At 38.4% G+C, this 144,179-nt stretch overlaps 3 protein-coding genes across 5 annotated transcripts in view; 1 reads left to right on the forward strand and 2 right to left on the reverse strand.

Annotated features, from left to right (window-relative positions):
- Positions 1-5,933: 5,933 nt before the first annotated feature.
- On the reverse strand, positions 5,934-84,440 carry BDP1 (B double prime 1, subunit of RNA polymerase III transcription initiation factor IIIB). Its single transcript, XM_052659257.1, has 39 exons — positions 84,229-84,440; positions 82,518-82,794; positions 80,570-80,679; positions 79,365-79,424; positions 77,321-77,449; positions 76,049-76,182; positions 74,752-74,846; positions 68,371-68,425; positions 66,526-66,669; positions 62,274-62,543; positions 60,994-61,141; positions 56,623-56,778; positions 53,011-53,170; positions 51,302-51,378; positions 50,244-50,439; positions 49,188-49,321; positions 44,673-46,794; positions 43,847-44,034; positions 43,191-43,413; positions 41,449-41,627; positions 40,317-40,524; positions 39,242-39,378; positions 36,001-36,202; positions 35,558-35,745; positions 34,361-34,748; positions 33,611-33,736; positions 29,373-29,409; positions 28,805-28,900; positions 26,600-26,825; positions 25,956-26,116; positions 23,517-23,667; positions 23,130-23,310; positions 21,055-21,118; positions 20,503-20,674; positions 19,588-19,789; positions 14,678-14,717; positions 12,654-12,918; positions 10,576-10,822; positions 5,934-6,065 (listed from the first exon to the last, which is right to left on the reverse strand). Exons 1-39 carry the CDS (start codon positions 84,438-84,440, stop codon positions 5,934-5,936), a joined length of 8,292 nt encoding a protein of 2,763 aa, XP_052515217.1.
- A 19,088-nt stretch (positions 84,441-103,528) lies between these two features.
- On the forward strand, positions 103,529-133,600 carry LOC128066113 (survival motor neuron protein). Of its 3 annotated transcripts, XR_008201184.1 has the most exons (10): positions 103,529-103,659; positions 117,505-117,576; positions 118,992-119,108; positions 120,179-120,376; positions 120,527-120,682; positions 122,070-122,162; positions 122,788-122,898; positions 128,151-128,201; positions 133,189-133,293; positions 133,558-133,600. XR_008201184.1 is itself a non-coding variant. In XM_052659197.1 (9 exons), the coding sequence occupies exons 1-8, from the start codon at positions 103,561-103,563 to the stop codon at positions 128,196-128,198; spliced, it is 894 nt and encodes a 297-aa protein (XP_052515157.1). In that variant the 5' UTR covers positions 103,529-103,560; the 3' UTR covers positions 128,199-128,201; positions 132,538-132,863. The 3 variants fall into 3 exon arrangements, 2 of the variants coding, with proteins under 2 accessions (XP_052515157.1, XP_052515155.1); XM_052659197.1 differs by lacking the exons at positions 133,189-133,293; positions 133,558-133,600 and adding an exon at positions 132,538-132,863; XM_052659195.1 differs by lacking the exons at positions 133,189-133,293; positions 133,558-133,600 and adding an exon at positions 132,554-132,863.
- Positions 133,601-137,805: 4,205 nt separating this feature from the next.
- The window catches only part of NAIP (NLR family apoptosis inhibitory protein), a 36,973-nt gene continuing 30,599 nt past the window's right edge, over positions 137,806-144,179 (reverse strand). Inside the window, exons 11-14 of the mRNA XM_052659284.1 lie at positions 143,466-143,618; positions 142,799-142,885; positions 140,435-140,599; positions 137,806-138,179 (exon numbers count right to left, since the gene is read on the reverse strand). Of these exons, the coding sequence (XP_052515244.1) occupies positions 137,806-138,179; positions 140,435-140,599; positions 142,799-142,885; positions 143,466-143,618 (779 nt within the window). The remainder of the gene's footprint in view (positions 138,180-140,434; positions 140,600-142,798; positions 142,886-143,465; positions 143,619-144,179) is intronic.

Genomic DNA, 144,179 nt, shown 5'->3' on the forward strand with positions numbered 1-144,179 from the left:
TTTTAAAGAATATCTGGCTGCATCGTATCTTAGTTGTGGCACATGGGACCTTCCCTGTGGCACATGGGACCTTCCCTGTGGCACGCGGGGTCTTTTGTCCCAGTGCGCAGGGTTCCTGGGCTCTTCCTTGTGGTGCATGAGCTTCTCTAGTTGTGGCGCACAGGCTCCAGAGCAGTTGCAAGCATGGGCTTAGCTGCCCCCACAGCATGTGGGGTCTTAGTTCCCTGACCAGGAATTAAATTCATACCCCCTGCAGTGGAAGCACAGAGTCCTAACCACTGGACCGACAGGGAACTCCCTACTGAGAAATTACTAAAAGGATGGGAAAACCATGTTTTAAAGAAATAAGATACTGGTACCCTTTAACTTTATTAAATAAATGAGAAGTTAGTAAATGTTTCCCAGCAGCATTTAATTTTATTACTTAAAATTTTACTTTATTCTGTTTATCTTATTGTAAGTGAGTTTCATTTATTTATTTGACACCACCACGTCCTAGTTGCAGCACACAGGATCTTCTATCTTCGTTAGGGCATATAGGATTTTTGGTTGCAGCGGTCAGGATTTTTGGTTGTGCTATGTGGGATCTAGCTCCCTGACCAGGGATGGAACCCAAGCCCCCTACAGTGGGAGCTAGGAGTCTTAGGCACTAGACCACCAGGGAAGTCCCAATAACTGAGTTTCTAAGTCTGTTTTCTAAAAACAAATAGCATTCCTATATATATATATATTTAAAAGGCTTGCTTTAATAGCTCCAAAGGCTAAGTATGACTGTGAATGGACATATAGAAAATACATTTCCTAACATCTTCTTTTTTGGCCTTGCCACATGGCCTCAGCAGTGAACTTTCACAGTCACAACCACTGGACTGCCAGGGAATCCCCATTTGCTAAAATCTTAATTGCAATACAAAAACCAAGTGTTTCTCTAAGTTCCAGCAATAAACATACAAATAAAAATAGGCATTTAAAAATGCCATTTATGAACACATCAAAGAACATCAAGTACTTAGAAAAATAAATCTAGGTTTTTACACACGAGAAATAAAAACGTGTCTGACAAAAGATTTATACAGGAATGTTTATAGTAGCTTTATTCAAGAGGTAAAATTCAGAACCATCAGTAGGAAAATGGATAGACAATTATGGTATATTCATATACAACAGCAACAGGGAGCTACTAACACACTACAAAATTAGAGTCCCAAAAACATGTTGAGCAAAAGTAATCAGATGCAAAGGAGTACATAATATAAAGTTCAAGATCAGGAGAAAGTAATCCGGGTGGGTGGCAGTGGGGAAAGGGCTTAAAGCAACTTCCTGGGAGGATGAAAACATTGTTTTGTGGGGTGGTTACACAGGTGTATACATTGTCAGTATTCAAACTGAATACTTAAGATCTATGTACTTAATTAAATGCAAATTATGCCCTAAAAATGTTCATTGGAAAAAACAGTTGATTCAAAATTATGAACTAAGTCAAAGGAGGACTCGGATTTTGACTTAATTGTGCACAATCTGTTAGTCTGAAGCACAATCTGTTAGTCTGAAGCATTGACTTTTGGCCTTCTCTCTATGGGTTTTGTGACCAACAAAGTCACTTCTAAAAAGGAATAGACACTTGTCTCCAATAGAAGTAAAAATTGAGAATATATCCCCCCAACACACACAAAGAGGAAGCAAAAATATGAGGAGAGATAAGGGGTGAGGAGGGATGAATAGAAAAGAGATAACTTAGGGAACCACTAAAGGAGATTTTAAAATCTGATTTATAGGAATTTCAGATAGCAGAACAGTGAAAATGGAAGAGAGAAATTATCAAAGTAATAATGCAAGAACATTTGCCAGAAGGGAAGGAAATGCGTTTCCATATTAAAGAGGCCCACGGCATGAATGTGGGGGCAGGAAGAGATGGGGGTGGCACATTATTGTGGGCAATGCTGGTGGTGCAGTTGCTAAGCTGTATCTGACTCTTTTAAGACCCCAGGGACTAGCCCACTAGGCTCCTGGGGAGCATAGGATTCTCTAGGCAAGAATACTGGAATGGGTAGCCATTTCCTTCTCTAGGGGATCTTCCTGACCCAGGCACTGAACCTGAGTCTCCTGCTTGGAAGGCAGATTCTGTACCACTGAGCCACAGGGAAGCCCACCATGCAGAGAGCCAGGGTCAGAAAACAGGTAAACAGCGGCCCACATTCAAAGGATAGGAAATCAGAATAGCAGCAGACATTTTTAAACACTGAAGACCAGAATGTAATCCGAGGATGATTCTGAAATGAAGCAGCAATTATTTTCAAATTCTTCAAGAATTCCACATAGAGCCCAACTGAGAGAATAGAAAAAAGAAACTCTCAGATATGTAAAGTCTCAAGTTACAGAATCATCCACATATCCTTCCGCAGTAAATAGGGGAAGATATACTCTCCAAATCAAGAAAAACGATGAGATGGGCTCCAGAAACAGGGAGTCCAAACCAGAAAAGAAGGTAGGGGACTCAAGAGAAGTCCCAGCAGGGCAACTGTGCTGCACATGGACACCTGTGAAGACTCAGTCGGGATGAAAGCAGGAAGGAAGATTTTCATAAGTTTTCCAGGAGCGGGGTGGTAGGGGGGGTGGGGGAGGAGGGGGAAGAAGAAGGAAATAATTTATCTGACAACTTGACCATGTCAAAAAGTATAAATTTATATATAAACAGACTTGCTGGAGGGTATGAAAGGTCAAGCTACAGGTTCAAAAACAAACCCAAAGCAAATGAAAAAGTGAAATAATTCTTAATTCCAAGAAAAACAAAGAGCTGTACCAGAAAGGAAATGTCATCTTAGTTCATTAGGTGGTAGAGCAGTGAATAACTACCATTAATACCATACAAATACTGAATATGAAAACCCAAATTATGCTTAACATATTGGGAGAAAGCAGGAAAAGAGTGGGGAGGAGTTTTAAGAAAATAAAAAATCCTTTTATACCAGACAAAAAGTATAAAAGTCTGGTCAGACAATGTCAGAAGTCTAGGTTTACATCTATAACTGAAGTCTCCCATTTGCCTTTCTCTCCAGAAAAAAAAAAAAAGAGTAAAAGAGATTGAGTTCTTTTATCTAAAATTTCATTGCATGTGGAGCAAATAAACAAAAAAGTAAGTAACTTTTCATATGTCCCAAATGTGGGGAAAGTCTATTCTTTATTCTTGCAAAATCAAAATAATATACTTCATAGCATAAATGAAAGAAAAAATTAATTCTTCCATAATCTTTGTGGAAGTATAAACTGTACTTCTAAGACTATTTTTCATTCACTAACACATTAATATCTTTATTGTCATTTGAAGAAAAGGACACAACAAATAATATAAAATAATTTTTATTTACATAATTTACATCTACAGAATATAACTGCTTTCTTTAGAACAAGAAAATTTACAATGACAGATATTGCTTTTTGTCAAAGACTTCTTCAAGCAAGACAGTATACATGGTGACCTATATTTCAAAAAACATGGTGGTAAGCAGTGGATATTCATATTTTTATCTGTGCCTCAATCATTTTACCAACAATTAGGCTTTTAAGTCATCATGTTGATCACTTGCTAAGATATAAGTGCTCAGGAGGAAAAGTCAAGAAAAAAATAAAGACCTTTAATCATATCTCTTTGAAAATTTATAAAATACAAATTCTTCACATGATCTTTATAAGAGTCAGATTCAACACAGGTGTGAACAAGTCCTTCCCCCTTGTAAAGTAAATACACTGATTTTCTTTTCCTAAGAGTACAACAGCAGGAAAATTTAGCTGACTTGATTCTCTAATGCAATGAATGCCCAAAGATAAAATAATCCTTTCTACAGTAAGAAGCTACATCTTCTACAAATTGACTCATTGTAGATGAACAAGAGACAGATGTTAACAAATTTAAAGTGATATTAAACAAGGGATAAAATCATAGTTTAGCTATGACAACCTAACACCTAAACTAACATGAACTAAAGAAACCTTTTCAGAATATGAGACTTTTAAAATTTATAAAAATGGCATTTAAAATAGCAATGTGATTTACGACCATGATTCTTATATTAATCACATGAAATAAATAAACGCAGATCTATAGAGAATTTCCTTCAAATCCTCCTTTATGACAAAAAAGTTTAAACTGTAAATTTCATTATAAGGCAATGAATAAGAAATGTTCTAATATCAACTGTTTTAATAAATTAGGATTACTGTTATACTTGCCAAGCCAAATCCAGTTTTACTAGTTAACCTGAAAACTGGTCACCATTTTTTCCATTTACAAACATAATTAGACATTAAAATATCTTCCCAACTGAAATACTGATTTCATAATGCAGTCAACAGTTTTCATTGTTAGGCACAACTCATAATTCCAGGGACAAATATCTCATAGGTAATGACATCAGCACCTTAAGGTAAGAAAACTACTGTCTAATACAGGGGTCAATCCATCTATGGCCATCATATAAGTATTGTCTGTGGCTATTTTCATACTGAAATGGCAGAGTTGAGTAGTTACCACAGAAGGCATCTGGCCCACGAATTTGAAAATATTTTTGCAGAAAATGTTTCTGATTCCTGATCCAAGGTATTATCAACCCAGAGGGCTTTTCATATAAAATAATAATTCTGTTTTTTCAGAAGTTTAATTTGAACCCTAAAGATTTGATTGGGTGGATAAAGGAATTATCTACGTAAATCACAAAATCTCAAAATTTAAACCCAACCCATAAATTCATATTGATGATAATCACTGACTTAATAAAGGCTTATTGTTATCTTATTTTCTGTTTTTAACATGTCAATTATGTTCTGTCCGTAAAGACCTACATACTTAGGTCCTTAAGGAGAATTTAATGGGGGAAAGAAGACAAGAAATTGTTTTTTAAAAAAGGAATGTGTGTATGTGAGCATATGTTTATGTAATGGAGGCTGAGTTTTGTATGGAAATTTGCCTCATAAATAAGGTTAAGGGTTTTTTTTTTTTCCCATACAAATCCTGAGATTATCTAAGAAATAAGAAAAACAAAAAATTCACAGTACAAAGTCAATATGCTGAACTATGAGAAAAAAATGTATTCAAACATATATACTATCCAAATACTTTAGTTATATCACTTTAAATATCTTTAAAATTAAAGAGGGAAAGGAGACAAACATAAATTTGTTAATGCCTTCTTTACCCATAATCTCAGGGGTAAAAAATTAAAACTGAATATTCTTTTAAATAAAAAATTTAAAAATAAATAAGCTTTTTGATGTTTTATCTTTATAAATAGTAAGTTTAAATACTAGCTCTTCAATTAGGACTAATGTTACATCAATATGAATTAGAAAAATACACATTTTTCAGTCAAATAGATGATAATAGAAAAGTTTTTAACAGTTACCATACTAAACTGGAGTTTCACAATTTTCTTTCATATATTTAGAGGCAAATGAAAAGGCTTTCACCATACTAAAAAACCAAAATTAAAAAAAAACACCCAAACCCCCCAAAATCCTAAAACAAAAACAAAAAACCCTAAGCAAACATAAAAAAAACCTTCACAAAAGGTTCGCTAAATGTTAAATATAATCCACTTCCAAATACATCAGCACTGTGACTTACACAGACATTATCCACAACATTCGAGGATGTTCATGTGTGTTCAATACAGAAAGAAGTCAAAATGTAAACAAGACCTGTTATTTCTGTCTGAGAAAGCAGTCTTAACTGGTTATTTCCAAAATGCTGAGCCAATCAGAATGAAAAGGACCCCAGCAATGTTCTTCACTGATTATAAAAGCTTCAAATCAAGCTGAATAAATACTGAAAATCAACCTGAAGAAAAACTGCCAGTAATGCTTCTTTCTAAATACTGCTTTGTTGATATAACTGATTCTGGAAATCTCAGACTTAAAAAAAAAATTAAAAAGGCGACTTTCTATTCTGTTTCATCCACTTCAATAAAGATATCATTAAAGAAATATTCAGAGACTGTGGTTGGCTCCTCTTCAGGTACCCGGTTTTGGCCACCTTTACATTCTCCTTTCAGTAAGGGACGATTATGAGAAACCTAAAAAGATAATAAAAATAAGTACGCAGTATACCATTTATATTGATAGTGGTGGTCTAAACTGATACCTGTCTGAAAAGCAATATAGCAATAAGTACTCACTCACTTAGTCTCTCAGCAATGTATGATTCTTTGTGACCCCGCGGACTGTAGCCCACCAGGCCCCATTGTCCATGAAATTTTCCAGGCAAGAATATGGGAGTGGGTTGCCATTTCCTACTCAGGGGATCTTCCTGACCCAGGAATAGAACCTGTGTCTCCTGCACTGGCAGGCAGATTCTTTATCACTATAAGAGCTTTAAATATGTTTATACTCACTGACCCCATAATTTAATTTCTGTGCTGTTATATTAAGGAAATAATCCTAAACATAGTAAGAGATAACCTTTGCAGCATTAGTTATAATAATAAAATTAAGATCAGCAAATATACGATACTAGACATAACTAGATTAACTGTAATGTACACATTTATTACTTCATTCAAATTTCTGTGAAAAAAATTAACAATATAGAAAATATAACACTATTAAATCTAAATGAAAACATTTTAATGACCAAAATAGGACCCATGAAACAGCACAGTACATAAGGAAATATCGCAAATCAAAGCAATTCTATCAAAAATTAGCATACTTATAAATTTAGAAAAATTAAGAAGGCATGGTATTGGCATAGGAACAGACATGCATATCAACGAAATAGACTAGAAATATCCCTAACACATATGGATGGAAATTTAGTACCTGATAAAAGTGATATTTCCAAAAGAAATTGAGAAAAGGTGGATAATCCAATAAATAATATTGGACAACTGTATAACTATCTCACAAAAAGGAAATCAGACTTATCATACTAATTATACTTCATTACAAGTTCTAGATGGATCAATAAACTTAAAAGTAAAAACATTTTTAAAAATCGACTATAGGGGCTTCCCTGGTGGCTCAGTGGTAGAGAATCCACCTGCCAATCAGGAGACACAGGTTCAATCCCTGGTCCAGTAAGATCCTACATGCCACGGATGTAGGCGTGCCACAACCACTGAGCCCATGCACCACCACAACGAAAGGCCGTGCACTCTAAGCCCGTGCCCTGCAAAAGAGCTCACCACAGTGAGAAGCCCGCACACCGCAACTAGAGCAGCCCCTACTCGCCTCAACTAGACAAAACCCGGGGCAGCAACAATGGGCCAGCCCTGCCAAAAATAAAGCTGAGTTCTGAAACAATCTACTGTAAAATACCAGAGGAGAATGGTTTACGATCTCAGGGTGGGGGAGAGCGTGTGAAGGAATGGCATGAAAGCCAGAAACCATAGCAGATTGGTAAGTTCATGTACATAATAGCAAAAAATATCTGCATGGCACAAACCACCACATACAAAACCAAAAGATAAATGCCAAAGAGGGACAAAAAACTGCAACCTATAACACAGACACATGTGTTCATTAAATCTATGAAGAAGATAAAAAATGAACATTAATAATATACTATTGTGAGGGAAAAGGCTCTCATACATTGCTGCTAAGAACTGAAACTGATATAATTCCTATGGAGGATAATCAAGCAGTGTCTGTCAAAAGAATAATCATTCCTTTAGACCAGCAATTCTATTTCTAGGAATTTAACCTATAAATGTGAAAATGATCTATTTATACATGAGTTGTTACTATACTGTTTGAAATAGCAAACAATTAAGAGTAACTTAAATGCCTGTGTGAGACCAGTATCACTCAATGGTACACCCAAACAATGGAATATTATAGAATCATTAAAAACAACAAGGGCACTTATTCTTGAAAAACAAAAAAGGAAAATTTATGTCCACACAAAAAGTTGCATCCAGAAGCTCACAGCTTTATTTATAATAACAAACTCTGAAAACCACCTAGATGTCCTTTGGCGGGTAAATGGATAAACAAAGCTGGTACATCCGCACTGTGAAATACTACCCAGCAATAAAAAGGAACAAGCTATTGATACGTAAAACCATCTGGATGACTCACTACTGAAGAGACACCAATCCCAAATACATGATACCATTTATAAAACATTCTTGGAATCCACACACTTTAAAAAAGAGAAATATACAATTATTTTACTTATTTATTTGGCTGCACCCAGTCTTAGTTATGGCACACGGGATCTTCAGTTGCAGCTTGTGAACTCTTAATTGTACCATGTGGGATCTAGGTCCCTGACCAGGGATCGAATCAGGGCCCCCCAGCATTGGAAGCACAGAGTCTTAGCCACTGGACCACCAGGTTAGTACCCAAAAGACACATTTACTGGAAACCAGGTTGCCAGAAAATAAGGAGACAGTAGGGGTGGCAGGGAAGTGGGTGTGTCTATAAAAGGGCTAAACAAAAGATTCCTCTAGTGACAGAACTGCTCTGTATCTTGACTGTCGTAATGGCAGTAGAGCAGTTGTGATACTGGAGGAGAGTTTCACAAGACGTCACCACTGGAGAGAACTGAGTGAAGGGTAGATGAGATCTCTCCATATGGTTGTTTATAACTCCATGATAATCTATAATTATCTCAAAATAAAAAGTTAATAATTCAATTTTTTTAAGAGAGCAAAGGACTTCCCTGGTGGTCCAGTGGCTGGGACTCTGTGCTCCCAATGCACGGGCCCAGGTCCGACCCCTGGTCAGGGAATTAGTTCCTACATGCTGCAACTAAGAGTGTGCATGCTACAACTAAAGATCCCTCGTGCTGCAACAAAGATCTGGTGCAGCAAAATACATACATAAATAAAAATAAATATTTTTTAAAAAAAGAAGAAAGAGAGAAGGAAGCCTTTTATCTACTGTTTTGTAATGTCTCCAAGTCACACTGCTACATGTGAAAAGCAAAGAAGAGGTGATACGCCATTATTTCTGTAAAAAAGGAAGAAAAATGTTTATGTTTGTGTACATTAAAATGTCTCTGGAAAAGTAAACCAAAATCTGATAATACGACATACCTGCAGGAAGGAGGAACTACAAAGCTAAAGGACAGACATGGGAAATAGTTTACTATGAACTCTCTTTTGTAGGTTATGCATTTTAAAACATGTGGAAAAGAAAAAAAAGAAAATAAATAAATAAATAAAACATGTGGAATATATTAGTCAAAAAAACAAAGTAGCAAGTTGAGGACGATATTTAGATCAAACCCTTGCCTCACACTATATACCAAACTGATTATTCAAAATTTTATACCTGTGGAGAAAAACTTTTAATCATAAAAGTACTTTAGTAACTTACAAAGAAACAAGTAATAGATTGTGGCTTATTTACATGCATAAAGAACTCATACAAAAGAAAACCACTGAAATTCCAAAAGGTATAAATCAGTAAACAAAAACAACACAGCAATTTTAAAAAAGACAGAAACAAAATCTAGTAAATATATGGGGGGAAAAAAAACAACTCACTAATAACTGAAGAAATGCAAATTTTAAAGTTGAAATGACAGGAGTTCCCTGGTGGTCCAGTGGGTAAGAATCTGCCCGCCAATGCAGGGGACATGGGTTCAATCCCTGGTCTGGGAAGACCCTTAAATGCCTTGGGGCAACTAAGCCCCTGTGTCACAACTACTGAGCTAACGTTCTGGACCCCGGGTTCCACAACAAGAGGGGCCCACACACGGCAACCACAGAGTAGCCCCTGCCTGCCTCCAAGAGAAAGCTCTCACACCGCAGCAAGGACCCAGCAGAGCCAGAAATAAATAAATACATTATTTTTAGAAAATGAAATTACATTTCCACTCCTCCACCACTATATTAAATAAGAAAAACAAGTGCATTTTGAAGAGTAATAGCTCAGGCTGGACCAAACTGGCACAGTGACACTTGGTAATTACTATTCTCCAAAGTAATTTGTCGACAATAATAAAGACTCATAAAATTCTGGTCTCAGAATATAATTGTAGGAAATAACATAAAATACTTTAAAAATGTTAAAAGTGTTCTTTACAAAAATACTCTTTCCTTTGAGGCTCCATGCTATCCAATAATAGTCACCAGCCTTTTCTTTGTTGAGATAAGTCACCCCAATATTCTTCCAAAGTCTTTGATATAAGTTCCCAGATTTTTCTGCCCTAGTACTTGCTATGACAGCTTTAGAATGCACAGAAATGAAACATGCAAGCAAATTCTAATTTTACCGTTCCTTGAATTCCTGTAGGTATCAGGACATTTTTCCTAAAGGAAATAAAATGCAAGCACTATTTTGTTTTGCTTCCACAAAAGGAGCAAAAAGGTCAGAAGGATCTTTGCAGTAAAGGACTGGCAATTAAGTGTTCATTTATGGTTAGTTCAATGGCTCTGTACTAAACTAGCTGTAACTTTCTAATTCAGCACCTTATCTTCTAATAAGTAGGGTAGGATAACCAGGAAATGGATTGGAGTTGCTATGCAATAATTTCTGACATCCAGATGAAGAAAGCAATTACCATGTCTTTCCTAGTTGAGCCTGATAACCAATCCATTCTATACAAATAAACAAAGAACAGTTATCACATACCTGAGTTGCTGAACTAGCATTATTCGTATGTTGAGTATTGTCAACAACACTTGGAGATGGAACGTCAGAGGACTCTTGAGTTTTTTTCTGGCTTACACTAGGCAGATTAGATCTTTTCAAATTTTGTCTTGATACAGGTATAACAGGTTTTAGTCGTTTCTTACTATGAACCTGTGTAGGTTCATCAGAGTCCAAGCTATTCTTTGAACATAGTAAAGACAAAAATCCCAGGGGTCTTCTGCCAGGTCTAGAAATGCAAATGTAAAGATATTCAAGAATTTCCAGAAAGACACATTCTTTTTTTTTAATAGTCACTAAATTTTTCATAGGCAGATTATTATAGTAAAGAAACTAAAAGCAGGAATGTACAAAATTTTATAGGACAACATCAATACCTGTATAATTAAACTTTTTTTTCTTGCCCTGCTGCCCAGCCATTGGGATCTTAGTTCCTGCACCAGGGATCAAACTCACGCTCCCTACATTGGATGCCAGGGAAGTCCAGGAAGACACATTCTTAATAGCAACTTCTTTCCATAAATGCTAAACTGGTACGTGGGATACCACATGAGCGGCACATCTTCTAAGTACTGATACCACTAGGTATCGAATATCACTATGCCACGCCAAATACTTGTGACGAAAGTCAAAGCTTTCTCTAGAGTCGTACTTATCAAGCTTAAAAATGCATACAAATTGCCTGGGGAGCTTATTAAAATGAGGATTCTGACTGAGCTGATGAGGAATGGGCCTGAGTTCTGCATTTCCGTTAAGTTCTCAAACGATGCTCCTGCTGTTGGCCCCAGGACCACATTTTGAGTAGGGGTCAGCAAGCCATGATCCACATACCAAATCAGTCCACCAACTGATTCTGTAACTAAGCTTACTGGAACAGAGCATGCTTATTTGTTTACATATATATATGATTATATAATCACAATGTAATGTATAATGTTCTATAGAACCCTTGTTCTAAAACACTGCTTCTCAACTGGTTTAACCCAAACTCCCAAGACGTTGCCTTCATTCTATTTTAAGCACATTCCTAATTCCAGAAAAGATGTAGTTTATATAACAAAAAGAACAGGTTTGTTAAATATGCTTTTTCAAGCATATTTGAAAGCTTATTTTCAAGCTTATTTCAAGCTTATTTTCAAGCATATTTTCAAGCTTCCTCCCACTTTCCTTTAGTGGAGACTGGTACATATCCTCCCCTCTTCAATTCAGCAACACCACATTAATGATTTGAATGCTGCTGCTAAACCAATAGATGTCTATAACCCAGCAGACTTGCTTCTAGTATGAGGACATAATGTGGGAGAAGCTAGTTTGGGCTTAAATTTCACACTTACTCTTAGAGGGAGAAAGCCAGAGCTGACCTCTTTGGTATGCCACAAGAGAGAGAAATGCACACATTATCTGGGAGTTCAATAAAACAACTTCCAGACTACTTCTGATGTCAGCCCTATGTCTCACACCATCCACATCTGTACTAGGAGCTACAGTGTGGTAGAATAAATAATTATCAAAATAATAACCATGAACAATCTGAAAAAGAAAATGTGCAATCCTAAATTCTAAAGATTTTCTATCTAAAAGTCAAAGTTTCAGGACTGAAAGTCCGTCATCATCATTTAGTTGCTAAGTCATGTCCAACTCTTGCAACCCCATGGACTATGGCCTGCCAGGCGCCTCTGTCCATGGGATTATCCAGGCAAGAATACTGAGATGGGCTGCCATGTACTTCTCCAGAGAATCTTCACAACCCAGGAACCAAACCTGGGTCTCCTGCATTGCAGGCAGATTCTCTACCGACTGAGCTATGAGGGACGCCCTGACCTTAAAGTTAAGCTCTTGTCATATGGAATGTCCTCTGAAAGGGTCTGGCATTAACTGTGTTTCCTTTGATGACACCTGTTCCCTTTATATTAATGACAGAGGGGTATGTTCACAAAACACCATCCTTAGTATTGGACTTAAGTCTTTATACATGTTATACCTATTCCATATAGGTTTAATTTATCCACTGAGAACAAAATGTGCACAGAAAAGAAACATTAAAGACTGTGTCATGATACCTGGTTAGGGGGGGTTTTGAAGACGATGTGATGCTGCCCATTTGTTCAGACTCAGAAGCAGCACAAGTTCTTTCTTCCTTATCAGACACCATTACCTCATCCTGAGGTAACTGAGATGCATCCTTTTCTTGTGTATCTGTTATTTTATTAAGAGATCCAGATCTGATACTCTGAGAAGTTGGTTCAAGTTGCTCTTTCTGAGGTTCTGAAATTGTCTGTATGTTTCCTGAGGTAGGGAAGATATTCTGTCCCTTGTAAGACTCCCCTTCAAAAAAGAAAAAAATGGTAAGCACATATGCTGGAGATAATATTCAATTATACTACAATATTTGAAGAAGAAAACCCATGATTATTCTATTGTGAACCTACTTTGGTAAGTTAAATTAAAAATTAGTCGAGTTACTTGGACTATTAGGAATTTTTTTAAAATTTTATTTATTTTAGTTTTAACTGTGCTGGGTCTTTGTTGCTGCGTGCAGGCTTCCTCTAGTTGTGGCAAGCAGGGGCTACTATCAACTTGCAGTACACAGGTTTCTCACTGCAGTGGCCTCTCAATGCAGAGCACAAGCTCTAGGGCACTTGGGCTTAGCAGATGTCACATGCAAGCTCCAGAGTGCCTGTATTTCAGCAGTTGTGATGCAGGCTTAGTGGCCCTTCAGCATGTGGGGTCCTCCTAGACCAGGGATCGAACCCGTGTCCTCTGTACTGGCAGGCAGATTCCCAACCACCAGGGGAGTCTCAGGCATATTATAATGGGTAAAAGCTGTGGGACAGCTTCTATGTTCAGATATAAAATAGTTATATCAATATATCAATATTTTGACTTAGAAAAGCTTTCTCCGTAAATATTTCTTGAACTAGCAAAATGAAAAAGTATCACTTTCTAATTAAAGGGTAAAGCTAAGGTCAGAATGGCCCTCACCACACACAAAATCTACACACAATAAATGTTGGAGAGGGTGTGGAGAAAAGGGAGACCTCCTATACGGTTGGGAGGAATGTAAACTGGTACAGCCACTATGGAGCACAGTATGGAGGTTCCTTAAAAAACAAAATATAGAGATACCATATGATTTAGCAATCCCACTTCTGGACATATATCCAGAGAAAACTGTAATTTGAAAAGATATGTGTACCCCAATGTTCTCTGCAGCATTATTTACAATAGCCAGGAAACGGAAGCAACCTACATGTCCATCAATGGAGGAACGGACAAAGATATGGTACCTATAGTCAATGGAATATTACTCTGCCATTAAAAGGAATGAAATAATGCCACAAAATGGATGGACCTAGGGATGTCATATTGAGTGAAGTAAGTCAGACACAGAAAGACAAATATCACATGGTATCACTTATACGAGGAATCTACAAATGCACCTATTTACAAAACAGAAATAAGAGTCACAGATGTAGAAAACAAACTTATGCTTACCAAGGAGGAATGGGGGGTGGGATAACTTGGGAGACTAGGACTGACATAAAGATACTACTATACGTAAAACTAGATAACGAATAAGAACCTACTGTATAGCACAGGCAACACTACTCAGTACTCTGTAATGGCCTATATGGGAATAAGATCTAAAAGAGGATATATGTATACACATAACAGATTCAATCTGCTGTATAACAGAAAGTAACACAGCACTGTAAATCAACTATACTTCAATAAAAATTAAACACAAAAAAGGTTAAAGCTAACTAAGGACCTATAAAAACTCCCTTATACACAGCTTTCCAATTCCTTAAATGTAACTGTTGAGCTTTTACAGGAAATCCTGGAATTATCTGGTTTTTTTAAATTAAGTATAGGATGAAAGTAGCTTTTTAGTAAGGGCTATCAAAGTGCTAAACCTAAGATCTCAGAAGGGACCAAAAACAAAACAAAACAAAACAAAACAAAACATCCTCCAATAATAAAGGCTTCATTCTTAGAGAAAAATGAGCAAGACTCATCTTCTATCCCAAATTTAAACAATAGTTATGAAGGGTACTAAGCAAAATGCAATCATTTCACTCACCTGTTTCCTCCAAAACATTTTTTAATTCCTTTGAACACACCTGTTTCAAGAAAATTTACAAAAAAATATTATAGTTGTCAAAATTGATTTTATTTCCTTCCTTTAAAAAACAGTTCAATTTTTTTGTTGTTGTTGTTTTTTACTTTTTTGGCTGCACTGCAAGGCATGTAGAACTTTCTGGACCAGGGAATGAACCATCACCTCCTGCAGTGCAAGTACAGAGTCTTAATCCCTAGACTACCAGGGAAGTCCTCCTCCTTTCTTTCTTAAGCAAAGAAAATCGCTTATCTCCTACAAAACACTAGGGTCAGACATGTTTCACAGGATTTCTATCAAACATTACGAAAACATTATGACAGATGCTTCTATCAAACACTGTAGCTACTATTTAAAGTATTCTGTAGCATAACAGAAGAGGAAAAGCTTCCAAATGCCTTTTACAAAGCAAGTGTAATATTGATTCAACTAAGCAGTTTTACATCAGTGCAAAAACATCAAATGAAGTATTACCAGCATAATTTAGCAGCACCTCAAAAGACTAAAACATCATAATCAAACAAAGTTTGGGAATTCCCTGGCAGCCCAGCCGTTAGGACTTCACATTTTCACTGCCTAGGGCATGGGTTCAATCCCTGGTTGGGGGACCAACATTGCATAATCTGTTTGGCACAGCGAAAAAGTTTGTTTCACGAATGTAAAGATGATTCAGTATTTTAAAACATTAATACAAATCAACCAATCTGAAGAGAAAAATAGCATCATCTCTCTATTTGCAGGAAAAGTATGAAATAGTATTCATTCTTGGGGAAAAAAAAACACGTAAAATTGAATAGACAGGTATTTTGTTAACAATATAAAATATTAACTACTGCAGTCCAAAAGCCGGCATCCCATTTCATAAACAATGGATATATTCCCATTGAAGTCAGGAGTAAGAAAAAGATGTCTAATATCAGAGCTGTTTTCTGATTTTTTTAAAAAGTTATATTAGCCAATATAATTAGAAAAAGAAAGAAATTCAAGGTGTAAAAAGTAGAAGAGAAGAATTAAAATTATATTTGCAGATGATATAACGGTTTACTTAGAAAACTCTAGAGAACCAACTGAAAAAATATTACACACAATGACGGGAATTCTGTAAAGCATTCTAAATTAAAAGAACTTTATGATAATAGTAACAAAAACAAAAAAAGATAAAATTCTTAGATATAGCCCAGTAAGAAATAAACCAGATTTATATGAAGAAGAACTTAAAACAGCGTTAGGAGACAGACACAAAAGAAATCTTAAAGAAATGGAAAGACACACAGTGTTTCTGGGTAGGTACATTCAGCATCACATTTATGATGTCAGTTTTCTTTGTGTTAATCCGTCAAGGTAGTATGATCCTAACACAAGTACCAACAGAGTTATTTTTTTTTAAGTTCCAGATAAGCACATGCTAAAATTAATATAAACTTTAAAACATAACAAGCAACTAGGGAGATCTTGGAAGAAGAAGAAAATTGTACTGGGGGTCAGGGAGGAGAACAGACTGTCCCTTTAAGATATTAAAGCACTTAAAACCTACAGTGTGAAACTGACCCCAGAACAAATAGGTAAATCAATGCAGAAGAAAGAAAATTTAGGAATATACCCAAATACTTATGGGAATTTTATTTAATTCTTAATGTTTTTTTTTTTCTCTTTTCTCAAAAACTACACCTTTATTTTATTTTTCGGTCTCGCAGTGCAGCACACAGGATCTAATTTCCCCAACCAGGTACTGAACCAATGCCCCCTGCGATGGAAGCATGCAGTTTTAATCATCAGACCACCAGGGAAGTCCCCAAAAGTGGAATTTTAAATCAGTGGAGAAAAGATGAACTCTTCAATAAATGATGCTGGGACAAACAGATAGGTATCTGGGGAAAATTAAGTTGGTTCCTCTGTTCTTAAAACCAAAATAAATTCTAAACAAATCGATGATATTAATTAGAAGAATTCATATTAATTTCAAGGTAGACTTTCAGCGTATAACGTAATCTCCACAGATAAACATAAAAAGACTAATTAAAAGAAAAAATTTTTTGAGCTTGCAGGATTTCAGTTCCCCTACCAAGGATTGAACCTGGGTCCTAGCAGTGAGAACGCCAAGTTTTAACCATTGGATCATCAGGGAATAGCCCAAAAGGCTAATAAATCTGATTACAGAAAAATAAAAATCATTTGTATATCTAAGTGCAATGTGTATACACTCTAGAATTCAAAATTATAACCAACTTTTTAGAAAATAAAACTCTCAAATAGGCCCAACAGACACTGTACATCCTTTTTTTTAAGATTTAGTCACTCCAAAGTACAGCTATCATTTTTTAACATGTGTGCTATGGTCAGTCATGTCTGACTCTCTGTGACTACACAGACTATAACCTGCCAGGCTCCTCTCTGTTCATGGAATTTTCCAGGCAAGAATACTAGAATGGGTTGCCATTTCCTTCTCCAGGGGATCTTGCCGACCCAGGAACAGAACCCAAGTCTCGTGTCTCCTGCATTGGCAGGCAGGTTCTTTACCACTGAGCCACCTGGGAAGCCTGCCATTTGTTAAACGGAATATTATAAACTGGTGGCATAATTTTGCATATAATGATATGCTATGGTCTTTTTTCCATGTCATTAAATATACTTTTAAAATAAAGTGAAACAATGTCTGCATAGAATGCTAACAAAATGTTGAAACTGGATGACAGATACCTAGGGATACAAAGGCTAAGCACCAAAGAATTGATGCCTTCGACCTGTCGGTGCCGGAGAAGACTCTTGAGAGTCCCTTGGACTGCAAGGAGATCAAACCAGTCAATCCCAAAGAAAATCAACTCTGAACATTCATTGGAAGGACTGATGCTGAAGCTGGAGCTCCAATACTCTGGCCACCTGATGTGAACAGCCAACTCAAAGTAAAAGACACTGATGCTGGGAAAGACTGAAGGCAAAAGGAGAAGGGGATGACAGAGGATGAGATGGTTGGATGGCATCACCAACTCAATGGACACGAGTCTGAGCAAACTCTGGGAGATAGTGAGGGACAGGGAAGCCCGGCGTGCTGCAGCCCATGGGGTCACAAAGAGGAGGACATGACTTAGCAACTGGACAACAACTACCTTTTTAAATGTTTCAAGACTGTCACATTAAAAAGTTAAGCAAACAAGTCTCCAGAAGAAAATCACAAAAAGCAGAATTAAAAGACAACAACCTGAAGGAACTTCCCTGGTGGTCCAGTGGTTAAGAATCTGCCTTCCAGTGGCAAGGGCTGAGGATTCGATCCCTGGTCAAGGAACTAAGATCCCACAGGGACCCTCACGTGCAGGGCAACTCAGCCTGCACACCACAACTAGAGAAGCCCTACGCAAGCTGCAATTAGAAAAAGCCCCCTCACTGCAACGAAGACCCAGCAGAGCCAAAAAAAACAGACAGCAACCTGAGAAAAAAAAATTTGCAACTCATATCACAAATATTCAAAATAGACGGTTCCTCTAAATTTATAAGATAAAGATCAACAAACCAAGTTGAAAAAAAGGGTAAAGAATACAGTCATGTCACAGGAAAGGAAATAAAACTGGATCTTAAGCATATGAAGTGAAAGTCGCTTAGTTGTGTCCGACTCTTTGCGACCCCACGGACTATACAGTCCATGGAATTCTCCAGGCCAGAATACTGGAGTGGGTAACATTTCCCTGCTCCAGGGGATCTTCCCAACACAGGGATCGAACCCAGGTCTGCATTGCAGGCAAATTTTTTACCAGCTGAGCCACAAGGGAAGCCCTAAGTATATGAAAAATGTTCAACTTTATACATACTAAGAGAAATTAAAAATTATTCTGGAATACCATTTTTTAAACTATTAGATATAGAAGACTATACCACTTCTGTTGTCTGCTATAACCTAAGGACTACTGGTCTTCAACCATCCTTTTGAGAATATAGATTCTAATCTTTCCATAGTGTAGTACCCTATGATGAGAACCAGAAACAAAAACAGAGAGGATGCTTAACAAACCTACAACACAGAGGCCAGTAACTGAATCTGCACAGTACTGTCAGGCATCCCTGAGGTTTATGACTGAGCTCAAGAAGTCTGTGTATTTTGCAAGGAAACATTTCAAACAGAAGAGAGAGCAAAAGAAATGCCCTGGAACATGAAGAAATATGGTGTACTCAAGAAACTAAAAAATGGCCACAGTAAGGCAGAGCCCAGCACAAGATGAGATTAGACACAGAAAACAACCACATGAACAAACAGGGCCTTAGAGGTTCTGGTTTTATTCCTAAGAGCAATGGGAAGCTTTAAGCATGATGATAATGGTAGTGATGATATTCCCAGCTGGCGCTAGTAGTAAAGAATCTGCCTGCCAATTCAGGAATTCAAGAGTCGTGGGTTTGATCCCCGGGACGGGAAGATATCCTTGAGAAGGAAATGGAAACCCACTACAGCATTCTTGCCTAGAAAATCCCATGGACAGAGGACCCTGGCGGACTATAGTCCAAGGGGTTGCAGAGAGTCGGACATGACTGAGCACGTGTGCGCACACACGCAATGATATCACTATTACCATCTTACACAATAGGGAACTTATTCAGTATCATTCCTAAGATCCCACAGCTTTTAACTGGTACAGCCAAAACCCACATCCGTATGATGCTCTCAGTCTTATCTTTAGCCAATGACAATGAACTGGGAATGGGTTTCCTGAGTAACATCCAACAATTTCCACCTAGAACTAGTAGAAAGTAAAACTCCAAAACCAGTTTTATCTGGATTATTTATGGTAGAAACTATTAGAACTATGTTTATACAAAGAGTCTAAAGGAAGAACAGAAATAGGTCCATTGATATGGCCATCTCACTTGTTTAATGATTCCTTCCATCTTACCTCAGAGGTATATTTTTGACAATCTATTGAAGTGAGTGAAGTTTTTTTGGCAGGAGGGACATGGTCACTTTCATCAACGCTACAATGATATCTCTTCCTAGATACAAGATTCAAATTAGCAGCAGACGTTTCTGAATCATCTCTTTCAGAATTAGATAAACACATGTCATCTTGACCAACTGAAGTTACTGGAAAACTGATACTGCATAGAAAATACACACACAGTAAATTAATTACTTAATGATGTTAAAGGCTGAGCTACTCTCAAGAAAACTACCAAAGAAACTTCTAAATAACTAATATATACATGGTCACAGTCACAAAAATGTTAGTTTTCAGCTCCATTCATACTTAAGAGCTCACAACTTAAATTCCATAATACTGAATTAAATCTGAGGCATAAAAATGTTTTGTCATTAAAGTTTAATTTTAGTCTAAAGTATTTCTTCCTAATAGGAAAGGCTTCAATTTCAGATGTTACTTGATACACAATTAAGCATCTTAACGACTATTAAAATACAACTTAAGAATTTTACAGCAAAGAAAATGAGTATCACAAATATTTTAAAGTGCATCCTCTTTGTACTATTTTTGTAAATTTCTGTGAATGTATATTTATTTCAGAATTAAAATGTATACAATGTAGCCACATCTTCAACAAATGATATTTTATGATCCACATTGCTAATTTTTTTAGCTTTCAAAATACTTAAAATACCAACAAAGTAGTATTATACGTTTAAATGGCAACTTTATCAGCTATAAAATTAGTAATTTTTCTCTAACTTATCACATAATTATTAAATGAGATCTCCATCACAATTACAAATAAGGTTGGTGAATGGCTTGTTCAATTTTATTCAATTCATAAAGCACCCCTTCCTCCTAGCAAAAACAGGTCAGATGATTCATTACCTCGTGTCTTCTCTTTCTTTTGTATTCATCGATTTGACCAATATGGGCGCCGGCAGTAAAGGATTTGGCATTAACTGCATAGTGCTATCAGCATATCCTTCTGGGATTTCCACCAGAGTTAAGATGAAAGTTTGTTCATCCTCACCATCCTGATGTACATTAACTAGATTGACTATCAAAGTTTAAAAGTTAGAAATGAAAAGCTGAACTGTGAAATGACAGAAAATCACTAATTTACTTCATTTCTAAAAAGTCTCATGACAGTTTATCCCAAAGAATAAAAAAACTAAATTATACCCCTCAAGAAATAAATAAAAAGTAATTTCATAAAGGATAAAGATGATTCTCTACTGAGATTTACAATTCCTTTTTTATAAGATTTATAATTCTGAATAACAAAGCTTATATACAAAATATTTCAAGTGTCTTTTAAAAAAAAATTTAAGGCTGTCATAGACCAACGAAACTGCTTTTTTTTTTTTCTATAGTCAAATGGGGAGTAAGTAAACATACTGTTAAGTTCTATAATACCACTGAAGCAGATTGTCATACCTGTTATGTCTTGAAGATCGTTTACATTCTCTTGCTGGACTTCTGGAATACTAGTTGGTATACACTGCCATAAAAAATTAAAAGAGTAAGGTTAACCAAATCTAAATTTTAAAAAGATTTCCTGACAATGTGAACAGTTATTGTTTCAAAACTCAACAACTTAGCTAACCTAAGCAGAGAATTTTTCAGGTGTTTTGAAACTTTCAGATGTACCAATAAAATGTTGATTCATTTAAATAAATATACATATATACACAAAGGAATTATGAATAAATTGCTAAGGATGTGTAGAATATGAAATGATTTTTGAAGTGATAGAAAAGGAAGACACAAACCCCTCAACCTTCTCTCTATCCCCACCTCAGCAGCCACCGCACCATTAGGAGGTGACATGTATATGGAAGCAAACTGGTCTCTTTGCCTCCAGCATGGCTCCATCCAATCTGTTTTCCACAAAATTGTAAACACTGTTTTCTCTAAAATACAGTTACAATTATAATTCTCCACTGCTTAAGATCTTTTTTTTTAATTTTTACTTTATTTTACTTTACAATACTGTATTGGTTTTGCCATACATCAACATGAATCCGCCACAGGTGTACACGTGTTCCCAATCCTGAACCCCCCCTCCCACCTCCCTCCCCATATGCTTACGATCTTAAAACTTTCATTTTGCAACCAACAATGTCAGTTAATTGATTCAGGCAAGAATCATTAATGCAAACTAAATTACTAAATGGAAAAGGTGCTATTATAACAGAAAAATCTGGTGGGTACCATTCTACCCCAGAGATCAATTAGTATCACCAATAATGGGATAAACTGACATTATGTGTCCCCTGATATGATCAGTTCAGTTCAGTCGTTCAGTCGTCTCTGACTCTTAGAAACCCCACGGACTGTAACACAAAAGAGTGAAAGATCACCTATATAGTAACTCGTGCCAAAAGACACATAATTTGAATCTATAATGAGAAAGCAATAAAAGAAATCCAGACTGCAAACTAGCTTGGACTCTTCTAAAAGGTCAAGTACACAAAAGAGGAAAAAGAGCAGGAGGACAACTCTAGATTATAAGAATAAGAAATGACAGCTAAATGCAACATAAAAGGCTTGACCGGAACTGTGTGTGATAACAGTACTATCATTTCTCTGTAAGGAAACGTCCCTGGTCCTATAGAAACTGTGGAGTATTTAGGGGTGAAGGCTCATGTCTACAGCTTACTTTCAAATGGTTTAGTTTTTTTTTAAGTATCTACCAAGACGGACAGCAACACACAGAGAAAGTGATGTTTACAGCCAGGAATGCATGCAAGTAAGGCAAAATGTTAACAGATTTCTATGTCAGATTCTGGCAACTGTTCTCTAAACTAGAAATTATTTCCAAATAAAAAGTAAAAATTAAAAAAATTGGGCAGTAGGGGAAAATTCAGTAACTTTGGATATAACCCAAACTCCTTAGCAAGCCATAAAAACTCCTTTTATGCTATGGCCCCAGGCTGCCTAACTTCATCTCTAAGCACTTTTTTCACTTATATCCCACTCAGAACTATTTATACAGTCCCGGAGCATGTCATGCTGTGTCACACTTGTTCTTCGTCCATGTTTCTCTCCCTTCACCTGCCTAATTCATACTTTTCTTCCAGATCAAGGATTTGCTCAGGGCTGGATGCACATTAGAATAACTACAGGAACTTGAAGCAAGAGTTCTCTCTGCACAAAACACTTCCTTTTTTAAAACTTGTACAGAAAGCTAGCCATTGGTTATTTTATCTCTATGTTCCAGAGACTAAAAACACACTCAGTAAAAATTCTACCACATACATTCTCACAAAAGCAAAATTATAGGGAAAGAAGAAAAGATTAGTCGTTGTCAGAAGCTGGGGGTGGAGAGGAGGAGTGACTAAAAAAGGACACTGGAAAATTTTGAAAGTGATGGAATTGTTTATATATCAGTTATATAATGTATATATGTTTATCAAAATTTGTTAAATTATACACCAAAAAGGGTGAAGTTTGCTGTGTGTAAATGAGAACTAGCTAGCCACTCCCTGCTATATTTTACATCCTTTTACCTCTGGCACATTTAGTGTGAGCACAGGATCTCCGTTAAAGTCCTTTCCCAGAGGCTCTTCAACAGAACTCTCACCAAGACCCATGCCCAGACCGCCTGTGTGGGGCCCTGACTCAGAAGAGACAGCGGGAGCAACTGATGATATCGGAACTTCTTCAGATGTCCCTTCTTGATCTTCACCTCTGAAAGACAGGTTAGTATATATCTGAAATCAAGGAGACGGCCACAGAATAATATTTAAAGCTGGTATGTCAAGGTTCACCTCATTTAATGGTTTTCCAACTTTTAAGACGTATTAAATGCAATAGAACAAATTTTTACAGCTACGCTTATGGTCAAAGGTGACCCAGAATATGAAACAAATCCCAGAACATCTTTCCTCTCTTACCTTTCAGTTAGGTGAGTTTCTTGTGAAATACTGGTCTCTTCAACACCATGTGCAGATGCCACTTTGGTCTGCTCTGTACTCTCTGTTGCTATAACCAACCCTAGGTTTTTATCTTCTAATTCTGTTTCTTGAGAAGCATTTTTCTCAGTTTCTTAAATAAAAAACACATTTAAAACACACACTTTACAAAACAGTAAAGTTAAAATCTCCACATTAGAAACATATTCTTTTTTCAAAGATTACTATACAGTGGTTCTTTCAAACTTCTCTTAATCCAAAACCAAGCTTTTTCACATGGCAGAAAGGTGGTCTGGGCCAGTTACACTTTTTATCATAAATGAGATAATTAATGAATCTGCATTGCACCTATTTCACTCCTGGCAGCCACAACGATTATTAGTTCAGTTCAGTCATTCAGTCATGTCCAACTCTTTGAGACCCCATGGACTGCAGCACGCCAGGCTTCCCTGTCCCTCACCAACAACTATATTTCTACTTTATTATAACAGCAGTATAACAAAAAACACACATACAAAGAGGTTTAGAGTGGGTACTCATGAAGTCTGGCTGTCCACCCTAGGGGAAGTGTTGGGGAGGGAGCTGATCTGTAAAGAATAATGTCACAAACAGGAAGACAATGACGTCTATATAAAGAGGTAACTGGACCCTGCACACCGAGAGATCTTCTGGGTACTGCCCAAGCCAAAGAAATGAATTTACTAACTGAATCACAGGCACTGCTGGCTCAAAGGAAATATCAGAAACCAGGAACCCCAGAACAGGGGAAAAATGATGCTAAATATTCAGATCCTCTACATACGGAGAAGACTGAATACAATCTAGACAGCCTACCACTACTTTTCCTGCTCCCACTAGTACCCTAAGGGGTTGGCACCTTGGCAGGAAGGGCAGATGGAAAAGGAAGTGGGACTAGGGTTCAACATGTAAGTCACAATATAGTGAGGCCATTGAAAAAACTGAATAAATGAAATTGAAAAAATGGAACAAGAGCACTATGCAATCATATGGGAAGATTTTTTTCACTATTTAAAATTTAAATAATTAAAAATTAAAATTTAAATAATTTTTTTTCAATCTTTAAAAATGGAATGCACTAACATAAAGAACTCAATAATGAAAAACAATTCAATTCTAAAATGAGCATGGATCTTGGGAGACGTTTCTCTAAAGAAGATATGCAAACAAGCACATAAAAAGATACTCAACATCACTAGTCAAAAAGGGAAATAAAATGCAAATCAAAACCACCAAGATAGGACTTCACACCCACTAAGATAGCTATACTCAAAGAGACAAATACTAACAAAAGTTTGGGTGGATGCAAAGAAATCGATACCCTCACTGAATGCTGGCAGAAATACAAAATGGTGTAGCTGTATTTGAAACAGTTTGGCTGTATCTCAAAAGATTAAACACAGAATTACCACATGACCCAACAATTCCACTTGTAGGCATAAACCCAAGAGAAATAAAAACACAAGTCTACACAAAAACATAAATGAATGTTTTAGCAGCATTATTTATAAAATCCAAAAGGTGAATATACTAACCACTGAACTGTACTTTTTTTTTTGGCCGGGGGCGGGGCGGGGGGGGTGGGGGGGTGGGGCGGGGGGGTGGGGGGGTGGGGCGGGGGGGGTGGGGGGGTGGGGCGGGGATTATACACTCAGCGCAGCTTGTGGGATTTTAATTCCCTAACCAGGGATTGAACCCATGCCCCTGCAGTGGAAGCATGCAGTCCTAAACCCTGGACTGCCAGGGGATTCCCAAATTGTACACTTTAAATGGTGAATTCTATGGTATGTGGGTTATCTCAACAAAACCGCCACCTTCAAGAAATGCTGGACAGTAGATATGATATGCATATATTTTTGTTCTTGCTGAAAGGAATATACATGTGTGTACATATGTGTGTGTGTGTGTGTGTGTGTGTGTGTGTATACATATACCCTTATTTAGATGCTCATGTGGATGAAACATTCCTAGAAGTCTATAGTAAAAACCGATACTGGAAATGGGATTAGGGGACTGGGAACCAAGAAAGGAGGGAGTTTTTTAAATTTTTCCCTTTTGGGTACTGTCCTGTTTTCTGCCACATGCATGTATGCCTAAGAGATGTATGCTTGAGTATTGACATATAAACAAGATGGAGAGAAATATATATACATATATATATATATATACACACACACACACACACAAAGAGAAAGTTTGGTCAAGTAAATATAGTGAAAGAATAATAATTACTGAAACTAGTTGGTGGATTTATGGGTATTTTATAGCTCATTCTACTTTCTGTATGTTTTAACTTTTTAACAGTTAAAATAATTGCAACAACTGAATATCCCATTTGAAATGACAATAAAATTTCTTGTGACAAAGTAATTTTGTAACTTTTAAGGGAACAGTAAAGTTTACCTCTTTGAATTTCCACTTCTTCTCCTTTAGTTACAAACAAACTAGGAACTTTCTGATGAGCACCAAATCTCTTGGTCCCTAAAATCTTCTTAAGATTTGGCTTGGGCTTGGCAAATCTACTTCTTTTTCTCACATTATTGGTCACTTCAGAAGTTGTAGTCCTAGAAACAGGTGAGAAGAGAAACTGATCAACTGTGGAAAAAGTCTCTCTCTCACCTTGATTCCCTCTATCCAGCACTGGTACAGTTAAATGCCACCTTCTCAGGAGCTACATCATCTAGGGTATTTATTTCCTAATGCTAAAATTATTACATGGTAGAAATATCTAAAAGCTTTGAGAAAAGAAGAGAATCTGGACCAGGTCTGTAAAACGGGGACGATATTTACATAGCACTGTTTCTTTAAAGCTTGAAACATGCACTGTGGTTAATTTTAATATGTAAACCATTAAACTAAAATCAAAATCAGCTAATCCTTACTTTTAAAGGGTAAAAAACTAGCACTGCCCACTTTACATTTAATTAATTATTACTCAAAGGTATTAGCCAAGTTGATGGTTGGTTTATATATAGTTATCAATTGAACACTGTAATTTATTTTATAAAGCTCAAAAAACAGTAATAGTTTAATAAAGCAAAATAAACCTGGATGATGTAGTGTTTTCCTTTACTTCTGTCAAACCAATTTCTTCTTTAGTATTCTGTTTATCCACATCCAATACAATCTTGTTTTGTTCTACTGATGGAGATGTATTATGGCCAGGTGAAGAAGGTTCTTGACATTCATGAACAATTTTGAGATTTACATTATCTGGGCTAAAAGGAATATGGCTTTGATCGACTGAATGAGCATCAGGAAGTATACATATTCCTATTACAGAAAAAAACAGAAAATTAAAATTGACACAAATAGATGTCCAAATAAATCCTTCAACATGCAGCAACTGCCAAATTCTTCCTTTTTATTTAATTTTTTTTTTCTCTTTTTCGGGGGAGTGCGGCCACCACCACACTGCACAACGTGTTGGATCTTAGTTCCCTAACCAGGGACTAAATCTGCATCCCCTGCAGTGGAGGCACAGTTTTAATCACTGGACCACCAAGGAAGTCCCTAATGTTTTTTTTCTTGAGTAAACAATGTGTTAAAGATTTATTAAATTCATTAAGGAAAGGACCGAAGGAATGATAAAATAGGTAAAACACACTTGAGAAACTAAATATCTATATTATTTTCAAAATATGCTCTTTCTGGTTCTAAAGTTTAAATTTATGACCTCATATCTCATGCTAGCAATTTGACATGTTCTAAGTTTAATAATTCTTATAGACTGAAACTTTGTTATTATAAATAAATCTTTTTGTTACTTTCAGTAACTATATAACCTCAGATGAATTTCAAGACAGGATTATCTTCATTTATGATTTTTTAAAACCAGTATTTTATGTGCTATACATTTGTGACAGGTTGCAATGCAATACTTTCCCATTGAAAAAGGGGTCCTACAGGGAACACAAATCAAGAGACTTCCCTGATAATTATACAGTTATGGGCCTAGAAGGCTGACACTTCAGTGGCAGGTTACCGGTCAGCAGTTAAAATAATTAACAGCAGCATGCTGCTGCTAAGTTGCTTCAGTCGTGTCTGACTCTGTGCGACCCCACAGACAGCAGCCCAACAGGCTCTCCCATCCCTGGGATTCTCCAGGCAAGAACACTGGAGTGGGTTGCCATTTCCTTCTCCAATGCATGAAAGTGAAAAGTGAAAGTCAAGTCGCTCAGTCGTGTCAGACTCTCAGCGACCCCATGGACTGCAGCCCACCAGGCTCCTCCGTCCATGGGATTTTCCAGGCAAGAGTACTGGAGTGGGGTGCCACTGCCTTCTCCGAACAGCAGCATAATTAACATAATTATCCATTTAATATACTTAAAAGTAGAAGGTAGGCTTCCCAGGGGGCACACGGGAAAAGAATCCACCTGTCAATCCAAGAGACGCAGGTTAGATTCCTGGAAAGTAGGAAATGGCTACCTACTCCAGTATTCTTCCCTGGAAAATTCCATGGACAGAGGAGCCTAGTGGGCTACAGTCCACGGGGTCGCAAAGAGTTGCACATGACTGAGCGCCCAAGTGCACGCACGCACGCGCGCACACACACACACACACACACACACACACACAGTAGAAGGTACTTCGATAGTAAAGACCACAGGCTAAAATACAATACTAAAAGTCTTGGCTGACACGTATTTAGACTAACACAATAGTCTAAATAATCTCAATGACTGCTACGATCCTTCATATTGTATTTGACTGTCATGTAATTGAGAAGTCTATCTAAAGCAGCAGCTCCTCTGCCAAAGAAACATGCACAGAGTGATCAGTGATCAATGAACTTAGCTGACCAGTGATACTTATGATAAAGGTAGAGGACTCACAAATACCTATTTCCTTAGTAAACCCAGTGCACCATGTGAAAATAGAGGCCACTACATTTGGAGAGCCAAATAAGTAGGATGGATCAATATATGTGTGTGTGTGCTTGTGTGTGTTTAATCGCTCAGTTGTGTCTGACTCTTTGCGACTCCATGGACTGTAGCCTGCCAGGCTCCTCTGTCCATGGGGATTCTCCAGGCAAAAATACTGGAACGGACTGCCATGTCCTCCTCCAGGGGAGCTTCCCAACCCAAGGATCATATACATACATATTACCTTTTCTAGAAAAATAATGAAGTGACACTAACTTCAAATATATAAAGGCAGATAGTCACTTAATATTCAAATATGAGTATAATCTCTTAAACAATGGATTTTAAAGGTTTCTTCTTTTGTTAGGACTTCACTTTTATTCTTACCATCACTCTGTTCTGGGCTAATCTCTGACTGCAACACCAGATCTCCCATAGTCAGTAGGGTTATGGCAGCTTCAGTGCTCCCATCGTTGGTACTTTCTGAAAAACCAAACCAACATTAATAGAAGAATGAATCTGGAAAATTACGTTTGTTTGCTTAGAAAAGAATTTCAGTGTAGGTGTTTATCCTCTGTTAACAAGTTTCCATACCACTAACCCCTTACTAGGGTAGTGTTTCATTCAGTTTATATACTACAAATAAAGAAAGTAACAACTGTTGACTTTAACCCACTGAAGTGCCTCCTTCCCATTAAATAACTCAATACCTTCAAAGGAAATATTCACATCTGTGCATTATCAGAGAAAATACATTCTTCTTTATTAAACAGTTAATCACTCTCTAAAGCAGCATTCCAAGAATCCAAGCTTCTCCTAGAGGTAATACATTCACCTGCTACACCTTCTCCCTCAACTTTTCAGCAAACTGACTCATTTACTATCACCACTGCTAAATCACTGTGCTTGCTGGGGTTAACCAAGAATTTTTAGCAGTTTCCTTATTAACAGTTACCTGTTTCAGCTTGGGAATGTTCACCTATGGTCATTTCCTAAAACAGCAAAAGAAAAGTATTAACAATATCTTATGTATTTTCCCAAATACATGTTCTGTATATCAAAAAGCACTACACTTACAGGTCTTTCAGTGCCTTTGGCTACAATGGAGTAGAAATTTATAATTATTTATAACATTTCACAAACAACAGAAATGTAGTTTAACAATCAAATATTTTCAACTCTTGCTCCTTCTTTTACCTTTTCCTTATATGCAAATTTTAACTATAGTCATATGTAACAAGCATCTGCCTTTCTTATTCACTTTCATAATGCTTCAACTTCAGTCATACCTGCTACTAGTTTTGACCCAATGGAAACCAAGGTCTGAAGAATATCATGAATTCTTTACACTACTAGTTGGCTTCAAACTTAAAAAAGAATTAACAAATTAAGAATGTATAGGGGCTTCTCTGATGGCTCAGTGGTAAAGAATCAATCTGCCGACGCAGGAGACTTGGATTCAATCCCTGATCCAGGAAGACCCCACAGGCCGTGAACAACTAAGCCCATGCTCTGCAACTACTGCGCCTGTGCTCCAGAGCCTGGGAGCCACAGCTACTGAGCCCGCCTTCTGCAACCACGGAAGCCCATGTGTCCTGGAGCCCCTACTCTGCAACAAGGGAAGCCACCAAAATAAGGAGTCTGCATACAGCAATGAGAGAGTAGCCCCGCTCCCCGCAGCTAGAGAAAGCCAGCGCAGCAACGAAGGCCCAGCACAGCCAAAGTACACCAAGTGATTATTTAAATAAACACATAATGTATTAAAAGTTCATTTTTAAAGAAAAAAAAGAGAAGTAGTTACAGGATCTATGCCTGGCATGACAACATGAGGAGCTCTGCTGGCCCCCTCCCCAGTGAAACTGGCAACATTTATTAAAGAGCCACCATTTAAAGCCTCTAGATCTTAAGGGCATAAGATGCGCATATGTTTGAAAAATTGTTGAAAATTCAGTAACAAAGGTGAAAGTCCGTGGTATTTGAACTATGACTGTTCTCTCCCTCCCTTCAGCTCAGTAAGGCAGAAACTCTACCTCAGACTGCTGCAGCCAAGAAAACTGGGACCCTTCTCCCTGCAGACCACAGCTGGAGGGCTTTCAGTTCCTGATATCACAAAAATTTGGTACCAGATTATCATAGATAATAGATTAGTATCTATTATGAATATGACCAAAAAAAAATCCTCCATAAAATACTAGCAAATTGAATCCAACAACATAAAAAAATTATATGCCATGACTAAGAAGAATTTATCCCAGGGATGCAATTTTTTGGTTTAACATCCAAAATTCAAATCAATGAGTTACATCATATCAATACAATAAAAGACAATAATCACATGATCATCTCAAGAGGTGCAGAAAGAGCATATGACAAATTCCAACAGTCTTTCATGATAAAACACTCAACACAAAGTAGGAACAGAATGGAACTTTTCAATTTGGAAAAGGGCACCTATGAAAAATCCACAGCTAACGTCAAACTTAATGGTGAAAGACTGGATGCTTTTCCCTTCCTATATTCAACACTGTACTGGAATTCTAGACATGGTAATTACAGCAAGAAAAGAAATAAGACATCCAGACTGCAATGTGTGATAAAGTGAATTATATCCCCCAGAAAGACACGTTGAAGTCTTAAGCCCCAGTACTGTGAATGTGACCTTACTTTGAAACAGGGTCTTCCTACATATAATCAAGTGAAGATGACGTTATAGTGGGTTAGGGTTAGCCCTAATCCAGTCAGACTGCTGTCCTCATAAGAAAAGCAGGCACACAAACAGGGAGAAGAACACCATGGGCAATGGAGGCAGGGCTGGACTGTGTTGCCACAAGCCAAGGAATGACTGCGATCACCAGCGGCACCTTGATTTTAGAATTCTAGCCTCTAGAACTATGACAGAATAAGCCACTCAGATCATAGTACTTTGTTACAGTAGCCCTACAAAAGTAATACAGAAAGGCAGAAGTAAAATTACCTCTATTCATATATGCCATGATCTTGTATATAGAAAATGCTAAGGACCCCACTAAAAAACTGTTAAGAATAAATGAGTTGGGCAAAGTTGCAGGATACAAGATCAATATACAAAAATCAAATGCAGTCCTATAAATTTGCAATAAACAAGCCAAAGTTGAAACTAAAGAAGACAATTCCATTCACAATAGCATGAAAAATAAAAATATACGTGCAAATGAAGGAAGCACAAAGCTCATACTCTGAAAACTACAAAACACTGTCAAAAGAAATCAAAGAAGAGCTAAGTAAATGGGAATATATTCCATGTCCATTGACTGAAAGACAACATTGTTGTGAAGGCAATACCTATTCCTCCAACTGATCTACAAATTCAATACAATCCCAATCAGAATCTCAACTGACAAGTTTATAGAAACTGATAAGTTGATTTTAAACTTCATATGGAATTCCAACAGACCCACAATAGACAAAACAATCCTAGAAACAGAAAAAAACTGTAAGTCATCCTATTTTAAATTCCCAAACTTATTACAGAGCAACAAAAAACAATACAGCCTCTCCAGCATTAAGGCAGACAAATAAATCCATGGAATAGAATTGAGAGTCCACATATCTGCAGCCAACTAATTTTTGACAAAAATAAAAAACTTCAATGGGAAAAGAACAGTTTTTTCAAAGAAATGATGCAACCATTAGACAGTCATATGCAAAAGAATGAACTGGGACTCTAATCTCACACCATATAAAAGTTAACTCAAAATGAGGAAACTCCCTGGCAATCCAGTGGTTAGTACTTGGTGCTTCTACTGCTGGGGACCCGCATTCAAGCTCTGGTCAAGGAACTAAGATCCTGCAAGCCACATGGCATAGCCAAAAAAAAAAAACAACTCAAAATGGATTAAAGACTTAAATGTAAAACAGGAGTAAATCTTTAAGACCTTAGCTTTGGGAAAGGATTCTTAGATATGACAGTAAAAGCATGAGACAACAAAAACAGATAAATGGAACTCCAAGTACTCTAAAAAACTGTCAAGGATATTAAAAAACAACCCACAGAATGAGATAAAACATTTGAGAACCATATATACAATTAGGAACTTATATCAAGAATATAAAAAAATTCTTACAGCTCAAAAAAAAAAGACAAATGGACCAAAATAAATTTTAAATAGGCAAAGACTCCAAACAGACATTTTCTCCAAAGAAGATATAAAAATGTCCAATAAAAGCACATGAAAAGATGCTCAACATCATTCATCATTAGGGAATACAAATTAAAACCATAATGAAGTATCATTTCACACCTACTACTAGGACAGTTAGATCCAAAAAGTAAAATAAAAAAGTCAGGATGTGAAGAAACTGGAATTCTCATATATCACTGGTGGGAATATAAAGTGATGCAGTAACTTGGAAAACAGTCTTCTAGTTACCATATGATACAGCAATTATATTTCCATGAATGTACCCAAGAGAAACGAAAACATATGTCCATACAGAAACTTGGATGCGAATGGTCACAGCAGCATTATTTATAATAGCCAAAAAATGGAAACAATCTATATGTCCATGATCAGATGAATGAATAAAGACCATACTGTGTGTTTATGTCCAGAATGAGAATCTATAGAGATAAAAAGTAGGTCACTGGTCACCTAGATCTAGGGAAGGTTGGAAGGAAATGAGGAGCAACTATCAATGAGCACAAGACTTCTTTCTGAGGTGACAAAAACGTTCTAAAATTGACTGTGCCGATATCTAAAAACCAATGAAATGTATACTTTAAGTGGATGAACTGAATGGTGCGTGAACTGTATCTTAATAAAGCTGATTTTTTTAAAAGTTATAAGACTTCACTTATAAAAACAAGTTAAATACCAAGCAAGTGAGCAAGAGTGCGCCAAGCAAAAGGCAACTAAGTATGCTTTAGATAATTGAAATTTAGTTTATATTTAATGCATCAGAATTTTAACGTAAGTCTAAGAAGATATTAAGAGCTATTTCCATACATAAAAATCTATACTTTTCAAGTCAAATATAAAATCTATAAATTATTCACTAGTTTCTACCATTTACACTTTCAGCTCCTAGAAATAATAATGCCAATCATATAGGTTAGGAACTAACGATAAACCTACAGCTTTCAAAATAAAACTTTGAAGTCTTTTGAAAGTAAACAAAGAATTAGAGGTAAAACATAATAAAATGGATGCTTACAACTGATAATGCATTCAAATTTTCTTCTTGTCTCATTTCTTGAGGAATCACATCCACGTTTGATGAAAGCTGATGTTCAACAACAGTTATGCATCCTACATCTGTGACATTCGTGGGGATTACAAGCTGCCAATATGAAAAGTTTCATTCTATCATTTTGGCATACCATCACAGGAAAACAAAATGAATCTAAAATAAAATATTAAACTGAAGCAATAATTCACATTCATACACAATTTAAAAACCTAAAACACAGTAATTCTTATTGATTGACATCATCTTGGCAAAAATGAAACATTTAAGGGTTTTGAAGGGTCTGTGATTCTGAGGAACAGAAAGCAAAACATCCAGGGCTAGTTTTCTTAGTGCCCAGCATTTTACTTTCCATGACCCCCAACTTGTCCCTACTTTCCCATAATTTCTCTCATCAGTCTGTGAACATTCACAAAATGCTTCCTAAAAACGAGAAGGCTATAGGTACAAGAATACATAGCTCAATAAGACAAGCTGGTCCCTGCCTGCAAGTGAAATTAATTTGTCTTAGTATTGTTATACTCACTACCTTGAGCTGGACCTGAGCTGCAGGGGCTGAGCAAACACAGGCGGTCACTCAAGTCTATTTCTACTAATTTAGGCCCCAAACAAATTACACTAGTAATCCTCAGATTCTAATATCGCTAAGAGAAGAGATAATGATCCACCAAAAGCAAAAAACAAGATAAAGTTCCAAGGATTCCAAAGTCAAACTACCTCTTCCATAGTTTCCTCAATCTGAACAGGAACAGGTTCGGGAGATCTGAGACCAATAGGTACAAACACTGGAGCTTTGTTTACTTCTTCAGGAGCAAGATGATAGCTTTCTTCTTCGTAGTCAGACTCAAAGTCTTCACCATCATCATCTTCTTCTTCCTGGGAAGCTCGAAGAGTCACCAGCACAGACCTGGAAGCTCTGGGTTCCTTCTTAGAAGTCTTACTCCGACTTCGTTTTGAGCCACGCCCTTTGGGGATGCTCGGTTTAACCTTTCGACGTACTCTCCTTCTACTATGATCTATCTCACGCTCAGAGGCAGAAGAGAGCGCTCTTCTTCGATCCAGAGCAATTTTAGAGTTATCTGGTTCTTTTAACAATTGAGGGGAGCTGGATGTTTAATCAAAATAGCAACATAGTCATTACGTGCACAAGGATGATTATAATGAAATCTCAACTTTTAAAGTGAAATCTCAATTCAAGCCATTAATATAAAATGCTCACCACCCATTCTGTCAACACATGCTGTGAAGAGAATGAGAGGAATTTACAGTTACTAGTTTCTCACTCAAGAGTTAAATCTTATCTACCTACAAATTTTTCACAATGAGTTTTTAATTGTGAGCCATTTTCCCCCTTGTTGTGTAAGCGATGATGAAATACAAGACTGGAAATTATTAGAAGAAAAAAGGATAAAGAACATTGGGCCAATAAATATAAAATAAGAGATCAAAAAGTCATATGGTTTATCTTACTAGGTAAACAGATTAGGTTAAAAGAAAAAAGAAGGAAATCCATCACAGCAACATTTATTTAGAACTCAGGCTCCCTTCCACTCTCCTTGAAAACTGTGGGAAAAGGATACCCTTCATTTGTGTTTGTGACTCCACTCAAATTAGCATCCTAGTTATTTAGGAAATACACACTACTCTTTAGTCAGGTTTCTACTCATGCCTAATATACTCAATACCCAGAAATTTTAAATGTAGGAAAGAAAAATCTTTCAGAGATTATTTTTAAAAAGTAAATTTGAGTAAATAAAAATCAAAAGTGGGAAAGAAACAGACCTGTCAATAAAGAACAACCCACACTTCTGTTAACAAATCTTTTTACTCTTATTAATAAGTTAGAGTAGGACATCCATAAGGAATATTATTTGTATTTACTATTCTGAAAGCACTTGGTAAATAAAACTTTACCTCGGTTTACTGATACACCGCTTTTCCACAACTGCACACACGGAATTATCCTCTCCAGTCTTCTCTCCAACACTCCCAGATGGTTCAACTTCTGATTGAGCATCTTTTTTTGCCAATTCAGTCTCCTCGGAACCTACAGAATCTTTTCTTGCTGAAACCTCCAGAGATGTCAGAAACTCAGGTTTTCCCTTAAATTTAAGAATAAACAGCTGATATTATCATGGAAACAATCTGTATGGTAATTTGGTTTGGTAGTTTGGCTTAAAGCGCTATGCTTACACACATATACACAACTGATTGGTTTCTAAACTATCAAAATATTTAGGAGAGTCAATCAGCTTTCGTGAAAATAGAATACAAAAAGCAAAATTATTTTTTAAATGTTCTCTTTCATGATATTGATAAAATAGAGCCCACTAATAAAAAATTTTTTTCACACTTACTTTTGGAAGAAGCTGGCTGTCAGAACCTTCATGCTGCGACAAACTATCTTCTGGCTTCCTTGCCTTCCTCTGGTCTGCTCTGTCTTCTTCTATGTCTGATGCTTCTTTCTTACTTTGTGCTCTTCCCAAATTTGGCTTAGCCCTTTGGAACTGTCCTCCTATCATTTGTGGTGGACTAGGAACATACGTTTCATGTCCATGTCTAGAATGAAATACAAATCATGTTGAAGAACCAAAATCAGAATTCCTGTTGATGCAACTGCAGTTAAACAATTCTGGGTACAAACCAATTCTATGTTCAAAGGACATAAATAGGCTATAAAACTAAACATATAAAACAAAACCTCATGTGCTAATAAGAAAGAACATTAAAAGCTTTTATAACTTCCACTTAGCTTGAAGAATAGTTTCACATTAATATATTGATAGTCAACCTTTTTTAACTTTCACTCATTGATTCTTGAGTGTGGTTTCATGCTACCTTAACTAATTTTCGGAGAAATAACTAGATACAAAACAATAATGCCAGTTATTGAAGATGGACTTCATAATGACACTTTAAACAAATCCCTCAACTGGGCTCTGAAGCATGAACAAATACACACTGGTCCCAACAACCTTGATTCTTCTAGTTCAAAAGCAGATTTGAAAGCTAGAGTCTGTTCTCCCACCACAAGCCTGTCAGCTCATAGAATAGGGTTTATTGACCGCCAATGTCATAAAAATCAAAATAAACCCATATGTATCTGCCAAGTCAGAGAAAGACAAGGTTTTAACATTCAATACAGTAGCCATAGCTCCCAAGGCAACACAAACAGCTATCCTAAAGTTTCCTGTGAAATGTTTAATAACTGGCAATGATGTGAATTAAGAAGTTTAAAACTAATATAAATCTGGATGAAGAAAAACTGGATATGTAAGTATCAACCATGAGTTCTCTGAAAGAGCTGCATTAAAGACTAATCTTAAGTAATATTTCTAATAAATTACCTAGAAGACAAAGTAGTTACATTTCTAAATGCTCCAATCCTGCTAAGTTCATCCAGCAGTGAAACACCAAGGAAGTTCATAAGACGTTCTAACAAGGTTATGATGCTAGCTAATACATTCCAGTGTAGGCATTACCAGTGTAGGTATTTGGGAAACCATGTTATATTTAAGTATAAGTAACTTACAATCAAATGTGATTCTACAAAGGTACTTAATTATTAAATATATAAGCTCAATCTGCTACTGGGGGTAAAAGAGGTAAAAAACTGCTGGACATAAGAATATGCTAACTTTAAAACTAGACTGCATATATACCCTGAAGAAAGTATCAGGAATGGTAAAGCTCAAAGCTGGAAAGGAGGGTGGGGAACCTCCCTGGCGGTACAGTGGATCGGAACTCACTTGCCAATGCATAGGACTTGGGTTCAATCCCTGGTCTGGGGAGATTCCACAGGCTGGAAAGCACCTAAGCCCATGCACCACAGCTACTGAGGCCTGTGAGCCTAAAGCCTGTGCTCTGCAGCAAGAGAAGTCCCCACAGCGAGAAGCCAAAGCACCGCAATGAAGAGTGACCCCCACTCATCACAGCCAGAGAAAGCCTTCTTGGCAGCAACAAAGACCCAGTGCAGCCAAAACTAACTAAATAAACTAAAAGGGGCGGGTGAGCAAGGGGTTTCCATATAGAAATTTGAAAGTTTGATCTCGCTCATTAAAAAGTATGAAGGCTGAGTGTAAATAGGAATCTGCTAGTCTAAAAGTCATAAATTCTAAAAACATTAAGTTTAAAAACTAACTTGCCAATGTTACTTTGGGCAAGCCATTTAAGTCCTCTGGATCTATTATAAATTACAGTCAATCATAAATGAGGTATTAGGAAAGGCTGAACTCAAAGGTCACTAGTCTTTAAAGGCTCATTTAGAGTAAAAATCAAAATCCTGACAGTGGCCCCACATAACCTGTGCTTCTCTCACTCCACTCAGTCTTTACCTTTCATATCACTGCTGCTCTCTTCTCTTCCCGTTTCACACTGGCCCCCTTTGCTGGCCCTCAAACATGTCGGACATGATTCTGCCTGAAGTACTTCTCAACTGCTGTTCCCTCTTTCCCCACAGATCCCTTGACTTGCTCCTGCGCTTCATTTAGGGCTTTTCTCCAAGGGGACTCTTGCAATGAAGCATTCTCTTATCACTTGCTAATGAAAATGAAAGACTTAGTCTTAAAAGAAAAACAAATCCAAAAAGGTTTTTCAAGATACACACACACACATAAAGGGAAACAAAAGAAATGACAGAAATTCATACTAAAACAATAAATGCTTCATGTAAGAAGTCTGCCTTAGTGAAAGTAGACTGTATAAAGTTAAGCTAAATCAACAGCATAACTTGTTCAAACAGATGACATCATGCCCAAATCCTACTCTTACAGCTTCACAGAGAGTGAAAAAATGATACAGCACCATCTCTTTTTCATTTCCCAAAAATCAAGTTAATTCCATATAATTAAAGCTAGAATGTTCAAAACTCAGTGTGCGAGTGCTGAAAACGTTCTGGAGGAAAACTAATAAACTCTAAGGACAGCACATAGGGAGTATTTTACAGCACATAGGAAGTATAGGAAGTATTTTACAGTATTCCTATTTACGAATTTTATCAGTCGGTTGTAAATTTCTAAAGATGCAAAGAACTTAAGAACCTCTCCCATAAAAGTTTACTTTAAAAATGAGGATGCTTGCCAAACTTCTCAGCTAAGTTATAAACTAAGAGAACACCAGTCCCACAATTCTCACGGTATCTGAAGAAGCAGATTCTTTAAATTTTTACTTATTTTTGGCTGTGCTGGGTCCTCACTGCTGCGCACGGGCCTTCTCTGGTTGCAGTGAGCAGGGCTGCTCTCTAGTTGCACTGCACAGGCTTCTCACTGCGGGGGCTTCTCTCGCTGGGGAGCATAGGCTCCAGGGCACGTGGGCTTTAGAGCGCAGGCTTGGTATTTGCGGTGCACAGGCTTGGCTGCTGTGCAGCATGTGATCCAGAACCAGGGATCGAACCTGTGTCCCTGGACCACCAGGCAAGTCCCAAGAAGGAGATTTAAACTATTCTAATTTCATACTTATTTTTCTTTCATAAAACTTATGAAATGTGAAATTATATAAAACCAATTATTCAAAAAAAAAAAATAAATAAAACCAATTATTCAAATATCCAACCTTTATCTTTGAAAGGTTTTACGATTTTCTGATTAAAAGCAAACTCACCTCATCTTTTCATCTAGAACATCTACTTTGTTAATATGAACGTTTTCTAAAAGAACGTGGCTCTGGTTTTCAGACATTCTGCCTTCTGACACTTCAGAGGATACAACTTCAATTTCAGTTGCAATTTGAGAATTTGGCTGAAATGACAAAACTATATTAGTTGTTTTGGGGTTATTTTTTTAGCAACAGAACGTACTTCCTAAAATATTTCCATCATGAAGAAAGGTATTTAGGTTTTTAAAATGAAATCGCAAACTTGTGTATGCAATGTTCACGTTTTGCTGCCCAAAACAAAACTGCCAATTCACAAAGAAATTTTCAATTATTGCAGTAATACATTTGTGTAATGCTTTAAAAACTACAATAACCAATTATTGTGAGTCTCCTTCCCAAAGAGTTCAATACATTTGGTTTTAATTGAGGGAGGGAGCAAATAAGGATTACAATCACTTTATTTTAAATGTAGATGTTCCTTGAGCAGAGAAAAAAAGAACAGAAAAACAAGATCTGTTGAAATGGGGCATTAAACTGCCTAAGATTTCTTTCTAATATCAAAAGTTCCATTAATAAGAAATTGATTAAATTGTCATTCAAATTAGTAGAATGTTACCCAGCAGTTAAAAATTATGTAACTTTCTATTTCATGACATGGAAAACCACTTGGTATAATAAGTGAAAAATAGTAAGTCACAAAATAATATGCATACAATGATTTTATTATATAAATCTATGTAAGTATGCACATATGCATGCATGGAGATATATTTAGTAAGATATATCAAAAGGTTTTCAGTGGTTGGCTCAGAGTGGTGAGACTTTGGGGTAATTATTGTATTATTTTGTATTGATTGAACATTTTTGTAATTAATAGGTTTGTTAGTGGGGGAGAGGGGGAACCTATTTTCATTAAAAAAAAAAAATCCACAATAGTAAATCTGAAACAAAAGTAAACATGTTATGTATTAATTAACTAGAGTAAATATCAGGTGCTTACATTCTAAACCAAGTCTAAGCTACCATTTGATATTCTAATATGCATTAAAGAGCTTGATTTAATTACACAGCAATAACTCACCACAGTCAGGAATTTCTCTCCAGTTTCGTCTTTTTGTAGCATCTTTTCTTCCTTAGTTGTTTCTTTGGTTTCACTTTTTTCTATTACTTGCCTCTGGCCCACCTTTCTTAAGTTTGGTCTGGGTCTCTGAAGTCGACCCCTTACTAGTGGAGCAGATTGGATAACCCTTTCCTTTATTCCTTGTTCAAAAGTGTTTATATTATGAGTCCTAGAAAAGGGGACAGGAGAAAAGAGATAAAGCTTGATTGTAAAAAATGAAAATTACTGTAAAAATATAAAATTTGAACCTAATAAAACTACAAAAACATTTTGTATAGTAAAGGAAAATTAAACTACTTTCTGATTATATCTCATTTTATTAAAAAAAAAAGTTATTTCAATTCTCAAAAGGTAGTGAGGTTACCTACAATATCCAAACTCATAGTAATAGAAAGTACGATGGTGGCTGCCAGGGACTGGAGAAAGGGGCAATGGGAAGTTCCTCTTTACTGGGAATAGAGCTTCAGTTTGGGAAGAAAAATGTTCTGGAGATAAATGGTGGTGATGGTGTACAATACACTGATGGTGTACTTAATGCCCCTGGACAATACACTTAAAATGGTTAGATAGTAAATTTTATATGTATCTTTGTTGTTGTTTAGTCGCCAAGTCGTGTCTCTTCCCTGACGCCACGGGCTATAGCCCACCAGACTCCTCTGTCCATGGGACTTTCCAGGCCAAGAATACTGGAGTGGGCTGCCCATTTCCTTCTCCAGGGGATCTTCCCAACCAAGGGACCAAAACCGCATCTCCTGCATTGGCAGGCGGATTCTTCACCACTGAGCCACTGGTGAAGCCCATATGTACCTTACTAAAATTTTTAAAGAGGTAATGAATACATATCTTATACACATGTATTTTTTAAATTCATTGCTTTGCATAAGATTCTAAGCAGCTAACAGTGAATACAAGCAGGCAAGTGTTAAAACGTGTTGAAGTAAAACTGATTTTCTATTTTAGGCAGTCTGCCACATGAATAAAAAATAAACCAACTACTCTTGATACTCACTTTTAAACTACACTAACACATCTTAAAAAAAATGAATATTTGAAATGATTCTATTTTAGATTTTTTAAAAACTATCACTTTTACCCCATAGAGACAACTAATTTCTTTTCCTGGGCTTGTGTAGACTGAGACTCCTCTTTAGATTCACAAGAACTCAAAGGTGAAAGGTCCTTTACAGTCTGCACACATGGTAATATCACAGTCTCCTCTGGACCGTGATCTAATTTGTCTTTCTCTCTTGATGTCATTAGAGAAGCCACATCCTAGAAGGTAGATAAAAAAAGTTTCACCAAGGGTTGGTAAAAGTACAGGGAAATAACTTTAATAAACGATTAGAAGAACAAACTGATACAGTCTTTGTAGACAACAGGGCAGTATCAATCAATAATTCCCAGCAATTCTACTTCTAGAAATGCATCTTATAAAAGCATTCAAATAAGGACCTAATAAATTATAACAAGGATATTTATTGTAGCAATATAATAGCTCCCCAAAAAAGAAAAGGAAAAAAAAAAAAAACTGGAAATAAGACAAATCAGTAGGCAACTGAATAAATTATAATTTCTTTACAATGTAATAGTACAGTGACTTAAAAGAAGTTTAACTTGTATATACTGATCCAAAAAGATGTTCACAATATTGTACATGAAAAAAAATTATAAGATATGATGCTATTTTTAGAAAACAATGAAAATACCAACACATTCTATTATTTATAAAAATAAGTATCTATACAGAAAAGTTTAGGTAGATATATTTAAAATTGCTACTTGGGATTAACTTGGGAGGAAGAGATGGAACATTATAAAGGACTAACTTTTTAGATGATTTTTTTTTATTTGAAATTTTTATAATTAGGTAAAATAATCAACAAAAAGTGATTTAGAGGGTTGAGGAGGGGGTCATGCCATGTAGCTTATGGAATTTTAATTCCTCAGAGACTGAACCTAGACCCTCAGCTGTGAGAGCACAGAATCCTAACCACTGGACTGCCAGGGAATTTCCATGATTTATCTTTTTTAAATATAAGATTAGGAGGAAAAAGCACAAATGTTCAAGTATAGTAAGAATTAAGTTAAGCTGTAAAAGAACTTTAATTCAAAAAAGTACTTTGTAAATTTACAGCACTCAACTTATCAGTGTGAATGTTTCATTTCAAGGTTTCTGATGCTGTATCATACTTGATCTCTTATAGACTACGTTAATCAAGTAAATAAAAATCATCTTTAACTCATATCAAGCTTTTAACTTTTTATTTCACTTTCACAACGGAGCGAAATAAAGAGGGATTGTCATTCTCAATTTCCCTGTGAAGAAAGTGGCCGCGTTATATGGCTTATGGTCACATAATGAACTTCAGGTCACATAATGTTGCTCAATAACTTGAACTAGAGCTGGGGCTTCTTAAAATCCTTCCCCTGATATTTGTCCATCATCAGAGATTTGAGATTCTTACAAAAACCATGTGGAATAATGAGGTACATTAAGTACAGCAACGATAATATCAAACACAGTAAAAATTACATGAGAAGGACTTCCCTGGTGGTCCAGTTGTTACAAATCCACCATCCAGTGCAGGGAACTCAAGATTCGATTCCTGACCAGGGAGCCAAGACCTTGTATGCCTCGGCGCAACTAAGCCCATGCACTGTAACTAGACAGAAGCCCACAAAAATCCCACGGGCTGCAACTAAGACCCAACGCAGTCAAACAAATACATTTTCTAAAATAACATGAGAAAATATTTGCAAACTTTCACTCCAAATGTTTTCTTTTAATAATTGTAATAACTAAAACAGAAAACCTCCATTTTACATAACACTCACATGTTGAGAAGGGAGAGTACTCATTTGTTCACAGTTCTGCTGTATCACAACCGTCTCTGTTTTATCAGCTTCCACCTCCTTCCCAGGTGCATGCTTTTCTGCTTTCGTAGTCTCTCTTTTTGAAGCTGCTCTTGGTAAGTTTGGTTTAGGTCTTTTGAATCTACTTCTCACAAAGGGTGTCAGCTTAACTTCACATGGTGTCTGTTCTTGAGGAAGAGATTTGCTTTTGGAACAAGGATTATCAAGCTTTAGGATGAAATAAAGGGGCAGTGGGAGTGGGGTCTTAGGACAACCTTAGAGACTGGCAGTAAATATTTAATTCTAAGTTTTAACAGGAAAGCAAATTGGACTATTTGGTAGATCCTGAAAAACAGGAGTGGTACAATCCAGGAATAAGCCCAGAAATTCTATCATCTTTGCACAAAGAAAATACAGGTTTGTTGACTTAAAAGTATGTGTTACACACAATTTTGTATGTTGGTGAGTCTCACAATCTACTGTCAAAATGACCTCAAACCTCTCCCAGTTTTCCCCCAAACCAGCTTAAAATTTTCAACACTGTGCTACAGATGGTATGTCTTAAAACCTTAGTTTAACATAATCTGCAAAACTTTATATCTTTCTCTTCAAAAGCACACAGACCTATATACTTGTACCTTATATTAACATCTGAAAACTGCTCTGGAACACTTGGAGGTCGCATCCTCTGGTCTTCTATTTTATCAAGTTCAGAAGACTGAGAAGAAATGTTCAAATGACTCAACTGACTTGACACTTCCTTTTCAGAATTTTTTTCTTCTACAGATGTATGAACCACAGCAGATAGCACTTCCCTGCCCAAGTCCTGGAAATAAATCAGCATATATACTGGGTTGGCCAAAAAGTTCGTTCAGATTTTTCTATGAGAAAAGAGCTTATGGTAAAACCGAAATCAACTTCTTGGCCATGTCATACATTTCAAACAAAAGCCTATATATTCTATTGTCTTTAAAAATATAGAAGTTTGGAGGTTTTTCATTTTTTAATAAAATGAAATTTAATTTACAAATGTTGAAACACAGAATTCAGGAAAGTCTTTCTATATATCACACATTATGTTTTTTCCAAATTACAAATGCCATTACCTGTCTAAAAAAAAGTTAGAAAACTAGAAAATGTTAGAATATCTTCAACTTCAATGAACTGGAAACTTTTAATAAAAGGAACTTTTAAAAGTAAAGTGAAATGAGGTGGGGCAGGAAATAAAAGACAATTCCACTGTATGTTCATACCAGCATTAGCACAAATTCAGTCCAATTTCCTATACTCCTTTTATCTAAGAGTAACTTTAAATTGACATTAAGAACACTAACTTCTCCACAATTAAAAAATTTTAGTGATTTTATATGTTATTGGATTTAAGGGCAATAATCCTGGAATTACTTTGATAACTTTTCTCCAAAATAACTATTCAAAAGATATTTTTAAAGGAAAAATACATACTCTCTTAGTCAGTGAAGGCACAGTGCTGGAGTCACCACTGCTGGCCTGCAAGGGATCTGCCTCAGCTCGACTTGAGGTCCCAGTCTCCTCTGGTTCTTTTTCCCTTAGGGAAATGTCTATTTTTTCTATGTTTTTCGAATCTGCCACGCTTTTCTCGATCTCTTCTGATCTGCTTTTCGTCAAGGAAATTTCTTTTCCAGTGTCTCTCAAATCTGCCTCTATTTCCTCAATGGCAGCCACCTTTGCTGATGCTTTCTCCATCAGGAAAATGTCTGTCTGCCCAGTTTCTTCCACATCAGTCTCTCTTTCCCCTGTGGCACTGATCCCCAATAATATCTTTTCCCTTGGGGAAATTTCTATTCCAATTTCTTTCAAATCTATATCCATTTCATCACCTATAGTTTTGACCTCTGAGGCTTTTTTTTGTGTAGATATTTCTCTTCTATCAGTTTCTTCTAGACCTGTCTCTACTTCCTCAGCAGCACCAGGCATCTCTGCTATCTCATTTGGGGAAATTTCTCTCTCAGTTTTTTTCAAATCTGTTTCTACCTCACAAATAGTATCAACTTCCTCTGGGACATTTTCCTCTAGGGACATTTCTCTTCTTTCAGTCTCTTCCAAATCTGTCTTTCTTTCCTCTGTGGCCTCAGTCACCACTGTTATCTCCTCCCCTGGGAAAATCTCTCTTCTGGTTTCTTTCAAATCTGTCTCCATTTCTGCAGTGACATCACTCATTTCTGGCATTTTCTCCCTGGCAAAAATGTCATTTTTTCCAGTTTCTCTTGAATCTGTCTCTAGTTCCACAGAGACATCAATCATTTCTGCTATTTTCTCCCTGGGAGAAATGTTATTTTTTCCGGTTTCTTTCAAATCTGTCCCCATTTCTGCAGTGACATCAATCATTTCTGGCATTTTCTCCCTGGGAGGGATGTCATTTGTTCCAACTTCTTTCAAATCAGTCTTCATTTCCACAGTGACATCACTCATTTCTGGTATTTCCTCCCTGGGAGAGATGTCATTTTTTCTGGTTTCTTTCAAATCTGTCCCCATTTCTGCAGTGACATCAATCATTTCTGGCATTTTCTCCCTGGCAAAAATGTCATTTTTTCCAACTTCTTTCAAATCAGTCTTCTTTTCCACAGTGACATCACTCATTTCTGGTATTTCCTCCCTGGGAGAGATGTCATTTTTCCCGGTTTCTTTCAAATCTGTCCCCATTTCTGCAGTGACATCAATCATTTCTGGCATTTTCTCCCTGGGAAGGATGTCATTTGTTCCAACTTCTTTCAAATCAGTCTTCATTTCCACAGTGACATCACTCATTTCTGGTATTTCCTCCCTGGGAGAGATGTCATTTTTTCTGGTTTCCTTCAAATCTGTCCCCATTTCTGCAGTGACATCAATCATTTCTGGTACTGTCTCCCTGGGAGAGATGTCATTTTTTCCGGTTTCTTTCAAATCTGTCTCCATGTCTGCAATGATAGGACTCATTTCTGGCATTTTCTCCCTGGGAGAGATGTCATATTTTTCAGTTTCTTTCAAATCTGTCTCCATTTCTGCAGTGACATCACTCATTTCTGGCATTTTCTCCCTGGGAGAGATGTCATTTTTTCCAGTTTCTTTCAAATCTGTTTCCATTTCTGCAATGACAGCAATCATTTCTGGTATCTTCTCCATGGGAGAGATGTCATTTTTTTCGGTTTCCTTCAAATCAGTCTTCATTTCCACAGTGACATCACTTATTTCTGGCATGTTTTCCCTGGGAGAGATGTCATTTTTCTCAGTTTCTTTCAAATCTGTCTCCATTTCCACAGCGACATCACTCATTTCCGGCGTTATATCCCTGGAAGAGATGTCTTTTCTTCCAATTTCTTTTAAATCTGACTCCATTTCCTTAGTAGTATTAGTCTCCACAGGTTCCTTCTCCCTTAGTGAGGTTTTCAGTGTTGCAGTTTCTCTCAAAGCTGCTGTCATCTCCTCAGAGGCAATTACCTCCTTTGGTACCTCTTCCTTTGAGGAAATTCCTCTTCTTCCAGTTCTCCTCCCTATATTTGGCTTTGGTTTCTGAAATCGAGTCTTTGGAATTCGAACATCTTTATTTGCTCTATTATCCTCCTGAATACTAAAAAAAAAAAAAAGAAAGAAAGAAAACACACACACAATCAAATTTTAAACCTGTCAACTGAAGATGTGATCATTAAGAAACAACTACTGAAAAATCAGGAACTCTCAAATTAACAAAAAAAATTAATGAAGCACCAGGACTCTTTGGGCCAAATTTTAAAATTAAAGGAGAGAAAAAAAATTCCATCCTTGGAAATTACAGTAAGTTTTAAAAATAATTAAATCTATCAATAAGGTCAATGAGTGAAAGTGTGTTAGTCACTCAGTCGTATACAACTCTTTGCAACCCCATGGACTACAGCCCGCCAGACTCCTCTGTCCATGGAATTCTCTAGACAAGAAGACTAGAGTGGGCAGCCATTCCCTTCTCCAGGGGATCTTTCTGACCAAGGGATTGAACCCAGGTGCTTCGCAGGCAGATTCTTTACTGTCTGAGTCTCCACAGAAGCCCTAGGTCAATTAGAATAATGGCAAATTGGGCCTGAATAGTCTCTCGCTAACTGTCATCCACATCAGTGTTGGCAAATACCTACTGAGAAAGACTCTTCCATTCTCTACTTGGAGTTAAATCAATTTGTATCTGCTATCCCTACCTTTTCACTCTTACTATCCTTTATCCAGACCGATGCCTGGATAAGAGTTAAAGAACTCATTTATATGGTCAGAACTAAACAAGATCTCAAGTAGCTGGATGGAGGTATAATTTGAATAAGATACAGTCTTATGACTAAAAACTAAGTCTATCCCTCCTCACTTTTTAAAAACAATTCAAACTGAGATTTCCTGTATAGTCATTTCTCTAAAAGCTTGTGATTTCATAATATAAACTGGGAATGAAACAAAAGAGAAAATAAACAACATCTTGCAGTCTGCTGAATGCTACTGGGCACATAACAATCATTACCTACTACAAGTACCTTATTTTCCAAAAAAGCAGCAGCACACACTGTTTTGTGCTTTATCATAGTAATAGGTGGTAAAACCAATAAAAATATAGAACTGAACGAAAAACCACCTAGTGACTGGTTAATATTTTGATCTCCTAGGCCTTTTTTTGGTGTAGATATTTCTCTTCTTTCAGTCTTTTCTAAATCTACTTCCTCAGTGGCATCGATCAACTCCAGTATCTTCTCCCTTGGGGAAATCTCTCTTCCAGTTTCTTTCTTATCTGTCTCCATTTCACCTACATTATTGCCCTCTTCTGGGGCATTTGCCTGTAGGGATATTTCTCTTTTTGTCAGTCCCTAAATTTTTTTCAACAGTGACAGGCTGTAATTAATATTTGTATCAGAGATATGTAATAATACAATTGTTCAGCCTTCCCAGGTGGTTCAGTGGTAAAGAACCACTGGCTGCCAGCGCAGGAGATGCAGATTCAATTCCTGGGTCAGGAAGATCCCCGGAGAAGAAAATGGCAACCCACTCCATTATTTTTCCCTGGGAAATCCCATGGACAGAGAAGCCTGGTGGGCTACAGTCCATGGAGTCGCAGAGTCGGGCACAACTTAGCAACTCAACAGCAGCAGCAGTGCAATTGTATGTCTAGGGGCTCCACCCAGACTCTCTATGGCAAAACAGGTTGGGGATATAGGGAGAGGATACAGAGAGGGAAGTAAGAAGCAAAGGAATAGAGAAAGAAGAGAGGAATAAAGGAATTTTTTTGTCTTATAACAGAGACCTTTTGAGTAGTTCAGGAAACCTAGCTTTTACTCATAGGTTAGGTAGTATTTAAATGGGTTCATATAGCTTTAATACAGTATACAATAGGCCAAACTGTGAATGCAAAGATTGGTAAAACATAAGTAACTGCTGAAACTAGATAGTAGGTACACAGGAATCTGTTATTCTGTTGTCACTACTTTTGTGCACTGAATATTCCCAAAAAGAAAAAAAAATTTAAAGCATACTAATAGTTCTGTTGATCTAGTTTGGTATCCTCCAGAGGGGAAATAACAAATACAGAGAACTCTGGCTGTAAAAAGGTATCAATTTATACATATAAGTATTACATATGATTTATATATGTGTGATCAATCTAAGTCTAAAGAAACAAATACTAAAGTAAGTAGCATTTTCACATTTGGATATAGACATATAACTTAATATGCTTCTCAAGTGACATAATTAATAACTTTCCATGTTATTAATAACTCAAGGACTAATTTGTGATGGGTAAAATTCATCAAAATACCCATACCATAAGTGAGAAATCAACATGAAGGCAGTGAGATAAACTGCCTTGAAAGGTGAATGCATGTTTGCAAATATTATGTAACTTGGTAAACAGATAACAAATCAATCTGATTTGCTATTGTTTTTAAAAAATGTTTGATAATTTCTAAAACTTTACATATAATTCAAATATTATATCATCAATAAGATGATGCTTACCTCAGACATTCATTAACAGCCTTGGGCTCATCTGACTGCACATTTTGAAAGGAACTGTCCTTTTTTTCAGGTAGTGATGCAATGTCTTCACACTCAAAATTTTCACATGATTGATCTTCTATCTGTTCAGGAGTCTTAATAAAACAAACACATTTTTTAAAAACTTTTAGGTCTTAGAATGAAATACCCATTTATAAAAGATTTCATTGAAAATTATGTACAATTTGAGTACAAGGAAAATGGTAAACATTTCAAAACTGTAAAATGATATTCAAGGGGCACTTTTTTTTTTCAGGCTGGGCTGTATACCTAACAGATCTTACCCAGGTCCCCAGAAGCAGAAGCACAGAATCCTAACCACTGGATCACCAGGGAATTTCCTAAGAGGCACTTTTTAATGTTTTTTTCTTAAGATATAGAAAATTTCATAAGCCACACCTTTTATCTCATCTCAAAGCCCCTATTCTTTTCTTCCCAGTCAGAAAGCAAGTAATCTGTTAAAATTATTCCTTGGGTTCTGTCTTTCTAAATCTTTTGGATTATTATAATCACATTAGAGACCTTGGGAATTACTACAAAAGAAATTCCAATCTCAAACCATACCAATTTTTACTCTTATCACAAAGATCAGTTATTATGTAAATATCTAAAATTTATAATCTTTGTTGTTGGAATATTATATAGGGAGCTTTTAACATTCTATTTTGTTTAAGTCGGTGTTAAAATTCAGACACCTACCTATATTTTTGAAAGAGAAGTACAATCCTGTAATTCCCTTCAGAAGGGAAGTGTAATCACACCTGCTGAGTGATGAGGGAAAAAGGCAAGTCCAAACATGCACAAGGTAAAAGCAGATGATTCACCATATAAATGCTTAAAATCCACAGAGCTGAGAGCTAAGTGACTTCACATCAGCAAAGCTTCTGGCTATGACATACGGGCATTAAATTTAAAGAACAGTGTAGATAATTGTATAATACTGATGTTTTAAAACAGGAGATGAAAGGAGGCTTAAGTTTTGTTTAACAAAAAACTGGAGGGCATCAGAGTACTTACATTTCTATTGATGCAGGATTCATTTTCATTCTTTTCTATACTGGCACTGGGCTTTTCCTGTGATGTAAGAGTTCCTTTTCTTTCAGCAGCTTTACCTACATTTGGTTTCAGCCTTTGTAATAAGCCCCGCATTAGTCGTGCAGGTCTGAAAGCCTTTGGTTGATCATCTTCCTGCAGACAAGTTTTTTCACTCAAACTAGAGTAATTAAAAAGGAATAAAATCAATGGTTATTCTGAAGTCACATAATTACTTGTATATCACAGAGAGACTTATTTTCAGTACTTTCTCCCAGGTATAAATAAGTACACCATTTGGAAATACAAAATAATTCACAAGTGTCAAGAACACCTGCAAAGATACACATACCTCTAATATCTTAACTCTCTAGAACAGACACAGTCCTAGAAGCATGACAATAAAAACGCATTTTTTCACCACAAAATTGGAAAAAATCTATACCTGACAAGTATGGAATATTATTACCCACTCAGGATACCACTGTGTAACATACACCTTCAGGGCATTAGACACAGATTATGGCATAAATACACAGTTCTGAATCCACTGGTTCAGATTTATATTGGACCAAGACCTATTCTAGTTCTCACTCCACGTTAAATATCCTGTTGTTTTTTTGTTTTTGGCCACACCGAGCAGCATGTAGGATCTTAGATCCCCAACCAGGCACTGAATGTGTGACCCTGCAGTGGAAGCACAGAGGCCGAACCACTGGACTACCAGGGAATTCCCCTAAACATGCCCTTTTGAAACCCCTTGCTATAAATAAAATTATCCATCATCATACTTCTTAACCATTAATTTATCTAACAAGATCTGGTTAACTAGTGGACCCACACCATAATTTATTTAAGCATATTTATTATGCTTGTAACATCAAGCATAAATAGCATTATTAAATATTTCAACAATCCCTATAATTAAAAATGGACTTAATTACACTAGCTGAAAATAAAATTCAGACATTAGGAAGTAGAAAACAAGCCATTACAATCATTCCTAAGAGTTACTATTTTTATCCTATTTCCTAAATACTTACTTAGATACAGTGTCAGGTTCTCGGTTCCCTTTCTCTGTATTCTCCATTCCAGAAATACCATCCTTTTCCATGGGACTCTACAAATTTAATTTTTATATTTAACCTACTTAACATAAAAACTTTTAATAAATAAATAAGTGGAAATAACAAAATTTCTCTTTTTTGTACTTCTAATTATTAGAAGAGTTGTTAAAATCATAAACACAGATGAGAACATTTTAAACATATAATCTTATACATTACTAATAGAAGCACAAATTGATATATCCTTACCAATATCTATCAAGAGCTTTAATAATGTTTATATTCTTTGACCCAGTAATATAATTTCTTAGATGCTACTCTAAGAAAATATTTAGACAAAGACTTAAGTTCAAGGATGGTCACTGGAACATTATGCAAAACAGCAAATACTATAAACTGACAAATATCCAATAATGAATAAACGGTTAAATAAATTTAGTTACACTCACTGATAGAATATTATGAAATGATGAATTCACTAAAAATCATGTTTTCAAAAGACATTTAATGATGTGAAAAAATATTTATGAAACATTAAAATACCAAAGTATACAAAACTGAATTAACAATACTACTCAACTTTGTGAAAAAAAAGAAAAGTTGGAAGGATATATCCTAAAACGGTTGCATGGGATTAAACAATTAATTTCTATTTTAATTTTTACATAAGTCTGTATTTTCCCAATTTTCTAGAACTTAAAAACATCTTATGAGAATATAATAATATAACTACATTATAAAAAGTATGGAAAGATTTCACATAAAAGGAAAAAAGCAGACTAAAATTCAAAGAATTATTTTAGCAAAAATAAAGTATTTTTAATAATATAATACTGGCAAAGATATAATGAAGCAAACATTCATAATGCTTATAGAAATGTAAATAGATTTTTGGGGGGACCGCTGCATGGCTTGTGGGTTCTTAATTCCCCAGGCAGGCAGTGAAAGCACCGAGTTCTAACCACTGGACTGCCAGCAAGTTTCTAAGATTCTTTCTTTTTTTTTTTTTTTTTTTGACTGTCAGTTTGTTAATACATAACAAGAGCCAAAAATACATTTTAAATACTATGGCCAAGTAATCCCTACCACCTCTAGAAATTTATTCTTTGCTATTTACAAAACTGCTTTTACTTATGGAGTTAAAAAAAAAATGGAAACAACCTAAACACCAAGAAATGGCAGGTAAAGTAATAATAATGTTCATCTGATGCAGCTATTAAAAAGATCAACTAAAAACAGAAAACAACTAACCCCAAGAGAGTATAAATTAATAGTTTCAGAGAAAAAAGTTTTAAATGTAATATATGTTATAACTAAAAAATACAGAAATGTTTATTTTCATAAAAAGAGAAAATCTATAAAGGAAAGACAGAGGAATATATCTGTGTTTAGAAAAGAGAGTTGTGGGTATAATTTCACTATAGCTGGTTTAAAAAATACTTGTAATAAAAATCTTATATAAGTAAACAAAAGATAGCTTTATCACTGCTAAGGTTGTTCAAAATGATATATCCAACATTCTAAAGAAAAGGTATGAGGCTAGTGAGACAATTTATTAATGTGTGAATTTCTTATATCTTGGCTTTATTATCATAATAATAATTACAAGTTAAACATTTGTAATTCCAACTACTTAGGAAAAAAACTTTATAATTTAAATTTCCATTATGCCTCTTACTCCATACCTTTTCAACAGGAGTTTCTTTATGTAAACTCTTGTCCTCTGCATCTGTTTTACCTCGAGAAAGAACTGATTTCTTCCCAATTGCCCTCGATAAATTGGGTTTAGGTCTCTGGAGTCGTCCTCTTGTCATTGGTTTAATAGTTTCTGTTTGATCAGGTTCCCTAGAAAATTAACATCCTTCAAATTTTACCAACATGCAGACATATTAAATAAACTCTGGAAAATTCTTTAAAAATTCATTTAGAGCTAGAAAAGAACTCTTTTAAGCTTACTTACAATAAAAGTAGCAAAGAAAACTGAACAAGAAGAGCACTGAAGGGTTACTAATTTGTTTTATCAGATATTTATAATACTCAGCATCGATAATTAAAATATTGTGGCACTAATACATGAATAACAGATAACTGAAACAAAAAAAAAGATAACTTGAAAATACATAAGATTTTAGCATACAATAAAGTTAGCATTTCAAAATAGAATGAAATGAACACAAAAGTAATGTATCTTTTCAATAAATATTCAATTAAATGGTGACAGGAAAACTAGTAATACTAGGGAACAAAATAAAATAAGTTTCATCCCTTGCATTGTACTTGCAATATATTCCAAATGAATCAAAGATTTAAGTCAAACCACAGAGAAAAAATGAATCAATTCTTTTATAAATCTGAAACAGGATAAGCCTTTCTAAAACTTGATTTAAAAATCAGGAAATCAGGAGCCATAAGAGGAAAAAAAAAGAAAAGGAGAAAGAGAGAGAGAAATCTGACAATATAAAAATAAAAAGTTTTTACATGGCCAAAAGATATGTTGCAAGTCAAACTACAAACCAAGGCATGTTTTACAACTCATATTACAAGAATAACCTCTCTAAAATGTAAAGGCCTCCTACAAAATAACACCAATAATAACTCATCAGAAAACTGGACAAAGGGTATGAATTCACAAAAAAAAATAAAAATAAAGATAGGTTTGAAATGTGAAGAGATGCTCAATTTCACTCCCAATGAGAAACGTATTGAATACCAATTAAAAGTAGAGCAAGTAAGCACAAATGTGAAAAGATATTAAGAATCAGAGACTCTAAGGGGAATCATATACAAATGTTCATTATTCCGTTCTTTTGACATTTCGTTAGGTACAGAAAATTTTTAAATAAGCAACTGAAGGGAAAAAAAATAAAAAAATTACACATGCCTGGTCAAAAAGGAGGAGAAGGTAGATATATCATACTGAGACACTATTTTATTTTACAATCTATCAAGACTGGCAAAAATCCAAGTTTGTAACACTGTTGGTAAGGGAGACATTTCTTATGTTGTTAGTGGAAATATAAACTAGAATAACTCCTAGGAAGAGCATTTTGGAAGTATCTATTAAAATCACAAATGTATATAAATGTACACACACTCACATACAAATATATCCTTTGGGCTAGCAATTTCATGTTTGAAACTTAACCTACAAATACACTGCACAAAGGTGAAAGAGCAGAGGTATAAGTTTCTAAGCACTGCCTGTAAAAACAACATATAGAGTCATCAGCAGGGCACAGATAATATAAACTGTAATTCATCCATACAACAGAACAGTATGCAACTATAAAAAGAATAAAGAAGGCCTTTATGTAAAGATATGAGGATATAAGACAAAAACTTGCAAAACAGCAAGTATACTATGCTACCACTAAGTTTTTGAAAAGAGTAAAAAAAAAAAAAATGTACTTCGTGTATTGGTATTAGCTTTAATGTCAGTTTTTTTTTGGTTGTGTTTTCATTTTTTAATCTCTGAAAGAATGTCAGAAATAAGTAACACTATTTACTTGTTAGGGTAAATGGGGCCATGGTAGAAGAGATACTTCACTGTATAACTTCTTGTACTTTTGAATGTTTGAACCCCAGGAATATATTGCCTATTCCAAAGACTAGTTTCTATTTTTATTGCAAAAAAATAAGTCTTGGGAATTACCTGCAGTCCAGTAGTTAGGACTTTGCACTTTTACTGTGGAGGGCACAGGTTTGATCCCTGTCCGGGGAACTTAGATCCCACAAGCCACTCAGCCAAAAACAATTTAAAAAAACAAATAAATTTGATTCTCAATGTGACCATGCTTTACTGAAAATAAAAATTCATAAACTAAACAGCTTTTAAGCCCATCAGAGGAGTTATAAAGGAGACAAAAAGGAAATCTGAATTTTTCAGATATCTTTTCAAAGGAAAAGTCTTGCAGTGCTTTTATTGTTTTTACTGAAGGTATTAATTTAACCACTATTTTCACACTAGCAAGCATAACACATAATCTCTTTAAAATATCAATATCAAAATCTACTACTTTGACCAACAGGTATGAAAAATAACTCAGACCAAGTAAAAGTTAAATCTCACAGCAAATATTTAGGTTTCTAAATTATTTTGGAATTTCATTGTAAGTTACCACTTTGCTGTAACTCCTATAACTACTATATATCAGATATAAAAGATAATCTTTCTGTAATAAAATATAAAAACTTTGATGTCCCTCAGGCCACAGTACAATTACATACTAAATGGTCTATGCTGCTGCTGCTAAGTCACTTCAGTCGTGTTGAGAGGGTAACAGGCATGAAGGCCAGGGGTCTCCAAATGGAGGAAACAGCCTGCAAGTGTCAGACATTTTATCTCTCTTAAGTGGCAGGAGGAAACAAACTAGAGATCTTTTTTCCTTCTCTAGACAAATTTAAAAGGAGGTTTCTCTTAAAATTCGGTGTTGCCATGACACCTAGTTTCACCTGAAGTTAACTATTCTCAAACCTAGAGATAACCAATGCCTTTTTCTTATGGAAATGTTTATCTTAAGCTATGCTAATGTACTATGCATTTACCCCCAAACTCAGTCTTCAAGTCGGTTCCGCCTTTGGGGCTCAGAACATACTTGATAAACCAGTATGTTATGCTCCGATATTGTTCCTCTAATCTATGTAAATGAAGCTATTTGTATGGTGATCTGCCCTTCTTCAAGATTCAAGTTAATCCTTTTATGGCCCAAGATAAACCATTTAGTGCCAAGATTATCCCAAAATACATCTTATGGGTGAGGCGCCTGGTGCCATTCTAAGTTTTGAGACATTCCTTTCTTTCATTAACATACTGCTGGTGACTATATAACATCCAGCTGAAGACTAGCAGTGGGGTACTCTTTCTGCCCTCTTCTGATGCCTATGTCAGCAGCTTTCTCTATCTCCTTTATACTTTAATAAAACTTTACTACACAAAAGCTCTGAGCAATCAAGCCTCGTCTCTGGCCCCAGATTGAATTCTTCTCCTCCGGGGGCCAAGAATCCCGGCGTTGTGATTCAACAACAACCTTTCAGTGTCCGACTCTGTGCGACCCCATAGACGGCAGCCCACCAGGCTCCCCCGTCCCTGGGATCCTCCAGGCAAGAACACTGGAGTGGGTTGCCATTTCCTTCTCCAATGCATGAAAGTGAAAAGTGAAAGGGAAGTCTCTTTCAGACTTGTCAGACTCTAGTACCCTCCTAATCCCTTAAGAAAACAACATTATCATCAGTTCTTAATGACAAATTATCAAAATTTTAAAAACAAATTTTAAAATCCTACCATGTGAAATACTTACAGTGCTTTATCTTTTAGGTCAACATCTCTCTCTTCTGTACAACTACTCTCAGCACTATTCACCCCACACAATGCTCTAATGCCACCTTCTGATGAAGGCAAGTCTGAAGTGTTTGATTCTGCAGTCTCAGTTGCTACTGATATGACATCTTGTTGACTATGAAGCAAATGAAAATACATTGGGAAGAAGAACCTTTTAGTAATAGACATCTTCTACTAAACATTTAAAAGATTTTTTTAAATATACAAAGTCAAAATTCTGAAAGATGATCCTTCATATCACAGGATAAACAAAACGGGTATTTTGGTTTCTCTGAGACCCTTCCTTGCACCATGTTATTAAAACACTGTACCTTAGGAGACAGTAACAGCCACAATGAACAGAGTAAGTGCTCAAGAAGTTACAAAGTGAAAACCTCTTAACTACACGGGGTTCACGAATCAAATGTATGTGTAAAGTTTAGGAATTATCTCATTAAAATGTATCATCGGCAGTCCTTCACACAGTACTACCGCATTACCCAAGAGTCGTGGAGATCAAGGATGCAGTTCCAGTGCGCACAAGCTGGAGTTCACGGAGCACCACGGAAGGAGAGGAGTGCTGCACCGGGAAGCCTTTCAGCTAACGGTAACATAGACAATGACTACCTAGTGGCCAGCATTCAACCTTAACACAAATTCACATTTAGCCATGCTTTATTTTTGCTTTTTTTTTTCCTACTGGGTGTTTCTCTTCCCAGTGCTCCTTGTATATTCTTTTTCAGGTTAGATGTTACATGTAAAACCTCATAATCAGCAACTTGTGTTTTACTTCATGGAGATGTTTGTCAATAGAAGTATTTAATGTTACTGTAGTTGAATTTATCAATTTTATCCTTTAAACTTTGTGCTTTTTATGTCTTAAGAAATCCTTGACATCACAAAAATATTTTTCTACAGTTTCTCTTAAAAGTTTTAAAGATTTGCTTTATATATGTCATCTTTAATCTCTGAAAGTTACTGCATAAGGTAAAATAGGGATCTACTATCATTTTTTTCATATCTAAACACCATTTAATGAATGATGAACTCAATCTTTACCTGCTAATCTCTTTTTTACTGTACATATTTCTTTTTTTTCTTATCTATTTTTATTGAAGTATAGCTGACTTATAATATTGTTAATTCCTGTTACTCAACGCAGTCCATGGGGTCGCTAAGGGTCGGACACGACTTCACTTTCACTTTTCACTTCCATGCATTGGAGAAGGAAATGGCAACCCACTCCAGTGTTTTTGCCTAGAGAATTCCAGGGATGGGGGAGCCCGGTGGGCTGCTGTCTATGGGGTCGCAGAGTCGGACACGACTGAAGTAACTTAGCAGTAGCAGTAACAAAGTGATCTGGTTACACACACACACACATTTTCTTTTTTTAATATTCTTTTCCATTATGGTTTATCATAGGATATGGGAGATAACTGCTAATGCTACCTCTGCCATCTATCAGATTCCTATATTTCTCTTCCTAGATTCTACATCCAGTTCCTCTCAGTCAACTTGTGCTTTTCCAGGACCACACTTTTGATTACTCTAGCTTTAGAATAAGCCAATACATTTCATCTCCAGAGATGTTTCCCAAAATTGTCTTTACCATTCATGAGCCTTCACTCTTATGGACATAACAATTATAGAATCAGCTCTCTATTTTATAAAACCAATAGGATTTAAACAGTCATAACAGGATTGTTTTCCCCCCTTAAAAAAAGTCATCAGTATTGTTTTGTGCATAGTCTACGAGGTTAGTTGCGTGTCTGAGATGAAAACTTAGATATCTGTCACCCAGCAAGTTAAAGACCTGAGGTCTATGGCTTGTCTTCAAAGAAACTATTAATCTTCTGAATTGTGTGAATAAATTGGCACATGTGCATACATGTATTTTACATGACAACTGTTAGGTAAAGACGACCAGGACACCGAAAAGAGTGTCTGACAGGCTTTAATGGGGAAGCGCTCCCGGGCGGGGTTCCTGGACCCGAACGAGGCAGGTCAAGGAAGTCCAGGCCCGGTCCGTGTTGGGGGTGGCTTTTATATGTTCGTTGCGAGGGATGGTCAGGCTAGTAGGACGGGGGTTCGGATAGGTCGCCAGGCCGAGGCGTCGCGGGCTGACAGGTCCTTCTACGTGGCTGGGGTGGGGCGGCTTTAGCTGGTGAAGTGTGCTGTCATTGGTCCCCGGGATCTGGGAGGCTCCTTCCGTTAGGGACTTCCCCAGCAGGCAGGAGGGAGAGGAGGGGCGGCCCATCATGGGCCCCCAGGTCTGGCCTTACAACAATAAGTGGTTTTCATCAGATTTTTCAGAAAAGGGTATACACAGACCAATGGATCAGAAAAAACAGCCCACAAATATACCCACGTATATATGATTAAATGGTCTTTGCCAGGGTGCCAAAACTACACAATAGGAAAAGGATGATCTCTTCAACAAATCATGTGGGAAAGCTAGAAACACACACACACACACACACAAGAAACTGGACCTTTATCTTACACCCAAAAATTAACTCAAAATGTATTAAAGATTTAAAGGTAACATTTTTTCTTCCCCTTTCTCAGCTATGCTACACAACTTGTGGGATTTTAGTCACTGGACTAGGGACTGAAACCAAGGTCCACCGCGTTAAAGGATAAAACTAAAAACTCTGAAACACCTTTTAAGGTGCTTTAAGGTGCTTAAACCTTAAAGAACCCTGATAAAACACCTTCAGGGATAAAACTAAAGGAAAACAGGGGGAAAGCTTCATAAGATTGGTACTGGCAATGATTTCTTGGACATGACAGAAAAGGCACAGGTGAGAAAAGCAAAAATAGACAAGTGGGACTATGTCAAACTAAAAACCTGCTGTAGAGCAAAAGAAACAATCAAAAGGCAAAAGGCAAACTGCTGAACGGGAGAAAAGATATGTAAACTATGTATCAGACAAGGGCTTAATATTCAAAATAGATAAGAAACTTCTACACCTTAGTAACAGAAAAACAAATAGCTCCATTAAAAAACTGGAAAAGGGTGCTTCCCTGGCAGAAGTTAAGGCTCCGCCCTTCCACTGCAGGGGCAGGGGTTCAATGCCAGGGACCTAAGACCCCACCGGAGGCTGCAAGGTACAACCAAAAGAGAAATAAATAAACATTTTTTTAAAAACTGGAAAAGGAATTGAATACACATTTCTCCACAGAATATATACAAGTGGCCAACAAGTATTTAAGCATTTAAAGAGCTCAACATCACAATCATCAGGGAAATACAAATCAAATCTGTAAGTTATCATCTCACACCTATTAGGAGCTATTATATTAATTTTTTAAATGTAATTAATTTAAAAATATATATTAATTTTTTAAAAATAAAATAATGCAGGTAAGAATGTGGAAAAACTGGAATACTTATGAACTGTGGGTGGGAATGTAAAATGAAGCCACAATAAAAACAGTATGAAGGCTCCTCAAAAAACTTAAAGCAGAATTATCATATGATCCAGCAATTCTCCTTCTGAGTATTTATCCAGAAGAACTGAGAACAGATCTCTTGGAATTTTCTTCAATTTCAGGTTTACTGCAGCATTATTCATTATAACCAAAAGCTGGAAACACTGTAAATATTCACTGACAGACCAACAAAGAAAGAAAATGTGATATATACCTACAAAGGAATATTATTTGACCATAAAAACAGAAATCTTGTCATATGCTTTAATATGGATGAACCCTGAAAACATTATGCTAGCTGAAATAAGCCACTCATAAAAGGACAAATATTATGTGATTCCATGTATTTCAAATATCTAAAGTAACTCATAGAAATAGAAAGTAGAATGGTGGTTACCCGGGCCAGAGATGGGGAGGAAACAGAGTTACTGTTCAACAGACAGTTTCAGTCATGCTGTACAACACTGCTCAGGTAACAGCTTCGCACATTTTAAAACCTCATTTAGAAGAGTAGATCTCATGTGTTTTTACTGGGAGTAAAAACAAACAAAAAACCCTCAGCAGGATATATCACATTCAAACAGCTGAAAACCAAAGTTAAGAGAGAATATTTATAGAAAACAATAAATCTATGCAAACATTAACCACAAGAAGGCTGTAGTGGCATAGCAAGCATCAGAACAAAGAGCAAGACAAGAATGATATCACACAAGTGATGCAAGGGTGATTTCACCAAGGAGATTCAACAATCCTATAAACGTACACACCTAACAAAGGAGCTTCAAAAGACATGAAAAAAATAACCAGCGCTGAAAAGAGAAATAGGCAAATTCACAATTACAGGTGGAGATTTCACACTCCTCCTTCAGTATCTGTGAGAAGATGTAGACAAAGTGAGTAACCATACAAAAAATACCTTGATGAAAGAATAGGGTCAGTTCTTTTCTCAGTGTCTTCACTAGAGGATAAACCCACAAGGTCATCTGTGTCCTGTACACAGGGAAGCTCTTGTTCCTTACTGGATTCATTTTCATTAATCTCAGGACTTAAAGACAGGCCTTTATCTATTAATACAAAATGCGTATTATTATAAAAATGATAGCAAAAACATTTTAAAAAGCACAAAGGAATTCACATACAACCCTATAAAGGATTATGAAACTAGCCCAAAGTGCAATTTCTTAATAGCTGAGCTATTCTCCTCTATATGTAATATCTTTAATTGTAAGCCACAAAAGAGCATAATATTATGATGCCTATAAATCACACTATGTTACCTATCAGGATTCACTTAAAATCTTGGTGAAGCCGAACCACATAAAACTTAAATTCTACAGAAAGACTGTTCTGGTCTGCTACTATCTTTTCCTCCTCTCTTTACTTGGTTATCTGTTTTAAGTAATATATTACTTAGATATAGTAATCTATATATATATATTCACATATATAGTAATCTATATATGAACTCTTAAAGAAAGCGACTAAGATGTCCCTTAACTCTTAGCTCTCATTCCCCAGGAACTCAGAAGTGTCAAAATGTCTACACTCTAGGGAGTTCAACAAAAGAAGGAATTGAGGAATATTTATTTCAGTAGAGCTTCCCAGGTGGTGCTAGTGGCAAAGAAACTGCCTGCAAATGCAGGAGACGTTAAGAGACACAGGTTCAATCCCCAAGGTCCAGGAAGATCTCCTGGAGGAGGGAATGGCTACCCACTCCAGTATTCTTGCCTGGAGAATCGCATGGACAGAGGAGCCTGGCAGGCTATACAGTCCACAGGGTCGCAAAGACCTGGAGCGACTGCAGCGACTTAACACACATACACCCACACACCCCTTTTACACAAATTAAACAACTTATTTTGGGTTCATAGAGGGGCTCTGTAGAGGTAGGACATGAAAACCCGTGATTTATTAACAGATACAGCACACATTTAACTATATACATGTGACTTGTTAATATGAGTACCTAAGAGGTAACACTTCTCAAAGACAAATTTAGAGGAAAAAATTCATTTCACTTCATTTTTTTTAACAATAAACTATTTTTTCTTTAAATTAAAAGGGTTTAACACAGTACCATGAATATGGAACCAAGGAATACTTATCACTGGCTGCTATTATTCAGAAGGAGCATAGTTAAGTTATACACATCTTCACAAGTAAGATAGGGGCTGTTAAAATATGTAATAAACTTACTTTTGTGTTTTTCTCCTTTAGAAGAGCCTGGCTGAACAGTGGCACTTCCTGAAAGATACACTTCTTGTTCACTACCTTCACCCTGATTCTTTCTTCTTCTTTTCTTTTGATTTACGTCTAGTTCTAATGCATTCTGTTCTGAATCCTGTTCAGATAAAGTCAGAGACTGCAGTTCTTCTTCAACTGTCTGAGCATCCTTTTGCGACCTTCCTGAGTTTGAAATTTTAGTGCTCACAGACTCATCTCGATCATCATTAGCAACTTTTTTCACTGAAAGTAAGAGAAATTGTTATAACTACAAAAATAATCTATAGAAAAATGCTTAAAGGTGGAGAAGATAAATACTTAAGGATGTCTTAGCAAAAATTTAAAGACAACTTAAACTGTCCAACAGAGAATGACTAAATAAGGTATAATGCTATAGAAATCTAGGCAGTAAATAAAGAGGTAGCTTTATATGCAGTAATGTATAAGATTTCAAAAATTATTGTTGCGTTTAAAAAATCAAGTTGCAGAACAATATTCACAGTATCTCATTTTTAAGGAAAAAAATTACATATATTCCAATACACAAACATATATAGGCATATCATAGAAAAGAGTTACTGTACTAACTAAAAGGCTGCTCTGGTAGCTCAGATGGTTAAGAATCTTAATGCAATGCAGGAGACCTGGGTTCAATCCCTGGGTCGGGAAGATCCCCTGGAGAAGAGAATGACAATTCCCCTCCAATATTCCTGCCTGGAGAATCCCATGGACAGAGGAATCTGAGGGCTACAGTCTATGTGGTCACAAAAAGTCGAACACAACTGAGCGTTTTTCACCTTCATACTAACTCATAGTTTACTAATAATTATCTCGAAGAAAGCTGAAGAATTTGACTTGAGGGCAATGTAGGAGAGAGAGTTCAAGAATTTAATTTTCTCTATTCTTTGTTTTACAATGAACAACCTTATTAGCAAAGATTTTTAAACAATTTCTAGTGCTCTTCTTTGAAGACATATTAACAATTAACTATATCAAAAAGGTAAAATAATGGGGACTTCCCTGGTCGTCCAGTGGCTAAGACTTCACACTCCCAATGCAGGGGGCTCAGGTTTGATCCATGATCAGGTAACTAGATCCCCTATGCTGCAACTAAAGATCTAAGGAGATCTGAGTGCCACAACTGAAACCCAGCACAGCCAAATAAATAAATGAAAATGAATATTTTTTAAAAAGATAAGATAATACATTACATTTAAAAAAACAAAAACAATAGAATTCAGTGTCATTTGTGAAAGTGAAAGTTGCTCAGTCGTGTCCGACTCTTCGCGACCCCATGGACTATAAGTTCATTGAACTCTCCAGGCCAAATACTGGAGTGGGTTCAGTTCATTCAGTCGCTCAGTCGTGTCCAACTCTGCAACCCCATGGACTGCAACATGCCAGGCCTCCCTGTCCATCACCAACTCCCAGAGTCTACTCAAACTCACATCCATTGAGTTGGTGATGCCATCCAACCACCTCATCCCGTCGTCCCCTTCTCCTCCTGCCCTCAATCTTTCCCAGCATCAGGGTCTTTTAGATGAATCAGTTCTATGCATCAGGTGCCCAAATTATCGAAATTTCAGCTTCAGCATCAGTCCTTCCAATGAATATTCAGAACTGATTTCCTTTACGATGGACTGGTTGGATCTCCTTGCACTGGAGTGGGTAGCCTTTCCCTTCTCCAAGGGATCTTCCCCTGGAATGGGTAGCCTTTCTCTTCTCCAGGGGATCTTTTCAACCCAGGGATTGAACCCAGGTCTCCACTTTTATTCAAAAAAAGTCAAACGAGATTTTAAAATTAAGAAAACACTCTGGATTTATTGATCAGAATAATAATCAGCAATTTTTAAATTCTGACCTGTAACAAAATACCTGAAAAGTTCTCACATTAAATAAGTTACAATGGGGTACTTATGCTATCATCTGTACCACAGTAATCACAAGATTATTGATAGATTGGGCTCCAAAATCACTGCAGATGGTGACTACAGCCATGAAATTAAAAGACGCTTACTCCTTGGAAGAAAAGTTATGACCAACCTAGATAGTATATTCAAAAGCAGAGACATTACTTTGCTGACTAAGTCCCGTCTAGTCAAGGCTATGGTTTTTGCAGTGGTCATGTATGGATGTGAGAGTTGGACTGTGAAGCAGGCTGAGTGCCAAAGAATTGATGCTTTTGAACTGTGGTGTTGGAGAAGACTCTTGAGAGTCCCTTGGCCTGCAAGGAGATCCAACCAGTCCATTCTGAAGGAGATCAACCCTGGGATTTCTTTGGAAGGAATGATGCTAAAGCTGAAGCTCCAGTACTTTGGCCACCTCATGCGAAGAGTTGACTCATTGGAAAAGACCCTGATGCTGGGAGGGATTGGGGGCAGGAGGAGAAGGGGACGACAGAGGATGAGATGGCTGGATGGCATCACGGACTCGATGGACATGAGTCTGAGTGAACTCCGGGAGATGGTGATAGACAGGGAGGCCTGGAGTGCTTCGATTCATGGGGTTGCAAAGAGTCGGACACGACTGAGCGACTGAACTGAACTGAACTGAGTATATTTATTTTAGTTTCCCAGGGCTAAATAAGTTAAAAAACTGACTAAAGAATGAAACGACTTTGCAGTCTTTAACACTACGTTTAGAAAGACAGGGAACTATGCTCTAGAGAAAGAAGTTCTATATTGGCTCTGTGCAGAAAGAGTTAACAAAGCAGGGTTCACTACACTCCTTTGAAAGGCCTGCATAAAGGGTTGGCCCATGGGCTGTGTCTGGAAACTTGGGTCTGGGGTTCCGTCAGCCTAACTGACTGTTTAAACAAACTGTTTAAACAAACAATGTGGTTTATGCTGAACAACTGCCTTCCTTCTGGGCATTTTGAATTCTGGTACGTGCCAGGAATATGGTGTATACATGACCAACCTCTAAATAAAAACCCTGGGTGCTGATATAGTAACAAGCTTCCCTGGTAGATTTTTTTTTTTTTTTTTTTTACTTTTTATTTTTTGGCTATACCACAGAGCATGTGGGATCTTATTTCCCCAGTGTGTTAGCCATTCAGTTATGTCTGACTTTTTGTGACCCCATGGACTGTAGTACACAAGGCTCCTCTGTCCATGAAATTTCCCAGGCAAGAATACTGAAGTGGGTAGCCATTCCCTTCTCCAAGGAGATCGTCCCAACCCAGGGATCGAACCCAGGTCTCCTGCACTGCAGGCAGATTCTTTAATCTGAGCAGCCAGGGCAGCACCTTTGCTCCCCAACCTGTGATCAAACTCACGCTCCCTGCGTTGGAGGGGTGGGGTCTTAAGCACTGGACCCCTTTACACACCTCATTCCTGCATGATGTTGGGAAATTAAGTGCATCCCCTGTGACTCACAGACACCTGCACCTGGTTCCCCGAGACTTGGACCTTTGTGCCTTCTCTTTGCCAATTTTGCTCTGCATTCTTTCACTGTAATAAATCTCAGCTATTTGTACAACTATATGCGGAGTCCTGTGAGTCTTAGCAAATAATTGAATCTAGGGGTCCTCCTGGGGTCCCCCATCACAGACTCTCACAGTTCTAGGTTGAGTTCTGCTGCTGTCACTACTAACACTGTGATACGTTAAGAAAAAAATGACAGGATCTCTGAGGTTATTTCTGGGTTATTAAAACAAAAGGAAAGGGGCTGGGATGTACGGCTAACACATAAGGTTCCCTATAGTTCAAAGATCCTTTATAACATTATAGCTAAACATTGTCCTTAGATCAAAATTCAAATAGTTAAGAAAAGATAAGCCTAAAAATAGAAATAACCACATAAAAAAATTTCCTACCTGGTATAAGTCCCTCAGAAATAAGTTGTGCTCAGACAATACAATTTAGTCACAAGCTCAATGTATTAGACTTCCATTTTTCATTATATTTGACTCTTGAGCCAGATTTGATTTACAGAGAAAAATAATAAGCAAACATGACACCTCAAAATTCTGACTCTCCTTTAGTAGCTACAACTGTACCCAGACACAAGGAAGATGCCAACAGCCCAGTTACACCAGTTATAAAACTACAAAGGAAGCTGCTGTTCGTGGCCAGTTAACCAGAAAACTGAGAAAAACCAACGCCCTCCGATCAGACGTCTTAATGGTCTCAGCGGCCTGAACCATGTGTGAATGCCCTAAGACTTTAGGGACAATACAGGAAGTCTATTCTTACTAAGTAAAATAACTCTTTTCAATAAGTACCTTTTACATTTTTCCGTGATTTAGAGGACTTCTTCTCCTTTGAACTCTGATTTTTAACAGATTTTTGTTTTCTTTTCTCTTCTTCGGCAAGAACTTTCTGAAGCAAATGAGCAAAAAAATCGAAGTCAAAAGGGCGCTTTTCCTCTGTTCAAAAAGAGAAAGAACCTTCAAGTTTTTATTTAAAAAGGAAATAATTTTCAAGTTTTAATTTTTCTTAAGTATCATAACATCAAAAGCAAATGAGCTTATCAGCAAGAGAACAAACAACTTTAATCACTATAGTACAGTCACATAACAGAATCCCACTGAACAATAAAATACAACATTCTAGAACAAGAGAAACTAACCTATGATGATTCAAATGAAAAACGTGGTTGCCTGGCTTGGGATTAGGAGTGGAGACTGACTAGAAAGGGAAAAGAGGGGCCTTTCTGGAGTGATGACAATGTTTCATGGCTTGTTTGAGTGGTGGTTACACAGGTGAATTATTTATCAAAAGTCAAACTATAAATTACACTGTGCATAGTTATAAATATACTTTTTTAGAACAATGGAATGACTAAGAAGTTCTCAATTTCATGTGCTCACTTTATTACAACCTTTCACGATTTACTCTTTCAAATATAAGCAAAGGAGGAAGTAAATGAACATTAATCAGGACTATTCCACTAAATACCCATTAACAGTAAAATAATTTCTATTATAAAGCACCAAACAGTGAATTTTAAAGGTTTTAGAATGGTCTCACAATGACTCCACATCCCATAAAGACTGTTCATAGATTTATGGATTCTTTTCTGATTAAATATAATGAGAAGTTTCAAGACCACTTCTCTAAAATGGAGACAGTTGAGAACTACAACATTCCAGATCCTCCAGGAGCCATTCCTGGAAATGGTTTTCCTGAGGACTCAGTACCACATTGATAAGGTGCAGTGTCCACTCATCTACCTTTGTGTCTAGACTCGGAAAATAAACGTACAGAGCTACACAATCTAAGTACCTCTCTTTAGAATTTTTTCCTAAGATTAGCACTATAGCAAATGAACATAGAACACATTAATCATGAAATGTTGGTAATTATCTTCCAAACAAAGGATACAGGAACTACTTCAAACAGTACATTTAATTCTGTTTTTCTTTACAAATCCCTTGATGTATTTCTCTGGACTTAAAGAGAAACTAACAGCCTCATTTTAATGAGGTTATTAGTTAAAAACCGAAAGGTATACATCATTTTTTCAAATCAGGTCTAAATTCAAACGTCACACCTTTAGACAGACTTTCCCTGAATATCCAAACTCCCTCTTTTTCGATTCTTAGAAATTAATCGCTATCTGAAATTATCCTGCTCACCAATTATATTCCTCCCCCACCCACTTAGACTGAAGGCTGTAGAAGCAGGATTCTCAGCTGTCCTGATCACCATGATATTCTCGGTGCCTGCAACAGCAGCTGGAACAGGGCAGGTGGTCTGCATTACCAACTGAATAATGGACTTACCACTGTAAGGAATCATTTAATAGTGTCTTCCAGAAACGAGGAACTTCTTCAATACAATTCCCCCAGAATAAACAGCATTTGGAAATGGTTTCCTCAGTCCCTCTAATTTCTTGGGACTCAGAAACCTGCTTAATTGCTTCTTGATGTTCTAGTTACTCCCTTGCCTACAAATCTATATCTGCCAGACCCGAACTGCTCAAGAGAAAAATTTCCAGTGCTACTCTTCCTATGACAATACAGGGAGATAAAACAAACCTAAAACACACTGAGACCAAAGACAAAATATTGGTCATTTGTGGGGCTCTTCAAACAATTCATTCTTAAAGAGGTGTTAATACTTACGGAATGCTTTGTCTATTCTCCATCCATTTGTTTTCTCTTCACGTTTAAATTTATTCTGTTAAAAAAACAAAACAAAACAAACCCTATGGTAATTTTCTCCTGTTAAACAAGTGAATATTATGTTTAAAAAATTACATCAAAGTAAAATTCTTATAATAACATATGATTCTCTAATAAATAGAGAATAATAAATAACTTGCTAATAGGCAAATTACTTAAACCCTTAGCTTTTAAAAAATAGAGATGAAAGATTTCTACCAAGCTCTGTGCTCCTCAAGATCAATAACATGAATTAGCAGTGGAAGCTGGATTTACAGAGGACAGAAAATAAAAAATAAAGTTGACTAGCACGGAAACAGATCAAACTGTGATCAATTAAGCTAACTAGTATTAACTCTTTAAAAATTAGTATACTTATATCAAGTTAAACCTCTTACATTATTATTCTAATATGTTTTTAACAGCATGAAGGGGAGACTGTACAGAAACAGCTGAGAAAAACTTTGAAGCTGGCCAAGTTTACCTTTAGAACCTTGCTTTCCTGAGCACCAAAGAGCCCCATTTGCAATTTTACTCCAGATTACCTCCTTTAAGATGGAGATGGTTAAGGTTTAAGGCTCAATGCATCCTAAGATCCTACTCCAGATAACCTCCTTTAAGATGGAAATGGTTAAGGTTTAAGGCTCAATGCATCCTAAAATCCAATTCTATTCCAGATAACCAACCTCCTTTAAGATGGAGATGGTTAAGGTTTAAGGCTCAATGCATCCTAAGATCCAATTCTATTCCAGATAACCTCCTTTAAGATGGAGATGGTTAAGATTTAAAGTTCAATGCATCCCAAGACCTTCAAAAGTCTGAGGGCACACACATACACACACATCCTAGGGGAGGGAATCATTAGCCAGTCTCTCCCTTTACAGATCAGTGCTCTAAAAGCTTTTATTAAGAATACAAAAATCATATTATTGAAAAGAGAGAGAGAAATCACACACAATAACCTCTTCACTGACCCCTTCTTCCCTCCAAAAGAAACTACCCACTAACCTGACTTTAAAGCAATCACTTTCTTGCACTTCCTTACTGTTTATCATCTAAGGGTACATCATTAGGCTCTACAGTTTAACCTTTCCTATATTTTCCAGTATTTTGGTCATCTGATGTGAACAGCTGACTCACTGGAAAAGTCCCTGATGCTGGCAAAGACTGAGGGCAGAAGGAGAAGAGGGGGTCAGAGGATGAGATGGCTGGATGGCATCACTGATGCAATGGACATGAACTTGGGCAAACTTTGGGAGATGGTAAGGGACAGAGAGGCCTGGCATGTTGCAGTCCATGGAGTCACAAAAAGTTGGACACAATTTTTTTATATGACTAACATTTTTCAATCTACAGATTATTCCTCTTTTCCGTTCTTCCTAACCCTTATTACCAAGTAAAATGGAAGTTTCCAAAGCAGATCATCTTTCTCCCTTAAAGATCATTATTCTTTAAAGATTTCCTCAAAAGTTAACAAAAGTCATATCTACACATAACAGAAGTCACATAAAAAGTGACAGGCTACAATCACTAAACATCCTGAAGAATGCCAACAGGCTTTAGGCATTATTCAATTTTAAAACATAGCTACAATATATTTTATCTAATTGAGAATATAGTCCAGAACAATTTAAAACTTTTAAGAATGTGTTGATATTAACCATTCTTTTTCAGGCCTCATCATGCTTGTGAGATCTTAGTTCCCTGACCAGGGATTGAACCTGGGCCCCAGCAGTGAAAGCACAGAGTTCCAACCACTGGACCACCAGGGAATTCCCTGATATTAGTCATTGAATCCATGCAGGAATCACTGTAAGCCAAATTCCATGATCATAAAATAAATCCCATAACTTCCACTTCTGGCCTTGACAAAGTAAGTGGCAATGGACTTGTTCTACACATCCAACCCATCATCAATACCTTTAAAAGGGAACAAAATAAACGAATCAACTATTTTTAAACACTGGACAAGACTACAATCTTGGAAGAGCAAGACCACAATTCCACAATCCCAGAAAGGAGGGAAACACAAAAGATATACCAACTTTCGCCCTGACTCTCTGCCTGGGCTAAATTTCCTAACCAAGGAGAGAAAAGCCATACAGAGCCCAGAGATCCCACTGAGCTGAGGAAGTAAAGTACCTTCAGAGGCAGGTTCTACAGAGCAGAGAGCTATTTACAGAGGAGCCCCACGAATCTGGTAGAGGTATCCCAGAGGTGGTTGGTTCACATCTGGGCTCCGTATGCCCTGAGCATGAAGTCTAGTAGAGAATAGCTATTACAGGGATGGGAGCAGAAAGAAGATCCTAGAAGCCATGTAACACAGGGAGATGACAGGGTTCATCATACCTTTGTTTAACAGCCACACATTCAGCTCAGACATCAGAACAATCACCAGTTAGAGACAGGGTCACACCTTAGAGTGGCCTTTCTCAGTCAGGGTTGTAGCATGAGACTTAAGCCCCAGCGCCCCAAGGGATCTACTATATGTAATGAATTATCTTCGTCCCTATGTATCTAGAATGGTATAACATGACCGTGCTTGGAAAAATCAGAAAACAGTCACTCAAATTATCTTCTGTAATTCAGATGAGAAACCTAGAGTAAGGATCAGTCTTAAGAAAGCCTAAAACCAAGACTTCATAAGAATAAGGAGAGTTGACAATACAGAAACACTCTGAACGAAAAAATAAAAACAAACATAATTCAAACACTGTGTAACACATTATCTACCATGTCCAGCCTGCAATTAAAAAAAAAAAAAAATCCACAAAAAACATGAGAAAAGATAGGAAAAGGTGCTGCATGGTCAAGGAAATAGAGTCAACAGAAACAGATTTCAGATGTTGAAATTAGCTGACAAGAAAGTTAAGCAGCTGTTATAAATATGTTCAAGAATTCAAAGGAAAATATGGAATGAACAGATACAGAAATCTCAGCAGAAGAATGGAAACTAGGAAAAATAACCAAGCTGAAATCCCATAAATGAAACCCTCACTAATGGACTTAACAGCAGATTGAAGACAGCCGAAGACAAGATCAGTGAATCTATAAACATGGTAACAGAAACTAACCAACTGAAATAAAGAAAAAAGACTGGGAAAACAATGGACAGAGCATTATTAACGTGTAGTACAATGTCTCGCAAACTAACTCATGTAAGTGGAGTACCAGAAACAGGGAACACAGATACAAAAGGCCAACCAGAAGTTATACTCATATTCTTGACTGTAAGGAGGATCAGGACTCCTAACCCCTGTTTTAGGACAAGGAATGATGGCAAAGATAAATAGGGACATTTCCTACTAATAAAAGGATCAATTCAACAGCAAGCTAAAATGTGAATGCACCCAATAAAAGAACTTCAATACACATGAAGTTCAAATCACACCAAAAACTGATCAATTTAAAAGGAGAAACACAAATCTACAACTGTGATTAGAGGCATTCTCAGACAACACCACACCCAACAACTGCAGAAGATATGTTCATTTCAAGTGCACGCTCACCGAGATGACAGTACGACAGGCTTTAAGATACAATCAACAAATTTCAGAAAGACTGAAATCTTACAGATTACGTGCTGTGACCTTCACAGTGGCAAAGAAAACAATAACAGTAAGATATCTAGACATGTCCCAACGTTGGAAATTAAACACACTTCTAAATAACTGGCATGTCATAGAAGAAATCACAAGGGAAACTAGACAATAGTTTTAACTGAATGACAATGAAAACAGCTTACTGATATTATAAATCTACAGTTTATATGAAACTATATAGCTTTAAATGTCTTCAATTAAAAAAAGAACAGTTTAAAATCTACGTTCCAAGTTTTCATCTAAGGAAGCTAAGGAAAAAAAATAAGACAAATTAAACCCGAAGTAAGTATAGGCGTAAACCTTGAAGATATTGCAGGTTCAGTTCCAGACTACTATAATAAAGTAAATATTGCAATAAAGCGAGTCATAGGTTTTTGTTTGTTTCTCAGGGCACAAAACAGTTGTTTACATTACACTGAGGTAGTCTGTTAGGGGTACAATAGCATTATGTCTAGAAAAACAACGTATATACTTAATTTAAAAATTCTTTATTGTTAAAAAATAGAAAAAAAAATACAAACCATCATCAAACCTTTAATTTTAAAAAAAATTGCAGTATGTGTGAAGTGCAATAAAATGAGGTATGCCTGAAGAAAGGAAATGCTAAACTTTAAAAAAAAAAAACAATGAAAACATACATACAATTGATAACATAGCTAAAAGTTGATTCATTAAAAGACTCTGGCAAGGTCAAAAACCTTTAGCAAGACAAGGGAAAAAAAGAGAGAAAGAAAAATCATCAATCAGTGAGATACATCCTACAATAAATCCTACAAGCATTAAAATGGTAAGTGAATAGTATGAAATTTTTATGCCTATAAATTCAACAACTTAGCATCTAGACTAAGGCAAGAAGAAACTGAAAATATAAATACCCGTATCTCTATTAAAGAAACTGAATTTATAATGAAAACCCTTCCTCCAAAGGAAATATAGGCCCAGACAATTTCACTGGTAAATTACATCAAACATTAAGAGGAGAAATAATACTAATCCTAAATAAAGTTTCTCAGATTTCAGGATGCAAACACTTTCCAACTCATTTTCCATGACCACCAAAATGCTGGTACCAAAACCACAAAGGCACTAAAAGAAAATTACAAACCAATACTGTCATGAACAAAAGATACAAAAAATCCTCAAGAAAATATATTAAAAATCAGTAACATATAAAAAGAATACAGTATTGCTAACTGGGATTTATCACAGCAATGCAAGGTTGGTTCAAAATTTGCAACTCAATATAATTTACTAGTCCATTTTTACTTTTCTGTACTTTTCCCAAAGACTTCCTGGGACCACACTAAATTTTTAAGGGAAGAGTCTAAACTATTTTTAAGAGAAACAGTGTCAGAGTTCAGTCACTCAGTCGTATGCGACTCTTTGCAACCCCATGAACAGTCTAGTGACAGATTTATCATTAATTACTCAGATCCAAGAGCTCCCCTAAACAATCAACTTCTAGCCTTCAAACACTTTAACATTTTGTTCTCATTGTATCAGAGATCAATATTCAAAAAGGAACATAAAGAATATAAAAGATCCCTCATCTTTTACAGAAATAGAAAGACCATTACGCTATACAGTGGTTCCCAGTAAATCAGTCTATGCCAGATCTATTTCAAAAAAAAAATCTAACTTTCCTAATGGTCCTTTTAATTAATGAAAAAGAAAGCCCATGGTTGCATAAAAATCTCACTGCTGCTGCTGCTGCTAAGTCGCTTCAGTCATATCCGACTCTGTGCGGCCCCATAGACGGCAGCCTATCAGGCTCCCCCGTCCCTGGGATTCTCCAGGCAAGAATACTGGAGTGGGTTGCCATTTCCGTCTCCAAAAATATCTCACTATGACTTAGAAATGCATTATAGCAACACAGTGTGCACTCAAATGCACTCCAACCCAGGAAACTTATGATGAGGTTTCTCAACAAAAAGAACTATAAGACAGAGAAAGATCATTCTTTTAGGCATATTTAAGCACTAATTGATACACATCATTGCTGTTGTTAATAGTATTACTTAAAAAAAAAAAAAGTATCACTGGTTGTCCTCAAAGTTAAAGTGGTCTAGGGAGAAGGCAATGGCAACCCACTCCAGTACTCTTGCCTGGAAAATTCCATGGACGGAGGAGCCTGGTGGGCTGCAGTCCATGGGTCCCTAGGAGTCAGACACAACTGAGTGACTTTACTTTCACTTTCATGTATCGGAGAAGGAAATGGCAACCCACTCCAGTGTTCTTGCCTGGAGAATCCCAGGGACGGGGGAGCCTGATGGGCTGCCGTCTATGGGGTCGCACAGAGTTGGACACGACTGAAGCGACTTAGCAGCAGCAGGAAAGCAACAATTAGAGAACTACACAACTCAGCATGTTCTTTCCCTAGAAAATTCAAAGACACGTTTTGTGTTCAAAAATCTATCCTTAACCCCAAAATTCTGGTACATTTATTCCTCCTCATTATCTAACTCTACTTTTACCTCAGTTTCATTGGCTTTGTTTGTACGCCCTCAAATCCATTATAGAAGTGGAAAGATATAAATAAGAACATACAATACTGAGGGTTAAAGAGACAATACTCATTTTAGGACTGAGAAATATATTACACTACTTTTTGAATGATAAAGAAGGACAGATGTACCAAAAACAGTAGTAAAAAAAGATGGACTGAGATTTCAACCAAAGGTTTAAAAGACAGTAATTTTTAATCTCTTTTCAATCAACAAATGTAATGGGTTTACTTTACCTTAATTTCTATTCTTGCTCTGTGAGGAAAAAGCTGTCCAATCATAGAAAAGTCAGTTCCTACCATGCTGATGGCTAAAAAAAACATATCTGTCTCTGTAAAAATAAAAGATTTAGAAAGATTGAGAATTAATCTTATAAATATTTCAGAGGAAAAAAATCTTACATAAGTATATAAAGGTGTTAAGTCGCTCAGTCATGTTTGACTTTTTGCAATCCCATGGACTGTAGCACACCAAGCTCCTCTGTCCATGGGATTTCCCAGGCAAGAATACTGGAGTGGGTTGCAATTTCCTTCTCCAAGGGATCCTCCCGACCCTGGGATCAAACCTGGGTCTCCTGCATTGCAGGCAGACTTTTTTACCATCTGAGCCACCGGGGAAGCCCTACGTAAGTATATATTTTGAGTTAAAAGTAAATTTGACAATACTGAAGTTTCTTATTAAAATCCACCAAATCTTTAATCACAGAAATATACCTATGAACACATACACAGAAATAGTTCAATTTTACTGCAAGAAGCCTCATGGATCTAAAAACACCTTCTTTAAACTTTTATATAAAAATATGGTTTAAGAAATTTGCATGTTCATACTAAAGTAGCTGGAATTTCTGAAAAGACATTCTGCCTATCTGGTCTCAAGTGCCTTGAAGAAAACTTTCAGTCAGAACTAGTAAATTAAAAAAAAAAACAGAACCAGTATATTGCTGGTATGTAAGCAACTAAGATGTGTACATGAAAGGAAAGTAGCTAGAAAAATACTCAAGAACAGAACTAGCCTCAAGAGAACAGGACTGGGGAAGTCAGAAATTCATTCTGTATTACTCTGTTGTGTCTGAATTTTTTCCCAAAACAAACTGTATTATTTTTACAATAAAAATTAAGTAAAACAAACAACAGCAGGCAGTAGGTAATATATACTTTTTTACACATACTTTTTATCATTAAAGACTGTATTATACAATAGTGAGGTAGAATATTATTATGAGCATTAAAAATATTGGTAATTTTTCATTAAAATGATATTTGCTGCACAAGGATTTGACAATGAAGACTATTCCAGCTGAAATGATCATAAGGCTAACCCCTAAAAAGATGTCTAAGATAAAGTCAGAGGCATAGTTCTATGGTGGGAGACAGGGGAAAGGTGCCAATAAAACTAGCTAGAGAAAAAAACTAGCTGGTTGGCATTTTATTTTTTTTTACTCAGGGGATACCTGGTATAACACAGAAACCAAGAAACAAATTCACTTCATTTCCAATAAATAATCTATAGTTTAAAATGAAAATCAGTTACCTTTATTTGACCATGGTTTAGAGTAGTAGCTTTTCCTAAAGCTGGAATATGTAGTTGTAGAACCACGCTCAAATATGGGGTCATTTTCCTCAACAACACAGGGACCTTTTGTCCTTAAAACTTCTACAGTTAAACTGAAAGAAACATTTTTAAATAGATCCACACTAAACACGTAAGGAAACAAACAGTAAATGAGATTTAATAGTTATATTGTGAAATTTACCATGCCAAAAACCACATCAAAAGTATAACACAAAAAAACAAAAAAGTAATATACATTTGAAGCATGCATATTTTCTAAGAATCTGCCAATTTTCATTTAAAATGTGATTGCTAGGGAGCAAAAATTAATGCCAACTTGATTTCAAAATCCTTAGTAGCAATATAAAATCTGTAAAATATCTCTGGGCCAACTAAATAACTGTTTTTTACTGACTTCTGCATGTCTCCTACATATAACATATCTTATCATGCAATACCCAACAGGGGATACTGAGAAATATAAACACTTTATATTTACATTTTATATTCCTCCACACAAAGCAGTTAAATATGCTTTTAACAATTTAATAAAATCATCATCACAGTAAAATCATCATCACAAAATAGTGGAAAACAACATGCATAAACAGTTATTATTAACAGCATTATATTTTCATTTATCATAGAATTTATATCCTGTAAAACAATTATTAATTAAACTGTAAGGAGACTTCCATCCCTCTTTTTCTCTTTTCCCCTAACTAGTTTATCTTCTTTTATTAAGAAACACACATTGGAAAGAGAAGTAAGTTTCATACTGCCAAATTTGAGAAATTTAATGTTATAACTAAGAAATTAAACCAGAAAGTTAATTAAAAACCAAAAAATATGTTTCACTGAATTTTCAACAGTTAACACCACAACCAGAATATGGTAATAGTTAATAAGTACTGACATCAAGGCCGAATTAATCTTTGAAATGTATTCTTAGTTGCGGACAGCGTGTGATTAGTTCAATAGCTCATTTCAACTACCAGTAAAATTAGTAAAACAATGGTAGTAGATAAGTGGGTGGCAGGTCAGCAGTACCATCTTCTCATATAAAGGACACAATTATAAAAAATTGCTAAAAATTATAAACAAATATAACCCACCCTTCTATTTATAACATCTATTACGCAAATATAAACGTCAGTCAACGTGACAGTGTGAAATACAGAAACTCAATCTTGCTCATTAGACAAAACTCATTTGTTCTCAAAACCACAATCTCTCTCTCTCTTAACTTACCTTTCTTCATCCAAAATAATAGAACCATCTTCTGCCACTTTTACTCGAGGAACCAGCAAGGGCCCATCATCCAACTCTTCTTCTACTTCTTCGTTATCTTCCCCATCAGGAGTAGTCTTGCCTTCTGGCCTACCGAATGCCAAGGTAGGTTAGCTCATACAGCCATCAGAAACATCCCCTGAATACTACGAACTTCTGAAACAAACGACTGCACCTTCAACCTTCTGTTAATAGCTATTTCCCACTTTCACTATAACCTAACTGAAAATACTATGTGTTATTGAGACCATGGCTATAAGATTTCCTCAAATCTAGTAGCATTTCAGAGAAGTCTTTACTCTCTTTGAAAAGATAAATAAATGCTCATCTATTCTGTCTCAACAGAGCACTGGAGTAAACCATACAGATATTATAAAATTAATAAAAAATAACCCATACAGAATTAATTTCCAGATCATTTTATTACCTCTTCAGAACAATCCTTGGGGGTTAGATTTTCACACCCATTCGATGTTTGGAGATGGTAAATTACTGTTGCTCTAGACTACACAACAATCAGAGTAGACCAAGAAGCCAAACGCAGTATTCCAGATAATGGTTCCAAATTTCATACACTTTCCATTCAATTAGATTATCACTTTAAGGTCTTACTGAAAGAAGCATAACCTATAAACCTGTAAAAACAAAGCCTATTTCTGGACCTCCCGACAGTGGGTAAGAATCCACCTGCCAATGCAAAGGACAGGAGTTCAATCTCTAGTCCAGGAAGGTTCCACATGTCCCAGAGTAGCTAAGCCCACGAGCCCCAACGACTAAGCCTGCATGCTGCAACTACTGAAGCCTGCCCGCCTAGCCTGTGCTCCACAAGGGAAGTCACCACAGTGAGAAAGCCCACACACTGCACTGAACAGCAGCCCCTGTTCAACTGCAACTAGAGAAAGCCCGAGGAGAGACAAAGACCCAGGGAAGCCAAAATAATTAATTAACTAAAAAATAAACCAGTGCAGATTCTAAGAAAAAGATTAGTCATGACAGGGAATTCCCTGGCAGTCCAGTAGTTAGGACTAGGCACATTCACTGCCCTGGCCTATGTTCAATCCCTGGTCACAGAACTAAGATCCCACAAGCTGTGTGGTATGATCCACACACACCCCCCCCCCCCACAAAAAAGTAATCATTACTTAAGGATTATTACTTGAAATAATAAATCCCAATGTTTCTGCTATTTTTGCACAATTACAAGTCCACGATAACTTTCAGGGTCTTGGGAGGGATTTCTTCTTCATTTTTGGGCCATGCCATGTGGCACATGGGTTCATTTTTGGGCTGTGCCATGTGGCACATGGGATCTTGGTTCCTTGACGAGGGACTGAACCCACACCCCTGCAGTGGAAGCACAGGTCTTACCCGCTGGACCACCAGGAAAGTCCTTTTTGCAGACATTTCTTAGGAATAAACTAATATATATGACAGTGAAAGCATGTATGCAAAAAGGGACTCTGTAGTGGTGTCAAAACTATACCTATTGAAGGACAGTATGTACAAAATGCTAAGAAAAAAAAAGGAAAAACAGAAAAAGAAAAGGCAAAAGGGGAAAACGGAAAACAAAGAAAAGAAAAGGAAATAGAAAAAAAATAGGTTTGCTTGGAGAGACACAGACCAGACTAGAAAGATACATTTAAAGTGTGGTAACATTTGTTGCCTTCAGGAAGGATTAGGTGGCAGAAAACAAAGTCAGAAAGTTTTTCTCAGTACTTTAGTTCCCTCTGAATTTTGTACTATATGAATATCATTATTCTAAAAGTAAATCCTTTTTAAGTATAAAAACTTTAAAATCATAATACTATTTATATATGTAACACACAAAGTACAAATACATAGTGTGAGGCTTTCATATTGATTTAAATCAAACAGCTTTTTTTCTTGTTGTGAGTCTAAAAATTCTTATCACATGTAATTTAACTAAAATAGGAAGAATCATTTGATTTCATTTTTTTTTAATGTACCTATGACAGAATACATTCAAAACAGATGAGATGCTTACTCTCGTGTTCGGACTGGTGTCGATGATTTTTCAGTTTTCTTTTCCTGCTCCAGTGAAGAACTACCAAACACAAATAAAAACATACCTTTTAATAAACAAGTAATTTACAGTTTGTCAATTCCATCTGAGGCAAAAAGCAAATAATTTTAACTTGCAATTTTTATGATTATACCATAATACTACCACTAATGATGGTGTGGTCTTACACTCAATTTTTCACTCAGAAACTTTTGTTATCAATATAAATAATTTGTTAGGCCTTAAGAAGGAAACACTCTTCCCTCAATTCCTCAGCAAAAGCATGAAGCAACCTAGGTGGCTTGTTTCCAACTCCTAGATGTCAAACGATCTCGGTTTCCGGCCCTTCCCTCAAGTAGGCCAAAGACCTGCTGAATGTGAAACAGGCTGCACTGAAAATATGCCACTACTTCTACACTCTGGAGAAGGCATGGCACCCCACTCCAGTACTCTTGCCTGGAAAATCCCATGGACGGAGGAGCCTGGTGGGCTGCAGTCCATGGGGTCGCTAAGAGTCGGACACGACAGAGCAGCTTCACTTTCACTTTCCACTTTCATGCACTGGAGAAGGAAATGGCAACCCACTCCAGTGTTCTTGCCTGGAGAATCCCAGGGACAGGGGAGCCTGGTGGTCTGCCGTCTATGGGGTCGCACAGAGTCGGACACGACTGAAGCGACTTAGCAGCAGCAGCAGCACTCCTACATTCACCCCCTACACCATCAACAACACAACAGTGAGGAGATTTATTATAATCTCTCTGCCTCCCCAGACTAACTTTGATCAAAGAAGTTTTGTTCTTGTAGGATTGGTTAATCAAATGTTGCTATATTTAATTAGGAGGTAGGGTATAAAAGTTAGATCACCCCTTCAGACCACATTATAGTATGTAAAAAATATAAATGGCAATCCAGATTAGAGAAAAGCTGTTTAGTTGATTTTTACTGCATCTTGGTAATATTACCAAAGGAAAGTTGTTTTTAATCTCAGAGGTAAAGGTCATCATTTACCATCCCAAGAAAATAGTTACCTGAAATAACACTAATTTTTGTTATAAAATTCTTATCCAAATGGACATCACATGTGCTAAACATTTCATCAACATGTTTTTGGAAAACATGAACTCTAAAAGTGATACTTAAATCACTACATACCCAAAGAAAGTAAAATAGAAATAAAGACAACTTACGTCATTGGATTGCTTTCTGGTAGATAATATATGAAGTCTCTCATAGTCATTTTGGAACGATCCGGTGGCCTTTGAGTTTCATTTACGGCATACTTGTTTTTCCATTGCTTCTAGACACACAAACACACAGAGACGCACTGTTATTTGACAAATATAGAAGAACTTTAGGGGAATTCCCTGGCAGTCCAGTGGTTAAGACTCCATGCTTCCACTGCAGGAGACACTGTTCAATTCCTGGTGGGGGCCAAAAAAAAAATACATAAATTTTTAAAAATTTAAAAAAGAGATTTTTAGACATACATATTCAAGTATAAGCCCTTTACTACATTCATTGCAAGTGTATCATTGAGTCTATTATTCCCATAACAATTATGCCTAATTTTAGGAAAAGTTTTACAAATTGATTAAAAAATTGTAGCATGTTAAACCTCCCGGAGCTTATTTCCTCCTAAATAAATAGTGACAGCCACTTCACACCGTTGAGGTATTTGAATGAGATAGATATAAAGCACAAGGAAGGACTTCCCTGGAGGGCCAGTGGGTAGGACTCCACGCTTCACTGCCGAGCGAGGGTTCAGTCCCTGGACAGGGAACTAAGATCCTGCAAGCCTCAAGGCATAGCCAAAAAAAAAAAAAGGCACGAAGGGCCTTTCTCTTAATTAAAAAGGGAGGCACTCTACAAACTAATAATAAAAATTAACATTTGTCGGGCTTCCTAATTGGTAGACACTAGTCTAAATGTGTTTTACCCGTATTAACTCATTTATGCTTCACAACCTTCCAATGAGATGGATACTATTACCAATCTATTTTACAAATGAGAAAACAGACATGGAAGATTACTTAAATTGTTCAACATCACATATTAATAGTAAGGGAGGACTCTAAAGTTCAGCCCTTAAGTATCAAACTCTAGAGGTTATATGTTTCACTTCTCTGTTACATTGCACTCTCAGAAAAAGAATGCAGACTCTATTATACCTATATACACATATTTCCCCCATTCATAATTTCCCATATTGTCAGTTTAGAAATGGAGAAGGCAATGGCACCCCACTCCAGTACTCTTGCCTGGAAAATCCCATGGACAGAGGAGCCTGGTGGGCTGCCATCTACGGGGTCGCTAAGTCGGACACAACTGTGGGACTTCACTTTCACTTTTCACTTTCATGCATTGGAGAAGGAAATGGCAACCCACTCCAGTGTTCTTGCCTGGAGAATCCCAGAGACGGGGGAGCCTGGTGGGCTGCCATCTATGGGGTTGCACAGCGTCGGACACGACTGAAGTGACTTAGCAGCAGCAGCAGCAGCAATTTAGAAAATATTACCAATTCATTTTGCTCAACTACATGTGTCATAATTCAAATGAATGTAATTCAATTGGACTTCCTTGTGAAAAATCTCACTGAAGGATTAGTTTATAAATATATTTGTTTGTGTATCTGTATATGTGTGTGTGCAAATGTGAAACTTCTATCTGTGGCCTCCAAAAAGAATGAAAGATATAGATGAATAAAATACAGAAAAATTAATATAGGGGCAAAAATAGCTTATAACTCCATTGTGCTTCTCAATCATTCTCTTAACAAAGGGAGATACTCTATTAATACGAGGGATCTTATTTGGTTTTGTTTCCCACATCAAAATGCTATAGATGCTTGGGACTTCCCTGGTGGTCGAGTGGCTAAGACTCTGCTCCCAAGCAAGAGGGCCTGGGGTCCCATCCCTGGTCTGGAAACTAGATCCCACATGCTACAACTCAAGAGTCCACATGCCGCAACTAAAGATCCCGTAAGTTGCGGCGAAGATCAAACCAAGGTTCACCACAGCCAAATAAAAAAAATTTTTTAATGTTACAGATGCTTATTTTTCCTCCAAATGACAGTCGACTAACATAAAAACAGAAACCTAGCAGGCAACAGTCAAAATTCTGATTTTTCTATCATACCTTCTCTTTCCTCAATTCTTCTTTTAACATTTCCCTCAGTTTCTGGGCTTTGTATATTCGGTATCTGTCTGAACATGGCTGTTTCTCTTTTGTTGGAACAGGGTTTGGCTGTGGAGCTTCTTGATTAACTGTAGATAAAGGATGAGGTTCTGAAGGAACACTGACACTAGGTTTGACCAGACTAGAAGTACTTGGTATTCGCTTTCTTTTCTGTGAAACAGTAAAGGAAGGCTTACTGGATTCTTCAACATCCTTCCCATCATCAGTCTTTTCAACACTGTGGATATTTAAAAAAAAAAAAAAAATGGCATTATGGATCTTCTTTGAAACATTCTAGTCTTAAAAACTAGTCTGACAAAAATCCAAAACAGCAAAGCCTTTTGGATTATTAAAATCATAATCAATTATTAAAAATCAATGACTTAAACAGAGATTGCAATAAGAACAACATACAATCTATGGGCTCTTACAATTAGCAAAGACCCACCCCAAAAATAGGAAATATATGATAAAAAAAACAACGCATATTCCCAAAATGTCAAGTCTAAGAAAGCTGTATTCTTGAATTTAAACAGATCAAGACAACAGAATGAGTAATTTTGTAAATTATCAATAATCATGCATCACATGTACTTAACATTATCTCTGTGAACTTTATTAATTTAACAGCTGAAGCCCAGGAACACTGCCAACTGCAGCTGGTCTCAACACTACAGTAACTGCTATTTGTATTCCATTGTTGGGAGAAATTCTGAAACAAACTCATGTTAAAAACTTGGAAATTACTAAGTACCAGTTTAAGATCAACAGAAGAAGTCAAGTCAAAAAAAGGAATAAAAAAGAAACTGTCACCTTCCTGTCACAATATAAAAGAAATTTATGCCATCTCACTGTTATTTAATAGGGTTGATTTTCACTGGTTCCCCTCACATTTATAGTATAAAACCGAGGTCATTATTAGTTTAACATATCTTAATTTTAATTACTTTACTGCCTCACCTTTAAACACCTAAAGATAGTCAACTATTCCACATGTCCTGCGCAAGATAGTTTTTATCAGTTATCTCTAATCTCCACAATAACTCTTGAAGTGAGAGTTATCCCCATTTTGCAGATGAGTAAATTCTGCCTAAGCAAAGTCTATAAATTGTAAAATTAAGTAGAAGAATCCTGAATCCAAATGTGGTACATGATACATGCTTTTCTGTTCAGAAAACAGGTTCACCATAGTTAAAGGGACACACCCACAAATCAAAACAAGTAACCAAACCTCCTTTCCACGAACATAAATCAGCAGAATCAAAATAACACTGCTTTTCTTTTAAAAATAAATGTTTTTAAGATTTAAAAAAAAAAAAAAGCTTACCCCTACAATGTACTTCAAAAGGATGAAAACAGTGGTAACCTAAATGCTCTAATGAATAGTACCACGTGTGAGTTTTCCCGAAGACTGTTAGACCGGGATTCCTCCCACCACCACCTGAAGACATGGTCCTCTCCCCGACAATCTATACCTTGTAACAAAACCCACACCTGCCACACCGTGGACAGAGGGACCAACTGCACTTGGAAGCGTGTTCGTGGGCCTCAACTGTCAGGCTTAGTGCAAGCGAGCGAGTACTTCTACGGTAAACTTTCTTTGCTCAGCTTCCACGTGAAGCGCCCGGAGAGGCGGGGGCAAATGAAAATGCTCCCCTCTGCGAGCACTTACCTGCTCTTGGGAATCTTGTCTTGGGGCTCCGCTTCCCCGAAATCCACCGGGGGCACATCTGTGGATTCCGGAGGCTTCGGAGCAGAGGCCGCGGCAGGCTCCTGCGGCCTTGGAGCTTCTTGTTCACGCTGGGAACTGGGGGCGGTGGAGGCCCTGGCGCCTGCTCCGGGCCTGACATTCGGCTTCACGCTAAGGCGTGCCCTGCGGAACATGGCGGAGCCAGGGGGCCCGGGGAGGCGGCCCCAGGGCCGCTCGCAGCCCCGAGCCCCGGCCGCTGCCCCGAGAGGGCTTTAGGAACTACGCCCTTCTCACAAAGCCACACCACCAGCCCAGCGGCCAGCTACCGCAATTGCGTGCCCCAGCCACCGCCCGGGATCTCCCGCCGCCGCCTCTTCTTCATGACCCTGCTACACTAATAGCTAAGTTTTCTCCTATACCTTGCTCCCCCGCCCTAGGAGAGCGCCGGAACTGATTACGTCATCATCCAGCGCCGGAGAATGACGTACAGCGACCGGAGCCATGGTAACTGTCAAGCTAGGGAGCCTGGGTTACCTGGGAACCGGAAATACTGAAAGAGAGACTTGTGGAAATGCGCTCGTCTCCTGGGGTCCTTAGGAGCTGTTCAAAAGAGGAGAAGGAAGTAGTAAATCCCTCAGCCCACACTTTTATGGAAATTATTAAAATTGCTGGCCTTGGGACTTCCCTGATGATCCAGTGATTCCATTGCAGAGGGCACTGGGTTCCAGCCCTGGTTGGGCAAATAAGATCCCACCCGCCAGGTAGTGTGACCAAAAAAATTCTTTTTAAACTACGGGCCATTTTTAGTGAAAGTGAAGTCGCTCAGTCGTGTCCGACCCTTTGCGACCCCATGGACTGTAGCCTACCAGGCTTCTCTGTCCATGGGACTTTCCCGGCAAGGGTACTGGAGTAGGTTGCCATTTCCTTCTCCAGGGGATCTTCCCAGCCCAGGAATTGAACCTGGGTCTCCCACATTGCAGGCATATGCTTTACTCTCTGAGCCACCGGCCATTTTTACAGGGTCCTGTAGAACACTGTCTGTTCGTCAGCACATCCTAAGGCTTAAAAATTCTAAATTGAAGGGACTGCTCTGGTGGTCCAGTGGTTAAGAATCCTTGATCCAATGCAAGGTACATGGGTCTGATCTCTGGTCCAGGAACTAAGATTCCACACGCCAAGGGGCAACTAAGCCCCTGCACCCGATCTGTTGAGCCCAAACTCTAGAGCCCACAAGCTGAACTACTGAAGCTCCTAGAGTCTGTGCTCAGCAACAAGAGAAACCACCACAATAAGTCTATGCACAGCAACTAGAGTAGCCCTGCCTCACCACAACTAGAGAAAAAGCCCACTAGCTGCAACAAAGACCAGCACAGCTATAAATAAATAAGGTAAAAAATAAAGTTCTCAAAAAAATTCTAAATTGAGTAGAATGTAGATTAGAAATTCAAGTGTGAAGAAAGTGGTAATAGATAATTTCCAGGGAGGGAATTGTGTTTCTGGGAAGTAATTCATGGGAAGAACAACATTCATTGTATACCTTGTTTACTGTTAATTGTGAATATAATCTCTGTTCAACAATTATTACAGTTAATGGGAATTCCCTGGAGGTCCAGTGGTTAGCACTCTGCACTTTCACTGCCAAGGACACTGGTTTCATCTCTGATCAGGGAACTAAGACCCCACAAACCTTGGGACACAGTCAAAAATTAAAAGAAATTTTAAAAGTTACTGTAGTTAAACTTTGTAAATTAATGTGAGCATTCTTAATATGCTTCAAGAGGGAGCAATAGAGTAATAAGCAAGGAATACTGGGTGGGAGAAAAAAATTCAACAAGTGAACAAGATAATTTAAAAATTATTAAATGCCATGAAAGAAATTTAAAGGAAATTATGCCAGATGTTAATGGGAGGCTGGCTTACCTTATGCAGGGTGGTTAGGGAAGTGCTCTATGGTGAGAGGGGAAATATCCAGAGAACAGGCTGACTCTGTAGATTGTGGGCCTGTGTTTGAACTGGTTATACAAGTCTCCTGACTCATAGGTGGAAAACAAACAATTTTCTTCTCTTCTTAGAAGGAGAAGAAAATTCTGCAGAACATCCTACTACATTAAGAACAAAATGTCAAAGGAATAAAATCCTGAACTGAATAAAGAGATTGCTAGTTCATCCAGAAACAGAAAGAAAAGAGACAAGTGTTTTTAGGAGTAGGAAAACAAGGCTGAAAAATCAGAAGAGATTCCTTTCAGACTGGGAAGGAAATGAAGGTCTGACGTGGTCTCCCTCCAGTACTCTGGAGAGGGAACAAGACCTCAAACACACCTAAAAGAGCTCAAGGACTTGACAAAAATAACCCCTGCTGAAGATATGTCAAGAATGTCAGTGCTACTGCCAGAACCATACAGCTTTAGACAGCATATTCTGGTATACACTGAAGACACCAGGCCTTTCCCCAAATGTTCTGTTTCACCTAAGAGTCTATGGTATTCACACAATTCTGCGGGTAAAGAAGTAAATAATTACTAGGATTTAATTTCCCCTTTGTAAAGGGATGGGACTAGAGTCAGATTCAATTTTACTATTTAAGATAAAATCATATTTTTACATATCAAAGTTGGTATAGTCTTAACAGTATTATAATTTTAAAAGTCCCCAGGTTTCTCTGGCAGACACACATATTACTTGTATACATAGTATATATCATGTGTATCCCTGCAACTCAAAAACTATAGTTGTAGCTACAAAGGGAAAACTCAATTAGACTCTTAAGACCACACACAGAAACAACTCTACCACTTAACTTTAATCCCAAACTCCCCTCCCTTCCTCTTTAGATGATCTCTTTATCTCTATAAAGCACCAGAAATCAATCTTTTCCCCTGCTCAAGTTACTGCAGAAGAGGACTCTAAGTGGAAACAGACACCTGACCTATGAGGAGTACTGAGGAGGATGAGTGGGATTCAGGGACAGTGGTAAGCAGGAAAGGTTCTGGGAGGTTGAAAGAATGATGACAAATATAACATGTGCGTGCGTTTCTGTACTGGGCACTGAGCGCTTCACATATACTCATTCGATGAGTGAAAGAGGTACAATTACCTCCCCAATTTTTAGGTAAGAAAGCTCTAATGCAATGAAATGACATTCCCAAGTTCACACACCTACTGATTGGGAAAGCTGGGCTTTCGATATCCAGATATTCCATGAGCAGAACCCTCAGGTAGTTTTTATGAGGTGAAACAAAAATTGTTGAAGCTTGTTTGTACATACTCAGACGTTCATCACGGTATTTTCTATACTTTTGTATATATAGGAAACCTTTCAAATTAAAAACTTTTAAAAAAACAGGGTGATTTTAGGGTATCCAGACAAACTCTACACATTTCTCAGTTTGTAATAGAGGAATAGACAAAGAAAATAAGCACCAAGCATCTACATGTCTGTTTCTAGCAATGGCAGATGCTCCACGGCTTTATGTAAGTTTAAGGTCCAGTTCAGTTCAGTCACTCAGTTGTGTCCAACTCTTTGCAACCCCATGGACTGCAGCATGCCAGCCTTCCCTGTCCATCACCAACTCCCAGAGTTTACCCAAACTCATGTCCATTGAGTCGGTAATCCTCTGTTGTCCCCTTCTCCTCCCACCTTCAATCTTTCCCAGCATCAGGGTCTTTTCAAATGAGTCATTTCTTCCAATCAGGTGGCCAAGTATTAGAGTTTCAGCTTCAACATCAGTCCTTCCAATGAACACTCAGGACTGATCTCCTTTAGGATGGACTGGTTGGATCTCCTTGCAGTCCAAGTGACGGTCAAAAGTCTTCTCCAACACCACAGTTCAAACGCATCACTTCTTTGGCGCTCAGCTTTCTTTATAGTCCAACTCTCACATCCATACATGACTACTGGAAAAACCATAGTCTTGACTAGATGAACCTTTGTTGGCAAAGCAATCTCTCTGCTTTTTAATATGCTATCTAGTTTGGTCATAACTTTTATTCTCGACTATTTTGAATTCGTGATCAGACTGCATTCCCTAGCACTCTCTCCCCATCACACAACCCAAACACAGATCCACAGAACTCTAAAGTACTATCCACCGTGACAAGCGCACTGAGATCAAATGGGAAATGAAGAGACTTGAGAGCCCTTTTAAAATTTGAATTTCACTTCTACCAGTCCCTACTTATTAGGTCTGCACTTCTGGTCTCAGAGTCTCAGGCTCCTCTTTCCTAAAATGAGAATTAAGCCTACCTTGGGCTTCCCTGGTGGCTCAGATGGTAAAGAATCCACCTGCAATGTGGGAGACCTGGATTCGATCCCTGGGTTGGGAAGATCCCCTGGAGGAGGGCATGGCAACCCACTCCAGTGTTCTTGCCCGGAGAATCCCATGGCAGTCCCTGAGGTCGCAGAGTCGGACACGACGGAACAACTAAGCACAGCACAGCACAAGCCTACCTTACAGGCTTGGTGCGTGAATAAATAAGGAAAATATGTCAAGGGCCAACATTGCCTTTCACAATTAACCTTCAACCTGTTCTGTCCCTCTTCTCTCCGTTAGGCCTCTACAATGAGATGCGGGAAACAATAACAAAAAAACTAACGTTCTTTGTCGAAAAAGTTATACTGTTGTGTTTACGTCTTTAGCAAAAATATGGGGACTAGTGAAGCCCCAATGCCCCGGGTACAGAGGGGAAAATCCGCACACGCCTATACCTCTCTCAGACTCAAGGACCCGCTTTCAGGACGCTACCAAGCTTGCAGGGCCAAAGCGACCCCTGAGACCGACCTACGCGGCGTCCCCTGCAGCTGCGGCCTCGGAGCCCCAGCAGAGCACGGCCCCGCCCCCCTGGCCGCGCACGCGCAGTCGCTCGCCGGCCACGCCGGCGGCTGTTGTCGGGTCTCGGTGGGCGGGGCCGCCGGCAGAGCACAGGCGTAACCCGGCTGGGGACCGCCAGGGGCTCGGTCTTCCAGATCAACGGGTGGGGACAGCGGCTGAGCGTGCGAGGCGGTCGTTGCTTTTCCGAGTCGCTCTCTTCCAGGCTCGGTCTGGTTGTCATCATGGCCCGTGAGTGTGCGGACGGGTAGGGAAAGCGGCGGGGAGTGTCCTGCGAGGAAGTCGAGCTCCGCGGCGTGGCGGGCGAGAAGGCAGGGGCGGGCGGGTGAAACCCCTTCGGTCTAGCAGTGACGCGGACCAGGTTTTTAGTCCGCAGAGGGAGAGGGGCGATTGGGTCTTGTCCGGCCTGAAAGGTCCGGCAGGTAGGTGTCTGCCTCACAGGTGCGAGTTGACGCGTAAGGAACCCCTCCCCGGAGGTGAGGTGTGTGGAGATCCCAGGGAACGAGATCCTGGGTCTGGAGGTGGTTTATGCTGGTACTTAATACTTAAAGTCCTGAGGCCTAATGAGCACTGGGTCTCCTGGGTCTCCTCCCTAGTTCTTTGTTTGGCCCTGGAAGGTACTGTCTTGGAAGCAGCTGTACTTGCTCGCTTAACGGTTGAATTACAAATGGGCCAACTCATGCTAGGGCTTCTCTGGTAGCTCAGCGGTAAAGAACCCGCCTGCCAATACAGGAGATACAGGGATCCCTGGGTCTGGAAGATCCCCTGGAGGAGGAAATGGCAACCCACTCCAGTATTCTTGCCTGGGAAATCCCATGAACAGAGTCGTCACAAAAGAGTTGGACACAACTGAGCGACTAAAAACAACAAAATGTGTGCGAGATAACGTGGTATGGATCTTTCTCTCTTCATCTCAAAAAGCCAGACCTTATTTTAGAATACTGGCCCATATAGACAGACCATTGGAATGCCTCTTTTAAGAGGTCTGGTATTTATAGTCAGTGAGCACCTTAAGGGGTACCATAATATTATCAAGACCTTAAGTGTTTAAGCTTCCTCCTTGTCGTCAGATCCCTAAACACCTTTCTATGCAGTACTCTGCTGGCTCATCTCTTCAAAGGCAAACTTCAAATCTTTTTAAGTACGAGCCCTAGAATGGACTTATTAATTTTGGAGATGGAAAAATAACATGGCTGTTTCTCTTTGTAGGTGGAAATCAACGAGAACTTGCCCGCCAGAAAAACATGAAGAAATCCCAGGAAATTAGTAAGGGAAAAAGAAAAGAGGATAGCCTGACTACCTCTCAGAGGAAGCAGCGGTAAGTGATGTGAAGAAATTCTCAAGTCACAGAAGTTTTCATTTTGAAGAATGGAAAGCAGTTTTTAAGTCCTTAGTAGAATGAGGCCTAACCTGCAGGAACAGGTAACAGCTGCCTATCGGTTATGTGCCAGTCATACTAAAACTATGTAGGGTAGTCATTATCCCAACTCATGGATGAAGAATTTGAAGCTCTCAAGCTATAATTTGTCTTGCAGAGAATTTCATTCAACTCCACAACAACCGTAAGAATTTCATTTAGCTTCTATGTGCAAAGCATTGTTAGGTGCTAAGGATAAACATTTTCAAAGCAGACAACCTACGTATACTTGTCTGTATGACAGGTCACCAATTATATTGATAACTCTTTTGAAACAGACACAAAGTATATGTAGTTGTATCTTCAGAAGCCACTGAATTGGAGAGAATGCAGGTATACAGCCTTGATATATGACTATAAATGACAAATAATATAAAGTTGCTACAGAAATACTTTAACACTACACCTTAAGGGTTTTTTAGGAAAATCATTCATTTTTCTAAAAAAAACAAAGTTAGCGAAATTTAATTTTTTTCTAAAATCAAATTTTGTTGTCCATGTGACACTTGGAGATCAGGTGAATAATTGATGACACAGGCTTCATTATGGCTTCTCTGCGGTCCTCAAGCCTGGCTACACATTAGAACCACCTGGGAAATCTTGACGTCTGCTCAAACCTATGCCTTACACCCAGTCCTGATTTAATTGGTCTGGGGTTGGATATTAAAAGGTGCTTTAGGGAGACTTCCCTGGTGGTCCAGTGCCTAAAACTCTGTGCTGGTCCTGGAATTAAGATCCCGTATGCCACCATGCTGCATAGCCCCCCAAAAGGTGCTCTAGGTAGTACATTTTATTATACTTACGTTAAACCTGATTTTAAAAGTTCCCTAGGTGATTCTGATATACAGCCAGAGTTTAATGAGGTTGAATCCCTTAATTACCACTTCATGCTTTCTATGCCATTTATTGTTAAAGTGATAAGCTTTGCTCTAAATTTGCTTAGATAGGAGTAGAGGTGAACTAATCAGTGGAGTGGTACAGGTCAGTAACCCTGAAATCACATTTCTGTTGGGAAACCTAGTACAGCATGGCTTAGTGATAGCCACTGCTTAATGACTACCCACTAGTTACAAAGCTCTGTGCTAGGTGCTCTATATCAACCTCTATTCATTACAATCCTGAAAAGCAGTATTAGCCTCAATGCATGCAATGAGAGATTGAGGCTCTGAACTTCAACAACAATACTAGTGTCATACAGCAAACACAGCAGAGTTTGGTTACAAACAGAAAAGTAACTGTTTTTATTCAGGATACCTCATTTTTTTGGGTGACTGTCTTGTTTTTCCTTCCTTCTCATTCTTTTATTTTTGCTATTGGCTTTACAGAAATGTCTTAATGACATGGACAGAGCTACTCATCCTGAATTAAAACCTAATATTAAATATGCAGTGACAATATAGGAAAGAGCCTAGACTTTGAAACTGGACAGACCTTGGTTTTTATGTGATTTGAGGCAGATGAGTTAGCTCTAAGCCTTTAACTTTTTAACCTGAAACATAAAGACAATAACTCAAAGTTGTTGTGGGATTTAATTCAGAGCCAGCAAAGTGCCTGGCAGATTGGAGCTGTTGAATATATAGTGATTTAATATGTTTTTAATATGGGCTCATGGACCATCCAGCCCAGGTAGTTTGGTCTTAGTTCATAGTACTTGTATGTTTAACCAGAGACACAAAGGGTTAAGAAAATGCCCTGAATATCCTGCTTGAGTGTAATCTATTTTTCATCACTAGCTATGTGGCTTTTGGCTTGTAAGAAACTGAATTGCTTAATATAATGACATCTATGTCCTAATCCTAGGTATCATTTAAGATACCTGGAACACTTCTGAAATGCCCCTTTCATGAAAAAATTCAGAGTGAATTAACTGTGTTGACAACCAAGAATAATTGCCATTATTTCTGCATATAACTGCTTCATGTCAAACGATGTGTATATGTGTGGTATATATGAAACATAAGGACACACACACATACCTGAATACAAAGTGTATTAAAAAATAAGACCTGACTTCAAAGTATTTCCGTTTTGCCTTCCCATTCCATCTCCATCCATGAAAATGGAAAGACATGAAATTGTATATCTTCTTTTAAATTGTCTTCTGTGATACTGAATGGATTATTATAGAATACAAGGGAGAACATAATTTTTCTGTAACGACTTACAGCCTTTTTCCCCATTATAGGGACTCTGAGATCATGCAACAAAAGCAGAAGGCAGCCAATGAGAGGAAGTCTATGCAAACAAAAGAGAAATAATGACTATCTGGAAAACCTGGGTGCTACTGCTAACTAGGTGTATCATAAGCTCTATGATCAAGATTTTGTAGAGTGAACAGTCAGTACATATGTTATATCCTTATAAAACTATTTTAAACTTTTCCTTTCAACCTGACTTAGTGTGATGTTTCAGAACCATTCTTCAAAGAATAAAACACTAACCATGCATATGACATACTGGTGAACATTATTTTTTTTATCAGCAGTGAGCATTTATATAATTTTTTAGAAAGGTAATATGATCAGGTAATAGGATCGTGTATACAAATCTAGAATCTTTGCCATAAACTTTGTTAAAGTAGATCTTTAAAGTCTACTTTATAATATATAATAGTATAATAGTTTATATATAGCATATACTAATGTAACATATATATAACATAGTATAGCAGAATTTAAGATACATTTATCTAATTTTGCTTTGAATCAACTAGTTTGAAGAATTTACAAAACAGTGCAAACCACTTGGAACAACAACTCAAAGAAGGTAAACTAAATGAAGTCTCAGCTTTAAAATTTTCTGGAACAAGTGCCTTTTTTAATAGGCTTTATTTTTTTAGAGCAAAATTAGGGTCGCAGCAAAATTTATTAGGTTTCTGGTATACCCCCTGGCCTTACTCATGCATAGCCTCCCCATTATGAACATCCCCAGCCAGAGTGGTACCTTTCTTATAACTAATGAACCTACATTGACACATAATTATCACCCAAAGTACATAGTTTACATTAGGATTCACTCTTAGGTTCTAAGAGTGCCTCTTTTTTTATGGGTATGTTAATATTTTTTAACTGCAGTCTAATTGTTTATACATGTAAGTGAAACTATATGGTATTTGTCTTTGTCTGACTTAACTTCACTAAGCATAATTCCCACCAAGTCCACGCACGTTGTTGCAAATGGCAAAATTTCATTTTTTTAATTGCTGAGTAATATTTAATTGTGTGTGTGTGTGAATCTGCACACACATATATACCACATCTTCATCCATTCATCTGTCGATTGGACACTAGATTGCTTCCATATCTCAGCTATTGTAAATAATGCTGCTGTGCACATTGGGGTGCATGCATCTTTTCAAATTAGTGTTTTCATTTTCTTCAGATACTCTAAAGAGTATTATTGCTGGATCATATGGTGGTTCTATTTTTAGTGTTTTAAGGATCCTCCATGCTGTTTTCCACAGTGGCTACACCAATTTACATACCCACCAACAGTGTACAAGTGTTCCCTTCTCTCCACATCCTATGTTTTATGTTTTTGATATATTTAATATCTTTTTATTTTATGCATTACTTAGCATCTAATTGTAGTTTTAGTTGCTTTTGTCTTTTAACCTTCATACTAGCTTTTTACTGGCTGATCCACTGCCTTTATTATCTATATTTGCCAATTTTAATCTGTTCTGAGACTCTTCAAAAATTTGTAACTTGATTTTAAATTTGGAAATACATTAACTTAGAGAAACTGACATTTGAAACCTCATTCTATTCTGAAGTAAACATGCATATTTATTGCAAGAAGAGTAAAAATATCATGAAGTGATGAATAACTTTAAAGTATTACTCAAATATTTGATTTTTCACATCATACAACTCAGGTTTTTACAAACCATCTATTACGTCTACCACTACATGAATGGACAGATCTTCAAGAGTTCATCTAACATCTTAATGATGGTTCTAGTGATCTTGTGATAGGTCACTTAGCACTGGTACCAACCATAAACAGGATGGAATCCTAAGTGTCTCTAATACGAATAAGGCAAACATGTTTTTTAGCTTGAGTTATCTTCATATTAACACAGATTTTAAGTTAAAATAAAGCTGCGTTCTATTGTGGGGGTTACCTTTCATCTTCAAAACTTTATATGATGGTGGAACTTCCCTAGTGGTCCAGTGGTTAAAGGTCTGCACTTCCAATGCCAGGGGCATGGGTTTGATCCTGGCCAGGAAACTAAGATCCCACAAACCACATGGCAAAAAAAACCAAAACAATTTTATATGGTGGTGCTCACAAGGTCAAAAGGATTACAACAGCTTAAGTTACATTCCAATGAAAGATATAATGAAGAAGACTGATTGTACCATAAAGATTCTTTACGAGTCTGATTTCTGTAATTCTATCTCCAGAATTTCTCTACAGAGTGATAAGCCTTGAGTACAAAGAGCTTATTATGCTTGAAGCCACATCCTTTCTTTTTGTGTGTGTGTGTGGCCAAACTGTGTGGCATGCAGCAGGATCCTGGTTCCCTGACCAGGAATCAAACCCACTCCCTCTGCAGTGGAAGGGCAGAGTCCCAACCCCTGGACCCCCAGGGAAGTCCCCCTTTATTTCCTTTCTTAAAAGATGAATAATTTTCATGTCTAAAATATCCTATGTAGAGGAATGACTTTGGACTTTTCAAAAGTTCATTCTTGAGACTTCCTTGCTGGTACAGTGGTTAAGACTCTGAGCTTCCAAAGTGGGCAGGGGTTGGGGGTAGGGATGGTTTGACCCCTGGTCAGGGAACTAGTAAACAAACAGTAAAGAATCTGCCTGCAATACAGGAGACCCTAGTTCGATTCTTGGGTCAGGAAGATTCTCTGGAGAAGGGAATAGCAACCCACTCCAGTATTCTTGCCTGGAGAATTCCATGGACAGAGAAGCCTGGTAGGCTGCAGTCCACAGGGTCACAAAGAGCTGGACATGACTGAGGGACTAACACGTCACTTCAGGGAACTAAGATCCTACAGGCCCTCAAGGCATGGCAATAAATAAATAAATAAATACACGTTAATTCTCAAAAATCTAGAGGAAATTTCCATCTTCAAAAGAATATAGATATTGATAAGATTTCTAGGTTGTAATTAATCATTAAAATTTAAATCCAAATGTTTTTTGATTAATTTTTATGGCACTTACTTGAATGAATTCATGGTTCAAATAAAGTACTTGATCTTTTTAATCTTTTTAAAATTTTGAGATAATTATAAATTCATATAAAATTCTTCATAAAGAATAAGAAATCCTGTATTTTTTTTTTTGACCATGCCTTGTGGCCTGTGGGATCATTTATGTACACACATATATATACATATACATACATATGTATATATATATACACACATATAGAATTATATAACTACATATATACTTTATTTATTTTTGGTTCTGTTGGGGTTTCGTTGCTGTGCAGGCTTTTCTCTAGTTGCAGTGAGCGGGGGTTACTCTCTAATTGTGGTGTGCAGACTTCTCATTGTGGTGGCTTCTCTTGTTGCTGAGCATGGGCTCTAGGGCTTGAAGTATTTGTGGCACACAGGCTTAGTTGCTCTGCAGCATGTGGAATCTTCTTGGGCCAGGCATCAAACAAGTACTAGAGATAGCAAGGGAACATCTCATGGAAAGAAGGGCACAATAAAGGACAGAAACGGTATGGACGTAACAGAAGCAGAAGATATTAAGAGCTAGCAAGAATACAAAGAACTATACAAAAAAGATCTTCATGACACAGATAACCATGATGGTGTGATCACTCACCTAGAGCCAGACATCCTGGAATGAGAAGTCAAGTGGGCCTTAGGAAGCATCACTACAAACAAAGCTAGTGAAGGTGATGGAATTCCAGTTGAGCTATTTCAAACCCTAAAAGATGATGCTGTGAAAGTGCTGCACTCAGTATGCCAGCAAATTTGGAAAACTCAGCAGTGGCCACAGGACTGGAAAAGGTCAGTTTTCATTCCACCCCCAAAGAAAGGCAATGGCAAAGAATGCTCAAACTACCGCACAATTGCACTCATCTCACATGCTAGTGAAGTAATGCTCAAAATTCTCCAAGCCAGGCTTCAGCAATATGTGAACTGTGAACTTCCAGATGTTCAAGCTGGATTTAGAAAAGGCAGAGGAACCAGAGATCAAATTGCCAACATCCGTTGCATTATTGAAAAAGCAAGAGAGTTCCAGAAAAACATCTCTTTCTGTTTTATTGACTATACCAAAGCCTATGACTGTGTGGATCACAACAAACTGGAAAATTCTGAAAGATGGGAACACCAGACCACCTGACCTGCCTCCTGAGAAATCTGTATGCAGGTCAAGAAGCAACACTTAAAAATGGACATGGAACAACAGACTGGTTCCAAACAGGGAAAGGAGTACATCAAGCTTGTATATTGTCACCCTGCTTATTTAACTTATATGCAGAGTATATCATGTGAAATGCCAGGCTGGATGAAGCACAGGCTGGAACCAAGATTGCCAGGAGAAATATCAATAATCTCAGATATGCAGATGACACCACTCTTATGGCAGAAAGTGAAGAACTAAAGAGCCTCTTGATGAAAGTGAAAGAGCAGAGTGAAAAAGTTGGCTTAAAGCTCAACATTCAGAAAACTAAGATCATGGCATCCAGTCCCATCACTTCATGGCATATAGATGGGGAAACAATGGAAACAGTGAGAGACTTTATTTTAGGGGGCTCCAAAATCACTGCAGATGGTGAGTGCAGCCACAAAATTAAAAAGAGGCTTGCTCCTTGGAAGAAAAGCTATGACCAACCTAGACAGCATATTCAAAAGCAGAGGCATTACTTTACCAACAAAGGTCTGTCTAGTCAAGGCTATGGTTTTTCCAGTGGTCATGTATGGATGTGAGAGTTGGGACTACGAAGAAAGCTGAGCGCCGAAGAATTGATGCTTTTGAATTGTGGTGTTGGAGAAGACTCTTGAGAGTCCCTTGGACTGCAAGGAGATCAACCATCCAATCGGTTCATCCTAAAAGATATCAGTCTTGAATATCCATTAGAAGCCTAATGCTGAAGTTGAAACTTCAATACTTTGGCTACCTGATGTGAAGAACTGACCCATTTGAAAAGACCCTGATGCTGGGAAAGATTGAAGGCAGGAGGAGAAGGGGACAACAGAGGATGAGATGGTTGGATGGCATCACCGACTCAATGGACATGAGTTTGAGCAAGTTTCGAGAATTGGTGATGGACAGGGAAGCCCAGCGTGCTGCAGTCCATGGGGTCGCAAAGAGTCTGACACGACTGAGTGGCTGAACTGAACTGAGACATCGAACCTGTGTCCTCTGTATTGGCAGGCAGATTCTTATCCACTGAACCATCAGGGAAGTCCTGTTATGCTCATTTTTATAGATTTTATGGAAACTGAGGTTTTGGTTAAGCACTTTCCCCAAGGTTACCCATCTAGTTAGTGGCAGGTTAAGAATATGAATCCAAGCAGACTGAATTCAGAGCTTGAAGAGTTTGGACATTTGTTCAATATTTATTGGCTCTTTTGGTTTTTTTCTTCTATGACTAGCTTACTTTGCTGTTATTTGTATTTGACAAAGCTTTTTATATATATATTAAAGAATATTCACTTTTCTTGTTACAGATATTTTCTAAATTATTGTCCTTTTGTTTTACTTACGTCACTTTTGTCAGTTGTTATTTACATGATCAAAAGCCTAGTTTCTTTTTTTAATTGAAGTATATAGTTGATTTAAAATGTGTTTCAGGTGTACAGCAAAGTGATTCACTTATACATACATATATGCCTATTTTTTTCAGATTCTTTTCCTTCATAGGTTATTACAAAATATTGAGTTTCATTGTTCCCTGTGCTATACAGTAAGCCTGTATTCATTATCTATTTTACATCTAGTTGAGTGTATATGTTAATTCCAAAATCCTAATTTCTCTCTCCCACCCTCTGTCCCCTTTGGTAAACATAAATTTGTTTTCTATGTCTGTGGGTCTATTTCTGTTTGTACATAAGTTTCTTTGTATCTTTTTCTCTTAGATTCCACATGTAAGCAATATTACATGGTATCTTTCTCTGGCTTACTTCACTTAGTACAATAATCAGTAGGTCTATCCATATTACTGTCAGTGACATTGCTTCCATGTCTCAGCTATTGTAAACAGTGCTCCAGTGCTTATTGGGGTACATGCCTCTTTTGAATTCTGGTTTTCTCCAGATGTATGCCCAGGCGTGGGATTACAGGATTTATGTGGTAGTTCTATTTTTAGTTTTTTAAGGAACCTCCATACTGTTCTCCATGGTGGCTGCAGCAATTTACATTCCCACCAATAGTGTAGGAGGTTCCCTTCTCGCCACACTGTCTCCAGCATTTATTTGTAGGCTTTTTGGTGATGGCCATTCTGACTGATATGAGGTGATATCTCATTGTAATTTTGATTTAAATACATAGTTTCTTTATTAACTGAAGATGCAGATTGACAACCAGCAGACTTGTCCTGACATGTTAAAATTTTTTACTGTGAACTTGAATTCACAGGGAAGAGAATGGGAAGTAGGATGGGAAGTAGGTGGAGTGAGTGGGGGTGCAGAGGTATGCAGAGGGATAGTCTTGAGTTACTGATTACAGTACTCAGCCCCCTTATTACTTACTCTTTAACTCATCTCCTTTTCCTGCCTGACCCCCAAATTGTATTTTTCAGTCCTTGCATAGTTTCTTATTTCTGTCTTAAAATCTCCCCCATCCCAAAGGTTACTTTATAAAAAGTCACCCAGAATGTATTTTGGTGTATGATGTGAGGAAAATGAATCCAAACTTTACATACTGGATGAGTGATTATATCTATGTCATTTATGAATTATGCTACTATCTGTCCATAATATCATTCAAATATTCTTCCAAAACATCCTTTGGAATTTTCAAATTTCTGCTGCTTTAATAGTGAGCATTCTTGTACACAAATCACTGACACATCTCTGATATCCTGATTTATCCTTCAGAAAGACTCTGAAGATAAGGTAAAAGTGAGGAACTAATCGGTTTTGGTCTTTTGTTTATTGGCTGTTCTACATGACAATACCAATATATATTACCCTAAGTGGAAACTTGTTCACTAATCATTTGAGTCACTTACTTGATCATGGCAAGTTCCAAGATTCACCGAATGTAGGTTTTTGGTGTGAAAATTCCATACACACAAAGACTGGTTCCAGTTCATGAAGTTAAGTTTTTTTCTTCTAAGATTAATTTTATAAACATGTATGAAAAGTTCTACATTATTGTTGGTCAGATTACAGAACAATCCACCTTGAAGCCAGTATACAGTTTTCAAGATCATCAGAGACACTCTGTTCTTTCAGTTCTTCAAAGAAAAAATGGTTTGACTTGTTTTACTTCTTGTTATGTACGATTTAAAAGCATATACATAAACTTATTTGTGCAGCAATTACTTAATCTATGAAGCCATGATTTACTGTTAATGTTAACCCACACTGTCTGTTGGCGTTTCTTGATAACTTGAAAACAGCTCCAGTGACAGTGGGAAGGCAACTTTAAGCAAAAGAGCTGTTACTGGGAAAGAGTTGTTTCTTTCAACAGCCTTCTTTGGAATGCTGTCACTTTCCTCACCAACTGGATCAGATGCTAAGAAATGGTCCAACAGTCCCTCTTCCGGAGAAGGCAATGGCACCCCATTCCAGTACTCTTGCCTGGAAAATCCCATGGATGAAGGAGCCTAGTACGCTGCAGTCCATGGGTCGTGAAGAGTCAGACACGACTGAGTGACTTCACTTTCACTTTTCACTTTCATGCATTGGAGAAGGAAATGGCAACCCACTCCAGTGTTCTTGCCTGGAGAGTCCCAGGGACAGTGGAGCCTGGTGGGCTGCCGTCTATGGGATAGCACAGAGTCGGACACGACTGAAGTGACTTAGCAGTCCCTCTTCAGTTCCTCTTTGCTTTCTGCCATTTAGTTCAGTTCAGCTCAGTCGCTCAGTCATGTCCAACTCTTGGTGACCCCATGAATCGCAGTATGCCAGGCCTCCCTGTCCATCACCATTTCCCGGAGTTCACTCAAACTCACGTCCATTGAGTCAGTGATGCCATCCAGCCATCTCATCCTCTGTCGTCCCCTTTTTCTCCTGCCCCCAATCCCTCCCAGCATCAGAGTCTTTTCCAATGAGTTAACTCTTCGCATGAGGTGGCCAAAGTACTGGAGTTTCTGCCATAAGGGTGGTATGATCTGCATATCTGAGGTTATTGATATTTCTCTTGGCAATCTTGATTCCAGCTTGTGCTTCATCCAGCCTGGAATTACACATGACGTACTCTGCATATAGTTAAATAAGCAGGGTGACAATATACAGCCTTGATGTACTCCTTTCCCAGTTTGCAACCAATCCATTGTTCCATGTCTGTTTCCAAGTGTTGCTTCTTGATCTGCATACAGATTTCTCAGGGGGCCAGTAAGGTGGTCTGGTATTCCCATTCTTGAAGAATTTTCCACAGTTTGTATTGATCAACAGAGTCAAAGGCTTTGGCATAGTCAATAAAGCAGATATTTTTCTGGAACTCTCTTGCTTTTTCAAGGATCCAGTGCATGTTGGCAATTTGATCTCTGGTTCCTCTTCCTTTTCTAAATCCAGCTTGAACATCTGGAGGTCTACTTAATGAAATTCTTTCTCATGCAAGTGCAATTTATACATCTGTGAGTAATGTTCCTCTAGTAGACTAGCCTACCGACAGAAGTGTCAGAGCTGGGTTGGGTTCCCACAATTCATTGATTTACCAAACACTTTCCCACAATTCATTGATTTCCCGAACACTTTTTTAGGCATCACTTACTCTGAACTGGCCTAATGAGAACAGACATAAAGCATGAAGACACTTGCTCCCAGGGGCTGCTAGCAGGAAAAACAGAATATGAAAATAGAGTGCTGGGTGTACAGGGCAGAACCACCAGGACTATCCTGTAGGAAGGTCCTAGGGCCTTGGAGAATGGAGCTGTTCCTGCAGTAGGGAGGATTACACATTCAGCCATGTGTATGGGGCCCCTGCCAGGTGTCAGGCAAGGTACTCAGACCCAGGACCCTCCATGACTGTGACGTTAAATTTAATGTTTACATAAGTGCCTTCAAATCTGATGAAGTGGTTTCCTTTGAAAATCCACTACCCTATGCTTTGAGTGCTTTGTCTATCATGTGCAGTAACTTTGTAAAATCCATATAGTGATTCAAATCTGGATGTCACCATCAAGAAAAAAAAGAACATGTTTTCTCTGATAACAAACATTGCCGTAGTTCATTTTTGTTGAGGAACCAAGTAAGGGGAAATTTACTTCTCTACTTTCTGGTAAGTAGAAATACTTTTTCAACAAAGAAACTTGCCATTAAATACTAATTAAAGCTAATTCCTCCTTGAAAACATGCCAAGTGAAGAAAGGCACAAAAGATCACATATGATCCCATTTACATGAAATATCCAGAGCAAGCAAATCTAGACAGTAGGTTAGTGGTTGTGAGGGACTGGAAAAAGGAGAGAATGTGGAGAGACTTTACTGGATACAAGGTTTCTTTCGGGGACTGATTAAAACATTTTGCAATTTAGTGGTGGAAATGCACAGTCTTGTGACTATACTAAAACCCGCTAAATTGTACGCCTTAAATAATGAATAGGCTCCCTTGCCACAACTAGAGAAAGACCATGCCGCAAGGAAGACCCAGCACAGGCAAAAACCAACAATTTTTCTTAAAAGATGAGTACTATAAAATGTAAAGTCTGTCTAAAAAAGTTTAAAAAGAAAACTGGTTCCAAAGTGTTTAAACTTCTGCATCATATTGTCATTGTGAGAATTATGACTGAAGAAATCTAAGTGAGCGTTTAAAAAATACATCTATTTCTGGTATCTACAGAAGCCGAAGGGAGCCCTCAAATTTCCCTGACTTTTTTAAAAAAATTCAATTACAATAGGAACATGGAAGCCATTTAGCAAGTGTAAATGCTCAATAAGGAATACTGGAAAAGGATAGGGTAAGCTTCTACAAAGAACTAAAAACCTCCTTGACCCATGTAAACACACAGATTAAAAAAAAGACACAATTCATGTTTTTAAGTTCAAAAACTCACAAGAAGATTTGGGAGAATATTAAACCAAATGCTATGGCGGGGCCGTGTTAAAGGAATGCTGGATTCCAGACAGCTGTGTAAATGCTCTGTGCCTCAGTTTCCCCATCTTTAAATGGGAATGCCTTGCCATGCTAAGTCCGACTCGGTGCGACCCCATGGACTGTAGCCTGCCAGGCTCCTCTGTTCATGGGATTCTCCAGGCAAGAATACTGGAGTGGGCTGCCATTTCCTTCTCCATTAAATGATATTAACAGCCCCTAACTCAAAAGATTGTTGTGAACATAAGTACATATAAGGGGCTTCCCAGGTGGCGCTAGTGGTAAAGAACCTGCCTGCTAATGGAGGAAACACAAGAGATGTGGGTTCGATCCCTGGCTTGTGAAGATCCCTTGGAGGAGGGCGTGGCAACCCACTCCAGTATCTTGCCTGGAGAATCCCCATGGACAGAGGAGTCTGGTGGGCTACAGTCCATAGGGTCACACAGAGTCGGACACGACTGAAGCATCTTAGCACAAGTACATGAATGTCTTAAAAGCACTTTAAAAAAAATGGCAGCTATATAATTATAGGTTAACAATGGACTGATTTTTACTTCTCGCTTACCCATATTTTCTAAGTGACCTGCAACGAACACCATTTTTCTAAGAGGACTTATTGTTTAAAACAAAAAACGGGTCGAAACACTCTACGAGCATACGAAAGAGTGAAATCAAAGAACTTAAAGGACACAGAGAGGGCACACCAACGCGCCCGTCGGAGGCCGACAGAGGCAGGTGGCGCCCGCGGGCAGACAGCACGCGGAGAACCCCTGACGCCGGCCGGCAGCCCCGAGGCCGCCATGCTCTTCCGGTCCCAGAGGCCGGGCGGCGGAAGTCGTCCCTCGCCGAGGGACGGAGCCCACGCCGCGCACCCGGCAGCGGGCTAGCCATGGCGATGGGCGGGGGCGGCGGCGGCGGCGGCGGCGGCAGTGGCGGCGGCTTCCCGGAGCCGGAGGACTCGGTACTGTTCCGGCGCGGCACTGGCGAGGTGAGGTTGAGGCCCCGCTGTCGCGACCAACCCCCGCACTCCTTCCCGGGCCGGTCCGCTCACTGCGCGGCCGTGATCCGCATGTTTCTACGTCTTTCCCCACCTGGGAGCCTCAGCCTCACGCTCCTTCTTCGCCCAGTTAGGGCTCCGTAATGACTTTGAGCGCTGCCGCTACTTGACTGTCCGTTGGCTGTCCACCCCCTAGCTCTGAGAGAGGGTGGGAGGTGTGTGAGGACAGGCCAGGGCGAAGCAGGGAAACTGCTGCTAAGTCACTTCAGTCGTGTCCGACTCTGTGTGACCCCATAGACGGCAGCCCACAAGGTTCCCCCGTCCCTGGGATTCTCCAGGCAAGAACACTGGAGTGGGTTGCATTTCCTTCTCCAGTGCATGAAAGTGAAGAGTGAAAGGGAAGTCGCTCAGTCGTGTCCGACTCTTCGCGACCCCATGGACCGCAGCCCACCAGGCTCCTCCGTCCATGGGATTTTCCAGGCAAGAGTACTAGAGTGGGGTGCCATCGCCTTCTCCGAGCAGGGAAACTAGTTAGGAGTTTATTGAAATGATCCAATTGTTAGCCGTGAAGAGCAAAATCACTTGGATTCTGGATATATTTTGAAATCGGAGGCAACAGGTTGTGCACGTGGATACAATAATAGAGGCTTGAGAGAGGAAAGTGAAGGATAACTCCAAGATTGTTCTGAAGAACTGAAAAAATTAAGTTGCCTTTAACTAAGATGGGGAAGACTACAGGTAGAGCAGGTTTATAAGGGGGTAAGATTAGAACTCATTCTTAAAAAAAATTTTTTTTTAACTTTTGTATTGGGGTATAGCCGATTAACAATGTTGTGGTAGTTTAGAACTCATTCTTGAGTGAAATGTGATTGGAGCGAGTTCAAGAGTTGGAGAGGAAAAATTCAAGGCAACACATATAAGCAAATATTTCAAGTTTTATTGTGGGTACTGGAAGATAGAGAAATCAGATGGAGAGGGAGTGAGATAAAGAGGATTCTTAATTGGTTTTTTATTTTGAAGATGGGAACAATGTTTCAACATGTTTGTGGGCTGGATAATTGATTTTGCAGAAGAAAGAAGGATTGCAGCAGCAATGTTCTAGAGTAGGTAGGAGGGAATGGATGTTCAGTTATATGGGTACAGATTTGTGTGGATGGGCAGATATAGTGGCAGGAGATTAGGAGATTATGAAAATTCTGTTTTGATTGTTGCTATTCTCAGTAAAAGAAGCAAGTCATCAGTAGTGAGGAGGGACCAGGGGTCAGGTGTTGGAGGTTAGGAAAGAGAGAAGGTACAAGTGAGCCTCTAGGAGAGTGGGAGAGTGTTGGATTAAATGTAGTGGAATTGTTGCTACGCAACATTCAAGGCCTAGTGGTTATGAGTCTAAAGGAGACATGATCGTGTTTTTCATTAGCTAAATTCAAATCCAGCTGTGCGAGGGCAAAGTGAATGAATAGTGGTTATGGTTTTAACTCAGCATGAAGTGAGGAGGCCAGTACAGAGAGTTACCTTCTTGACTGATGGTGGAATTTAAGCTGGCTAAGAAAGAGAGGACATTAGGATGTTGAGAGACAGTTTAACAAGTGGGAAGGTCACAGTTTCACCAGGCCCAGGGAGGTGAGATGACTGTCATCATCAACCTACTAGGATTAAGTTGTAGAGCCTGGCAGGTGGTAGCTGGAGAGTAGGATTCTTAGTTGAGTTTATAGAGAGTTAGTAGTTAATGGTTATATTAAAGACCATAGAAGTGGGTAGCTGAGACTGGGCACTCTAAAAGGTCATTGGTAGCGAAGCACTTAAAGAACTAACAAGGATAGGGTATTGGAAGGATCATGTACATGGGTTTTTAAATAACCAGAACTTATGACAGGAGTAGTGTTGGAGAGAGTACTGGAATATAAACCTCAGGGAATGAAGCAGGGTGACCCAGGAGGCTGTAGGTGATTGCCGTGAGGAGGGATAGTGGACAGTAGAGTTTGGTGATAGAATTTTCAAACCTGGGAGTTTTAGGGTGGAAGAATCATCTGGAAGTGGAGGTGAGGAACAAGGAAGATTCCTTCCCCACCTCTGGCACACTGATTTGAGAGAGGTGAAGAAGACATTTCATTTTGAAATGCCTGTAGGGACAGAGGTGGGCTACTGTTGATGACTGAGGAACAAATGAAAGGCAGTCCTGATGGTCTGTTCTCTTTGCTGTTGCTGGGTAACAAGTAACCCGAAACTTGGTGGCTTGGAACAATAATCATTTTATTTTTTCTCGAAATTTCTGTGGGGCAGGAGCCTGTGAAGGTCTTAGTGGGTGGTTCTCCTCCAGACCTTTCCTGTGTTTGCATGCACACAGTTGTCAGAGTTGCAGTAGCTGGTGACTGAGCAGCTAGGGACAGACAAGCCGTCTGTTCTCTTCATATTGTCTCAGCTTCTCCATGTGCTCCCAGTGTGGGACGATTTGAATTTCCTTATACCCCTTTGTAATTCCTCCCTTTCATCCCTCCTCATGTCCTGTTCCCAGACAATTGCTGATCCACTTTCTGTCACCCTTGTTTAGTCTGCCTTTTCTAGAATTTTACAAACACGAAATCTTTTTTAATGTGGCTTCTTTTATTCAGCATATTTTGCGTTTCATCCATTTATGTATCAGTTATTCATTCCTTTTCATTGCTGTAGAATCCTGTTGCATAAATATGCTACAGTTTATTCATTGGCTTGTTCATGAACATTTGGGTTGCTTTCAGTTGTGACTATTAAAAATAGAAACACCATAAATATTAGTGTAGGAGACTTTGTATGAGCATATGCTTTTATTTCTCTATGGGAAATGCCTGGGTCATGGAATAGATATATTTTAATTCTTTTTTTTTTTTGGCTCCCCTCCGAGACTTGTGGGATCTTAGTTCACTGACCAGGGAATGAACCCAGGCCCTTAGCAGAAAGAGCAGGAGTCCTAACTACTGTTTATTAAATTGTTTAGCTTTTATTCTTCAGGAACCCCATTTACTCATATGCTAAATATTTTTTGCCAGTTGCCACTTTATTTTCCTTTCTTTCTTCTTTCCTTTCTTTTCATCTATTCCTTGGTACCCGTTAGATGTTCAGTCAACTATCTTCTTCTTTGGGTATCTTGTAGTCAGTGTTACTTTTTCTTCCTTTTCTTTCTTTATTTTGTTTAACTTTTTTTTGGGGGGGGGGGGTGGATAAACACTCTTTATTTCACCAGCAAATAAATTCAGGTCATCTCAGGTTTGGTAACCAAACGGATCATAAGAAAACATGTTTGCTCTCAGATTTTTTAAATTGTAAAATTTAAAAAAAAAGGGATTGTGGAAATATATATATACATAGGCCTTAGAAATTTATGTATAGGAACAAGAAGGCGGGAAAAGACGAAATGGAGCGACAGGGAGTGGACATGCCCCACGTAGAGTTCAAGGACCAGGAGCCACAGCTGCAGGGAGAGAACCAGGAACAGCAGCAGGGTGAGGAGACCCGCGATGAGGAGGCTTGTCAAGGGCCAGCTAGAAGTCAGGTTTCTAGCCCCTCTGTCGCCACCTCCAGTGCCAACCGCCAGCTGATGATGCTGGAAGGAAAGTCAGGATCCTGCTTTTCCTCTCTGGACTCGAGCATTGACATCCTGAAGAAGAGGGCCCAGGAGCTGATCGAAAACATCAACGAGAGCAGGCAGAAGGACCATGCCCTCATGACCAACTTCAGAGACAGCCTCAAGATCAAGGTTTCAGACCTGACAGAGAAGCTCGAGGAGAGGATGTATCAGATTTATAATCACCACAACAAGATCATCCAGGAAAAGCTCCAAGAGTTTACCCAAAAGATGGCAAAGATCAGTCACCTGGAAACAGAGCTCAAACAAGTGTGCCACACCGTGGAGACCGTGTACGAAGACCTGTGTGTCCAGCCTGAGGCTACTACTCTGGAAGAACAGATTCACAAAGATGGCGAATGCTGACAGCTACCAGGAGAGTCACTCTTAGTGACAGCCACCAAGGAAGGCCACCGTTTGGGCCACGCTGAGAAAATTGTTTTTCAGAGTTCTGCAATGCTTCTTTGGCAAAAACAAGCAAACAAAACCCAACCGATGCTCTTTGTGCCAGGCCTCAAAGCACAGCAAGTCCAGCCCCCACCACGGGCCCAGCTTTGGTACTCTCCCAGATTCACCCCACCCCAACCCCACACAGTTGATTAAATGTTTGATTTTCAACCCAAAAAAAAAAAGAAATTTATGTATAAGGATAAATGTGTAAATAGATATCTTTGTTGTTGTTTAGTCACTAAGTTCTGTCTAACTGTTTGTGACCCCATGGACTATAGCCCGCTAGACTCCTCTGTCTATGGGATTTCCCAGGCAAGAATATTGGAGTGGGTGTTTAACTTCTGATTTGACTCCCAGTTGCCTTCTTTTCTCATCTGAGTTTTTAGAAATTTTGATTTTCAGTTTTTTCCCATACTGAAAATGCTTGTTTGACAATTTAATTTCAGATGGCTATTGCATTTTCTTCTGTGATTGTTAGTTGAGAATTTTTATCACCTAAAATATTTCTTCTTATAATAGCTTTGTATGGATATCTTGGTTGTTCATTTTGAAATTTCTTGTAACAGTTGAAATGTGATGAGTTTGGACTGCTGTGTATTTGTGTCTTTTAAGAGTGCCCGCTTCTAAAGATACAGTGTGACTTTCTTTTATAAGTAGTACCTTTTGCATTGGCAGAATTGACATATCTTCTGCTTTAAGGAACATCTCCCATTCCAAGGGCAGCATAAACTCAGACAAGTCAATTACTTGTTTGTGGTTACTTTCCTTATCTACAAAATGATTTAATGATTTTTTAAAGTGTAAATTTATTTCTATTTGGCTGCGCTGCGTCTTCTTGCTGCTCTAGCTTTCTCTAGTTGCAGAGAGTGGGGGCTACTCTACTTGCTGTGTGAGGGCTTCTCATTGCAGTGGCTTGTTGCGGAATGCAAGTGGCTTGTTGCAGAATGCAGGCTCCACGGCACGAGGGCTTTAGTAGTTGCAGCTCCCAGACTCCAGAACAAGGGCTCAGTAGTCGTGGCTCCGCGGCTGCGGAACACAGGCTCAACAGTTGCTACACACAGGCCTAGTTGCCCTTGAGGAATGTGCAATCTTCCCCAATCAGGGGTCGAACCCATGTCTCCTGCATTGGCAGGCGGGTTCTTTACCACTGAGGCCACTGGAAAAGCCCGACTTAATGATTTGTAAGTACTTTTTACCGTAGAGCAAGATTAATAGTTTTATATGAGAACCTATTTCTCTCTGAATAGTGAATATTAACAAGAAAAAGAGACATTCATTTTACAACTAAATGAGTTTTATATCCAACCTCTTTGGAACTCATGAGTTGACTAATACTGTATAAAATCCAACATGCTGATGGATGGTGTTTTGTAGCCTGTCTTCCCTTTACCAACATCGTGTATTCAAACTTACCTTCAACTACTCTATAGCATGGAAATTATTCTAGTTTAACTTGATGCCTCACTGACCTGTCAAAGTGTTCATTTTTGAAAGTGAAGTGAAAGCGAAAGTCACTCAGTTGTGTCTGACTCTTTGCGACCCATGGACTATACAGTCCATGGAATTCTCCAGGCCAGAATGCTGAAGTGGGTAGCCTTTCCCTTCTCCAGGGGATCTTCCCAACCCAGAGATTAAACCCAGGCGGATTCTTTACCGGCTGAGCCACAAGAATTTTTAATTGTGGTTTAAAAAAAGACTATTATCATCTCAACTACTTTTAAGCATACACTTCTGTGTGTTTGTGTGTGTTCAATCACTCAATTGTGTCCGACTCTGCGACCCCATGGACTGTAGCCTGCCAGGCTCCTCTGTCCATGGAGTTTTCCAGGCAATACTGGAGAGGGTTGCCATTTCCTACTCCAGGGAGTCTTCCCAACCTGGGGCTGGAACCTGTGTCTCTTGCGTCTCCCACATTGGCAGGAATATTCTTTATCTCTGTGCCACCTGAGAAGCCTGTACATTTACAGTAGTGTTAAATATATTCACATTGTAGTACAGTACATCTCCAAAACTTGTAAATCTTGCAAATTTGAAACTCTACCCATTAAACATTTATTTCCTCCTCTTCTTTTAAAGCCTGAGGTAACTGCCATTCAGCTTTCTGTTTCTATGACTTTGACTTCTTAGCTCCCTCATATGAGTGGAATCACACGGGCAGTGTGTTTATTTTTGCTTCCATGCTTTTCTTGGCTCATGGTTGTCCTTAGAGTGCTTGGTAGTTTCTTTTCTATCTCTCTAAATCCTTTTAGTTTTTATTTCCTAGCCTGTTTCCCCCATGATCATCCACCATATGCTACTTTCCTCTTTTTAATTGAGGTATAATTGACATACAACATTATATTAATTTTAGTTGTACAGCGTAATGATTTCAAATGTATACATATTTCAAAATGATCACAATAAATCTAGTTAATATCTGTTACCATCAGTTCAGTTCAGTTGCTCAGTCATGTTTGATTCTTTGCGACCCCGTGGACTGCAGCACGCCAGCCCTCCCTCTCCATCACTAACTCCCAGAGCTTACTCAAACTCATGTCCATTGAGTCAGTGATGCCATCCAACTATCGCATCCTCTGTCGTCCCCTCCTTCTCCCACCTTCAGTCTTTCCCAGCTTCAGGATCTTTTCCAGTGAGTTAGCTCTTTGCATCAGGTGGCCACAGTATTGGATTTTTAGCTTTAGCATCAGTCCTTCCAATGAATATTCAGGACTGATACCCTTTAGGATTGATGGGTTGGATCTCCTTGCAGTCCAAGGGACTTTCAAGAGTCTTCTCCAACACCACAGTTCAAAAGTATCAATTCTTCAGCACTCAGCTTTCTTTATAGACCAACTGTCACATCCATACATGACAACTGGAAAAGCCATAGCTCTGACTAGATGGACCTTTGTTGGCAAAGTAATGTCTCTGCTTTTTAATATGCTGTCTAGGTTGGTCCTAGCTTTTCTTCCAAGGAGCAAGCCCCTTTTAATTTTATGGCTGCACTCACCATCTGCAGTGATTTTGGAGCCCAAAAATATAAAGTATGCCACTGTTTCCACTGTTTCTGCATCTGTTTGCCATGAAATGAGAGGACTGGATGTTTCGATCTTAGTTTTCTGAATTTTGAGTTTTAAGCAGAAATGGATGTTTTTCTGGAACTGTCTTTCTTTTTTGATGATCCAAAAGATGTTGGCAATTTGATCTCTGGTTTCCCTGCCTTTTCTAAATCCAGCATGAACATCTGGAATTTCATGGTTCATGTACTGTCAAAACCTGGCTTGGAGAATTTTGAGCATTACTTTGCTAGCATGTGAGGTGAGTGCAATTGTGCGGTAGTTTGAACATTGTTTGACATTGCCTTTCTTTGGGATTCACAATCAGGTTGATGGAAACAAATAGCCCCAGATCATACACCTTAAAACCTAAATAAAGAAACAAATAATCAGCCTACCAGAGGTATAGAATTGGTATAGAATTTAAAGACTCAAGAAACAGTTTTCTAAAACAGGTTAACCTGGGGTATCCTCTAATGCACATTAATGAAGTCTCCTTTATGTACAGATGGGAAGGTCCCCTGGAGGAAGAAATGGCAACCCACTCCAGTATTTTTGCCTAGAGAATCCCATGGACAGAGGAGCCTGGCGGGCTACAGTCCATGCGGTCGCAAAAAGTCAGATACGACTGAGCGACTAATACTTCTTTGGGATTGGAATGAAAACTGACCTTTTCCAGTCCTGTGGCCAATGCTGAGTTTTCCAAATGTGCTGGCATATTGAGTGCAGCACTTTGACAACATCATCTTTTAGGATTTGAAATAGCTCAACTGTAATTCCATCTCCTCCACTAGCTTTGTTCATAGTGATGCTTTCTAAGGCCCACTTGACTTCACATTCCAGGATGTCTGGCTCTAGGTGAGAGATCACATCATCGTGATTATCTGGATCATGAAGATCTTTTTTGGATAGTTGTTCTGTGTATTCTTGCCACCTCTTCTTAATATCTTCTGCTTCTGTTAGGTCCATACCATTTCTATCCTTTATTGTGCCCATCTTTGCATGCAATTTTCCTTCGGTATCTCTAATTTTCTTGAAAGATCTGTAGTCTTTCCCATTCTATTGTTTTCCTCTATTTCTTTGCATTAGTCACTGGGGAAGGCTTTCTTATCTCCTTGCTGTTCTTTGGAACTCTGCATTCAGATGGGTATATCTTTTGTTATATCTGTCACCATACATGGTTACAATTGTTTTTTTTCTGGTGTTGAGAGTTTTAAGTCTTTGTATTTTGAAATATGTAGTTCAGTGTTATTAACTATAGTCACCATGCTGCACATTACACCCCCATGACTGACTTACTTTATAACTCGAAGTTGGTACATTTTGACTCCCAAAGGCAATGGCACCCCACTCCAGTACTCTTGCCTGGAAAATCCCATGGATGGAGGGGCCTGGTAGGTTGCAATCCATGGGGTCACGAAGAGTTGGACACGACTGAGCTACTTCCCTTTCACTCTTCACTTTCATGCATTGGAGAAGGAAATAGCAACCCACTGCAGTGTCCTTGCCTGGAGAATCCCAGGGACGGGGGAGCCTGGTGGGCTGCCGTCTATGGGGTCGCACAGAGTCGGACACGACTGAAGCCACTTAGCAGCAGTGCTCTTTTCAATCCCTACCCCAACCCCTCCACCCCTGTCCCTGGAAACTGCCAGTCTGTTCTTTGAGTCTATGAAGTTGGGCTTTTTGTTGTTGTTTGGTTCTTTTGGTTTTGTTTCTAAATTCCACGTAAAAGTAAGATCACATGGTATGTATCTGTCTTTCTCATTTCAGTTAGTGTAATGCCCTCAAGGACCATTCATGTAGTCTCCAAATGACAAGATTTTATTCTTTCTTATGGCTGAATAATATTCTATTGTATATGAACAGGTATCCCCTGCTTTTTTAAGTTGACTTTCTGCCACTTTGCTTTCATAAAAGACCTACGTTAATATGTGTTTTCATTAACTGAAAGAAATCCAGAGAGGATTTTCACTTTTATGAAAAAAAAAAAAAAAATGAAAAGTAAAAATAACACTGAGCGTTTTGTTTTGCAGCAAGGCATGATAGAGGCCGCATGCCACCCAGGCAGTGAGAGTGGCTCCACCAGGCTCCTCCCCAGGAGCTACACTCAGCATCAAGCCAGCGTAGCTTTGAACTGTGCCTGGGAGCCTCTGTGCCATATCCTGATTTTTTTTTTTTTTAAATCCATAAGCGAGTTATATCCTAACCTCCTTGATTCTTTGCTCTATTCTATCTCCATTTATAAAAGATTTCATAGGAGTATTCTACTTCCAGGTTTTTCAGGTCGTGGGCAAAACCTGTATACATTTTCCATTCCCCCATTGTTGGACACTTAGGTTATTTCCATCTCTTATCTTTTGTAAATAATAATGCAGTGGATGTGGGAGTGCCTATATCCTTTCAAGTTAGCGTTTTTGTTTTCTGTAGATAAATTCCATTAGTGGAATCTGCTGGATCATGTGGTAGTTCTGTTTTTTGAGGAACCTTCATACTGTTTTCCAAAGTGGCTCTGCCGGTTTACATTCCAGCCAGCAGTGGACTCTTGTCCCTTATGTCTCCATCCTCATCAACACTTGTTATCTTTTTTTTTTTAATGTGTATATATTTTATTTTATTTTTTCAAATTTATTTTTAATCGGAGAATAATTACTTTACAATGTTGTGTTGGTTTCTGCTGTACAACAAAGTGAATCAGCCACAAGTATACATATACCCCTCCCTTTAAGCCTCCTTCCCACCCGTTATTGCCTTTCTGATAATAGCCATTCTAGCAGGTGTGAGGTGATGTATCACTGTGGTTTTGATTTGCACTTACCTAATGATGTTCAGACTGGTTTTAGAAAAGGCAGAGGGACCAGAGATCAAATTGCCAACATCCGCTGGATCATCAAAAAAGCAAGAAAGTTCCAAAAAAACATCTATTTCTGCTTTATTGACTATGCCAAAGCCTTTGACTGTGTGGATCACAATAAACTGTGGAAAATTCTTCAAGAGATGGGAATACCAGACCACCTGACCTGCCTCTTGAGAAATCTGTATGCAAGTCACAAAGCAACAGTTAGAACTGGACATGGACCAACAGACTGGTTCCAAATAGGAAAAGGAGTATGTCAAGGCTGTATATTGTCATCCTGCTTATTTAACTTATATGCAGAGTACATCATGGGAAACGCTGGGCTGGAAGAAACACAAGCTGGAATCGAGATTGCCGGGAGAAATATCAATAACCTCAGATATGCAGATGACACCACCGTTATGGCAGAAAGTGAAGAGGAACTGAAAAGCCTCTTGATGAAAGAGGAGAGTGAAAAGGTTGGCTTAAAGCTGAACATTCAGAAAACTAAGATCATAGCATGTGGTCCCATCACTTCATGGGAAATAGGTGTGGAAACAGTGGCAGACTTTATTTTTTTGAGCTCCAAAATCACTGCAGATGGTGACTGCAGCCATGAAATTAAAAGACGCTTACTCCTTGGAAGGAAAGTTATGACCAACCTAGATAGCATATTAAAAAGCAGAGACATTACTTTGCCAACAAAGGTCCGTCTAGTCAAGGCTATGGTTTTTCCAGTGGTCATGTATGGATATGAGAGTTGGACTGTGAAGAAAGCTGAGTGCTGAAGAATTGATACTTTTGAACTGTGGAGTTGGAGAAGATTCTTGAGAGTCCCTTGGACTGCAAGGAGATCCATCCAGTCCATTCTAAAGGAGAACAGTCCTGAGTGTTCTGTGGAAGGACTGATGCTAAAGCTGAAACTCCAGTACTTTGGCCACCTGATGTGAAGAGTTGACTCATTAGAAAAGACTCTGATGCTGGGAGGGATTGAGGGCTGGAGTAGAAGGGGACGACAGAGGATGAGATGGCTGGATGGTATCACTGACCCTATGGACATGAGTTTGGGTGAACTCCGGGAGTTGGTGATGGACAGGGAGGACTGGCATGCTGCAGTTCATGGGGTCGCAAAGAATCGGACACGACTGAGCGAGTGAACTGAACTGAGCTGAATGATTGGTGATGTTGAGCATCTTTCTGTTTACCTGTTGGCCTTCTGTATGTCTTTGGACATATACATTCATGCATACTTTATTATAAGTGATACCTAAAATAATGTAAACACTGAAGTGAGTCACCTGTAGGCAGCATATAGGTGGTGTTTTTTTTTTAATCCATTCAACCAGATTGTCTTTTGATTGGAGAATTTAGTTCATTTACATTTTAAGTAATTGTTGTTACGTAGGTTACTTACTGCCATTTTGTTAAACTTCTTCGGGATGTCTCATAGTTCTTCTGTTTCCTTATTTCGTCTCCCTTTGTGGTTTGATCATTTTATCTAATTGTATGCTTAGATGTTTTTGTCTTTATCTTTTGAGTATTTCTTATAGATTTTTGATTTTTGCTTTGTGGTTACAATGAGTCTTACATATAGTAACTTATATTTACAGTCATCTATTTTAAGTTGATAATGAGGTAAATTTTAATTCATTCTAGAGCTCTGCATTTTTATTCCCCTCCACACTGTGCCTTTGATGTCACGTGTTACATTAAGCTTCATTCAGAGAGTGCAGTGAGCTTGAGCCAGACAGAGAGAGAGGGTGAAAATGTTGCATCCGGCAGCCTCTGAGCATCTCCATAGATCCCTGATATGCACCAAACTAGAAGCCTTCTCAAGCCTAATTTTCTGGACAAGCGAATGGGCCTGTTACACAGAAAGACTGAGGTGTGTTTCAGTCTGTTATTGGTGCAGTCCCCTGGGGGCAGTAGCCTGCCAAGGACTATTTCTTTGACTGTTGGTCCTGTGGGACCCAAGAACCTGTGCCCACCCTGGGCTGCAGCTGTAAAAACCAGTACACGAGACGTGAATTACTAGGACATCAGACGTGCACACGTCCCCTGTGGGAGGTAACTGGTGCTGTGGAGAGCGGCAGAGGGCAAAGCTGGCCCTTGTAGGCTGGAGTGAGGCAGGCAGTGCGAAGACGGTGCTCCTCGCCTCTGGTCTCAGTGTCCTAGCCGGTCACCTGATGGATGATAAATTAAATGCCTGGGCTTTCCAGGTGGGGCTCTCAGTAAAGAACCTGCCTGCCAGAGCAGGAGAAGTAAGAGTCTTGGGTTCCATCCCTGGGTCAGGAAGATCCCCTGGAGGAGGGCATGGCAATCCACTCCAATATTCCTGCCTGAAGAATCCCATGGGCAGAAGAGCCAGGCAGGCCACAGTCCAGAGGGTTGCACAGAGTGGGACACGATGCATGTGTATCCTGCAGACCACCACTTTAAGATAAGCACATGAGCCTCTTACAGAAAGTCTGGGCACCTCTCAGCCAGCTGCCTCCGCGCCGGTATTGTGGGGGAGGACAGGTTCCAAGCATGGGAACCCTTTCAGAGCCAGTCCTCAGTTCTGTTCCTTTGTGTGACTTGTAGACAAAAGACCCCTTGTTTTATTATTGTTGTTTTTTAATAGTAACCCATTTTATTTTTAATTACTTTTTAATAAATTAAAATTTATTTGGGTCTCCGTTGCTGCACGAGGACTCTCTAGTTGCAGAGAACAGGAGCTCTAGTTGAGGGGCACAGACTTCCCGTTGCAGTGGCCTCTCTCGTGGAGCGCGGACGCCGGGCGCACAGGTCTCTATAGTTGTGCTTCCCGGGCTCTGGAGCACAAGCTCAGTAGTTGTGGCACACGGGCTTAGTTGCCCCACAGCATGTCGGGTCTTCCCAGGGCAGGGATTGACCCCATGTCCCCTGCATTGGCAGGTGGATTCTTATCCACCGTACCACCAGGGACGACCCCCTTTGTTTTTTAAGTTAGATATTTTGGTGACTCATCTCTCAGTTACTGGTCTAAAAACTTGGGATACCTAATTTGGGGTTCAGACCTTTTCCTCCTCAGGAAGAAGATGCAGGTTTTTGAGTTTCCTCCTGATCATGGGTCGCCGCACCAGGAGTGGCGTTTATGGCAGAATTCCTTCTCAGCCTTTCCTTCCCACTTTTGGATTAAAATGCTTATTGTTTGACTTCACATTTTAATATTTTATTGTATTTGTTTTATATCATTCTTTTGTTTTGTGTGACAATATGTCTTACATCCCTGATTAGACCATCTCTCCTGAGAACATGATTTCATGTACCTCTCAGTGAAAAGTGCTTCATACATGGTGCGTGCTCAAAAATATTTCTTTTTGGATCGGACTAAATAAAAAGAAATAGCTTAATTATTTTAGGTATTTTCTTGATTACTTAATATCACTGCCTTTTAAAATTAATTGATAAATCACTTTTGATGGTTTATATCTTTAAACATTTTGAGAATTCTTTTTTTGAACAATCTAGACGCATTGTAAGGTCAAGAGGAAAAAATATTCTTTGGACCACAGAGTCAGTGGTTAGAATAGCCTTCCCAGAGTCTGGATACAGCTGAGCTGATGACCGGATGTTTTGCCTTTCTGCCAAACTGAACCCCTTCATCTGCTCTTGGAAAAGACTGAAACTTGTGTTACCCCTGAACAGACCCACTTCTGCTTGGTGGATAAGAATCACGTTGTAGGGTATTTACATCATGGCACTCCTAGAACATTTACTTGTGTCTAGCTTTGGGGGTAATGCCACATAATCTCTAACCAAATGGGCTTCTTGTGATTTAATTAGGTTATAAAATACCTCTTTTAGTGTAACATTATGTCTGGACTAACTCTTGTTCCTCACACACATTTTTGATGAAACACAACCAAATGTGAATTATTTTTATTCTTTACCTTTCCCAGAGTGATGATTCTGATGTTTGGGATGATACAGCATTGATAAAAGCATATGATAAAGCTGTGGCTTCATTTAAGGTATGAAATGTTTATTTATTCTTTTGCTTACTTCCTCATGTATATTCATTTGGGAAGAAATTGATAACATACACCAAAGTGTTACAGTACATATTATTCAGTTCTAATTTTGAAGATTAAAAGATAACAGATAAATTAATTACCTTCCTTCAGAAGTTGGTAACCTGACTATATGTCATCTCTTTAACAGAGGCAGTTTAAGTAGTTTTCAAACATTATTTTGAATATGTTTACACTATATCAGACTATTGAGGTCTATTTCAGATTAGTGGAAGGACAGTCTGAATTATACTTTTAAAATATTTAACAAGCCCTTATTGAAATAATATTGATGATAAATAGCCGTAGTGCAGTAATGAATATTTGCAGGGTGTTTATAGTGTTCCTGGCACTGTTCCATGTGCTTTCCATACATTAATTTAATTCTCCCCAAATCCTATGAGGTATCAAGTGTTCCTGATGGTGATAAATGTCAAGGAAGACACAGTTCATTTGCAGGGTGAAGCCTGTTTTTTTGCAACCCAAACAAGACTTTTACACAGTTGCCCAACATGATCATTTTCTCTGCTGTCAGACGTCTTTAGTCTCATTGAGCATCATGCCTGGCCCATCAGTAGTCCGGGCACAGAGCATACACTCCTACAGAGCACCGAGTGTAGACTCTACTTCCTTTCCTAGTCTCTCCTGTAGCATGAAGGAAAGATGAGATCTGCATGTCATCCTTGATGCTGAACTCTAAATTGAGCAGTAACGTGCTTTCCAACATACATTTAGACTAGAGATACACCAGTCAGAGTTACCAGGAGAGTGCTGTGAAATGCAGATCAAAATAGGGCTGAATGTGGGTGGGTGATACTGAAGGGGGAAGCAGACTGAGAAAAGAACTGATGTGGGCAAGAGGCAGTTTCCTTTTAGTGGTGGGGTAAATGTGAAGCTATGAAGTTGGTGGTCAGAAATATTGAACTAAGGAGAAAAGCCAGAACTAGATAATAGTTTCGGAAGTTTGTTAGCATAGTAAGCATAATTGAAGTAATAGGAATAGATGATCATAAGCAGGTAAAGATGGCAGTTCTTATTGGGAATGCCCAAGTTTAAAACTTGATGAGAGAAGTAATGAAAGCATTAGGGCTCTGCATTGCTATGTCATCAAAAATGCTATGGCTAGCAAGAAGAAAAATGATTGACAGAGTATAATATGGAAAGGCTGAGAGTGAGGAGACTTGCTTGAAAGGGTCCTTAGAGCCGGTGATCATTATATATCTTCAAGAGCAGTTTCTGTAGCCTATGGGATGGTGACAAAGAGCCTCTCTGAGGCAGTAGGGCCTGGAGACCAGTTTATAGTGGATGAATTACATTGTGACTTTTTAATAATATATCACTCTGTAACACATACACTTCTATTCACATTTTCATAGCACGCTCTGAAGAACGGTGACATTTCCGAAGCCTCAGAAAAACCAAAAGGCACACCTAAAAGAAAATCTGCTAAGAATAAAAGCCAAAGAAAGAACACCTCAAGTCCTTCAAAGCAGGTTATTTTAAAACCTCAAGATTTAACTTCTAAGCATTTCTTGTTACTGTCCTTATTAAATAGTATAAACTATCTTTAATTAAATGATTAGTACAGTGTTTTCCATTGACGTGTAATCATAAAAGTTCTGAAGCGCCTCAACTTTCTATTGTTCAGGAACATGCATGTTAATAAAACCATAAAGAATTAGGAGGAAATGACACGCTAAATCAGGGCAGTGTCTACTGTATGTTGGGATAGCAGGGAGGAAGGCGGTGCTTCATGGGAGGGGTACCTGAGGGCTTACACTGAATTGGCAGTGTTCGACTTTTCTCAAACTGAGAGAGGTATCCTCCTTTTCCTTCAAAATCCTAAAACTGTTAATACCCAGGGACTAAATATTCTGGGTAGAGTCACTTCTACTTAAACAGTCAACCTAGAAGGTAATTATTTTGGTGTCTCACTAGTAGCACCAAGGGGGAGCTAAACTCTTCCCTGGTGGCTCAGAGGTTAAAGCATCTGCCTGCAATGCGAGAGACCTGGGTTCGATCCCTGGATCAGGAAGACCCCCTGGAGAAGGAAATGGCAACCCACTCTAGTACTCTTGCCTGGAAAATCCCATGGATGGAGGAGCCTTGTGGGCTACAGTCCACGGGGTTGCAAAGAGTCGGACACAGCTGAGCAACTTCACTTTCACTTTACCAAAAGGGAAGAGAGCTGATGTGTGATGGGAACTTGTTATGTGCTGGGCCAGGATACTGGACACTTGACATGCTTCCCATCCTCTCTGTTCTTCACAGCACATGTGTGAGGCAGATTATACTACAACCACTTAACAGATGAGGAAAACACAGCTCAGAGTGATTAAGAAACTTGTCCATGATTATATAAATGATGGAATTATTTGGTACTTCTATTAGAATTCAAATTTCTGTGTTTTGGGCCTCAAATCTTTTTCTTTGTAACATTCTGTCTCCCAGAACAGTCAGCTGGAGACTCCCCCCTCCCCCCCCAACTCCACCCCACTCAAACAGGATTACAGTTTACTTTTTTTTAAGAAATGTGTTTTTGTGTCTTTGGTTTCTTTTACAGTGGAAAGTTGGTGACAAATGTTGTGCCATTTGGTCAGAAGATGGGTGCATTTACCCAGCTACTATCGCTTCAATTGATTTTAAGAGAGAAACCTGTGTTGTGGTTTACACTGGATATGGAAATAGAGAGGAGCAAAATCTGTCTGATCTACTTTCCCCAACCTCTGAAGTAGCTAATATAGAGCAAAATGCTCAGGAGGTAAGGATAAAAAAATTAGAGTTCTTAGAAGCAGAGACTAGATGAGAAACTAAACAGTATAGCTGATTGTCAGTTTGATCCACTGAAGCTTTAATTTTTTCTCAGTGATGCCTTTATAACGAAAATACGTATATTTCTTTCTCTTAAAAGAATGAAAATGAAAGTCAAATTTCAACAGATGAAAGTGAGAACTCCTCCAGGTCTCCTCTAAATAAACCAAATAATACCAGGTCGAGAGCTGCTCCGTGGAACTCTTTTCTGCCTCCACCACCCCATATGCCAGGATCAGGCCTGGGACCAGGAAAGGTAAACTTCTATCCAGAAAAGGTTTCCCAGGACGTGGTTCACAGTATTGGAACCTTCAGCCCCTGCATTAAGTGAATTGTAGCTTTTCTCATTAAACTGTTAGGGTTGGGTGTTGGTTTGTTTTTTTTGGCTGTGGTAGGCAGCTCACAGGGTCTCAGTTCCCTGACCAGGGGTTGAACCCGGGCCACCTAGACCACCAGAGCTTTCCCTCATGAAACTTGTGTAGCTTTCTACAGATGTTGTAAATAGATACCAAGAATTCTCTGAAAAGGAAATAAGATAGTAATGCCTTTCCCAACAATTTTTATTGAGTATTAGGTGTTAGAGTAATAATTCAGCAAACTTAAGTTTGAAAATATTTTATCATCAGCTGGATGTTGTACTATAGTTCCCTATGACACTTGTATAAGGTATATAAAAATTGGAAGAGAACCCAATATTTATATCTGGTACAGGTGAAATCCAAAGAAGCTCCCAGATTGTTTTGTAGAGTAAAATGTAAATACTGTTTTTACTTATGGGTTTTTTGGTTATCAGTAACAAATAAAAAAGGTTTTTACCTTTGTCATGGAATCCAAATCCCTATCCAGTTGTCTTGTTAAAGCATTGATTTCTTCAAGCAATAATAATACTAAACATTTTGTTTTAATCAACCATGACATTAAAACTTCTTCTTAGGCTTTCCTGTTGAGAGCTCCTTATTGAGATTTGTATTATATTACATTTTTCAGAATGATCAGACCTCTTAGTTTATATACATAATGCTTTGTTGGTCTCAGGGGGCTGATTTCCTTGTTAAGAAAAATGTTTATAGTTTATAATATGTATTTTTATAATATATATTCTTAAGTTAGCACATGTAAGTGAAAAGACATCCAATAGATTATACAGTTTAGTTTATGAAATTGTGGGAGATATAGTCTTATATGATTGAAACATCTTGCTGAATATTTGATCTCTTGTTTACTAGATAATGAAAAATTTTCCTTACTCTGCTTTTACTTCCTGACTGTCTATATAGAAAGGAAGTGAGAAAAATCTAAATTTGTGAGTCTAGGGGCTTCCCTGTCGGTCCAGCAATTAAGACTCTGTTTCCAATGCAGAGGGTGAGGGTTAGATCTCTCGTCAGGGAACTGAGATTCTACATGCCATACAGCATGGCCCTCCTTCCCTTCCCCCCACCAAAAAAAAGAATCTGTATGATGTCAGCGTTTGGTATGTGAAATTCTATCTAACCTTTTTGATACGAATAATATAGATGTTATTCTGGGCAGCTATTTTGAATCTTTTGACGTTGGGTTTTTTCTTTGTTTTTGTTTTTGTTTTTTTTTTCCTTTTTACATTTTAAAACTGGTAAATAAATCTTCCTTTGAAATACTCTTTATAGGCAGGTCTAAACTTCAGTGGCCCGCCGCCGCCACCCCCACCCCCACCGCATTTCCTGTCCTGCTGGCTGCCTCCATTTCCTGCTGGACCACCAGTAAGTGCAAAAGAATTCGGATTAAACTGTACTTTCATACAGAGTTTGGGATTTAGCCAGAACACAGGTAGTTTGGAAATGTCATTGTATACCATCCTTGTGGCCAGTTTCTGCTGGGTAAAAGTTCAGGCTAAACCTTCGGGTTTTTCTTTTTAATGCCCAGACTCAGTCCTCTTAAAGACCCAGCTCTGAGCCCTGTTGTGCGTGCTTCCTTCCTGGCAGACGTATCTCATTCTAAGGGAAGTAGCTCCTATCTAGAAGGATTTAATGACACCATGCTTAGGGATCAGTGTTTTACCTTTCAAGGCATGTAGACTGTGGATATCTAATGGTAGACTTTTAAATATCAATAATAGGTGAAATACAAAGACAGTTATTTTGGTAAACTGTGTTGGTGTGGGGGCAGTGTAGATGTTCTAGCCAGAACCTTTACTGGTCTTTTTTTGTTACTCATTACTGGTTAGCTTTCTCCAAATCCCAGATTAAAAAAAAAAAAAATTTAACCAAGAGATGACATGGGATGTCAGGAAAGATACAACTAACATCCAGCATTCTGTACATAAAATAGATTTCCATACTTTGTATTTTTGTCTACTGACTTTAAAGTATATCTTTCTGTTTCCAGATGATTCCCCCACCACCTCCCATATGTCCAGATTCTCTGGATGATGCTGATGCTTTGGGAAGTATGTTAATCTCTTGGTACATGAGTGGTTATCATACTGGGTATTACATGGTAAGTGATCACTCAGCATCTTCCCTGACAGTCACTTTGTGGTTTTGTGACTTTGTTTTGCTTGTAACTAAAAAGTGGTTTCTCATGTTAGGTAGATCCTCAGAGTTAAAAACTATAGGCATACCTCAATGAAGCAAGGCATACGATTCTTTTGGTTTCCTAGTACATATAAAAATTATGTTTACATTATACTGTATTCTAGAATGTATATAATAGTATTATGTCTTAAAAACAGTGTACAAACCTTAATTGTAAAGTACGTTATTGCTAAAAAATGCCAACTACTATCTGACAACACGGTTGCCACAAAACCTTCAGTTTGTTTGAACAGTGTAGCTATTTAAAGCTGCAGGAAGCAAAGGTTTGATCCCTGGTTGGCGAACTAAGATTCTGCATGCAACGAAGCGGTGCCACACACAGAAAAATAGCAAGCTTTGCTTTTCTTATTCATCAGTCCTTTGGTGACCAGTTTCACTAAACTGAGTGACCGCTTACTTCAACTATATTCTTTCTAACTTCCCTAGTTAGTTGTCACATCGTTTCTTTCTCCACTTTATAGACAGACTTCTTTGAAAAGTTACGTCTGGTTGTCTTCTCTGCTTCCTTGCCTTCTATTCTTTCTTCAGGCCTATCGGTAGACTTCTGTCTTCCCCACTGTATTCAGATTTTTACCCCCACTGTATTCAGATTTTTACCCCCAGACTGCTGACTCCGTGGTCAGTTCTCTGCTTTATGTCTCTTACCTCTCAGCAACATTGTAATCTATTTGACTACACTTTTCTCTCCAGCCTGGGATAACATGCTGTAGTCTGCTAGTCCTAAGTCTTCCTTCTCAGCTGCTCCTTCTAGACTCCGTAGACAGCTTTTCCTCCTCCACCCAGTATCTGTGTGAGATCCCTCATGCTCAATGTATAGCCCCCTTCTCGGACTATAAACTCACCAGGTGACCTCATCTACCCCAGGCCTTAAAATGCCATGTTTGTCCTATTAAATCCTCAGATGTCTAGTTCTGAACATCAGACTGGTTTATCCAGCTGGCTCTTTTCCCCCACCACCTGGCTGGCTGTTAGCTGCACCTCAAACACATCTCACCAGAACCAGGCGACGAGAGTCACGTCATACACCGCTGTCCCCACAGCCTCTGACAGCTCAGAAAGCAGTGACGTTGGTGCACTAGCAGCGCCACTTTCTCAAGCCACAGGCATGGCATTAGCATTAATTGATTCCTCACTTTGCTTCAGTTTCTTCAACCAATTTGTAAGAAACTTCTGTTGACTTATTTCCACACAGATCTTGAATCAGTGCACTTTGCTTTCACTCCCCTGCTGTTACCCCCATTGAGGATACTATCGTCTCTTGTAACAGAGACATAATCACTGTTTTATTCATCATTTAAAGTATTTATGCACTGCTGTGGCTGCACAGGGTCTTAGTTGTGGCCCTCAGGATCTCCGATCTTGGTTGTGGCATGTGGGATCTAGTTCCCTGACCAGGGATTGAACCCAGACACCCTGCTCTGGGAGTACAGAGGCAACCACTAGACGACCAGGGAAGTCCCATAATTCACTCTTTTAAAAAGTACCGGTAATTGGTTTTTAATTTGTATTCAAAAGGTACAACCACTCATTACCCAGTTCCAGAATATTTTTATCTTGCATTTAAAAAAAGCCATACCCAGTAATAGTCACTAGTAATATCCTCTGCACCCGTCTCCTGGCAACTGCTAATCTGCTTTCTAAGCATTTGCTTATTCTGAACATTTCATATAAATGAAATCATACAATATATGGCTCTTTGTCCCTGGCTTCTTCCACTTAACCTATGTTTCTTAATGTTCCTCTGTGTTTTAGCATGTATTAATACTTCATTTCACTGCTGAATGATATTCCATTGTATGGATGGTACCACATTGTGTTTACCCATTCATCAGTTGATGGACATTTGGGTTATCTCCTCCTTTTGGCTACAATGAATAATTCTGTTCTCTACACTTGTGTACAAATTTTGTATGGACATGGTGGTTTTCCGTTTTCTTGGATATATACATAGGAATGGAATTCCTGGCTCAAAAGGCCGCTCTAGTGGAACCATTGTGCTGTTTTCTAAGTGACTGCATCATCCTGTGTAACTTCGAGCAGTGTGTGAGTGGGTCCTGTTTCTCCACATTCTTACCAACGTGTATTGTTGTCTCCTTGCTGGATCATAGCCATTCTAGTGGGTGTGAAGTGAGAGTTTATTATGGTTTTTATTTGTATTTCCCTATTGACTGATGACGTTAAGCATCTTTTCGTGTGCTTATTGGCCATTTATATATATATCTTTTTGGAGAACTGTCTGTTCAAATCCTTTACCTGTCTTTTTGGTTGATGAGTTGTAATAGTTCTTTATATATTCTGGATAAGACAACATCTCTCACCTAACTGCACCAGATCCCAAGTATTCTTTTTGCTTATGAAATCTCATGTCCCATTCTGCCAAATCCGTTCTGCATACAGCAGCTAGAGTGATATTTTAAAATGTAAAGCATATCGCGTCTTTCTCTTTAAGACCCTCTGACGGCTTCCAGTCACAGGTTAAACTCCAAAACCCTCGTGGTTTGCAAAGATGATGCACCATATCTTGTCAGGTTCTTTACCCACAGTTTATTCCATGCTCTTCTTACTCACTACACTCCTGCAACCCTGGCCTCTTCTCTTGCTCACGTCCAGGTTTATACCTTCTTCTGCCCCTTTGTACTCATTATTCTTTAGTTTGGAAAGCTGTTACCCTATATTTTATTTGTCTGACGTGTTAATTCAAATCTCAACTGAAATTCCATCTTGCCTAGAAATATTTAAGCTAGAAGAGATCCACCCTTCCTCTCTGTTGTATCACCCCACTTGGGTTCTGTGTGTGGCAGTTACCGTTTCTGGTATGATTTTCATTACCTGTTTAACTGTCTCCCTCCAGTAGAATGTAAGCTCCATGGGAGCAGGGACCTTGTCTGTCTTGTAACCCTTGGATCTCTAGAGTTGGGAATAGTGTCTGGTTCAGAGTAAGTTCATCATTCGCTAAATGTTAAACATTAGCAAGTTTTTTGTCTGGTAACTAGGTAACTTTTTATATATAAAACTTCTTGTAGATTAGTTTTGTAAGATATCTGGAAGTACCATTATTGGGTCAAAAAGTATAAACTTTTAATTAAAAAAATTTTAATAACTTTTGATACTATTGATTGACTTTTCACAGTTCTTTTCATGTGTATTGCCACAAGTGCAACTTGAAAACGTCTGTTTTTCCACAGCCTTAAAATAGTTATACACCGTATTGCTTGCATCTTTTATAACTCTGAAGAGCAGTTAAAAATATGAATGTTCTGGGACTTCCCTGGTGGTCTCGTGGCTAATCCTCCATGCCCCCAGTTCAGGGGGCCCAGGTTCGATCTCTGGTCAGGGAACTAGATCCCCCACACAGCAATTAAAGAGTTCACATGCCACAGCTGAGATCCCTCATGCCACAATGAAGACCCAGTACAGCCAAATAAATAAAGAAGCATATTTTTTAAAAGTAGGAATGTTCTAACGTTTGATTTGAAAGATGACATAGATGAAAATTAGCACTCATTAAATGAGTACAGTGAGTTAAAATGTGCTCAAATATTCATATTTCATGTACCTGATTGAACTGTTGTTAAAACCTAGCAGATTTTCAGTAGACTTTGTTGTTTATAAATATTTTTTTAAAATTTATATATTTGGCTCTGTTGGGTCTTAGTTGCAGCATGCAGGATCTTCCATGTGGTGCACAGACTCTCCAAGTTGTGGTATGTAGGCTCAGTAACTGCAGCCTGCCCACTCCAGAGCATGCAGGCTTCAGTAGTTGCAGCTACCAGGCTTAGTTGCTCCTCACCATAAGATCTTAGTTTCCAGACCAGGGATTGAACCTGTGTCCCTGTATTGCAAGGTGAATTCTTAACAACTAGACCACCAGGGAAGTCCCCAACAGACTGAACGCTGGTCCTGATCAGCAAACTGCAGCTATTTCTGTTTCTTTCCACAGTTCAAGCAACAGTTCCTGGGAAAGGAGCCTTGTCTGGTACATTTGCCACAAATTCAGTACTAAGCTATGATTAGCTTGTTCCAGAGAAAATGATCTTTACTTTTAGAAGCATTACTTGTGTATCTGTATAAATTAAAATATAAACGTAGGTTCATATTCAGAAACAAATTCCCATTTCCTAGGTCTTGCATTTTTTTCCCTTGGAAATTTTTACCATTAAACAGAAGAAGCTACTATTCAATGTCATGTTTTCCAATGGCTTACGTGTGTTTTAGAGACTGTTGCCTTCAGCTTGTTTTTAACTGTTGCTCCACAGAAGCATACATGTTTGACAACTTTTCCATTGCTAACCCGTTCCCATATGAGCAACAGAGGGTTTGGGTCTAGCTCTTAACCTATACCTTTTTCTTTTTCTAAAAATCCTAATTGAATGCAAATAAATGAGGGTAATATTATTAAAATAACATAGCATAGGGTCTAACTTTGGTCCTTATTACTAACAAATCACTTTTTTTTTTCTTTTTTTTTTACTTTATTTTGCTTTACAAAACTGTATTGGTTTTGCCATACATTGACATGAATCAGCCACGGGTGTACATGAGTTCCCAATCCTGAACCCCCCTCCCACCCCTAACAAATCACTTTTAAATACATCTTATGGCCTCAAAGATAGAGATTAGTAGTGAAATAGAAAGTTAGTCTGTGTGTAGGGGAAGGTAGCAGGCACCGAGGCCAGAAGACAGGAGCAGGACTCTCTGCTTTGAGACCAGCAAAAGCGGCAAACATTTCAGTCTTCGCTTGTAAAATGCTTCTGTCTAGTGCCAGAATATTTTAATGGTTTTAATAAATGAGTATGACACATTGTATGTATATTTTAGACTTCGTGACATCTTGAGCAAATTGTTTACTTTAAAGCACATTTCAGAGACTTCCCCAGAGGTCCAATGGTTAAGACTTCTCCTTCCAATTAAGGGGTGCAGGTTTGATCCACATGCCTAGGGGCCAAAAAAAGCAAAACAGAAACAGAAGCAATATTGTAACAACTGGTCCACATTAAAAAAAAAAATCTTAAAAAAAAAGCACATTTGAAGGCTATAAACTTATTTTCTGATGATATTTTATTAAAGAGAATTAATGAAATATGTGAAACAGAATGTTTACTTCTACATAAAATGTGTATTCTGTTCTTCTAAATTCCTTTATTTTCCTTACAGGGTTTCAAACAAAGTCAAAAAGAAGGAAGGCACTCACATTTCAATTAAGGAGTAAGTCTGCCATCATTTTAAAAGTGAATCTTACTTTTATATGAATTTTATAGTTTGTGGCAAATATGTGTTTGAAAATTAAAATGTTGAAAAGTAAAAAAGTTAATGTAAAACAATATTAAAGACATTTTGATGCAAAACTGTTTGATAAAAGGTAGGTCTATATCCCCTCTAGAATCTTCATGATGTCAAAGTATCTTTTCAGCAAATACTTGTTGGTTGATGGTGTGGAAAGGAAAACATACCTTTACAGTAAAGAGATCCTTAAGGGGCTTCCCTGGTGGTCCAGTGGTTAAGAATACACCTTCCAATGCAGGAGATATGGGTTCAGCCCCTGGTCAGGGAACTAAGATCCCGGATGCCACAGGGCGACTAAGCCCTGAGACCCGACACAGCCAAAAATAAGAAAATAAATTTAAAAAAAAATTTTTTAAAGAGATATCCTTAGAATCAGAGATGAAACTTTATATCACTGTAGACAGTCAGACTTACTTTTTGATTTGCGATACAGTATAGGATCAGTTTAGTTCAGTCGCTCAGTAGTGTCTGACTCTTTGTGATCCATGGACTGTAGTGCGCCAGGTTTCCCTGTCGATCACAAACTCCCAGAGCTTGCTCAGACTCACGTCCGTCGAGTCAGTGATGCATCCAACCATCTCGTCCTCTGTTGTCCCCTTCTCCTCCAGCCTTTACTCTTTCCCAGCATTCAGTGAGTCAGTTCTTCGCATCAGGTGGCGAAAGTATTGGAGCTTCAGCATCAGTCCTTCCAGTGAATATTTAGGATTGATTTCCTTTAGGATTGACTGGTTTGATCTCCTTGCAGTCCAAGGGACTCTCAAGAGTCTTCTCCAACACCACAGTTCAAAAGCATCAATTCTTCAGTGCTCAGCCTTCTGCTTCTGTTAGGTCCATACAGTTTCTGTCCTTTATTGTACCTGTCTTTGCATGAAATGTTCCCTTGGTATCTCTGATTTTCTTGAAGAGATCTCTAGTTTTTCCCATTCAGTTGTTTTCCTCTGTTTCTTTGCATTGATCACTGAAGAGGGCTTTCTTTTTTCTTTTTTGAAGAGGGCTTTTTTATCTCTCATTGCTATTCTTTGGAACTCTGTGTTCAGATGGGTATATCTTTCCTTTTCTCCTTTGCCTTTCACTTCTCTTTTCTCACCTGTTTGTAGGGCCTCCTCAGACAACCATTTTGCCTTTATTTTACACTTTTGGTCCATATTCATCTGTATTTTGATATGTTTGTCGTCAGTATTTTGTGCCTGTGTGGGTGTATGTATCCATACTTTACATCACATTTTTAATGTTTTGATACATTCTGTTAGATTGTTTGTATGCTATGTCACTGTTCCTTTAGTTCAGTCAGTAACTTTTGGTGTCTTGATAACATTAGTAAATACCTTCTTTTATATAGTGCTTGATTCTCTTCTGTCTTAGCCTTAAGGTAACTTTCTGTGCTGTGAATCTTTATGGACATTATGATTCTTGGTGGATATTTCTATGTTACCTTGAAAAGCAGATTTCAAAAAACAAATTTGGAAAATCTTTTCCAAATTGATGCATTCCTGGGAGGGGTATTTTTAAAATAATAGAAATCCTCACACTTAACTGTGTAGTTGCCTACATTTCATTCTTCGATTAAAGTCGTTTTTATTCAATTAAAGCTCTTTAGCTAAGTGCGGAGTCTAAAAAGGTGAATAGAAAGATCAGGCAAGGGGTGAATTGGGTTGAAGTGTTCCAGGCAGAGAACATGCAGACTGGAGCATTAGGACAGCGCGTGTCAAGGCCTTAGTTAGCCCAGGTGATGCCCCGTCCCTGGCGCTACTCAGCCTTCTTACGCGTTCTCCATCTGTGCTGGTTCCCCTCTTCCTATTTTCTGCTTATTTGTTACATAGCTTTTCACTGTATATTATCCTTATTGTGTGTTTGTCTTTCCTCCATCGTTAGAGGTAAGGGACTGGATCCCGTTCTCCATCATGTCTTCAGTATCTGGTACAGTGTTTTGAAGTCTAGGATGGGCTTAGAGCATAGACTGGATGGAATGTCAAAGAAGCAGAAAGTAGTGAATGGAAGTGAGATTTCGGAGATTTTTCAGGTCAGATTTTTTGACCAATCATGACAGGTTAGGCATCAGTTCTGTTTCTTGCATTTTTCTCTTGGCTGTGCTGGGTTTATTGCTGCATGCAGGCTTTCTCTAGTTGCGGCGAGCAGAGGCCACTCTTCACTGCAGTGCGCAGACTTCTCATTGCGGTGGCTTACCCTGTTGGGATGCATGGGCCCTAGAGCATACAGGCTCGGTAGTTGTGGCCCACAGGCTTCGTTGCTCTGCAGCATGTGGAAACCCATATATCCTGAATCGGAAGGCGGCTTCTTCTTTTCTGATTTTATTTATTTGTTTAGGCTACGGCGAGTCTTAGCTGTGGCGTGTGGGCTCAGCTGTTGCGCCATGTGGGCTTAGTTGCCCTGTAGCACGTGGGATCTGAGTTCCCTGACCAGGGATGGGACTCACGTCCCCTGCGTTGGAAGGCTGATTCTTAACCACTGGACCACCAGGGAAGTCCTCATTTTAATAATTTTGAACTGACTCTCTCTGTCGATTTTGTTCTCTTTGCTTTTATGGACAGAAAAATGAAAAGGTCTGAATTTTCAACTGTGATCCAAAAAAGCTTAGAGGAAAAAAAAAGATTACAAGGATGGTGTCTCTAGACTTCCATTAACACTTCTTGAAAGATAATCCGATATTTTGGACAACAGAATAAAAATACTGAAGGATGGTGTAGTAGTGATGTTTATTTCACTGCTAATGATTCATTTCATCATCCTTTTCGGTGATTCCATCCTTTCATGTTCTTATTTTTAGTCTTTTTTTTCTTTCTTTTAAGCACAGCTTGAGGTCATGGGTGAATGTGTTATCTGTTGCTCCATAACAAATCATCCTAAAACTTAGCACCTTGAAACAGCAGATATTTATTTATTTATCTCTAGTTTCTATGGGTCAGAAATGCAAGGGCAGCTGAGGTGGGTGGTTCTCCTAAGACTGCAAGTCATCAGCCTCAAGGCAGTAATCATCTCAGAGTTCTGGGGCTGGAGCGTCTGCTTCAAGCCCACCCACATGGTTGTTGTCAGGAGCCTCTCTTGCTCTTTGGGACCCTCCATAGGCAGCCTGAGAGTCCTCACAAGCAGACAGTAGTCGGCTTCTCCAGAGTGAGTGATCCAGTGCAGAGTGAGCAGCACCCCATACACTTTCTGACTTAGTCTCTGAATCACACACCATCACTCTCACCTTTTTCTATCCTTTTGAAGAAGTGCAGCCCACAGCCAGTGGGAGGGGATTAGATAAGGGCAGGTATCACTGGGGACTCTTGAAGGCTGGCTACCACAGTGAGTTAAATCCTGAGATGAAGACTAAGAGAATGTTTCAAGGAAGGGATAATAAAATCACTAAGATTCTACATTGTAGATTTATGAAAGAGTCCAGTAGAGTTACAGCTTAACTGCAAGATAGTTTGTTTTTTTTTATTAAAATTTTTTATTTATATTTTTAATCTTTGTTCATTGGCAGATCGCTCAGAGTGAGTCCTGAATCCTTATAAATAGTTAGAACTGCTTGAATAAGAAACTCAAAAATGGGACTCCCTGGTGGTCCAGTGATTAGGATTTGGTGCTTTCACTGCTATGGGTTGGGTTTAGTCCCTAATCAGGGAGCTAAGACAAGACTCAGCCGATAAAAAAAGAAAAAAACACACAAAAATTAAAATTGGACCCAGATAGTATACTCAGGATTGATTTCCACTCTCTGCTTTCCATAGAAGTTTTTAAAAATGTCTTCCGATCTGTTATTTATGAAAATGGATATTTCAGGACCATAAATTTTTCTCTGAAAATTTAGTTGATGCTGTAGAATTCTTATTTTCTAGATACTCCAAATTTCAAAATTGTTTTTAATTCTAGAAATTTTTAGTAAATTTTAATGTTAGGTAGTTAGGTTTAATTTCTGGTTTTATTGTAATTGTAGAATGTCATTTGTGTTGGTCTAATTACTGTTCTTTTTAACACATAAGTTTGATCATTATTTTTAATATGTCTTAAATTCTGTTAGGACAAATCAAATACCAGTGGTCCTTAAGAATTTTTTTAAAGAATACTCTTGTCTATTTATTCCTTCAAATGAATCTCACAGTTTGTTTAAATACCTAACTATCCCATAAAGATTGAAATTAGTATTACATTGTTTTATTCTAGTTTTATTTACCTTGATGACGGTGTTGCTGTTTTCTCTTCTTCATGATTTTATATGAAAATAGGTTTTGTTTAGATTCATGATTGTATTTAGGTTTTTTGTCTTTCAGATTCAGGTGTAGCTCTCTCCCAAGGAGACGGTATTTTGATGTGCCCTGGTTGAAGTGAACAAACGTTGCATCATTTTCTTCATGCACACTTGGATGGGTGCATGTCATCTGCATTCCCCCTTGTTTCATGTGACTCATGCTTAAATAAACAGATATTTTAAGGGAATAATCAGTTTGAATAACTGAACAATGGAAATATGATTAAAAGAAACTCAAGGTCACATACAGTGCAGAAAGTCAATCTGTTAAAATTGCAACTGAGCCCGTTTGTATATTGTAACTTTCTTAGTAAGTATGTTAAGCTTTTTATTAATGCCTTTAAAAATAAATAACTTTTTTTAAAACTTGACTATCTGAATGCTTTTCTTTGGAGTACATAGGGTAAGTTGAAGCCAATGGAAAGATGTAAAAAGAACAACTCAGGCTCTTTTGGGTAAAGGATAGTATTGTAAAAATACAACCAACTATAAAACAGTGTTGCTGATAATCCAAGGTTAGGGCAGAAAGCCTCTCTGAAGCCGAATGTTAGAGGACTGGGCCTCGCTGCTGGGGAACTAAGCCTGTGTTCTGTTGCTCAGAAGTCGTACTGTCCTTCTCCTCCAGCTTCTTTTCTTGTCCGTCTGCCTCTCTCCTAGCCTCCTCCACACCTTCCTCACATACACTGCCTGACATGATTGCCCAAGCCGTTCTCTTCACCACCGCCTTGCAGTTCCGTCTACCATCCATTTGACTGTATCTATGTGAGTCTGTCTGTTCAAATTCTCTAGAGATGCTGGGAGGGATTGGGGGCAGGAGGAGAAGGGGACGACAGAGGAGGAGAAGGGGATGACGGAGGAGAAGATGGCTGGATGGCATCCCGGACTCGATGGACGTGAGTCTGAGTGAACTCCGGGAGTGGGTGATGGACGGGGAGGCCTGGCGTGCTGCGACTCATGGGGTCGCAGAGTCGGACACGACTGAGCGGCTGAACTGAACTGATGTGAGTCTCTGTTCAAATTCTCTAGAGAGGCAGAACATGATACTGGTTTAGTCCAGTCTAAAGCACCGGTGTCCATAGCCTGAGCGTCTCCCTAGTCCATTTAGCTGCGGGGGATGTTAATACGGTAAGTGCTGTTTCTTGCAGAGGTTTTGCTTGGGCTAACTGCATGTGCCTAGCATATTAGTGTTTGTTGAATACATAAGTGAATATTCAAGTGATTGATAAGGAAGCTTTACAGAATTTTTTGTACAGAGTAAATAGAGTCTCATCATTTTTCATAACAAGCACCTAATATATTAATTGCCTAAAATGTGCCAGGTTAAATTTAGTTCTGAAGGTAGCTTATTTGCCTTGTAAGAGTTTCGGATGTTACCTTCCTTAATACCTAATACGGTTGGAGGGTAGTTGTACGTTCAGGAAAGTCAACTCATTTCAGCAAATAGTTATTTGACTTTGTGTGAGGCACTCTTCTACATGCTTGGGAACAGCACAGGTGAATGTTCCTGCTTTCAGTTGTGGAAACTAGCTAGTGAACAAGTGAAATTTATAAAGTAGCACATAGTGATTCATGTCATAGAGAAAAGGGAAATAGGAAAGGGGGTTGGGCAGATTGGGATTGGAAGCAGGGACACTGTTTTAAAAAAAGAACAGGGAACTCCTAACTGAAGTGACATTTGAGTAGAGATCCAAAGAAAATGAGAGCCATTCATGTATGCAGAGAAAGAACTTCCCAAGCAAAAAAATGCTTGGGAAACAGGCGCAGAGGCCCTAAGACAAGAGTGTTTACCATGTTCAGAGAACAGCAAAGAAACCAGCTTGGCTGGAGTGGAAGTAAACAAGGAGAGATGAAAGAAATGGAGGTGAGAGAGGTAGCCAGGGGTCAGGTCATATATAGACCATTGCAACGTTGTCAACATTTCTTGGAGCTAGGAATTCATTGGAAGGTTTTTGAACCAGAGGTATTGTGTGATCAGATGCATAGGAAGAGGCTTCTGGGTGAGTTCCTTGGTGGTCCAGTGGTTAGGACTCTGCACTTCCGTTATGGGGCACAGGTTTGATCCCTGGTTGGGGAACTAAGATCCCATATGCAGAGTGGTGTGGCAAAAAAAAAAATTAAAAAAAAAAAAAAAGCTTCTGACTGCTTTGTTGAAAATAGATGAGAAGTTTCAGGAAAGAGCAGGCTGAGTAGGACTTGGATCTGAGGGTATTTCCCAAGGAGAGCTCAGGGTCTGCCAGTAGAGTCCACGTGGAGCTGGAAGGAGTCCAGGATGACTCCCAAGGGTTCCGCCTGAGCAAGTGGGAGAATTCTCCAGCACCACAGTTCAAAGGCACCAATTCTTTGGTGCTCTGCCTTCTTTACAGTCCAGCTCTCACAACCAGATGTGACCACTGGGAAGACCACAGCCTTGACTATACGGACTTTTGTTGGCAGAGTGAGGTCTCTGCTTGTCAACACTGTCTAGGTTTATCATCACTTTCCTGCCGAGAAGCAATCGTTTTCTGATCTCATGGCTGCAGTCACCATCCGCAGTGATTCTGGAGCCCAAGAAGAGGAAATCTGTCACAATTTCCACCTTTTCCCCTTCTATTTGCCATGCAGTAGTGGGGCCAGATGGCATGATCAGAATTTTTTTAATATTTAAGCAGGCTCTTTCACTCTCCTCCTTCACTCTCATCAAGAGTCTCTTTAGTTCCTCTTCCCTTTCTGCCACTAGAGGGGTATCATCCACATATCTGAGGTTCTCAGTGTTTCTCCTGCCTACCTTGATTCTAGCTTGTAACTCATCCAGCCTGGCATTCTCATGATGTGCTCAGCATATAGGTTAAGCAGGGTGGCAGGAGACAGTTTTGTGGGCCTCTAAAAACGTAAGAAATAGTCTTAGCTCGTGGTCTGTAGTCTGTGGTCATACTTTGCTGCTCTCTGCTTTCCAGGGTCGGGAGGGTTTGCTATGTGTCCTGTGAGATCTTAGTTCCTGGAGCAGGGATTGAACTTGGGCCCTTGACAGTGAAAGCAGTCCTAACTACTGGACCTCCAGGAATTCCCACTGCCCCCTGCTTTATACTGGAAGTCCTTAGCAGAAGCTCTGGACAAATAATTTGCATGGAGTCCTTAGTTTTTTTTAAGTATCATTTTTAATAGTACATGGATATAGTGCAGAATTCAAATAATTGTATGTAAAGTAAACCTCCCTACCCTGTCCGCTATCCTGCCCCTCTCCCTGGAATGCATCATTAATACCAGTTTCTTGGATATTTAGAAAGTTTTTCTGTGACAGGATGAACCTGAATGTACATATGCTCTCAATCTTAAATTTATCTAGGTTCTTTTTCCTTTAGGTCAGAACTATGAAATGTAATAAGTAATACTTGTACCACTTTGACGTTCTTGCCTTCATGTCCAAATCCAGCCGTCTTCACTGCCTGCTCTGCAGTAATGGGTCTGGACCTTGTGAATACCGCTGCCTTGCTAGCAGGTACAGTGAAAAGCTTTGTCAGTAGAGGCTGCTGTTGACACAGGAGGGGCCAGGGCCTGCTTCTGGGTCCAGTGTACCTCTCCAGCAGGCACTTGCAGCACATGGCCTCCACCCTTGTGCAGCACCTGGCTTCAGCAGTACCTCTTGGCCAGCAGCACTTAGTACCCCCACATGGAAGACTTCCTCTGGCGCCCCCAAAGTTTCTCAGCAAAGTGCTCCATATACCTTCTTGGGTTGCAGCTCTTTACTTTAGCCAGCCTTTGTTGTCCACGGCTGTGCCTTCTCTCTCGAGGTCCAGAGCTCAGTCCTGGGGTCGGTCCTTTGGGTGCTCTGTTGCACCCTAATGTGAAAAGCCAGTAGGCTGTTCCCTGTGTCGATCTTAGAAACCTCAGTTTCATACTAACTAATCCTTGTTGCTCCAATTGCCTATTACAGTAAATAACTCTTAATAGTAAACTCCCCAAGTTACTAGGTGGTTTCTTTCTCCCAGTTGGACTCTGATACAGTACTTAAAACCTTTCTGATTACAAAAGTATTAGATATAAAATCAGACAAGAAGATAGCTCTTCTCACCTTCTAGTAATCTCACCCTCCAGAGCAGTTATTCATGTGGTAATGCTAAACTAATTTTATATTTTAAATATAAAACAGGTGCTTCTAAAACAAAAAACAGTACGAAAAGGAAAAAAGGAAAAAGGAATGCCTTCCTATCCCTTTTCTAATCATTTAAAATAGTTCCGCTTTTAAATTTTTCTTGTATATTCTTTGCAGAAATTCTTAATGCATCTAGAGACGTGAGAGTATATTTTTTGAACGAATAGAATCATACCATATATACAGTACCTATGTTCTGTGGTAGATATAAAAATTAGTATAAGAGAATGGTTGTTGTCCAGCTTACACTAGCATTATGAATTTGGAATGGCCTTCTAGTCATTCAGAACACTCCACTGATTAACTAATAGTGAAATTTTGGACACAGGCACAGATGTAGACATTGACATCAGATGTCATACCTTGAATAATATAAAGTCACTGACAAAATATGTTCTTGAGCAAAGTGGATACATAAGATTTTAAGGCCATCATAAATGTATATGTTGGATTCTCAAACATCTAAAAAAAACGTTGATACTTAATATTCTTGAAAATGCAGATTTAGCTAATTTCCAATAATGCTAAATTCTAAACTATGCTTTCTGCTACTATAATAAGCGCTGAATCAAAGGCCTCTAGAATACGAGCATTTGCCCTAAATCCTATTTCTTCTGCAGTAGATAAAAAGAAGGTATACATAAACCCTGCCATACTAAATTAAATGTACAAAAACAGACACTACAAGGATTAAGGAATATCTCTTGTTGCACCTATGTGTGAAACTGATGCAGTCCTTAAATTAGCCATTTTGTAATAACTTGAATACGCCTTTCATATTGTGGCTTTATGATGGATACACCATTCTCCCCACCCCTCCCTGTGGCTTTGTTACCTGTTTACCATAGTTAGCCTGAAAGCCTTATGTGACCTGAGTAATGAAGAGTTGGATGTGTAAATTTGGTTAAAGGTCTGATCTTTGATTGGGGAGGATCATTTAGGGACTTCAGAGTCACTGGTAATACTCTGTTTCTTAAGCTCAGTAATGGGTAAGCAGGCTGTTTGGGGTTTTTTATATTACATGATTTATGCATTTTACTCTTTTGTATGCAGCATTTAATAAGTTTTTGGATAATTAATATATCCAAAATTTTATCCAACAGTTTTTAGAATTATTGACAAAAATTTTCTTGATTTAGTGGATTTTAGCTAATAGTTTCCTGAATGATTGGAGAGAATGGCAGTATCCATTTCCAGGAAAGGATGAAATGTTTAGACTGAGGGTGCTTTTTTATCGTGGCAGTAAGCAGTGTGCTGTCTTCTGCATCCAGGAGCCAACTTAACATGTTAAGTCTCATGAGGCTTGGCAGCCGTAACACACATTGACTCAAAGACTTGACTGTTGTGGCCTGAACTTTGATACATTCTTTGAAATGCCTGGAAATAGTTAACTCTTGCAAGTTAGGCAGGTTGTCCAGTGTTTGAAAGAAGTTTCTGTATCCTTCCTCTGTAATCTTGTGGTTCATTGAAAAATCAAGATGCTTGAGTTTCTGGAAACCTCCATTGATTGCTACCTTGGCTATAAATACAAAAGCAAAATATTTATGAGAACAGAATCATAGGGACTTCAATTTTAATACTGGTAGGCTAGATTATTTGAACGCACCTCTTCTCCCACCATCACTTAAAATAGAAAATGCCCAATTTTAATAAAAAATAAATAATATATTAGATTTACTTCTAATTGAAGTAGTAAAGATTAATAAATTACATTTTTTAAAACTATATTTTTACTTTAAATGTAAGAACATAGATTAAAAACAAAAGTGATACATCTCTAAATAACTGGTGTGGCAAAAAAATGAACAACTAAAATTAGAAAATATTTTGAACTGAATAAAAATATGACACTAGTGAGAGAGAGCTAAAGCCAAAGTTAGTGCTCTAACTATCCACCTCAGGACATTAGGATATTAAAAGGAATGAAAGAATGAATTTAGAACAAAAATAAAAAGCAAATGATATCCAAAGAAAGTACCAGGGGATATTAGAGGCAAAGACAGAGATAAATGAAAAATGTGTAGGGAAAAAGGCACAGGAGAACATCCTGCGTAGGATTCTGTGACATATTTTCAAAATGGGTAAAATTAATCTATGGTGAAAGAAAGCAGTATAGTGGTCACCTTTGAGAAGGAGGGGGAATGTAGTGTAAGAAGGGACACAAAGGAAGCTTCTGTAATGTAATAATCTATAGTAACCTAATGAGTAATTGTTACCCAAGTATAAGTAACAAGACCGTTCACTTGAAAATCCATTAAGCTGTATACTTAGATTTTGTACTTTTCTTTATGTGTATTAATTTTCAATTAAAAAAAAAAGTATATGCTGGGCTGGATGAAGCACAAGCTGGAATCAAGATTGCCAGGAGAAATATCAATAACCTTAGATGCAAATGACACCACCCTTATGGCAGAAAGCAAAGAAGAGCTAGAGAGCCTCTTGAAAGTGAAAGAGGAGAGTGAAAAAGTTAGCTTAAAACTCAACAGTCAGAAAACTAAGATCATGGCATCCTATCCCACAAGATTCCCAGGAGAAATATCAATAACCTTAGATCCAGATGACACCACCCTTATGGCAGAAAGCGAAGAAGAACTACAGAGCCTCTTGAAAGTGAAAGAGGAGAGTGAAAAAGTTAGCTTAAAACTCAACATTCAGAAAACTAAGATCATGGCATCCGATCCCACAAGATTCCCAGGAGAAATATCAATAACCTTAGATGCAGATGACACCACCCTTATGGCAGAAAGCGAAGAAGAACTACAGAGCCTCTTGAAAGTGAAAGAGGAGAGTGAAAAAGTTAGCTTAAAACTCAACATACAGAAAACAGATCATGGCATCCGATCCCATCACTTCATGGCAAATAGATGGGGAAACAGTGAGGGACTTTATTTTTTCTGGGCTCCAAAATCACTGCTGATGGGGATTGCAACCATGAAATTAAAAGAGGCTTGCTCCTTGGAAGAAAAGTTATGACCAACCTAGACAGCATATTCAAAAGCAGAGATATTACTTTGCCAACAAAGATCCGTCTAGTCAAAGCTATGGTTTTTCCAGTCGTTATGGATGTGAGAGTTGGCCTATAAAGAAAGCTGGGAGCCGAAGACTTGATGCTTTTGAACTGTGGTGTTGGAGAAGACTCTTGAGAGTCCCTTGGACTGCAAGGAGATCCAACCAGTCCATCCTAAAGGAAATCAGTCCTGAATATTCATTGGAAGGACTGATGCTGAAGCTGAAACTCCAATACTTTGGCCACCTGATGCACTGACTCATTGGAAAAGACCCTGATGCTGGGAATGATTGAAGGCAGGAGGAGAAGGGGACGACAGAGGATGAGATGGCTGGATGGCATCACCAACTTGATGGGCATAAGTCTGAGTAAACTCTGGGAGTTGGCGATGGACAGGGAGGCCTGGAGTGCTGCAGTTATGGATTCACAAAGAGTTAGACGCGACTGAACTGACTGACTCCTCTTTTTATCAAAAGGAGTATACGGAGGGTATGTGGCCAGCTGTCTGAAATGCTGCGGGTTAAGAGTGGACTTGAAGGTTTGTATAGTCTCAAACAGGAGGCTATCTTTTACTCCCAAATCTGAAAAGAATGAACCAAAAATCCACAGAACACGAGAGGGAACATTATGATAGAGAAAATGAGGAAGTGGGAAATGGGTTGAACATTTTTAGAGAGGAAAATGTTTTTATAGACATTTTGCAGCAGAAAGCTTGAGTAGTATCACTGGCCTTCATGTGGGCTGAGTTCATCTGAGGGTTAGCTCACCAATTTCCACCACGCTGTCATCATCCAAAGTCTTGAAAAACTGGAGAACTTGGAGACACTGAAGATGCTGACACTGCTGGACGATCAGTTTGGCCATTTGATGAATCCCATCCCCAGTGGGAAGGATCAATTCTTCCAGGTTATTTAAAGAACCTAAAGCATAGGCTAATCAGAAGAGACAAAAAAAAAAAAAAAACTATGTTCTGTGTTCCCAAATAATTGTAATCCAAAGCGTCAAAACCCTATACATTTTAGGAGGTTCCGTGTAGCATAGAGGCTGGAGAAAGGGGTCAGCCTACACCTTGATCTTCATTGCTGCCTCTAGAGAACCAATCCTCCGTCCTTCCCCAGTCAGCCTCCTGCCCTGGAGTCCACAAGTTCAGAATGAACTTCACATCCCTCCCCATTTCCTTGTTTTTAAACCACGGGGCTGTCAAAGAATTCCCAACGATCTCCTCTTTCAGACCAAAGCTTCTGCTGGACTCTCTATTAATGCTGGCTCCTCAATGCTTTTAGCCCCCTTCCTTTCTGTGATGCTGTCATCCTCAGCGATTTCTCGCACTAACCTCACAATCCACCACTCTCATAACTTGTCTTTTCACTTTGATCCCTCCTGAGCATGGTCCAGTTTAGATCACTTGATCCCCAGAAAGTTCTCTACTTCTGCGGCCTCATACCTGGACACGTTTTGAACACTTCCTAGCATAAAACAATGTAGCAGGCTTTTCCTTTCGTTGTCCCAGTTCTTACATCAGCTATTTCTCCAAGGACCCTGGTTCCTTTTAGGGAGGCCAATATTTAGAAGTCAAGATCTGGGTAGTTGGTATGCTCATTACTACTAGGGTACTTTTGAGTCTCTCTGTTGACTGAGCTGAGAGATGTATATATACGTATGTATAGTGAGATATACAGATATGCCCATAACTACCTATATAGGTTAAAAACCACAAGTCCACACCAGTATTTCCAATTCTAATTTAAGACCTCAAATTTCCTTCTAGCCTCCCCTTTCAGTATTTGTGGGCTTCCCTATTGGCTCAGACAGTAAAGAATCCAGCTGCAATCCAGGAGACCCAGGTTCAATCCTGGGGTCGAGGAAGACTCCCTGGAGAAGAAAATGGCCACCCCCTTGGCCCCTGGTCTGGCCTCTGCAGCCCCAGCCCCCATGCCCCTCCCGTATACACACAGCTGCCTCCAAAAGATGGAGAAGGGAAAAAGAAGAGATCCAGGTGCTCCTTAAGTGTGCTGAAGTTTGATAGCACTCCTGCTATATGCTTCTCATCTCTACTGACTATCCTTATATTTTCCTGTGTTAAAAATAAGACAACAAGCTCCATATCACCAAACCATGACTCAGTTCTGGCTCCCCAGAAATGGAATCTTAAACTAGTCCATCAGGAATGGATCAATCAGCATCTGCCATCCCCATCGCCTAAAGGAAAGTAACCTTGTGATGACTGATGGGCATTTTTGCCTACTTTACATCACCTGTCACTGCTCCCTTCTGCTTATAAAAATCTTTCATTTTGTACAGCTCCTCAGAGCTCCCTTCTGTCTGCTAGAGTGAAGGCTGTCCAATTCAGAAACATTTTTGTTTAAAAAAAATTCTTAATTTTTAAAAATACGCTTATCTTCTAAGACCTGTTAGAAATTTTTACAGAGCATATATTGTTATTATAATCATAAAAAAATAAATAGAAAAGGTAGTTTCTATAGTTATCATTTTGTTAAGTCTAGGTGTTCACATAGAGTGTTCATAACCTTAAAAGGTAGTTTTCCCCATATTCTGGAAAATTTTGAAACAACAGGCATTTAACTTGTTTGGGATGGATAACTGGCAATGAAATTGCATAGTGCTCTGGTTGTTCATTGGAAGGACTGATGTTGAAGCTGAAACTCCAATACTTAGGCCACCTGATGTGAAGAGCTGACTTATTTGAAAAGATCCTGATGCTGGGAAAGACTGAAGGCAGGAGGAGAAGGGGACGACAGAGGATGAGATAGTTGGATGGCATCACCGACTCAATGGACATGGGTTTGGGTAGACTCCGGGAGTTGGTGATGGACAGGGAGGACTGGCGTGCTGTGGTTCATGGGGTCGCAAAGAGTTGGACACGACTGAGCGACTGAACTGATGATGAAACACATATTCTAAGAAATGAATTGCTTCAAGAACATTGCTTTGAAAGACATAAAGTGAAATCAAGGAGTTTGGAGCGTAAAGTTGAGCAGCACTATCCCTCTCTCCTAATGACCAAGGGCAGCTAAAACATATTGTAATTTATTATAGCTAATGCAAAATAGAAGGATTTTGTGGAGGGAAAGAATCAAGAGTAAGTAAAAGGCACTGTGTTATAAACATACCAAATTTTTCAGCTGTTTCCTTATCTGGAATATATTGGAACCGAAGGTTTAATATCTTCAGAGAAATAAAATTTGGCAAAACAATGACTATAAAAGGGAAAATTAAAATTTAGTTATGTCAGCTACATTTCTTACACCAAAAAGTAATGTATTTATAAAGAGTATAAAGGGGCTTCCCTAGTAGCTCAGCTGGTAAAGAATCCACCTGCAATGTGGGAAATCTGGGTTCGATCCCTAGGTTGAAAAGAATCCCCGGAAGGAGGGCATGGCAACCTGCTCCAGTATTCTTGCCTGGAGAATCCCCGTGGACAGAGGAGCTTGGCAGGCTGTAGCCCATGGGGTCACAAAGAGTCAGACACGACTGAGCGACTAAGCACGGCAAAGAGTGTTTCAAAAGTGATAGAAATTACTATAATTCAGATTGAATTGATTAGTATGACTTAACTAGATAACACAAATCTTTACTCAGGAAACAGTTCTCATAACTAGAAATGTTTAAACATCTGCCTGTTAAGGAAACAAATATACCTTATTTGAAAATTCATTTATGATCAGATATCTATTGCAATGGTTTTGTTCTCTGCCATCAAATGCATGTTTTAAAATTTGACTATGATTCTGTCCACAAAAGCATCTTAAACCAAAATTTTACAATTATAGCTCTTACCAAATGGGTTGGCATTAAAACAGTGTCCAGATAACTTAATTTCTTCAAGTTTCTTGCGGGAAGCAAGTGCAGTCACAAGAGATTCAAAATCCGAAAAGCTATTACATTCCAGATGGAAAACTTGGAGGTTTGGAGAATTCTGAACTAATCTGACTGTCAGATAAAATATCAGATTTCAGAAATCAGAGATTGAAAAGTTCTATCTGAATTAACCATATAAAATTAATAAAATTAATTTATTGTTTCAGCAATAGTTAGTTGAAATAAGGCATCATGATGTAAGGACTCGGGCTTAGGTTCAGGTTCTGTAACTAACTGATGTGCTATGTGAACTCTTACTGACCCTCTCTGTGGATCCATTTTCTCCTCCATATAATGCATTGACTCAGCTTTAATATCCTAATGTCTCTAGTTTGCACGTGACGCTTACACTATAGAAACACTACACAAGGAAACATAAAGTCAGTGACAAGTCTGAAGCAAAACCTAAATTTGATGAAAAAATTGCTGAGAAATATAAGAAAACGACTACTTCCAGCCTCAGCTACAAGGTTTCTTTGTGTGCAGATCTGCGTGTCGGTTCACTGGAGATTTGTCTTTCTTCACGCAGTCTCTAGTGTTTCGTCTGTGTTAAACTAAGGAACTGAGGATGCCTACGTCACCTTGCTAAATGACGTTTAAGAAAGATAGCTGTACAGCTTGTTCATTAACCAA

The sequence above is a fragment of the Budorcas taxicolor genome, chromosome 20 (genome assembly GCF_023091745.1).
Source record: "Budorcas taxicolor isolate Tak-1 chromosome 20, Takin1.1, whole genome shotgun sequence".
Taxonomy (NCBI): domain Eukaryota; kingdom Metazoa; phylum Chordata; class Mammalia; order Artiodactyla; family Bovidae; genus Budorcas; species Budorcas taxicolor.

Bases quoted from the DNA above. Each gene is read 5' to 3' on its own strand.
- BDP1 (XM_052659257.1), bottom strand. From the start codon at position 84,440: ATGTTCCGCAGGGCACGCCTTAGCGTGAAGCCGAATGTCAGGCCCGGA. The intron at 34,749-35,557 runs GTAAAGTTTTAT...TTAAACATCCAG, and splicing joins CGGTGTATCAGTAAACCGAG to CTCCCCTCAATTGTTAAAAG. The intron at 23,311-23,516 runs GTAAGAGAGGAA...CCTGTCTTTCAG, and splicing joins GAAACTCACCTAACTGAAAG to AGGTGAAGATCAAGAAGGGA.
- LOC128066113 (XM_052659197.1), top strand. From the start codon at position 103,561: ATGGCGATGGGCGGGGGCGGCGGCGGCGGCGGCGGCGGCAGTGGCGGC. The intron at 117,577-118,991 runs GTATGAAATGTT...ACATTTTCATAG, and splicing joins AAGCTGTGGCTTCATTTAAG to CACGCTCTGAAGAACGGTGA. The intron at 120,683-122,069 runs GTAAACTTCTAT...TACTCTTTATAG, and splicing joins CAGGCCTGGGACCAGGAAAG to GCAGGTCTAAACTTCAGTGG.